Source organism: Sinohyriopsis cumingii, chromosome 3 (genome assembly GCF_028554795.1).
Source record: "Sinohyriopsis cumingii isolate HCF-2022 chromosome 3, ASM2855479v2, whole genome shotgun sequence".
Taxonomy (NCBI): domain Eukaryota; kingdom Metazoa; phylum Mollusca; class Bivalvia; order Unionida; family Unionidae; genus Sinohyriopsis; species Sinohyriopsis cumingii.
The window spans coordinates 26392523-26512912 of record NC_142963.1 but is presented as its reverse complement, the minus strand read 5'-3'; the positions used below and the strand labels follow the sequence as shown (position 1 = coordinate 26512912).

General features: G+C 37.7%; 2 protein-coding genes across 3 annotated transcripts; one reads left to right on the top strand and one right to left on the bottom strand.

The window, feature by feature from the left end:
* Positions 1–5811: 5811 nt before the first annotated feature.
* Positions 5812–32995, bottom strand: LOC149802583 (peroxisomal reductase activating PPAR-gamma-like). 2 transcript variants are annotated; one of them, XM_089951859.1, is made up of 7 exons: positions 32886–32995; positions 29106–29264; positions 26059–26159; positions 24171–24396; positions 22797–22889; positions 10685–10837; positions 5812–9327 (listed from the first exon to the last, which is right to left on the bottom strand). In XM_089951859.1, exons 2-7 carry the CDS (start codon positions 29254–29256, stop codon positions 9116–9118), a joined length of 936 nt encoding a protein of 311 aa, XP_089807985.1. In that variant the 5' UTR covers positions 29257–29264; positions 32886–32995; the 3' UTR covers positions 5812–9115. The 2 variants fall into 2 exon arrangements, with proteins under 2 accessions (XP_089807985.1, XP_089807986.1); XM_089951860.1 differs by having other exon boundaries at positions 32918–32983.
* Positions 32970–78050, top strand: LOC149802582 (ubiquitin carboxyl-terminal hydrolase 22-like). The gene is made up of 13 exons (XM_089951858.1): positions 32970–33236; positions 33775–33907; positions 40003–40116; positions 41584–41685; positions 45627–45808; positions 47564–47711; positions 49377–49482; positions 49964–50064; positions 51121–51178; positions 52120–52246; positions 63535–63698; positions 66521–66670; positions 71305–78050. Exons 1-13 carry the CDS (start codon positions 32970–32972, stop codon positions 71345–71347), a joined length of 1695 nt encoding a protein of 564 aa, XP_089807984.1. The 3' UTR covers positions 71348–78050.
* Positions 78051–120390: the final 42340 nt, after the last annotated feature.

Here is a 120390-nt window from a genome sequence, read left to right as displayed (position 1 = left end):
AAAAATTATACTTGAGAAATGTTACCATTCACTTGTTTAATCATGCATCAGATGTACCATTATTCAAGACAAGACAAGGAAATGTACAAATACAACCTACATAACTCACATGGTACCTTGCTTCATTAGAAATTTCTGTATAAATCAGCACATGAAATTGCCCTAATATATCCCTTGTTTGAATCATAGAAATAAATCATGTAAATGGAATTGACGCTTTAAAGGGTGAGGAGAATATCCAGGAATTCAACATAAGACCTTTTCTTCATTCTACCAGTCAAGTGTTGAAATAATCTCTGATATTCTTCAGCAGTTTCAAATCAGCTGCTATGATGCACATATTGGTTGTCAGCTTGGCACAGATTTCTTTTAGGACAAAGTGGACATCATTGTAAGTATTTTGATGAAAACCCAGTGTCATGATGATCGTCCATTCTGGGGAAGTTGAGACAATAAGATTTTTAAGACACTCATCATTAAGATGGTGGCCAGACAGACATGGCACTTATACTTTGTGTTTGACTGGCAGCAATTTCATCTTGAACCAACTACATGTAGGTATCATAAGAAATCTATTGCTGAAGCCCCATGTTGATATAGCCATTGATGTGGAGAGGATTAGAGATAACAATATTTTCAAGATCAAACTTTCCATTCAGTGGTAGCAATAACATTTTCAAGATGGCTGCTGTATCAGCTGTACTGGACATCAGATCAGCACCATTTTTATTTAAGGCTCACTGGGCTTCATAAGAAGTCTTCTGGTGAAAAACCCATGTCAGTATGACTTTATTGAGTTTTGTTTACAGGATTCTGAATATTGGGTATCAGATTACCATCATTTTTATTTAGGACCGGCTAGACATTTTAAGAGGTCCTTTAGTGAAAACCCCATGCTGGAACAAAGATCCATTCAGGGGGAATAGCTATAACATGATTTTCAAGATGGCTGTCATGGTGGCCATATTGGATGTCAAATTGGTACCATTTTCATTTAGAACCAACTAGACATAATGAGAAGCCTTTTAGTGAAAAGTCAATGTTGATAAGACCATCAGTTCAAGATATGTAGCGATAACAAGATTTTCAGTTTGGTCAGATTGGTACCATTTTCATTTAGGACACACAAGACATAGGAAATCTTTTAGTGAAAACCCCTTTTTGATACATCCTCTTTTTTATTCAGGAGTAGCAAAAACAATATTTTCAAGATGGCCTTTGTGGTGGCCATATTAGATGTCCAATAGTACCATTTTAATTTAGGATCATCTACACCCTGTGATGAATGCATGTGTAAAGCTTCAAGACAATCCTCCAAGTAGTCTAGAAAGAGCAGCAATAATGAATTTTTGCTAACAGACAAATGGACCATTCTGTAAGCTCTACTGCTCAATCATTACAAAATTTAATTTACCAAATTTTGAAAAAGACCTTAACCAAACTTTTACACTGAATTAAATCCCTTTCAGCACAAAAGAAGCAAAAGCAGCAAAACTATATGAAATATCTTTATAATATTAGCACGGTCCTTTTTTATTAAATAATTCTTCTTTAATGACCTTGAAGCACTTCCTAGTTTATTTCTTGGGTTGTTTATATGTCTGAGTTATCATAAAAACATTGCCCATCTCTGTATTGGAAATGTAATACTGATTGAAAAATGGTAGTTACTATGTCAAAAAATGACTCAAAATGACAAAACCCATTAGAGGGCATATACACATAATAGGCAATTAACTCGATAGCTTCCAAGCATGTACAAGGGTTGCAGAGCTATGCTGGTTGCAATGAACATCCCATGTGAAGATATGAAGTTAATTGTCATGGGCCATAACCCTTATCAAAAATGGAATTGATGAGACAAAACCCATAAAAGGCATATTAGATCTATGAGACAATGCACACACCAAATTGCTTCACAATATTGAATGGCTATGCTGGTTATAATGATCTGCTATAGTGAGAAGTAATATTGATGGAAATGGTTAGTAACTCGGTCAAATTGGAGCCTATAAGAAAAAACCTTCCAAAGACATAGCTACATGTAATCGACAATTAATCCACCAAATGACCGCCAGATATGTGCAAGGGTTGCAGAGATATGCTGGTAATGAGAAGTAGGAATAAATGGCAAATCAAAAAGGTGATTACAAAAAGACTCCCACATATTTAATGAGAGGCCATAATAAATGAGCTTCTATTAAACAGATCAGTTTGAACAAGCTTTGATTAACAGTTGAACCTCTTTAACCAGTCAGCTGAGGGATGTAACAATATTGTAGGTAACAAAAATATGGACTTGCTTCTGGTGACCCATCTGCATAATAACGTTTATTATGTGCTGATTAAAATTAAAGTTCTAAAAATGTATGTAAATGCATAAAGAATTGCACACAACAAAATTAAGAGTTGTTAACATCCAGCAGAATGTATATAAAAGCATAAGGATTAAAGTGAAAATATCAAAATCCATAAAATTAGTCGAAATTTGTTGATACACTTTTGAAAATTCCAAGATTCTTACTGGTGTTACAACCACATATAGGTAACCAGTAAAGGAATCAGGTTGTGAAAATTATGCAAGAAAAATATCGTATGCTACAAGAATTGGGTTATGAAAAAGACAAACACGGGGGGAAATTAACCACCTTTAAATGTTTTTAAGAAACAAGTTCTACCAAAAATTTCAAGATGACCCTCCATGGTGAGTCTGCTTTGATCCTTCGCTGTCTTTATTTATTAAGAAAAAATCTAGAAACAAGAGAAATCAGAGGAACCAGATTATGTTTTGAACTAAAGGATGAAGATCGCATTTCGATACAAGATGATAAAAATTATTTCTATTAACAAGAGACTCCATTTTTGTCAAACTTGCATCTTATTTAACGAGAAAAAAATGTACATAATAACATAATCTTTGAGGTTAATCTAGGACATGGATGGACTGACATGCACAAGGGCATCCGCGAGAACACTGTTGAGCTTTTATCAAGGCGAGCTTGAAAAACAGATGTGTTACTTTTAAAATAAATAATCCCTTCTAATGGACTCTCCCATTAGTGCACTGGACTTGAATGTCCATCTAAATTTATGCAGTTCACATTCAGATTCTTGTTTGCTCTGCACTCCACCAAATGTTTTAAATATTCTATCAAAATGTATGAACTCAAAACACTAAAATAGTGATTATTTGTTGATTTGCATGGTTAGGTTCCCAACATTTCAACATCAAGACAAACTGTGTCCTTCAAACTTTCAATTTATTTATTATTTTTCATCATGATCAATTATGCAAATAAGCAGTCAATTCTGACACAATTATTGTCTCTTTATATGTCTGGCTATGTAAAGTAAACAGATCATATCACTTTTCATACCCTGTTGTATACAGCATCTAGCCTTACAAATCATACCTGAATATGATGTTTTTCTTCAAGTCCTTCATGTTTTTGTACAAGAAAGTTCAAAAGAGAAGACTGAAGTCTTGCCATTAAATATACAAAAATAGCCAATTTGTTATTTTTAAAAAAAAGAATAAGCACTTAAAACTGCCGTTGTATTATCTTTATTATTTTTACAAACTTTTAACCCTGTATTTCGATCATAAAGACATGTTCACATTTCAAACAGCTTATAAAAATAATGATGTATGATACAGATATATAAAATGACCAATGGATTGTTGTCAAATATGTTTCATAAAATCTCATGAAAATCAAAAGTATTTGTTCATATTGGGTAAGTATACAATTGAAGCATCAAACAGAAGAGAAAGGAAAAATATATTTTTATTTCTTCTTGTATACAGCAGAGAAGCGTTTTTTCCTTGCATTAATGTTATACTTCTTGACTGTTATGGCCATTATTGTCCTTGTCATTCCTGATGGTAGCAAGTATGAAACAATTTGTGTTATTCATGTTGACATGTCTTCTCTGTTCACAAAGTAAATTTTTTAATTTGAGTTTAAAATAGTCTAATGAAATGAATCTTGTATTCAGTATCATTTAGTGGAGCTGGGTACCATAAAAAGTTTTGCACTGAGGTATACCAGGATATTTCTGTACATCCATAGCATAAACAAACAATTTAATTTTCTGACGCAGGGGTCCACTTCGTTAGGTTTTTTTAAAAATTTCCAGCTATCAAAGAGCTGGAGAAAATATATTGTTCTGATTTATAGCAACAAAAAAAACCACCATATTATATCCATTGTATTGTTTGGAAAAATTAATTATTTTGAGATCAAAGAAAACAACATATCAGCTCGAAAGGAAATGATGGTGATGAAATTTTCTACATTTGTTATTTGTTGCAAAAAGTTGTCATCTAACAACTCACTAGTGTGGGATGAATAATATTACACTACATCTGACACCATGCTTAAGTCATTATACTAATATTACATAGCTTGGTGATGAAAATAGAAAGTCTTGTCCATTAAGTCAACAATTTACTTTCTGCACTGTTGCTACAATCAAAATAGAGAGGGAAACTTTGGGATGCCAACACCCATCAAAAATTTTAGCAAAAGTAGGATTTTCCCCAAATCGCTTTCATCTCTCATCCATCCACCATGTTGGCATAAGAAATGTGTCAAATATGATTCACGGTTCATCAGTATACTTGTAATATTTGAAATTAATTTTGACATACTGTTCTGTAAAAAAATATCTTTCAGAATTATTTTTGTTATGAAAAATGACAATATGATTTTAATACCATTAAATTCATAACAAGATTTCTTGGAAATTTCCATACAACCCTTATAAAAGGAAACTACTAAAGTACCAGTACATTAAAAATATATGTACCATAAGAAAATAAAAACCAGTATATACCAGCAATACCATGCACCTCTATCATATAGTGATTATAATATGTATTATGCAGAAAGACCTTTAATCATCTCTTTTTGAAAAGGTATGGTCTAATTGCTGTCATAATTAATATTCTACACTTATTATAAAATCCACCCTTCTGTTGTTACATTTACCAGTGAGAATGAAGAATAAGAAAGATGTGTGATCATTTGTTGTCATTAAAACATCAACTGCTGTTCATTAACAGGACAACTGCCTTTACAGTTCCTAATCTTTAAAACAATAATGTTAAAAAATAAGTGCCAATTATTAAGATGGCCACTGTCATAATCACAAGACAGCAGTTTGTGAGATGTATCTTAGCTGAGTGAGAGTCCAATGTGTGTGTGTGTGCATGCATAGCTGTCTTGTTAACAGGCACTGACAAAAAAATTTACAATCCATATTTATTTTGAATGGAAAAAATCACATTTTGCAACCAAAAGGTGTTATTAATTTGTTTCTCTAGTGACAGCATCTCTAATTATTTTGATTTCATCTGTGGACCACTTACTTAATCTGGCCATTTCTGCACCACATTTACCTCCACAGTAAATTTGCCTTCTCTGCACATTTACCTCCACAGTAAATTTGCCTCCTCTGTTTCACATTTACCTCCACAGTAAATGTGCCTTCTCTGCACCACATTTACCTCCACAGTAAATTTGCCTTCTCTGCACCACAATTACTTCCACAGTAAATTTGCCTTCTCTGCACATTTACCGCCACAGTAAATTTGCCTTCTCTGCACCACATTTACCTCCACAGTAAATTTGCCTTCTCTGTATCACATTTACCTCTACAGTAAATTTGCCTTCTCTGCACTACATTTACCTCCACAGTAAATTTGCCTTCTCTGCACCACACTACCTGGCAAATTATCTATATAGTAACTCCGTTTCAGCCAGATCTCTGTTTTTAATTAGCTTATAATAATTCTGCATGGTCATGTTTTTTTTATATTTGGTTTGATATCGACTTTAATAAGTAAATCAGGAATGAACGTTTTTATTCACAAGTGTCAACTGGCAAAACAGTAGTGCCCTTGTTCATGAAGAAGATAACAATCACAGTGAACCATATAAAAAAGATTGCAACTGCCATGTAATCTCTCTCTCTCTCTCATTTCCAACATCAACATTATGATCTTACGTTGGTTTCATCCAAGTTCTCTCTTCCATTTTCATAAAAACATTCATTCATAACAACAAAAGTCTTTGAATCATTCTTTTATTTAATTTTTTTCTTTTAGATTCATAATGTTACAATTGTTGAGTGAATATGGGTTACACATAATTTGTTCACATTAAAGTGTCTGTCTGCAATGCATAGAGGCTTCTTAGTTATTATTAATAATGAACGATTTAGTACTTATTACTAAAAACATTTTTATTAGAAAAGTGACATGTATGTAACAATTATTTTCACATTATTGTTGATAGGTCCGCATGGATTGAAAACCATATCAATCCTTTCTTCATCCAATCTCTTTGTTTTTTAAACACAGCCACTACCCAAAAATCATTTCTGTACTGTAAAAATAACATTTTTATTTATGTATGGAAAATTACAAAAATTATGGCATGATGATTCGTAAATAGTTAGAAAATCATAACTGATGAAAATTACAATAAAGGAACATTCATATTTGAATTGAGTATCTGAGATGAGACCTCATTTGCTTTGCCACAGTAGCCCAGCTGGTAGAGCAACGAAGCCATAATTTTAGAGTTGTAAGATCAATATCCACTCGGGCTAGCTTGGGTCAGCTGCCTCATTGTGCCTTGGGAAATGCAATTTTTTCCCATTTCCTCAGCATGATATAGCAATTAACAGATTAAAAGTGCCATTAAAACCAACCAACCATTCATATGAAATAAGCACCAAATCAAAATAATTTTGATCAGATTTTAAAAAAAACAAAAAAAACTTATTCAAAATGCCACAAAACATTAGAGTAAAATGCCAGTAATGTGAATCTAGCTGCACTGAAAATTATACTTTGGAGGGGGCATTGCAATGCCCTATGTAATGTTATAAACTGATATATTGCACATCTAATAATGAGATAAACGACTAGAATTTATAAAATACCATGTTAATGATGTCATAGTATACATGATGGTAATTACACATAAGAACTTTTATCTCTGAATGGAGATCTGAGATCAGACCATGAAATAAGCACCAATTTAAACTATTATTAATCCAATAACAAAAATGACTTTTTTCAAAATCCCTCAAAATAGTGTTGTGAAATGCGCATGAATTAAATCTGGCTGCCTTCATGAATGTCACACATAAAATCTACCATATCTGAATAAAAAATCTTAAGTTATTATTTATAAAAATTTTAAAAATTAGAGCTATATGCAATGGATTCATTACAAAGACCTCAGTCTGCTCGGCAGGGTCTTAAACAGAGGAGGTTGTGTTTGGACACATAGTTAGGAGACTGGGCATTTTAGAGATCTAATTCCTCTAAATGATGATGTGAAATGCCCGCAGTCCTGCTAATTCAAAATGTCGTTCATATAAAACTACGTAACAAGTTTGGTTGAAATTTAAGTCTAGGTAAAATAAAGCTGAAGAAACCAAAGTCAGCAGACAGGCAATCAAAAGAGATCTTCTAAAGGTTAATGCAGAATGCTGGAGATCAAAATCATTCTAGGTCTCATCAGTATAAGACTGCAAGCCAAATTTGATTAAAATCCAACAAACTTTGGTTAAGTAAGGCTGTGGCTAAAAGTCAAACTAAATCAAGTCATTTCTTGTATAACAGTGCTTTCTACAACTGAAACCCCCCAAAATTATGACAATGTCAATAAAATCAGGAACCATAACTCCTCCACATAAAGTTACTGAATGTTGGAAACTGGGACCCAATTCAAGGTGTCATCAGCTGAAAGCTATATGCCAAACTCAGTCAAAACCTAACATTTCTTGGAAAAGAAAATGGACAATCAGGGGGCATAATTCCTGTAAATGTCATGAAATGTTGGAAACAACTCCTGCAAGGTCTTATAAAACTAAAACTGCATGCCAAAGTTTAAATCCAAAAATCCAAAGTCAGAAGAATAAGTAATTAGGGGCATAATTCCTGTAAATGGTGGCATGCCAAAGTTTGACTGAAATAAAAAAACCTGGTAAAGTTGTACTGTGGAAACAAAGGTTGGGAAATTGGGCAATCAGGGGGAATACCTCCTGTAAATAATGTCTTGGAATGCTAGAAATTATTCATATGTCTCCTGAACATAAAGCCCCATAACAAATTGGGATGAAGTCCAAGAATCTGTGGTAAATTTATGCTGCAGACACCAAAACTCAAGAGGACAGGCTACTGGGGTGGGGGATATAATCTGTGAATACTGTTGAAAAAATGCTGAAAATCCAACTAATTCAAAGTGTCATCAGTATAGAGCTGCAAAATCTGATAAAGTTCCAACAAGCCTTGGTAAAAATCAGCTGTGGAAACAAGTGTTAGGAGAACAGGCAATAAGGGACCATAACTCCTGTAAATGATGACAGGCCAGAAGCTGAACAATACTGAGGTCTTTTAAAATAAGGTTGCCTATCAAATTTGGTTAAAATCTAGTAATTCTCAGTAAAGCAATTTGTTGATGGAAAAACAGACATGATCCAACAATCAAAGCTCTAAAAATACCATACCTTATTTTTCAAAAAGGCCACAAAACAGTGTAGTTGTTGTTGTTGTGGGGTTTAACGCCATTTTTCAGCACACAATAGGCTATGCATGGCGGCCAGTATTAATGGTGGAGGAAAACCCCGGAAAAAAACACCGATCCATGAGAAGCTACTAGCAAGCTTTCTCACATACCCACATTGGCTGAATCCAAGACTCAAACCGGTGCAGACAGAGGTGAGATGGCAGTGATCTGTAACGGAGAGCGCTTTAGACCACTTGGTCACTCGGGGCCCCAAACTGTGTAGTATAATGTTCATGAAGCAAATCTGGATGCACTGAAAATTATACTTTGGTCTTTTGGGGGGCATTACAATGCCCTATGTAATGTTATAAACTGATATAATGCACATCTAGTAATGAGATAAACAACTGGAATTTATAAAATAGCATGTTAATGATGTCATATAGTAAACTGATTGTCGGATAAAGCTTATAAGTAATGGTACAGTAATTGCTGTTTACCACCCTTACTGAGATCTGGTTAAGCTGTTTGCTCTATAAAAGTGCTAATTATTAATTGGAGTGAAACAGAAACTTCCAAGATTCATACTAACTCCTTTTGGGGTAATCTTTCTTTTGTTTTCTTGCTCGTTTGTTCATAATCCAGAAATATAAATTAGGAAACAATGTCCGCAGATATATGAGCAGTCTATGAATCACTGGTGCACAAATTACTTCAGATTGGTTCCAAGTCACGGCTGACACAATATGCCCTGCAACTTCTTCTGGAGTCATGCCAGATGCTGTGGTACTGTCTGTGGCTGTAAAGATTTGGGTTAAAAGAAAGACTTTACAAGAAAATTGCTCATGACTATCCTCAGAAAATTCTGCCAGCATGTTTTTTTCAGCAAGAATATTGCATTCTTATTAAAGATGAAGCAATTACCTCTTATTTAACTTGTGTGGACTTATCTTTTGTATGTACATTTTTGTACTTCTCCTCTCTTTAAATGAAACATAAAGGTGTCCTTCTGACCCAGGGATCTGCAGTCAGATGGGTTTTGCCTAATGCCACAATCTAAAAAGTAGGTTGATACAAATTGAATGCAATGCTTTCATGTGATGACCAATTTTATTGGGCTATTTATTAGGCTTTACCTGAACCTTTGCTGCAAATCAAGTCAAAATCTTACACTAAAGCCAAGGAACTAATACTTTTCAATCTTGCATGCAACAAATGTTGTACATGTGACCTTAAACCTTGAACATCAACACAGCGATATGAGGGATTTTAACAATCCAAAGATGCAAAGAGAAGTCACAGTAATAGACCCCCAAATGGCATATTGCTATGAAAACTGAACAGAATGAATTCAAACATTATGCAGAATGAATGTAAATGAAATGATAAAGCAAGATGAAGTAAATGGATTATGCAATGTAAAATGCAGAATGATAAATGCAAGTGAAATTAAATTAAATGCACAGATTTGAAACTTTTCCTGTATTATAGGCTGCTTCTAAATTTATAACAGTCAAAAAGCCCTTCTGCATGATAATCTATGATAAAATTTTTACACCAACGGACAATATTTAACAACTGACAAGCTAAGAAAATTCTTCCCACAACTGTCATTAGTTGTATCTGTACCATTTTTTAAAAATTGAAATAAAGCAAAACTAAAATTTGCTACCAAATATTCTGCAAAAGTTTCTATTTTTACAAGTATTACAGTTGCAATTTTATTTTTATTTTTCATAAATTCAACGTTGTCTTGAACATTATGCATTTTCTATTTTATTAAGATCTCTTTTAACAAGACATGAATGCAGTAGTTCCTTTTTTTTTAATACTATCAAAAACTAGAAATCTTGACTTTGGTCAATGCATTCCAAATGAATAAAAATGAAAGACAATGATGAATGGAGCCAAACACACAATACATTTCTGAGGGTGTGCATGAAAAAAAATGATTAGATGGTAACCGCTAAACAAATATGAATAGAACATTGATGAAAGAAAAGGAAATGCTACTCTATTTGTCTTACCCTCTTCAACAAATTATTACTGTTGTTTTTTTTGTTTTTATTATTATTATTTTTAAGATGAAAGGATCTAAGCTTTAATAAGTCAATCCTGTAAGCTGTTTACTATTTACTTCTATTAACATGACATACTTCCATATTTTGATCCATCTCCACAAATGGCATTCTGGGATAAGTTAGTCTGTATATAACCTGGACTGACAACACAAACGTGTACATTTCTATCATGGACCTCAGCTCTCAAGCTGTCAAAGAATGCCTGGAAAGCATGTTTGGATGCAGCATCTGAAAAACAAGTCAAGTTTAACCTTTGCATTCCATGCAAAAGCGATATTTCAGAGACTAAATATCCCACAGTTGCTTCCACTATGTTGTATTGATCATGACAAATGAGAGTACTTTTCTTTCATTTTATGACTGAGAAGATTGAAAGTTTGGAATTAAAGATGGTAACATGTTCTGGATGACAAAGGATATAGAATATCTTCATTATCACCTCTTCCCAATATACACTTTATGTTACCTGCAAACAGCAAGATCCTCAGCAAAAAATTATCATGTTGCCTGCAAATAGCAAGGTCCCTGGCTTATAATTACCATGTTAAATGTAAATAGCAGGGTCCTCAGTGAATAATTACCATGTGACATGCAAATAGCAGGTCCTCTGTTAATAATTACTGATAATTAACATTATGACTCGTATCATTTAGTTTGCATAAATAAGACAAAAAATAAACAATGTTTTTAAAAAATGGTCATTGTGTCAGCATTAAAAATTATAGTTCAGAAATCATTACCTCAAGTCCTATCACAATGACTACAAGTGATAATTTCATCCATTATGATATCAGTAATGAATTGTTTGAATTTTTACTTCTAAGGTTCAGTTCATGTCATGTATTCATTTACTCAGCATGGAAATAATCTGCACAACTTTCACTTTCTCAGCTATAAAATATAATGCAATATAGTTCAGGACAAAGTCTGAAACTGCCAATTGACTGTACTATAATTAGGGCATTTTCTCATTTGAAAATGAACCAACCTAAAATGAATAAAATAAAGCATCAGGTATATTGATGTTAGTAATAAAGTAATAGTTAATAAGTTAATATAGTCATCGCTTGTTTGTTGTGACATATTTTATATTTATGTAATGGCCAGAACAGTGGTTTTCAGTGTCTCAGTCAATGATTAATATTAATCACCTTATTTCCCCACTATATTAAAACTGATGTAAAATAAAGAGGCTGCTTCAGCCAAATAAAGTATTAGTGGTGACTTTGTAACCACAAAATTCCCCCAACTTACACCAATGTATAGAAAACTAGCAAATTTGGTATGCAAATGGTCATAGCAATATGTGGTTTTCACTAAAATAGTGTAATCCCACCATAGCACACTCTGCTATAACATGAATTAAGATATATTATGATTGTGGCATGGCTCCCAAAATTTCATATGTACTTTTCTCATACAATTTTTTTTTCTTTCTTAAAAGTACAAAAAAGTAACATGCAAAAAGTTTATTACATGTATCACTTTTTGGGTAAGAGATCATGTATGAATTCTAACATAAGACCATTGTGGCATGGCTACTGCAATTTCATATATACGTACTTATCTCATACACAAAAAAAAGTTTTTCTTCCTAAAAGTACCAAAAAAACCATATAAAAAGTTTATTTAGGGATCATGCTGGGCTTCACCAATGATGCATATTGCAATTTATTTTCCTTACTGTCAACAAACTATAACATCTGTCAATGTTTTTTTCCCCAACATTGTTGGCTGTTTAAACTTGTATATATACCTTGGGTTTGGAATGAAGAAACTCATGAAAGAAAGCCGCAAACTTGGTATAAAATGCACTGGAATTTATTGTTCATATTGACTAAACATCTAAACAGTGCATTGTTATATCATAATCCGCTTATTCTGACAGCTGACCCGAGTACTCTATAATGAGATATCTCTGCATTTTTTCAATACCAATTCTGATAGCAGAGATAAACCAAAAAAGGCACTATTTTATAATAGATCTTTCAGATGAAATAGTTTTGGATTATTTGCCGCTCACTAGTAATTAATATATTTATTTTGACTGACCTCTGTATATGGATGGTGAGTAAAATTCCTCTTCTTTTCACTCATTGAATTAAATTCTTCTGTAGTAATCCCAGTCAGAACAGACAGAACACATGTGTATTCATTGTCTGTTGGCCTTTTTTTAAATTTCTGATGCATGTGTGGAATGCAACATCATTACACCACCAGAAATGTCACAACAACCAAAAAAGAAACAGAGATCTACTTGTTGGTCTGTCTATGATACTGGAACTAGCTACAATCAAACAACTTTTGAGGGCAGGAAAAGTAACTGCTACAACTGACCAAACAACAGCTAATTCCTTTTGTTTTTAAAATGTACCCAAAAGAAATAGTTTTGCTGAAACTTCAAAGAAATCTGATCCCCTATGAAACACCAATCGTTCTGTATAAATATTAAGCAAATGAAAAACAAATTCAGTATCAATCAATGTCCTACAATTATTTGATGTTGCTGCCACATAAGAAACAAACACCTGTTTGGTATTCCAAAGCTATCTTTTAGTGGTAACTTCAACAACATATGCACCCTTCATCAAAGACAGCTGACTGCAATCTTCAATAAAAACAAATAACCATCCTTCAAAGGAAGCTGGCACCAAACTTAAATAAAAGGAATGGAATCTGACAGATTGTTACATTTTCCAAAGTGACTGGAACATGTTTATTGTGCCATGAAGGCTTAATTTATGCAGGAAAATAGGTTATGTTTATGGTTGCTACCAACAACAGCATAAAACAAAAATTAAAATTCCAATCTTTTGAAACCATAGATATCTGGCCATCAAGTTAATTAAAGATAGAGTATCTTGCAAAGATGTTTGTTAAACTTTTTAATTTGTTCAAATTTGTATTTCCCTATCAATGGCCTCATCCCCTGGATAGTCTTGGCAAGATGTTAGCTGTCTCCAGCTGACCAGAATCTAGGCCAATTTAAGTACATGTACATGTAGCATGTAAACAGCTACAGCCATGTGCTACTTGCAGCAACTGTAGTGAATTGTTAAGTGACAATCGGATATAGATCAAAACGAGGACTACCATTTAAATAAACAAATATATATATATATATATATATATATATATATATATATATATATATATATATATATATATATATATATATATATATGATATTTGCATTTTCTAATGGGATGTGAGTCATACATAAAGTTTATAACATGATCTATACTTGAATGTATGGATTTATTATATACAAGTACAATACTTAATGAATTATGGATTGTACCACACAAATGTACGTTGTCAATATACAAGTGTTTTTCTGACAAGTATGTCTCCATTTAATCAAAAGTATATATTTTTACACCCATTTTTATAACACACACACACACACACCCAACCTGGCCTGCCATATGTTAGGTAAATGCACCATTTTCTTCATCTAACTTGCTTGGTTGGTTACAACATGGTTCAGTCTATAACATGATCTGGTTCATCTATGGACCTCAACTACCATCTTATAGCAGGGTCACACAGTACACAGTAGGAATATGTACAATCTGATTAAAATCAAATCTCCACTGACATATATACAGATCTGACAGTGACTGCTTAGGGGTTATGTTCTGGTGACTTTTGAATTAGCCAAATGAAGTGTGGCTTTCAGAAATTTGAAAGCTGCACTTCAATTGGCTAATTCATGCTGTTTTCACTAAAACGCTTTCTGTAATATTTAATTGGTTTGTAATAAATGTGAGTGTGATAGTTTTGACCTTTATATAAGACCCTGACCTGAATAAAAGATCTTGACCTGTATATAAGATCTTGACCTGTATACACGATCTTGGCCTGTATATAAGATCTTGACCTGTATACACAATCTTGACCTGAATAAAAGATCTTTACTTGTATATAAGATCTTGACCTGTATATAAGATCTTGACCTGTATACACGATCTTGACCTGTATATAAGATCTTGACGTGTATACACAATCTTGACCTGAATAAAAGATCTTTACTTGTATACAAGATCTTGACCTGTATATAAGATCTTGACCTGTATTCAAGATTCTGACCTGTATATAACTGCTAATGTTAAATTGTTTTCATCTTTCCATGTTATTTTGCTCACAGTGCAGCTAAAATTATACTTGGTCTACAATAGTCATGTGATCTATTTTGATATAATGTTTGGGTCAATTCAATTTATTATTTATGTGAGCTAATTCTAAAGTTAGTTCTCTGACAGTAAATCTGAGTATACTGAAATTTTGGTATCGCTGGAGACTAAAGTCTCCACATTTGTTTCCTAATGTAAAAAGGAATGTTTTGATTAACAGTCACTGCATAATCAAATAACCAAATATTCACTTTGCCATCAAGAGTAACTATACACACACACACACACACACACACACACACATATATATATATATATATATATATATATATATATATATATATATATATATATATATATACCTGCCTGTTGTGCAATAGCCTTTTATGTTGGCATAACTATCTCTGACTCTGGAGATTAATGACCACAATGTCTCAATGAAATGAACTGTTGATCAAGTTATATGGTGCTGAACTAAATGTACTGTGCAAAATGTCATTATTTTCTGATAATACTGCATTGTTTGACCTTAAAACTCCAACATCTGAAGGTTTCTTCATTATTCTAAGTGCAAGTCATCCACACAGTCTTGATCCAGGATCTTATTATACAAAAAAAGTTATTTTGCAAAACCAATTCTTCTTTGAGCCACAATGACCCTGACCTCTGACCTTTGGACCCCAAATTCAACAGACCTCTTTCATACTTACATGCCAGCTCTCCAAACTTTGGTCAAAGTTCCTGATCTAGAACTAAGTTATTAAGCAAAAACACTTTTTCTTCTTTCCATCCCAGTGACTTTATCCTTTGAATCCAAAATCAACAGTTTTCTTTCTTATCCAATGTGTAAAGTCATCCACAAACTTTTGCTGAAGATATATGGTTGAGAATTGAACTTTCTGTGTTGAAACCATTCTTCTTTCATTCACAGTGACCTTGAGATTTGACCTTTTGGACCCCGATTTTAAAGATTTCTACTTAACTCTGATGCAAGCCATCCACAAAGTTTAATGCAGGTATGTAAGGTAGAATTAAAGTCACTGTATGGAAACAATTTTGTTCTTTTAGTCACAGTGAACTTGAACTTGGACTTTTTGACCCTAAACTTGATTAGCTTCTTCCTTAACCCACATGCAAGCCAACAATGTTTGTTTCTGGTCTGTGATGTAAAAAGTTATGTTACCGTGCATTAAATATTTTCTTCTCTAATTCAGTGACCTTGACCTTTGACCTTCTGGCAACCTAAATCAATAGGCTTCTTCTTTACTCCAAGTGCAAGCCATCAGCATAATTTGGTAATGGTAGATGGTGGAGAACTCAACGTATTATGTTGAAATCATTAGGAAATTGACATATGGCTGTAAAAAGTGGATGGATGATGTAAAACGTCATAATATAATACACTCTACCTTATGGCATATAAAAATAATTTCAGAGAATGATAATAATTGCAGTTAATTATCACTAACATATCTTAATGTGCAAAATGTTAAACATCTAAAATCTGTCATAGACTACAGAAGTTGATGCGATTTTTAAGTGTGGGAACTTACAATGCCCACTTACCCACTTACTATCATTTCCTTCTTTTCTAAACCTCCCCCTAGACTGACCTTAATGAGGTCAAAATACAATTTTATCTTCTTTTCAGGTGGTGTGGAGTAAAGTAACTATGTTTGCATCCAGGGAAAGATTAGATTATAATAACATTTCAATATTGCCAGTAAATAATAATAATAATAATTATAATTATAATCAGAAGAAACAATAATAATTACTATGACAGAAATAAGTATTAATCATTATCATTCAAACTTTAAAATGTTATGTAGCTGACAGCATAAACAGTTAAATTGTTATAAATACTGTTAGTTTTGGGGATAATTCATTATTTTGGGGTTTTAGGCATAACTCATTATCTTGGGGTTATAGCGTATAATTCATTATTTCAGGTTATTGGCATAATTCATTATTTTACGGTTTGAAGAATGTCATTTTAATTTAAAAGAAAAAGAAAAAAAAAGTACAGTGTATTATTATTGGCTCTGAATCACTGCATTAACTGAAAAAGACAGCTCTGCAGAGGATGTAAACCAAGCACCGCAAGTGTCAAATCTACATGTACACAGAAATTTGCCATCAAACATACAGCGTTGTGAACCTCAGCCACTCCACTCCAACTCTATATTTACCACCAAATCACCCACAATGCATTGACCCATTCAAGGCAATTAAACATTTTGTCACAGCAAAAGAGGATTAGTAACATTACCATAAACACACAAGATAGGGCTACTGAAAACTGCTGAACTGATTTCTGCCACCATAGCAATACACCCTACCACCAGACTATAAGGTACAGATAAAATTAACAAACTTTACTCTGGAACTTTTTTTTTACTATTTTCTAATATCACTGGCAACCATCACCAATGTCAGAAAATAATAAAATGTGATGAAGAACTATTTGTTGCTCTAGTCTGAACCTTGTAATCTGGAAATAGAACTGAATATCTCACGATCGTTCAGCCATCTAAATCTAATGATATTTTAGGGGTTTAAAGAAAACAGATCCGAGTCAGACTGTCAACTGGAAAATACTTACTGTGAATGTACACATATACTTGGACCTCTGAAGTTTTATGAGACAAAATGGATAGACAATTAATTATATCGACAAAATAAAATAGTCCAACTTTTACAATGAATATTCAGAATAAAATCCAGTTTGTACATTTTTGAAAAAACTAAATTCAGATAAAGGAACGATGAGTAATTTGTTTACATATACAATAAATCTGTGGCAAATACCAAATTTTCCTAACCAATGTTAATAAAGTTAACAAATCTATCATGTTGCTTTTCTTTAACCTACTTTGTTATATACCCCTCACCAAACCAAACACAATGAAAATAATGTGAGTTCAGTCATCTGAACATAATGATATTGTAGGGGTCTAAAGAAAATGGAGAGAAGAATTCAGTCAAATAATCAATTGAATGTACACATTCTTTTCCTTATCTTCAAACTTGGTATAACTAAAAACTTTTGTTGAGTGCTGAAGACAGACTATATGTAAAGAAAGTCTGTAACTCAAAACTCTGTGATAGATGCATAACAATTATTACAGTGCGTCCACTAAAACTATGTGATAGTTGCATACCAAGTTCACAGTGATAACAAGCTTCATCTGCCACTTTTAGCCAAAGTAGGCTATGGTTATACCCACTCAGATGTAAGTAACTTTGCCACTGACCATGAAAGTAGGCTATGGTTATACCCACTCAGATATAAGTAATTTTGGTTATACCCACTCAGATGTAAGTAACTTTGCCAATGACCATGAAAGTAGGCTATGGTTATACCCACTCAGATGTAAGTAATTTTGGTTATACCCACTCAGATGTAAGTAACTTTGCCAATGACCATGAAAGTAGGCTATGGTTATACCCACTCAGATGTAAGTAACTTTGCCAATGACCATGAAAGTAGGCTATGGTTATACCCACTCAGATGTAAGTAATTTTGCCACTGACCATGAAAGTAGGCTACGGTTATACCAACTCAGATGTAAGTAATTTTGCCACTGACCATGAAAGTAGGCTACAGTTATACCCACTCAGATGTGAGTTTAAGTAATTTTGCCACTGACCATGAAAGTAGGCTACGGTTATATCCACTCAGATGTAAGTAATTTTGCCAATGACCATGAAAGTAGGCTATGGTTATACCTACTCAGATATAAGTAATTTTGGTTATACCCACTCAGATGTAAGTAACTTTGCCAATGACCATGAAAGTAGGCTATGGTTATACCCACTCAGATGTAAGTAATTTTGGTTATACCCACTCAGATGTAAGTAACTTTGCCAATGACCATGAAAGTAGGCTATGGTTATACCCACTCAGATATAAGTAATTTTGGTTATACCCACTCAGATGTAAGTAACTTTGCCAATGACCATGAAAGTAGGCTATGGTTATACCCACTCAGATATAAGTAATTTTGCCAATGACCATGAAAGTAGGCTATGGTTTTACCCACTCAGATGTAAGTAATTTTGGTTATACCCACTCAGATGTAAGTAACTTTGCCAATGACCATGAAAGTAGGCTATGGTTATACCCACTCAGATGTAAGTAACTTTGCCAATGACCATGAAAGTAGGCTATGGTTATACCCACTCAGATATAAGTAATTTTGGTTATACCCACTCAGATGTAAGTAACTTTGCCAATGACCATGAAAGTAAGCTATGGTTATACCCACTCAGATGTAAGTAATTTTGGTTATACCCACTCAGATGTAAGTAACTTTGCCAATGATCATGAAAGTAGGCTATGGTTATACCCACTCAGATGTAAGTAACTTTGCCAATGACCATGAAAGTAGGCTATGGTTATACCCACTCAGATGTAAGTAATTTTGTCACTGACCATGAAAGTAGGCTACGGTTATACCAACTCAGATGTAAGTAATTTTGCCACTGACCATGAAAGTAGGCTACAGTTATACCCACTCAGATGTGAGTTTAAGTAATTTTGCCACTGACCATGAAAGCAGGCTACGGTTATATCCACTCAGATGTAAGTAATTTTGCCAATGACCATGAAAGTAGGCTATGGTTATACCTACTCAGATATAAGTAATTTTGGTTATACCCACTCAGATGTTAAGTAACTTTGCCAATGACCATGAAAGTAGGCTATGGTTATACCCACTCAGATGTAAGTAATTTTGGTTATACCCACTCAGATGTAAGTAACTTTGCCAATGACCATGAAAGTAGGCTATGGTTATACCCACTCAGATGTAAGTAATTTTGCCAATGACCATGAAAGTAGGCTATGGTTATACCCACTCAGATGTAAGTAATTTTGGTTATACCCACTCAGATGTAAGTAACTTTGCCAATGACCATGAAAGTAGGCTATGGTTATACCCACTCAGATGTAAGTAACTTTGCCAATGACCATGAAAGTAGGCTATGGTTATACCCACTCACATGTAAGTAATTTTGCCACTGACCATGAAAGTAGGATACGGTTATACCCACTCAGATGTAATTTTGCCACTGACCATGAAAGTAGGCTATGGTTATACCCACTCAGATGTGAGTTTAAGTAATTTTGCCACTGACCATGAAAGTAGGCTACGGTTATACCCACTCAGATGTAAGTAATTTTGCCAATGACCATGAAAGAAGGCTATGGTTATACCCACTCTGATGCAAGTAATTTTGCCACTGACCATGCTGCTGACATTGGACTTTTTCAGAAGGATAACCAACTATTACTGTAGTGGCATCACATCTTCATATTGTAATGGCCTAATTCAACCGCTGAAAAACTGAGGTCTCACATACCAAATGCATCTCCAGAGAGAAAGTAACTGCATTTTTTAAGAATGAGGGAAAATCAAGATGCATGTAATGTGAAGGATCAACCATGTACATTTACAACATCAACGAGAAAGGCATTTCCAACAATCATAAACCGGCCTTTTAGTCACTGAGAAAAGCTCAAAATGGGTTGCAGCTACCAATGGGATGACATGTAACCTATTTTATCTGCTGAAAATCCTTTAGATACACCTGTTCTGGCTTATTTTATAATTCTGGGAAAGCATATGCAAATGAATTGCTTGAGAGTGCAGTAACTGGGGGTATATCTAGAGGCACATTTTATCAGCAATGTAAAAGGATGTGATCCATTCCAGCTATGTACAAGGGTGTGATCCATCCCAGCTGCTGCTTCTCTTGTATGACAGGCACAGATCACACATATCTCAGGCACTGTGATAAGTGTCCAAAACAGATGACATTATAAACAAGATAAGCAAATCATAGTATTCATAAATAAACTGTCACAGAAAAAATGTCTTTGACCGTGAATAGTCTGAAGTTTGGACATTCGGAGTAGGTATAATGATTATTCAAAGTGTGAATGAACTTTTTATAAAAATTACATTGTTTACAAATTTATCCATGATTTCTTCTTAAGAGATCCAAAACCGATACCATAAAGATACTTACTTAATCTGTGACTAAACTCAAATGTAGTGATCAGCCTAAAGAGATGCCATTTCTAGTGCCTTATCTCTCGTGAATTACCAGTTTGGCATTAAATGACCTGATCATTCAACATGCCCTGGTTAATTGGGCAACTAAATACATGTCTCATGTGTCTCGTACTTTCTACATGCTACACAATAAATTTTAAATGTGGTGCAAAACCAACTATTTGCCAGTTGTATATTTTACAGTGTAACATTTTGCTCCTACAATGATGACCTTGACCATGAATTATTCAGGAAACTATTTTGAAAAAAGTCATAAGGGTGAAGTTCATTTTGACCATATATTGCGCACATCTGGGTTACTTTTATACCAAAGACATAATTTTATTATTAATGTGGAGCCCTGATTGCTTACATCTAAATATCAAAGTCAGTAGCCACATTAAATCACATTAAATCAAAGAGGGGTAAGAAACTGCAGACTTTACCAAAGACCTTGTATGTTGTACAAGGGGTATTTCAAAATATATTAGTACCATTTTATATTCACTTTGTGTATGTTGCTCATACACTGGAAAACTGCACTTCCACCACATGGTGGTTTTAAAAATCAAATGTCTCTCAGCAAATCACTGAAAATGGAATTCAGCCAAAACCCACCTAGACTTAAATAAGAGCTTTATGGAGGATGTAGCAAAGTTTGGATTCTGTGCTCCTTCAGTAAGTCGGTCACAACAGCTGATTTATGTACCAGCATGTTTTCATGGAATAGATAGATAACTCAGGTACCGGAACATGGACAGTCTGGAGACAAACAAATGTCCAGTGACACTAGCAGAATCACTTACAGGTACCTAGATGACCAGGCTTTTTGCATAAAAAAATAATGCGTATAAAACTCTTTACACAGTCCTACTGTCAAACAATTTGCAATCTCTGTTCATCCTCTCCAACCCAAACTTTATTATTTTCTCTTCAGTCAGATTCAAAGGAATAAATTTATTTTTCATTACCTGTGATAATCTCATTCAAATGTTTATGGTCGCTCCTTTCATATTTGGTGAGGAGCTGTTTGACAATTTTAACCAATGTCTGTTTTAAATCAGCCATCAACAAATGCGGAACCCATCTTGAACAAATCTTTCTGAGCTTCAAATGATTCTTCAGTATGTTAAAGACAGCCGAATAATTAATAACAGTGATAACAGAAATATCTTCCACTATGTATTGAGCATCTTCATAAATTGTTCCCATCACAGTAATCACGACCCACTTGCCAAAAGCAGAAAATGGTTTTCCAGAACATATGGCATCTTCCATGGATTGGCAACCAAAACTAAGAAACCACCTCAGAATTGCAGAATATGATGGAGAATTACATCTTTAAAGTTTATCCAAGTCAGCCTTGACATAAGCTGAAGAGTACCCTAAATGTACCCAGATTTTAAAGTATGCTTACTGAACAGTATTAGAATCATTCTCTTGCTCCAAAGTTTTTAGGTCACTGTCATTTACCTATATTATATTACATACACATATCTACACCTGTACAATGTGATGCACATCCTGCTGTAGATCATTTTATAGAATTTTGTTTTGTCTATCGATCAGCATTAAATGTTTGGCAAATTTGAAGAAGAAAAAAGTTAAAACAAAATATTCAGAACATGTCAAATAATCCTTGCATTAGGTGAAACAGTGAATACATTAATAACTGAAAAACAATAAAACAGACTGGCTACAGAACTACCATGCTCAATGAGAATGTTTCTGGCTTAAGTAAAAAAAATATATTTCAATTTTAATTTCATAAATGTTATTTCCTATAAATATATCAGGATACCAACTACAGAAACTTCCATAAACTGGACCCCAGATTCTTCTGCAAGCTGGTTATATTTTTATCTTACAATCTAATATTGATCAAAACTTTTTTTTTATTACCTCTCAAAAACTACAAATATTTTGCTCCCAACAGTGTCCAGTTATGGGAAGTTTTACTGTATTTACTAACATGAATTTAAATCTTACATGAAGATCTGAATGGAATGGAAACTCTCCCCTGCACACTACTGATTCCCACAATGCAACCTCCTCTGCTTCCAATCATATGAGGTAGTAATGCTGAAAATAATGAGCACTTCCTAATAATTACTCTGAATAAACAATAAAAGACATATCCTGACACTTGTTTCATAATTTCATGAAATGTACACAAAGATACACATAAGTTAAATACTTTTTTAAATGAAATGTGTACACACCTAGATAACTTTAGATGTACTAATAGAGATTACTCTTTTGTTAATATTATTCTAAATATCTACAGTGAATTAACTATTTTTGTGGGGCATCAATTTTTATCAATTTCTTTTCTTTGACAATAAATATAAAACCCCAAAGAACAATGATCTTTTTATAGAAACATGGGACTCTTTCTCCAATCCATGAACTTAAGTACCCCACAAATGTAACTTTTTCCACAAAGCACAAAACTTGATACTCCAAAAATATATTATTTCATAGTGTTCAAATCTAGTGTCCTCAGTATAAAGGAAAATATACAAACACAAATCATACAGCACAGAAACAGGTGGTTTATGTCCTTTTTTATACCTCTCTGACATAGACAAGCAGGATTTAGTGATTGTGGCTAGTTAGTGCTGCATAATTAAAGAAGTTGATCACCATCATTTTCAAATCAGCCTTCATCAAAAATTCTTGTGTGCATTCCTTTAAGTTAACTTCACTTGTTTTATATAAATTATACAATTAAGTTGATGCAAGTTATAAAGTACTTTACTGGTCCAGATGTTGTCATAGAGTGGTCTTTGCTGCAATGGAAACTTCACAAACCTTTATTGTCAACCACTTAATTGTCGCTGTTCAAAGTGAATGTGCCAAAAAAAACCCATCTAATACATGTAAATATAAACATACAAACATAATTTTTAGCTAGTGTTCTTGTGTGTGAGTATATATATATATATATATATATATATATATATATATATATATATATATATATATATATATATATATATATATATCACAATCATTGCACAAACATCAACCTGAGTGTCCCAGACACTGCCCCAATGGCTACTGTTTATATTCAACAAACACACATAACAGACATCAATTTTTACATATAAAAAAATATTGTTATTTATTTCACATCAATTTGCAAAACCAAGATTGTACAACTTGCAGGATAGGTTCTTGATAGTTTAGATACTGGCCTAATATGGTCTTAAAGTAAGTGGAAACCAGGGTGCTCAAAGAGAATCATCACCACTGGATGAATGTTGTCAATGGGTTGCATGTTTTGTAAACTAGGATTGAAAAATATACTCCAGACATACAAAGCAAGCTTATCACCATAGCTCTATCCAGATCCCTCACCTTTAGTTAAAGCAACATGCCCAAAGTAGTTCACCAACATGACCTTCATGTCCACATCAAGCAGTGTATCTTCTACTTGACCCCTGTAACTGACCCCTGCATTATTGACAAGCACATCCACTTGACCAAACAGCTGGACAGCATCTTCAGCTTTAGCAGTTATTACGTTCACATCCTCAAGGTCCAGCTCCAAAATCTCTGCCCTCTGCCCTTTGACCTTGGAACTCTATAAGAATGGTTACATTTTTTATTTATTGTTTATACATTTTTTCTACTACAGGGGATTATAGGGTTAAAAAGTAATGTTTTGGTGCAAAGCTCCTAATCTAAATTGTCATTAATATGATATCCATGCCATACTGTATTGCCAACTATCAGGGCAGAAAATGCACTTAACTGTCTTTGAGTTGAACAGCAACAGTATTGGTTTCTCAGTTCAAAAAAGCCATTAACTGGAATAAAGCTACAGTACAATAACACTTATTGCAGTTGACCATCAATAATTATTTAATTTGGATCTTAGAAGCGCTAAAAATAGTGTCCAAGTTAATCCTAGATTGATAAGTCTACTATTAAGTATAGAATTTATCTGGGAATCTTCTTCCAAATAAAAAAAAAACAACATAAAACTGATGATTTTAGATTTACATATTCAAAATTTGCTTTAAATGAAAATGCATTCAGAAATTATAAATGTCAATACTTAACAGTGCTTACAGTTTCTTTCAAATCAACTTTCAACAAGTTATAGAATTTAAAGCCATCTATGACATAAAGGTTTCTATCAAATCGGGTAAAATTATGCTGAACAGTAGCTGAAAACACTTCATTTAAAGGTTATTCCATTTTTATAATGTAGGCCATATTTGAAGGTGGATTGGCACCATATAAACAAATTTGAAAGACCTTGCTCTCAGTCAAATTTGTTCTAATAGTGTAAATCAATATGTTAGAAGTCATTTATAGGTGTTTAAACAACTTGAAAGAACTTTATGCCTTCCACCAAATTTAGCCAAAATTCTCTTGATTAGTTTTTGAGAAGTCATTTAAATGTTTTTAAATATTTTTCTATTTTTAACCCGTTAAAATTTTGCTGTATTTAATAGTGTTTTCAACGAATTTTAAAGAACTTGATAACACAATGCTTTCTGTCAAATTTGGTCAAATTTTGTGAAGTGATTTGTCAAATATTAGTCTAAACATTTTTAGTTTGTTTTTAATTGACTGCCATATTTAACAGCGAATCAGTATCCTCTGAAAAAATCTGAAAGATGTTCAAGCCAGGATTCATACTATGATAAGTGTTAATAGATAATGGACGATGCAAAACACACAATGGATGATGAGATAAACCATTTTTCCCTATTAAACCCACTGGAAATTTTTTTGAAAAACCACTTTTTGTTGCCAGAACAAGCATGTTCTCAAGACGGGTGCAGTGTCATTTTTCAGCACAATAATCAGTGATGAATATACTTGTAATTTAGGTAAAGAAAATAGGTCTATCAAACAATGTCAAAAGTCAATATGTGTAGTTACTTCACACCTGTGGTCTACCTGAATGCTGATTATCTACCAATTACACTTAATTAGGATAACATTTGTAGACAGATGCAACAACTTGAGCTGGAAAAGCCTCAGTCAACCCCAGACAGTGATAAAACAAAATGCCAATTTTAATAGTGGGTCAAAAGAAAATAGCATTATGTTAAACTGGCAAAGTGAATTTATTTTGATGTCAATCAATCTAAACAGTTCCATTTATGGTGTAAACCCTTCATAGATGGAAACCAAGACAAGATTAAAATAATAATAACAAGATTAACACACTAAATCTACTTGACTTTGCCAAGAGACACTTTCAGCAGCCTAGAGACATGTTCCTTACCTGAGTACTTTGTAAATGAACCTGTAATTGCTCCAGGGAAGCTCTGTTTCTCCCAGCTAAGATAAGATGGCAGCCAGCCTCATAAAATGCAAAAGCACAAGCTGAAAATACAAGTACAGTTGTCCTTCATTAGAAAGGCCCTGGTAATTCAGAGCTCTCTATAGGTTTTTGACAGTCCAGGACCCTCAGTCACCATAAACTGGGGGTCCTGATTGGGAAACCTGAGTCCAAATTAGAAAATTGGAACTCAATAAAAGGACAAAATCATTCAAGTAAAATCAATAAAACTTTGCTATGATAAATCTAACTGCACATAATTATTTCTACCATTTTAATTTTTGTTGTGTCTTCTAATCTTTTCGTATGAGAATTCTTTATTTCAGTTTATGTATCCTTATAAACTGTTAGAAAAAGGCAATAATGTACATCAAAATGATTTCACTTTAAGAAAACTGAGCATTCTGGGCTACTTGTTGAAGATCCAAAGGATGAACAATCTTAGAAGACTCAGAGTCCAAGACTAACATTGGAATCTCAAGGGTGTGCTGGAAGTACTTTCAGAAAGCTCTCTGTAGACTGTGATAAGTACTTTCCAAGAACTCTGAGTAGACTGTGATAAGTAATTTCAGAGAGCTCTGAGTGGAATGTGATAAGTCCTTTCAGACAGCTCTAAGTGGACTGTGATAAGTACTTTCAGAAAGCTCGCAGTGGACTGTGATAAGTACTTTCAGAAAGCTTTGAGTGGACTGTGATAAGTACTTTCAGAGAACTCTGAGTAGACTGTGATAAGTAATTTCAGACAGCTCTAAGTGGACTGTGATAAGTACTTTCAGTAAATTCACAAAATCAGTACAAAACCTAGGTGTTACTCTGGACAGTACTCTCACATTGCACCAACATGTCATGAACATATATAAGGCTGCATATCTTGAGCTGAGACGCATCAGCTCAATTCACAAATGTCTTCAGTTGATGCCACTAAAACACTTGTTTGCTCATTAGTACTTTCAATACTGGACTACTGGACTATTGTAACTCAGTCTGTCTGGTTCATCTCAATATCTACTCCAGAAACTTCAAAAGTTCAAAACACAGCTGCTCGGATCATACTTAGAGTACCACGATCAGAGCACACCTCCCCACTGCTCTGTACCCTACACTGGCTATCCATTCAATCTGGAATTAAACACAAAATTTGTTCTCTGTGCTACGTTTCACTGTCGGACTCTAGTCCAACATACCTATCCGATCTCACCCACTTGTACACACCAGCAAGATACTTACACTCCTCTTTTGACAATCGTTTCCTCATTATTCCCACTATGAAAACAAAGTCATATGGACAGCATTCTTTTGTATACGAAGGCCCAGCAACGTGTAATGAATTGCCCACTGAACTTAGACACAAAGACACAGTGATCACATTCAAGAGGGCTCTCAAAACTCACTTATTTTGACTGCAAGAACAAACTTAAAGACCTAATAATGTCTCCTACCTGAAATATTCTCAGCATGTTTTTTATTTTTTAATGTTTTTCTAATTTCATGGTGTTTGTTTTTGTAATAATATTATTATATGTTTTTTATCTTATAGGTGTTGTCTAATGTTGTAAAGCGCTTTAAGCTTCTAAAGATTAGGCGCTATAAAAAGTCCTCATTATTATTATTATTATTATTATTATTATCTCACTCATTAGAGAACCTGTCTATGGTCTTGATGACAGAAGCATTAACTCCAAGTTTGATCAAAGTCATATCATAAATATGGCTTCCAGACTGATAACAAGCTCAGAAAATCAGATGCAAGATCACTTCAACAGTAAGCATGGAACTTCCTCATTATCAAACTCACCCATGATCATAGTGATATAAGTATATATTCCAAATTTGTTCAAAATGGGATTATAAATATTTCCACCAGAGTGTAACAAGGTCAGCCAATCAGATGCAAGTTCACCTCATCAGTACTCTCATTCATTATCAAACTTTTCTGAGATTTTGATGACGTAAGCCAATATTCCAAGTTTGATTTGAAATCAGATCAAACATTTGGACAAACAGTTGTTGATGGATAAACAATAAACTACTAACAACACTTAATGCATGACAGATGACCATAAGCTCAGGTCAGTTAAAGTAATAATCAAGGGATTTATTGTATTAAAATAACTGGGGGGGGTCTGACAATTACAGTTCATAACTCTGATAAACAATGACTCAGAAAACTGCTAATCAAAACTCAGACGTCATATCAATATCAAGCTGTATACCACACATAATAATTAAGGACATTATTGTGCAAAAATAAAAGTGGGTGGGTCTGACAAGCAGTGGCCAGAACTCAGCTACACAAGACATTAAGCTGTATACTTTTAACCCATAACAGTTTTTCGAGTTACTGTATAACAACAAATGTGTGATGGATAGACAGATGGACTGACTGACAGGTCCAATTTAATACTACCAATTTCTATGAGAGAAAAAAAGCAAAATTTTTCAAGCCAAATGTGCTCATCTCTAAGGGGAATTGAAAAATATTAATGAGGTACTCCTTGAATACATCCATTTGGTGCACTCTTGTCACTGATATGTATTTAGATTATATTATTTACACAAGCAGCAAAATAAATTGGAGATTCAGATCAATACAAAATATGATACATCAGTCACCATTACATGGTATGATACATCAGTCACCATTACATGGTATGATACATCAGTCACCATTACATGGTATGATACATCAGTCACCATTACATGGTACATTCCTGTCAAAAAGAGCAATCCCCTTATAAGAGTCAATATTTATCTGTATCAATTTATTAGAAGTCTAATTTAGCCTGTAACCCCACCCCACTACAATAACAGGCCACTCCCTCTTAAGAACCAGTAACCACCTTCTTTTCTGCATGATGAGAATAATTGTAAATACGTAATTGACTCTTGAAATATATAAGCTGCCAATTTTGCCATTACTCATGAATTGAATGTGTTTAAAATATTCTGTTACAATTCCGTGTGTATAAATGAAATGTCATTTAAATTACCTTTGCCCAGACCGGAAGTTGTCCCTGTAATGAAGACAACTTTTCCCTTCAGGTCAATTCTCTTTTTGCATGATGAAATGGCATAGATTAGATAGAGCAACCCTATTGATGCTCCAATTATGGTGCCTATGACTTCTAAATGCACATCCATTGCAAAATCTGAGAATAAAAGACATGAAAATTAAATCTGTAATAACTAAACCATGTAAATATAAACTAGCCAATTCAGCGAATGTAATGTCAACCTGCTCTACTGCTGGATGATCAAAACTAATTCAGTGAATTCTTGTATCCTGCCTACTATGGTGTGGTCACAAAAGTTCACAATTATGAAATCTGTAAACTCTAAGACAAAGCTGTAAAGTTACTGGGCAGACATGGAAAGTAACAAAACAGCATGGCCTTGTCTCAAAGGGAATTAGACAACCAGTGGAGAAAAGAGGTAGCGTACATTTTTTTAACAACACAACCATGAAGATAAAACCCTGACTGATACACAAGATGCAATGAAATTGAGAAGTACAAATGTACCATGGTTCATCTCTGGACATAAAGCTGAAAAAGAGACACTAAAATATACTAATTTCACCTTGAGGGACCTCAAATGACAATATGTAAGCACATGACGTTATCGATTTATCTTAAACAGTTCTTAATTTAGAAACTTGAAGGGAATATATGACTGAAGCCTACAATACTGACAAACTGCCTAGGTCTTGATGAAAGGCAGCAAATGACCCACCTTGAAGTGATGATATATAGTTGCATGAAGTTTATCCCTTCATCTCAAATGGCTCTAAAACTAAAGTGTTGCCTTGAAGGTGTTAACTTGCAAGAGGGGTCTGGGGGCATACCCATCCAAAGATTTTTTAAAAACAAGAGGAAAATCCTGCAAATTTCAGAGGCATTTTTGGCTAAAAACTTTTTTCTCCAGCCCTAATTATTTCCATTTATTGGTATGAAATATTCAAACACAGCACCAGAAAGAACAGTATTTGTGTAGGTATTTATTTATTTATTGTTGTTTCAGTTCAATGGCAGAGATGAGCGATTAGTTTATTATACATAAAATGTCAGTTTAGATAGGGGATTTTGAAACCAAATCAATGCATTTGACATAGTTCTCAGAGTCTCAGATTCAGCCAATGTAGATATGTGAGAAAGCATGCCAGTAGCTTCTCGTGGGTCGGTGGTTCTTTCCGGGGTTTTCCCGGGTTCTTCCTCCACCATTAATACTGGCCGCCATATACGGCCTATCGTGTGCTGAAAAATGGCGTTAAACCCCACAACAACAACAACAACAACAACATAGTTCTCAGTGAAAACTTTCTAATTACATATTTACATTGAGTGGATGGGTTCAACTTTTTTGCATGGATTGTGTGTGTGATTTTGATTTTTAATGTAACTTTAAAAATTTCATTTATATCACTTCAATGTCTGCAGTGTGGCAGCTTTATAGTGATGTCTAGCACATGTAGCATCATGTCCCACCCAGTACCATTATCCTGACACCATGCCAGCCAGTCCAAATGCTAACCTCTTAATGCTAAGCACCAAGCGAGGCAGCTACTAGTGCCATTTTTATAAGTCTTTAGTATGACCTGCAATCTCCCACATCTGATGCACACAATCTAATCACTTAGGCCACCAGAGCAGTGTGGATGGATTTTATGGATTAATGTTCAAAACTGAATTGCTTAAATTTAACTACTGCCTAATGTACATAACTTTGCAAACCTATCTTTGGAATAAGCAGTAGGAAAAATTCTTTAACCAACTGTTCTTTTTTTCTTGGGCTGCATACTTCATCAAATACATTGAGAGTTCACAATCAAATAACACAAAGACTGATAGAGCATTCAATTGTGATAAATATTAAGTATGAACACCAGGAATGGTTCACAACCAAAATCAATACAAAACAAACTTGCCTGAGTTTATAGTATGGATGATTTTAGCTTTGAAAATCTAACACATTAAAGAGAAAAAAATTACAACTTATGACTTTGTCAACATATTAGTATAAAATGACTAAGAAACTGCATGGAGTAAAGAGACAAATATACTGACTTCAGACTACACCAGAAAGTGCATTCATAAATGTATAGATATGTGCATCAATAAATATATGAATACTTTATCAATCAATGATTTCAATTGTGTATTGTTTTTCTATTCTCAGTGAAAACAGGGAATGATGATTTGTGCTGACTGCTTTTCGGGAATATGCAATCATTCTATTTTTAGTAAATAAGTAAAAAATATATGTTTATCAATCAATAATTTCTGTTTGTTTTCACCAAAACTGAGAAGATTGCTGTTGATGCCAATTAGATTTCCTGAATACAAGCATTTCATTTTTTAGAAACATAAAATGCAAGATCAATGAACTTTCAAGTTTAGTTTATGGCTTATAATTTTAAAAATCTTGCAATTAGAACTGGCCGGAAAACAGTTTGAAATGATCAATTTAACCACTGGCTGGTTCATAATGAAAACGCTGACTGGGATAAGTATCTTGAAAAAGTGGCTTGTCTTTCCCAAATCACCACTTGTAAATATGAGACAAGTGGAATTTTATCCCTGCCATCAATGTTGCAGCATGAGCCATGTTTAAAAAAATGTTGCTCTTTCCTGCCCAAGCTGATCGCTCGTAACTAATGAACATTGGAGGGTGTGAATATTAGACCTCACAGTGACCTTAAAATGTTGTCTCTCGTGCTCTGCTGCTGCATGTCCAAATTACTCAAAAACCTCTGTAAATATTCTTTTACTTTTATCTATTTTTGTGGTTGGTGTGTATTAGTCATCAAGATAAATGCATTTTAAAAGTTGGTCCCAGTGACCTGATTCTGTCTTGCTATTATGACTATTAAGTCAGCGGAGCAATTTTACTGGCATATTAAGTTGGCCACTTTGACAGGTAGAATAGACTTGTGTGGTAACAGGTTAAGTCATATGGTACTGGTGCATATAAAGGCTGAAGGTGAGCTGATTTTGGATTCTATGTATTGTCCTCATTGAAAGAAGTATAGAAGTGGTAGATGAAGAAGATAATCATGAGGTAATTATTTAATAAACAGGCCAGAGGTGAAGTGGCTGAAGAAGGCTTTCCATGACTCTAGCAGTATTAAAAATGATAAAGGAAATCATAATTTTTTTTCTACACATATACATGTGCCAGGGCTTGAGAAGAATTATCAGGTGCTGATACCAATCTCAGAACAAAAACAGAGTACAACCAGCAAGGGGAAGAATCTCTATCAAAGATGTAAATATATTCTTTTATACATGTCCCCTTATATGTCACATCACTTTGACCTGCCATTTGTCTAGCATAACACTTTACCCTACAAAGTATGTCACAGTGATCTGCCTTAGAGATTTGAAAACAGAAGTTTTAATGCTTATTTAGCTTGTGAGTCGCAAAAAAAATTGTTTACCCAGTATAGAAGCATTATTTTTTTTCTTAAACGTGTGAATATTTGTTTTTATAAACTTTATCCATACATAGTAAAACATTAATGGGAAATTTGAATTGATCGCTGTAAATTACAGTGTTAAATCCTGCATTGCAACTGAAAACATCTATAATCATGTGACAGTACGCGTAATTTTTTTTTTTTTTTTTTGTCTTTTGGGGTTTTTGTTTACAGACTTATTTTTAACTGGACAAAATATATCTCCACACCGTTTATTTCCACTTGTTTTAATTACAAAAATTAACTTAAAATATAGGTTTTCAAAAATACTACAAACTAATAAAGTTACATTTACCTAACAAATGAAATAAAAGATTATGTAACTACAGCTTTAAGCGTTAACTTCGTCAGTTAACAACCGGCTCGTCCTCACAGAGTTATGCACCGGTATCCCTTCTTTCCTGTAGGTGCGCAAACAGTGCATCATTCTTCCACCACTGCGCATAACCTTTGTTGGGGAGTCGCTAATGAGAAGTCCTCATTTCGAAATGAAATCAGAAACACAGCACCCTATAAGTCATTTAAAATGAGTTGCAATGGTTGCCAACACTTAGATGAACATAAAAAGCAACACGGCACCGAACCCTATAGAATTATTTACTCACATTTTATAGTTTGTAAATCAGCTGATGCCAGGCGTCGCAAGGTAGCCTGTCATTTCTTGTATAAAAAAACAAACATAACACCATGTAAAACATTTACTTACAACATTTATATACACTCGTATGATGAATTAGAGTAAAAGTTCTGATGGAAAATGACTTTTCTTTATTTTATTCGCCCATTCAAACATTTATTGACAAATGATTATATACTAAACGTTTCTTATCACAGTGCCACTGATGTTGCAAACAAATACAAAAGGCATGTTAAGGAAATAAAGGTGCTTCAGACTTGTACATTTCCGGGAAGTGCATTTTTCACCTCAAGGGCTATTAAAGTTTTTTTTCTGCCCACTGTTCCAGAATATGGAATTCACTTAAATGAATTTCGAATTTGCATTATAATTTTGAAGGTTGTATCCATGAGAAGAAAATAGGATGCATTTACATCTTGCCTAAGATTCCATAAACAGTTTTGAAAAATAGAGCCAGGTTGAACTGGCCTGATATCCTTTCCATTAGCTTTATCATACAGAACTCAGATAAGTAAAATGCTAACCAAATTTATTTTGTCTTTTTCAGGCAAACCAATGCATATGTTATGTCTGCAGGCTCTATGCTCCTCGACTTCATGCCTGCATGTCATGTGTATACATAGGCTGCTATGGTAGAGGACACATACATGAACATGCCTACAAAAAAGAACATTATTTAGGTAAATAAACTTTAGGGCAAAAAATTATGAAAATGGTTTTGGAAAAAGTGATAAACATATTATAAACATATAGTTGTTAAAGATCGGAAATCTGGTAGGTCCATATCCATTTGTAAATGAATAGACTATAAAATATTATAGAGACGTCTGCTTTTGGATTCAAGGGGAAGGCTATAACTAAGAAATGTGCTTGGAAACATACTGATTTGTGCCTTTTTTGTAATTGTCCCTATGTTCGTCTGACCCAGGACTTGTGTCATGTACCAATGTATGTGTTTGTCATCAGTGAGTGAGTGATCACGGTACATGATTCCTGTGCTTCACAAGTATTAAAATCAATTCCCCACCAAACTAACAAAAGCTTCTGGCATTCCTACTCTAGTTCTTGAGATGGACAACCCTTCATGCAGTACGAGTGGTGAAGATGTAGAACACTTGTCTTTCACACAAGTGGAAGACTAGGGATTGAATATCATTTGAAAAAATTATACCCTTCGAGTCTGGTTTATTTCATACAATTTCCACTCATAATAAATCCCAGAATCGACAAGCAAATGTTATCATTTCAACCTGAAGTAAAAGACAACTCACATCTCGGTTTGGTTTACCTGTCAAATACAATCTTCTCTCCATCCCAGGTCCTTCGTTGGGTGCCAGATGCGATCGATCACTCACTCACTCACACACTCATGACAAACACACATATTGGTACATGACACGAGTCCAGAGTCACATTCATAAGGAAGAAACTACAGTATGTGATGATAATTTTCCAGGCATGCAGACGTTCATGTGTAATTTTGCAAAACTATTACTGCTTCACTGAAGGTGGAGGCTTCAAAACTTGAAATATGTTTGAAGCTAGACTTTGAATTCTGCAAAACAAGAAATTTGATCTTGGGAACATTGTTTAAGGGTTTAGAAGTGTTTGGTCATGGAAGGTTTTCATTAAATGTGAAAAGTACTTATATTTTTGGCTTTATTGCAGAAGTCTAGTTATCTCTACAAACTTCATTAAATGTATAACAAGGATTAATAAAGTTAGCTTGCCATGTGCACTCTTTCTAGAAAATTGAACTTGCCCCTGGAAGATTTAAGCTTACTGCAAAATATGAAAGCATAAGATCACAACTTAAATTAAAACATTATGTCAAATAAAACATATAATGTTTTCATAAAATCACATATTTATATTACAAATAAAAAAGTTTTTTAAATCTTTTTTTGCACCTTATAACCTTGTTTCAATAATTGAAGTTATAAAAAAAAGATGTAAGTAGTACAGGTCTTGGCAGCCTATGGCCTGTGTACCAATGGTGGCAAACCAGACTGTTTTGAAAGGTATGCAGTACGAGTTGTAGTTTTGTATTGTATGTATTAAAAATGTTAATCAAGTTGAAGGGATGAATATTACTTGGCAGGCAGCACTCTACAACTGAGTGGACCTGGCAGAGCAATACGAAAGGTTGCCAATGTCTAAAGTAGTACATGTAGATATGTATGTAGATGAGAAGAATAGGATTGTATAGAATGCACATATAGTTATAAAAGCAGAGATAAATATATTCTTAGCTAAATTCTTAGATAGATAAATGAATTGAAGCTATATACGAGTTTTGGAAAAAGTTACATTTAAAGAGAGACATGGATAGAGCTGTTTAGAGAAAGAGATGTTTAGATAAAAGACTTAAAACTTAAAAATATATTATCTGTTTTTCTTCTTAATGGTTTTATTAGATTAGTTTGTGGAAACTTTGTCAAGTTTCCATTTCTTTGCCTCAAAAAGTAAGCAAACCCATCTTTGAACTTTATCGGCAATAAAGAAAGCTATACTTTTTGCAATTATTTATTTATATTCACAACTAAGTGATCTGGGAACAATGATTTTATCCATTTCTTAGTTAAATACATTACCCAATCATAATACCTTAGAAGAACTACTACCTCACAAATCCATCCCTCCCAGATACTACTTTTAGATAAGGGGAACTAAAAGTTGTCTGCCAACCTATGTAGTGTTCATGTAGAGTGATCTTCCCTAATGTATAAGACTTAGCAGCAAAGCCTAATAATATAACAGTTACTACTTCCACTCATGCCAAGAAGCATTGTCTCGTCACGAGAGACCTCGCAAAAGCCTTAATCTACGTGAAAGATATACCATTACAAGTTGAAGGTTTTTTTTTTCTCACTTCAAAGCAAAGTAGTCTCCATCTATATTTCCAACCTTTTCTCTTCCTATGCTGACAGAGTTCTGCCTTTACAATTTGCTAACACTTTGTCATCACACATTTAGGGGCTTGCATAGGGAGCCTAAGTGACTTCACATTTTGCCCGCCTGTAATTATTTTATGTATGTGCAAGTCTCTATCACTTATATAAACTCCTGATATATGTGTAATGCCATTACAAACAGGTACATATTGGTGAGTTTCTATTCCAAGGCATTCATAGCATCTGGATGCCAACTTTAGTGTTTGTACTTATACAGGCAGTCTGTGTGCTTTTTTCCCTACAAGTAATTGCCTCATTTTGGATATTGTTGCACCTACTTTGTAAGTATCTATTACAGTGCCTCATTTCCTTTTATGTAAAGTTTTTTTATTATATGTAATACAGACACATGTACATATCTGTATTGCTTCCGCTCTGGTCGGACAAGTATTGGTAAGATTTTTATACATGGTTTACTCAATCACATCTTGCTCATCCACTTTTCTATAGGCGACACTTGTGTCATGTTTGTCAACATAAGCACTCCATCATATTTAAAGAGCACTTAGTCATTTGCACTGGTAGCCTATGTGACTTTACAAGATAGGTTTGGGCTACAATATTCATGTATGCCTGTCTAATGCCCTTAAGAAACTCTTTTTATATGTATAATTCTGTCATTTCTTGTACTTACAAGTGAGTTTCCTTTACCATGGCATCCATTGCCTTGGAACACCATGTATCAGTGATTCAACAGTTATCTCATTCCAACTGAGAAGGTCCTATCATTTACTCCAGAGATTTCTTGTTTCCAAAGGCAAACAGAACAATGTGTCTGGTCGTCAGCCTAAGCACCTCAATCAATTCATCCATGCCCCTTGGTTCCCAATGGAAATACCACAGTACATTTTGAATGCCATCCATGGGGGAGACTTTTCCATCATTGTGGACTTGAATGGCACATACCTTCATGTCTCTATTTACAAGGCTTCCATCGCGTTCCTGTGATTTGCCAGCAATATTGTATACCAATTCAGGGCACTCCAATTGGGGTTCAGCAACGACCCCTGGGTCTTTACTTTTCTGCTGAATCAAGTATTGGCACATGTTTGAACCATTTCTATTGTGGCAACATCAAGTTACCTGGACAACATCCTGCAGAAACATCAGTGAGTTAGATCTAACAAGACATGATAACCAATCTGGACTTATCAACAAAGAAGAATCAGACCTGGTGCAATCTCCACAATTTGTTCACCTAGGTATGGAGTTCAATACATAGTCAGCATATTTCGTCTCCCTCGGGCATTGAAGTCTGAACCATGTTAGCACCTTACTTTTGAGGAAAATTATATCTGCATGGGAATTTCTTCGCCTGCTAGGAACCATTCCTGTGGCCTAGTGGTTAGAGTTTCCATCTCAGATGTTGGAGGTCGCAGGTTTGAATCCCGGCCAAGTCATTCCAAAGTCTTATAAAAATGGTACTTACTGTTGCTTTGCTATGCACTCAGCATTAATAGGTTGGTGTTAGGACTGGTCAGCCCATTGTCAAAATAATGTGACTGGGCGGGACATGATACTACATGTCTGCGGCATGATTCCCTAGTGCTAGACATCACTATATACTGCCACACTGCAGACACTGCAGACATCATAGCAGTATAACTGAAATTTATTTTAAACTACATTAAAAATCCAAATCACACACGCACACACACATGCCTACTAGGCTTGCTCAACTCAGTAGCAGACCTGCTGTCCTAGGTCACACCCATTGCATATGATTTTTCTGCCCAAATGGAGTCCTAAAATGGAGTGTTACATATGAATGCTAAATAAATCTGCTGATATCTGTACTATGGCATGATCACAGTTTAAAACTGAACGTGACCCCTTTCTTTCTCTGTCGGTTTTTGGGACTTGCCCACAGGCACATACCCTTGAACTTGAGCTTGCTTTAGCTGAATTGAGGCATTAGGCAAGTGGAGCTTTAAAGCCCTGCATGTTTTAAAATTTTTGATGTTAATTTAAAGTAACAAATCGACGTTATATTCATTAATATGTAAAGGTCAAGGTGGGTGATTCTATCTCGTGCATTTAGGTATCAACAAAATTTGTTTCAGAAATGCATGATGATATTGTGATACAGTTTTGTTTACATACATAGGGTCATACCTGCACTGTTAAATCTAGATACATGTAACTTTGTCAGTAATAGTCTGTGGATGTATGAATGTGCAATTGCTTTGGGAATTATTATCATTCACTGTGTGTGTGGCTATTATAAGGGTGATTTTACATAAATTTGTCTCACTTATCCGAAAACTGGCATGTGTCATCAGAGATAGTCCCTGGTTCATAACATAGAAAATAAAAGAAACTACTGAGATTAGCACACACTCACACACATGCATACATACATGAATATAATTACACCTAATGGGCATGAAGAGACAATTATACTTGCAAAAGATATTGGCAGGAGGGTCTAGCCTTACACCCACAAGGGATTAAGCCCTTAACTTATAACTTGGAAACATTTTAGATACCCACCATATAGCCATGCACATTTTTAGCGGGCATGATAAGACAAATACATAGAACCAGTTGACATTCCCATTGGGGCTGTTACGACCCTCCTGGACCTTCCCAGGCAACCTAAACTTGGGGTTTAATTGAACAGGAAAATGCAGGGATACCTGTTTTGCAAACACAGAATTCTGCTTATTATTGAAGTGATGCTTAAAATACATGGTCATGTATCAACTGCTTTGTCTCCATATTATTAGTACCAAAAATTAATCTGCAATCTTAAAGTAAAACCAGCAATACCAAAAGCAACCCAGTTGAATACATTTCTTAATCATGTTGGGAATTAACTTCTGCTACCTCTTACATCCATTCCTTCTGTTACTGATTGTTCTTCAGTTTCAGCTTTCATTGTGATACTGTTGATGCTAGCATTATTTCAAGTATTAGTGTTCTTATTTTGTAATTTTAGTGATGGAAAACTATGAGCTACCTAAAATTGAATGCTTTATTGGTGCGGTCAACTGTTTTCATCACAGAAAGGAGGACAATTGGAATTATAAGGATTAAATGATTATTGATGTGTTTTATTAAAGTAAATTGTTATCTAATCACTCAAAAACTAAACATAAAATCCCTTGTATTTTATCTACTATGTGTGTGATTGGGTACAAATTTACACTTCAATAAATCCCAACACTGATTATTTAATCCTATAAAATCTTCTGAAAGGATAACCATAGTAGAGGTTGGATGCTAATGCATTTCCTCATACTCCAATCTATTTTCCTAATGTTAAGTGATCTGGTAATGTATTAGATAGAACAAGGAAATTTGTATCACTAATTATATTTCTCCCTGAATACTTACCTAACAACATTATGAATAGGCCTGCATATACCTCCCAGTAAATGTAAGCATCCCTATTTGATATTATGCTGAAGCTTAAACTGAAGAATATACAGTATATAGGTAGCTACCTAACGGTAACTAGAGAGAGTACTTATTATGGTATTTTAGAAGAGTTGCCGCCTATAGATACTATACATAGCATTGTACAATACATTGACAGGTAGGACAATTTTTTTCTTCATCTAGGGGGTGCTGATTTGAGAGGCAGAAGAAGTGAATTCCTAAGATTAATGTGATCTGGTGAATAATTTCAAATAAATATCATTTCCAGTACAAATTTCCTTTCTTTTCAATTATCTTTAAACTCATTATTATATTCTGGTCAGATAATATGCATCTAGGTGTTACAGACTTAGACTTAGACTTAGACTAACACAGGTGAATCATTTCATTTCTGATTAGCACTTACCATTCGATATTCATGTTTTCTTTTTTTGTAGCTATTGATGTGTGTTATGGTGTCGTCCACTGTTTTGCCTGTCAGGATTATGTGTATGATAAAGAGTTGGAAGAGATAGCAAGGGCCAGCACTCCTAAGCTACCTTTTGGAGTGGGTAAGCACTGGCTTATTTCTATTGCCTGGTCTTGATGGGAAGAAATGCACCAGTTTATGGTTTCTTGCTTGGTATTTCTGACACCATATAAAGGTACAAGTAAACAAATTAATGAGCATTACATAGTGATGTTTGTTATATAGAGAGTCGACATTTGTCTATACTTACCACATTTTTAGGGATAATAGTCTGTTGATATATTTAGGAAACAAAATTCTTCATCATGGAGTGGTTTTTTACAGCTTTTAATTACTAATTTAAAGTATTGCAATCACACTTTCTTGACTTTCAAATTAACAGTGTCACATAGGCTTTTCAATAGATGCATACCCTTGGGTTTTGACACTTGGAATTTAAATATGACCCATTTTTTACTTTCGGAAATTTTGACTTGTGTGTCATTTTGATGCACATAGAATTTGGCTCAAGCATCAATTTTAATTATCCTTGATTCATCTCCAGCTTAGTTTCTTACTAAGAGTACACTGTCCATAACAAATTTACTGTAGGAGGCACTGATTGACATCTGCTTGACAACAGTTTAGACCTTGATGGCCAATAATATCTCACCAATGGAAGAAATATATATGCACTGGGAGGAGTTAATTGTTCACTGATGTCAGGTCTGGCTTAGGTCAACTGAATTAGTTGGATTGTTTTGACATTACATTTAAAGTTTATGATAGAGGATGAAACAGTGATGACATAAATGGGCTGCCTTTTGATCAAATATTAGCATTGATATGTTTGGACATCAAATGATAATCAACTGTTCAGAAATGGAGCATATTGTGGCAGCTCACGAAGCTGGTTGTCAAAGTAAGTGGACCTGGTTAACAACTTTGAATTGTTTTATTGGCAGTTTGCTTCATTTGGCAGGATGCTTAAAAATTCTGAATCATTTATGACTTCACTGAATTCATTTCTGATAAAATATTGGCATTTGTTTGATTGCACTTTAAATTAAAATCAGTTCGACAAAATGCGAATATATGGCTTCTCACAAAGCCAGTTTTCAGCATGGGATTTTATTTTATTGGCGATTAATTTGTTTCAATCAGAAAAACATTGAGTGATTTACTTTTTTTTGTCTCAAGCTGCCAAACAATGGATATTTGTCTTTATTTTGCTTAGATATGCATCATCTGTATACTTAAAATATTTACGGTTTTATATTTTTCCAGGATACAAATACAATTAGATTATCACATTAATACATACTTCCCATATATCTCTTATGATTATCCCATACTTAAAAATAAGTCCCTCCCAGACTTTCAGAAGAAGAAAAAATGAACAATTTAATGCTATATCTAAATCCTCCACAACTTTTCCAAGAATTTCATTAGGAAGGTCCCCACCATTTTTCACAGAAGAAATATAGCAATATATTGCATCTTTTATTAATTTCAAACTAACCTAAAAGCTTGAAATGGCTGATATGATGTAATTTTTATTCAATTTCAGGTATCAAAATGACATTCCTGGAATGGGAGCCCAGTGACCAAGAGATTGATTTGCTTAGAAGAAACTCAAAACGAAGACGGGTAGAGGAAAGGTCCACTATAGGTTTGCCAATCAGTTATAGTTTTGCAAAAATGTTTGTTAGATATGAAAGGTATGAAACAGTTTAAATGATATTATATGCCACAAGCTGCCTTGAGGAACTGGAATATTGTACTATGAGTTTCTTAGGTTTCAGTTCAAGTAAAAACATGTTTAAAATACTATTGATCATGAAACTTCAGAGACTTGTGTGATTTGTATGTGATGTTGCTAGGTGCTATTTCGTTGTGTTACATACAGTATTTATGACATGTCTTTATGAAATTAATGAATGGAAACTTTGTGATAAATATATAAGGTTGATGAGTGTCATAAATTTTTTAAAGTTACCCAAATCATTGAATGAGAATTACTGGAAGTCTGATCTAACACATTAAAACTGAGTCCCAGATTTTGATGAGAAACGGTATTGTTGTATATACTAAGATATACTGGGTGGGGGGGCATGACGTTTAATTGTTGGGGTTTCTGTGAAATGGCTCATATTCAAATTGGTGACATTCCAGGATTTTCACACAGACATGTTATTCTCCCTCTTAATCTTTTGTAGGGGGTGGGGATTGTTAGGGGGTTGGTTGATAGTTTTCATAAAAAAAGAACAAAGAGACAGCTATTTTTCTACAAATGCATGTAATGAATAACATGTAAATAAAGATTAAACTTCCAATTTGTATCCCAATTATTGACAGCACTTATCATGTATTATGACGATGACTGAATCCTATGAAGTAGATCTGCATGTAAAAGCTGAAAGAGGGGAAAATCTAACAACTGCTGTTAAATATTGTTTATCAGTGAAAGTTTCTGCTGATTTAAATGCAAAATTTCAGTTAAGTACTTGATTTTGGTGCATGATCTAGGAGTCAGGTGCTTAAATGACTACTATTACTAGCTAGTATTATTGAATACCCAGAGTTTTCTTAGGCCATGACAAATCTCCTGTGTATGATTTTTACGTATTTGCTCATATCAGAGTGGTGATTGATTAATTTTGTTAGTGATTCATGCAGTTTTGCATCATGGAGAAAACAATGACTTTATATGCATTGAAGAGGTACTTCTGATTTGAAAAAGGTAAAGTGATGAAAATTTTAAAGGGACAAAATATTTATTTCACATTTGCAAATACAGTGGAAAAAAATAGAGATAGAGCATTCATTATACAATCATATAATGCTTTTATTTTGAAACTTACAAGACTATTTTTTAATCGCTGTAGTAAATATAATTGGGTTAATGCTCATAATAATGGTTCTTCATACGTTTTTAAAAGTTGCAGTCCTGGGACTCCTCCCTCGAAAAATGTCAGAGCCCTAGGCCCAGACGAAAGAGGAGTCTCATAACGAGACTTTTTTAACACTTGCAGTATTTCAAAACAATATGTGTGTATTTTTATGTTACCAATATAAATTCCATCAGATTGCTACTGCTCATTCATTGTTAAATATTAATATATGTTTACAAGAGTGAAAGTCTAAGACAATAATTGGGATTTGTCATGTCATGACTTTAACAAATATCAATGCCTTTGCATTGCCATTCTTTAATTTTGTGTGTGGCTTTAAGGAATCACTGAAGAGATCCATGTTTTTTTCTATAATTTTCAATTAGCTTCTATTTCCAATAAATCATTTCGCCAAGACACTGCAGGAAGAAACAAATTCCATTCACTTTTTCTTTCGTTTAATCTTTAAACAACACAACACACTGAATTCATTTTTCTTAAACTTTAATAAACTTCACCACTGAATCAAAATCCTCAAGTTCAGGGCCTTCTTCCATCACCCTCAATAATTTCTTTTCAATTTCTTTTTTTAAATGTCCACTGCCCTTCGTCTCCGTATAGTTATGTGATGAGAAACCATGCTGACAAGCCACTAGCATAATAGGTGAAATCAGCAGCACTTGAGTTAAAACAAAAAAGTTTGGAAAGAAGTTGGAGGGACCTCCTGCATGATGCCAAGCATGTATCCTGTGACTCATCCCTGGAAGTACTTTTACTACCACCCCAAACCAGAGGAAGACATCCTACATGGTTTCACTTTTAACTGCACCTAACTCTTGACTCACCACCATAAATTTCATGCATACAGAATTAAAAATATTTATATTTTTATGTGGGTTTTGGCATTCCGAATAAACCTGAAGGTCATAGTTCAGGTTGTCTGACTTAGACTTTCAGTTTTAAATTTCAGCATGATACATTGTAATAGTATCATATTGAGGAGTGAAATTTTAAAGTAGTTAATAAACCAAACAATGCAGTGTTCCAGATAGAACTTAAAATAGGGAATGATGTTGAAGGGAAACAAGTGTATTTAAACAACACCTGAGGCAATATTGATTGTTTTACAACAGGGCAACCAATCCTTTAGCAGAAATGCAAAAACACCCAAACAAAATATTAACACGGTTTAAACAAGATTATTAATTTTTTAATTTGACCCAGCCCCCCAAGCATTTTGTTAATGAAATTATCATCTGGAGCATACTCTTGAAAATGGTCCCCCTTGGACAACCACTATGGCTGTCAGCTTGAACATCCACTATGGCTGTCAGCTTGAACATTTTTTATCTTTGTTCCTTCAGAACTATTAGTGATGTACAAGAGTTTTCACAGAGTTGATCATATGCCATTTAGATGAACCTAAATTAAAACAGTGACGGTCTGACAAACTTTAACTGTGAAAATCTTGTCACTGCTACTCCTTCTGCATGGATAATTATTGATAAGTAACTTTCACTCAAAGACTTCTTATAATATGTAGATAGTCTTCTCATAACTTCTTATGACTTAAGATGGTCCATAATGAAGTTTGGTTTGATTTTGTGGGGTTTAATGCCATTTTTTCAGCACATGGTAGGCAATACATGATGGTCATCATATTTGGTGGAGGAAGAAACCAGGAAGGACCACTGATGCATTGGAAGCTACCAACAAGCTTTCTCACATACCCATGTTTGTCAAGTCGAGACTCGAACCCATGCAGACTGAAGTGAGATCTGTTTGTGATCTGTAAAGGCTAGTGCTTTATACAACTGGACTCCTAGAGGTCCTTGTCCTAAGTCTAAATAGTGCCAGTCTCCATCTAAATTAGTACTCCTGATCAATGTTTGATATGCATGGGATATACTAATTTTAATCTTATAATCCTATAATCTTCCATATATTTTTTGTTTTCCAAAAATATAACTACAAATTAAACCAGACTTCACATGAAGCTATATCTTGACAGTATAAGAAGTGTGTTCAGAGGTGTTCTGTCCTAAGACAATTTTGAATGTTTTCATAAAGTTCTGTAATTTGTATGTTTTATTTGACGTAAAAGTTTTTAAGAACTGCTTTTGAATAGTCAAAATGTGTACCTCTTTGCATTCACTTTTCCCTATTTTGGCAGGAGATGAGTCACATCAACTGAAAATTTGAATCCTGCATGGACCCTGTGTGACATTTTTGCACTGCTTTTATCTTCTGAAAATGATCAAATTAAAACGTACCAAAAAAATATTTTATGTCCAGAGTATATAAGATTATTTCATTACTCAGCAATTGAAACTATAAAAGGAGGGAAGAAATGAACTTATGAATTGCTACACATTTTTGTCAGCCAGTAGAGCCTTGGGTCCTTGAGGACTTGTTAGCAGGAAGTCTGTCTTAATCTGACATGTCAAAATTGAAATCAAGTTTTAAATAAAAAAATAAAAAAATGACTACTATTTAATCCATCAATTAGCATGTTTGTATTTTATTATTTTATCTGTATATTATATTGCAGGATATATTGGCAGCACAGGTACCTAGTTTACAAGTCCAGTGCCCTGTACACTGAAATATGCACGACTTTTGAGTTTTGCACAAAAAAATAATTTGCAGTGCATTTGAAACTTAATGCATTTAATCATATTTGTAAAATGTATTCTTCATGAAAAAAATTTTATTTCAGGTTTACGAGGATTAATCAATCTGGGCAATACTTGTTTCATGAACTGTATAGTGCAGGCACTGATTCACACACCAGTTCTACGAGACTACTTCCTGGCAGACAAGCATAATTGTAATATTCATATGAATTTAAATAATAACAACCAATGCCTTGTGTGTGAACTGTCTCAGATATTTCAAGAGGTTAGTATTTCTGACAATTAGATACACAATTTAAATTAGACAAAATTGCCTGTTCAAAAGATTTTGCTACTCAGACAACACACAGTGCACTCTAAGTAACTATCAAGATGTTTTTCATACGTAGTTGCTGAATTTATCTGTTCTTAAAGTAGAAGGGTGGGTGGTAATCTTACAGAGTTTTCCGTTCATTATGATATATAGATGAAAGGTCATTTTTCATATTTCAGGGAGGGCTGGATTGAGAGGATGAATTTTTTAATGTTATTGTCATCTGATATGCATTATCAAAGAATACATTTAATGACAAATTTACTGTCATACAGACTGTCACAGTAAGAGGTAAGAGACCCACAGAAAAAAAGCTGTCATCATTTCAAAAGAAGGTATAGCATGCACTTGTCAGAGCTTACATTCAGACAGCTATCAGCTGATATGCAGGTCAAGGACAAGTTTCAAATCTGTTTGATTAAGTAGCACCACTTCGGTTATTGCATACCATGTACATGGTTAGACATTTTTATAAATATTAGAACTTCGCAGTGACCCTTTTTTTCTTTGCAGATTTCTATCTGTATACATGTTATGTTTATGAAACTTTGTCAGTTATTTGTACCACCAAAGTGAAATTTGTTCATAGTGACATGTTATTCATAAATTAATGGTTTTATTGATTAAAGTTTAACTCATGTGCAAACGTTTTGTTCTTATGGTCCATCTCCATCAGTAGGCATGGTATCTACATGTAACTTGGTCAGGGTGTTCTATGCATCATGGTGCAAGGGAAAGTAGTTAATAGTGACTTACTCTTCTTACATTAAATACTTTGTTATCACCAGTGCTGACAAATGATGGTGAGCTAGCTGTGACAACTCTCAATCTTTGAAATAATTATCAACCAAGTGCAATATAAACTACTGAGCTGGTCTGGATCCATCTTGTTGTAACAAGAATTAAAGTAAAATCTTGATAGCTCATGACTGGTTGTATTGAACACTCAGGATCACTTGAACTGTCTTTTTAAAGTTCTTGCAGAATCTCTGTATAATTTATTTAGAAATAAACTTAAGATAACTTGGACAGCTCTTATGCTAAATATCCTGTTCCTTCATTTGATAATCACTAAAATTGATTCATCCAGTTTCAAACCACCTGCTCATCTTAACAATGCAAAATCAGTGAAGTCATGGTTTACGTTGCACACATTCACATTGGAATCAGTTCAGAATTGGTGTTAACAAGACAATTTATACAGCAGAACGAATAACAAATGACTCTGATCCTTTCACTTAGTGAACTTAATCAGCCTTTCTACTGAAAGTCACAGTTTTAATTGAAGCGTTGATGAACCATTCTTGTTGAATCAGCTTGTAGGATTGTTAATAACTTTATTCTGTCTTTTTGAGAAATGAAACTGCTGCTTGCATTATCTAATACACCCACCCATTTATTTGTTTTCGTTCTATTTATCAGTTGGTCAGTACAAATAGCCCTTGCTTAGAAATCAGTCAGCAACAGTACATTTTTTGATAATATATTGTGCTTTTTCTTGTAAAATATCAATAATAACCATCTAGAAATGCCATCTTTCTTTGTTCAAACTATGGATTACTCAAACTAAGTCACTTGGTCACTTGATTTAGAGGTATTGAGGTTTCACATGGACAAATTTTACTGGTCTTTAATTCCTATTTATCAATCCTAAATATTCCATGTGTAGTATATGCAAGAATTTTGATGGATAATTTTTTTTCTCAGTTTTACTCAGGCATTCAGGCACCTCACATTCCATATAGATTATTACATCTTGTATGGACAAGTGCACGCCACCTGGCAGGTTACGAGCAGCAAGACGCTCATGAGTTTCTCATTGCTGCACTGGACCTGCTTCATCAGCACTGTCAAGGTAAATTATGTGTGTGTGATTTGGATTTTTAACGTAGCTTTAACAATTTTTCAGTTGTATCACTACAATGTCTGCAGTGTGGCAGTTTATATTGATGTCTAGCACTGGAGCATCATGCGACAGACATGTAGCATGATGTTCCACCCAGTCACATTATCCTGACACAGGGCTGACCGGTCCTAACACTAACCTCCGAATGCTGAGCGCCAAGCGAGGCAGCTCCTAGTACCATTTTTGTAAGTCTTTGGTATGACTCGGGGATCAAACCCACAACCTCCCACATCCAAGGCAGATGCTCTAACCACTATGCCACCGGAGCAGTTTCAAGATAAAGTAAGCAGAACCATGTACTACATTGTTTTATGTTTTAATCTTTTAATCAAACTTTATGCCACAACTGCTATCTGTGAGCAGAGTGAGAATAATCTAGTTGAGGTCAATAACATTGTACATTAATTTTTGCAGGGGGCCCTAGTACAAATAAAATTTCAGAATTATGCATAATTTCCTCAAAATTTCGTTCCCAATCCAATCTCTGCAATAATTAGTCCAGACCCTATTTTCAGTTGTAATACTAGATTGCTGTCTTATTATAGCATATGAAAATCTGGTTACTCTGATAGTTTTAAATCGGAACAAAATTTGCACCACATGAATACATTTTTAAATATACAAGAAATGCTATTGCATACCTATAATTCTTGAGGAATTTCATTTGATATAATTAATATTAAATTTGTTTTTTATAAAAACAGATCCTGTATTCTTTACTAATTATTATAAATGTCATGCCTGTTTAATATATTTTTCGTAATGTTGTTAAATAGGGGAGCATCCTTCCTCCTCCCTTTATTGGGAGATTTTTTGGGATTATCCCAGACTATACAAGTCTTGTAGACTGGAATTAGCCCACCTGATTAGTTTTGTTAGGATACATGTAATTTAAAATCAGAACACTTCCTTGGTGCTGGGACCAACCTGACACTGTTTGGCTTAAGCTGGGATCTACCCAGAACACACTATTAGGTGGGATCAGTCTTGCATAGATTTATTTAACCTGGGATCAGCCCAATGTGGGGATCAGCCTAGCATAGATTTACTTAAGCTGGGATCAGTTCAGATTATGTTCTTATGCATTCTGAGTCACTGTGAGCTTTATTCCACACCACACTAACCCATGTTAACCTTTGCATGTAGCTTTGTTTCTGAGGCACCATTGCAATGCAAGATCATATGCTTGGTTTGTAAATGCATCATGAAGAGAACTACAGTATTAAGACAAAGCTAGGTCACTGTCACCTATATTTCAAGCCAAGTTTCTGAGATAACTGTTGTCTGCAGAGTCATGTAACTTTGGTATGTAGACATTTCATGACACAATATTCAGTAAAAATTAAATCCTCATGATTAGCATTTGATGCTTCTTTCATCTGCATTACACTTTGTAATTTTCAGTTTGTTTGAAACTGTTACTGTAATTTTATTACATTGATTATAGGATGCATCTTAAAAAGTGCTACACCATTTGGACAAAACAAAGCTGTGCAGTCCAGCCATACAGCCATTGTCATTGTTTTTGGTCTAATATTTCTATTTCCTCAGTTTTTAGAGTTAAGAATTCTGCAGATAACTAAGTTATTCTTGATGACATATTTTTCCTTTCAGCAACAAATGGCAATGTTGAAAGTGGGCGGCCTCATCACTGTAACTGTATTATAGATCAAATCTTCACCGGTGGACTTCAGTCAGATGTCACATGTAAACAGTGCAAGTAAGGCTCAACCTACAAGAATAACACAATAATTATTTAGATAATCGTAAAAGTTTATTGGTTTTAAAATAGGAAAATACACTATTGGGAACCAACTTATTTATCTGTGAAAAATTCCTTTGATGTTATTTACAGCTCCTGTACTGTCAGAAAATTCAAACTCTGAATGTGCCAGTAGTTTCCCATGGATCAGTGGTTCAAACTGTGGTTTTCCCAGGTTCTTCCTCTACCAGTTATATTGGCCGCCATGTATAGCCTATCTTGCACTGAGAAATGATGTAAATACCCGAAAACACCAAACAACAAATTCTAAATGACATTTCAAAACTTGTAATATGATATCATCTTTATCATGATAGTGTTAGGATGAAGGGGCTGAATTTTAGTTTGAAACATGATTTTAGGTTCCATTCAAAGAAAATCAGATCCTAAAATGTGTGGATATTTAAGCAAACTAATACTTATGTTGTTTTATTTCCAGTAATGTTTCCACTACAATAGACCCTATATGGGATGTATCCCTTGATTTGGGACCAGCCTCACCTGCAACCAATGGGTCACACTCCTCATCACTCTGCTCAGGTAGGTCAATAGTTACAGCCTGTCCTATATCTGAACATGATTTTAAATTTACTCTCTTTTCATTTTTGCATTAGTTACTGAAGTTCTTGTCAGCTCTCTTGACAGCCTAAGTGTTGAAGTAATATGGAGTGGTCCTTTGGATTGAGGACAATGAAGAAAAGTACTCTTGATAGCCTAGGTGTTGTAATGGCATGGAGTGGTCTTTTGGATGGAGGACAATAAAGAAAAGCACTTTTGATGGCCTAGGTGTTGTAATGGCATGGGGTTTTCCTTTGAATAGAGGACAGTGGAGAAAATCACTGTTGATGACCAAGGTGTTGCAGTGGCAAGGAGTGGTCTTTTGAATTAAGAACTATTAAAAAAATCAGAAAACTATTAACGTCGGATTAACAGACACTATTTTTTACACATGTTTATGCTACAGATCAAACATTGGACTCCCAACATGCAAAGCGATTTAAGTTATCACACCAACGTCCAAGCCCCTTACATCATTCAGAATCTAGATTTTTAACACTTTGCTTGTTCATGTTGTTAAATATTTTTATGTTTGACAGTGATTGAGTTTGTAAATCAGACTGGTTTAAAGTTTTTGACATTAGCAATTATGCTTTCAGCTGGTGTTATTCATTGGATAAAATAAAGTGTAAAATTTTATCTGGTGCACCTCATCAGGCAACAGGCAACCTTATAACTAATTCTCCATGATATCGTTATAGGTCATTAATTATTAAGACCCATATACGATTACATTGTGTCCTGATGCAGTTAACCTTGCATAAGTGTGATACAGAATCATACGTCATACATTGGTTATATATTATAAATCCTAATGTAACTTTGTCCTCTCTGATCCATAGTAGCATTGCTGGTAAGTATAATTAGCCCCTTGATTCTGTACTTATTTTCCAAAGTAGCATTGCTGGTAATTATATTTAGCCCCCTGATTCTGTATTTAATTTCCAAAGCTATTATAAATTAGAGTCATTTCTTTCTTTTTTTATGATGAATGTAAAGAATTGGTTAAAATATACATATATATTTACTTTTTTTCAGGTTATTCAAATAGTCCTGGCAATTATGATCCTACCTCATTAATTGACTGCTTAAAAAGGTAATTCTCTCTCAAAGACACCTACATATCCACAAATTACACTGATGACTATCATTCTTTGTTAATAACGTCTTCTGTTTTCATTAGTTGATTATTGACATGCATTAATAATGTAGACAGCAGCACTAGGGGTGTGTGATATGATGTGTCTCAATTACATTTGAAAACATGAATCTGAATAAATATTGTAGTGCTCATTTTACCGATGTTTTCAAATTCTCGTGATGATATGTCATGTGCTGCTAGAACTTAAACTCTTGTCTGGTATTCAAAATTAATCTTATGACTAAATGAATAATTTGTTTTCACTATGGCTTTAAAGGACATCATGGATGATATGAGCAGTTGCAGGTCCACTTGCACCACTTGTTGGTAATTTGTGAGCAGTTGCAGGTTCACTTGCACCACTTGTTGGTAATTTGTGAGCAGTTGCAGATCCACTTGCACCACTTGTTGGTAATTTGTGAGCAGTTGCAGGTCCACTTGCACCACTTGTTGGTAATTTGTGAGCAGTTGCAGGTTCACTTGCACCACTTGTTGGTAATTTGTGAGCGGTTGCAGGTTCACTTACACCACTTGTTGGTAATTTGTGAGCAGTTGCAGGTCCACTTGCACCACTTGTTGGTAATTTGTGAGCAGTTGCAGGTTCACTTGCACCACTTGTTGGTAATTTGTGAGCAGTTGCAGGTCCACTTGCACCACTTGTTGGTAATTTGTGAGTAGTTGCAGGTTCACTTGCACCACTTGTTGGTAATTTGTGAGCAGTTGCAGGTTCACTTGCACCACTTGTTGGTAATTTGTGAGCAGTTGCAGGTCCACTTGCACCACTTGTTGGTAATTTGTGAGCAATTGCAGGTCCACGTGTTGATAATTTGTAAAGATATGCCTCGCATTTACCCTTGCTGATTATTATTTGACATAATGCTTACCTTGTGTTTCAGATTCACAAAACCCGAACATTTGGGAAGCTCAGCCAAAATCAAATGTAGTTGTTGCCATAGTTACCAAGAATCAACGAAACAGCTTACCATGAAAAAGCTACCAATTGTAGCTTGCTTTCATTTGAAGGTGGGTTGGATTATACTTAAAATCATGTTTGAAAGCATTTTAGATTATGAAAACAAATCTCATACAACTTTACCTACTTGTACAAATCCAATTTAAAAAAGCTCCTCAGATATAGAAATTCACAGTGCAAAATTGATGAATTTGAGACCAGTATTCGTAGGAAACTTACAATAGAAAATGTTTGTTTTTTTTCTTTAGTTTTCAGTGAATTTTTATTCTGGAGTGTTGTCATTTTTAGGAGTTTCATACACCAAATAACCTCCTGTCCTTTCCATTTGAATTTAATGTTCCAGTTGATTATAAACCATTTTGTCAACATGTTAGTCACAGTATAATTGCATCTAGAAACCTGTTCAGGGTTATTAACCGATTTCTTTAAGTTTGCCCTCTGTCACATTTTCAAATAGTAACTGTTCGCAGCCGTATGCAGTAGTGAAGGCATTGTGGCATTGTGGCTCTACTGCAGAAAAGAAGACATGTGGCTCTACTGCAGCAAAGAAGGCATCTGTGGCTGTACTGCAGTGGAGATGCCATTTGTGGGTCTACTACATTAAATAAGGCATCTGTGGCCCTGCTACATTAAAGAAGGCATATGTGACTCTACTGCAGTAAAGAAGGCATCTGTGGCTCTACTGCAGTGGAGAAGACATTTGTGGCTCTGCTACATTAAAGAAGGCATATATGGCTCTACTGCAGTATAGGAAGTGTAACCCAGTAATTGGCATATCATGCATGTTCAGAGACTTATGCTGCCTTTTAAATTTGTGTTTATTAGAAAGACTGATCTCTCCTGTATAGATGTGCATGAGATTTTAATCTTCACTTCAGTATTCTCTCAAAACTTAGCTGAGCTTTACTTAAAGCTTTTGAACATAACGAATATCTCATATGGAATAATGACTACTGTTGGTGCTTTATTTTCATGGATTAAAATGACTAGCTTAAGGATTTAAATATCTGTGATAATTAAATATTTAATTGGATATTTATTGAAGATTTTGGACTGCTGGTGAGTTACATGTATTGTGTGCAAGTAGGACCAAATACATATTTGACACAAGTTTGTAATATTTCTGATTACATCAGTCTTGGGAGCAAATGTAGTAATATACTGGGCAACCAGAAAATCTGCTGGGCAACCAGATCTGCAGGGCAACCAGATTTTCAAAGTTGTTTGTCAAAAGAAAACCATGATTTCCTAATATTTTTACCACTATAATAAAGAGTTGCTATTTTTATGTATTAAATGTTGAATTAGAAAGAGATTTGTGGAACAAATGCAAGAAAGCAAAATGGAAAGATAAAATATGAAATAATTATGGGAAAACTACATCTTGTCTTCCCTCCATGTTAATATAATAGACTTTACATTAATATCAAAGTATATGTTTCCTTTCTACTGTTCACGCAATTTCTTCAACACAGGACTAAATCTCAACAAAGTTTATTTCCAAGTTATTCTCATTATTTTTCTCTTCCTTGTCCTTTTTATAAAATCTTTTGATGTGTTAAAATACCACCATGTCAGCCAATTCTGCACATCGGGTAATTCTGTGCAATGATATGTTACTTCTGTAAACATTGGATCGCATGTTATATTGGTTCAAAAATCCATTTTCTATCAAGAAAGAACGAGCGTACTTTAATGAAGGAAAGGGATATTCATAAAGTGTACAAAAACAACCTACATTCAGACTCGAAATGCACATGAAAATGTGATTTCTAAATGTCAACATGTAGACCCACTCCATACCTTCTTGAACCTGTAACCCAGAAAATCTGATTTACTATGCATCTTTTCAAATCATACAAATAAATACATTATATAAAAGATGGAAATGTATACCTTAAAATAATACTGCATTTTAATCCAAGTTTCCAATTTTGGAATAAATTGTCCCACACATATAAAATCGTCTGCTACCCAATGTGTCAATTTGCCGCTAGAACATAAATTCCCAAGTAATTCCCCGGCATATAGTCTCTTTCTAAATTCTGTAGTAATTTTTCCCCATCAACAAGACGTGGTAAACACATTGCATCCTATTCATTGTTGTTTCTCCTTCAAATACGTTCCCCGATCTCATTAACGTTAGGATATAAGCCTGCTACCTCTCAAATCCAGCCCTACTAAAAGACGAAAATTCGTCTTTTCTGTCTTTCTCATATAGACCAAAGGGCAATAACTCATGCCCCTTACCTCCCCTTGCCACCGCCAGGTGTCACTAGTTTTTAAGCTTCGCTTGTACTGATAACACGTACATTATACCTCCAAACAATCCAAGCCATCTTAGCATTAAAATTGGACCATCCGAAGTTAAATTTGGATTTATTGCATTGGACAATCATTCTTCTACAGGTTGTATACATTATTTTTTAAAAAAAATTCAAAATTGAGTGACTTTGTCACCCTTACAGATTTCGTCTACTGAAGACCATGTTTCACACGCTATCGCTGAACTCGTGTTGTCAATTAAGAGTTAACACGACACTGACTAATTTCGCTTACTCCGTTAGTAACGGTTGTAGTATTAGCGAATTAATAACATGCTGAATTGCTAATTTGTGCTTTGTTTTCTTTTCTTGTGTTGTTTCAGTAGAAATGTCAACCAAATGTATGAAATGCAAAAAGTTCAAAGCAAAAGAAGACAACCATGACTCTTGTATTGTAAGGACCAAGTGTACAACATCTATACCATGCAGCGTGTGTAATACTTGGACAGAGCAAATGTGGGCTGATGTAGTCCAGAAGGCGGGGGGACGTTGGGGTCCCCCCTCCACCTAAAGTTCGTCGTTTGCAACCGTCAGCCACAGTAACATCAGCAGCAAGGGAGGAAAATAATGTTGACAGGGTACAACAGTCCACCTTCGAACAGATGCGTTGTTTGGTCCAGGAAACGACGACGCAGCTATTGACATCAGGCCAGATATTACCCTTATTTCCCTCGCTCGCTTCCACAGCTTTTTCTGACTCTTTGGGGGAATGTTACCCCAATTTTAGGCTGCCCAGTGGGCGTAAGTCCCCCCGCATGTCCGAGCATGGCCTTCAGGCCTGTAAGTCAGGACGCTTGGGGTTTTTACTGGATCCATCGGATCCATTTCATTATACAACCTCTACGTCACCGGCCATCCAGCTGTCCCAGCATGGGGACCCTATTGCTAAAACGGTCCAACCAAATATGATTTACGGGGATCTTAGCGATAAATCCGTCCATCAAGGTGTACCGCCAGCATCATACCAATACTATGGCGGAGATTTTAGTGAGAAATCTGTCCGTCCAGCCAGGCCATTGGAGCAGCCGGTACCGGTGATAGCAGGACCGTCGCCAACATTCAGGCTGACCACAAGCCAGACAAACCAGCCGGCAGGACCGGCCATCCATATGTTCATGGCTTATCCACAAGGGAGAGTTAGTGACAGTGTCAAGGAGGACGGAATCGCGTCATCTATGCCACCTGGTATGCTCTATCCAGAGATGCAAGCTATTCCAGAACACGACTCGGCACACAGTGAGGGTGACGAAACTCCTGCAAATCAGCCGTACACAGATCCAGCCATGGAACGGACTGAGTTTGGCTTCAAGGCGGCAGTGGAAGAAATTTATAGGGTGTTGGCAATTTCAGAATGCCCTCCACCTCCTACCGCCACTCAAGACTACAAAGTTAAGGCATCTGTAGATCTTGACAGGGGAGGAAGAGATGCCGTCCTTCCGGCTCCTTCCCCAGTCGGCAAAAATTAAGGAGATCAATGATCATCTATCAGGACGAATAGGTGATCCAGGGAATGCTAAGGCGTTCTTTTCAGAAAGCCAAGTACCAGTGACGTTCTTGTGTCGCTGGTACAAAACTCATTCAGACACCTTCAGTACAGATCTTCCGGCCCTGGACAAAAATATGGCAGCAGTTCACATGTCCACTCCACAGTTTTACAAAGTGGACAAAAATGTGTTCCATGCCACGTTAGACTTGGCTTCATTAGCCATTTTCCGACTCACAGAAAAATCCGACAAGGACCATGCTTGGGAAGCAACAGCCCGGATTGCTAGAGTTATTAACAGGGCAGCTCACCATTCCATGGCTAATGTGTTGACTGCTTCTGCCAACTTAGACCTGATACAACGTGACGCATGTCTGTGGTCCACGTCGCTCAATCCCCATCATACTCTGGCTTTACAGATGACTCCATTTGGGTCGCCTTTACTCTTTGGAGGAAATATTGAAGAAGTTCGGAAGCAGGCAGCTCAGGAACTGCCCCTCCAACTCGCCACCCAACCCTCGCAGGCGTTTAGAAAAAATTCCCTGCCACAGCAGAGGGATGATTGGCGGACCAGGGACAAGGGATCCTTACAATCAAATGTGCAGTATAGATCCCAACCCAATGCCAGGAGACAAGTCTAATCAAGCTAGAAGGCAACCATACAGAGGCGGTAAGAAACAAGGTTTCTCCGTCTTCAAGCCTCCTAACTCTAAAAGTTGACATACCCTCCCCACCACTCGCGGACAGCCTACCTGTGAGCGGCCGCCTCCTGCAATTTCAGGACCACTGGACCACTTTTTTTCCTCACAACGATTGGGTGATCCAGGTCATTTCGGAGGGGCTTCAGATTTCATTTATCCAACCCCCTCCCCTGTCCTCTTCTCCCCTCTTTACGGACGTACCGTCCGATCGGGAGAAGGATACCTTTCTACAACAGGAGATATGGTCGCTCATAGAAAAACGGGCGGTGGAGATTGTGAAAAAAAACGCAATCACCTGGGTTTTTATTCCAGGCTGTTTCTTATCCAGAAGGCAAACGGCAAGTTGAGGCCGATCATCGACCTGAGTCGCCTCAACCAATACATTTTACCACCAAAACAGTGAGATCAATCCGTCTTTCCATCCGGTGGGACGAGTATGCCGTCAGTCTAGATATGACCGACGCATATTTTCACATCCCTATCCACCCCGTGTCACGGAAATTTCTCCGATTCGCTTACCGCAACGCGGTTTATCAGTTCCAGGTCCTACCCTTTGGCCTTAACATCAGCCCTTGGGCTTTTACCAAGGTTGTGGATTGCGTCGTCACCCTGTTCTGCTCGACTTCATCTTCAGGGACAGCAGTGTGCTTGGACGACATCCTCCAGAAACATATGGTAAGTTCTATTCTGCTCAAAGGCAGAAACGATCTTTTAGCACTTTAGATCATCTAGGCTTTCTCGTGAACGGGAAAAAGTCAGATCTCCGTCCATCCCAGCGTTTTGTCCATCTGTGTATGGAGTTTCTCACCGATCTGAATCTGGTACGGCTTCCTCGCGCTAGTGTAATCCAGATTGTCGAACTCGTCAAATCCGTTTCCAACAGGACATGGATTTCAGAGAGAGAATTCTTGCAACTCCTCGGATTATTCAATGCGGCGGCGGACTTAATCCTGCTTGGCCGTCTTTTTATGCGTCCCTTACAAATGACGTTACTGGCACAATGGCGCCACTTTTCAAGTCCCCTCAATCAAACAATAATGATCACGCCCGAGATACAATCATTCCTGCATCAGTGGCACAAGCCCGGTTGGCTGTCCACGGGGATTCCTCTGGAGATGCCCCAAGCGGAGATAACGGTATGTACCGACGCCAGTACCTACGGTTGGGGTGCCCACCTGTTGCCAGACTTCGCTAGTCAACGGCACGTGGGAGCCAGGGGAGAGGCCTCTCCACATCAACCTTTTAGAAATGAGGGCTGTCATCAATGCCTTTCATTTCTGGAAGGATCAACTCTCAGGAAAAACTGTCCTCATTATGTCAGACAACTGTGTGGTGGTGACTTACCTCCTCAAACAAAGGGGCACCAAATCACCAGACCTGGGCATTCTGATCTGGCAGTTTCTACGTTGGTGAGACAACCTCCACATCAACGTCCAAATCAGACACATTCCCGGCAGACTCAATGTCTTGGCCGACACTCAATCCAGGAAAGGTCAAGTCATTCACATGGAATGGTCACTCCATCAATCAGTCTTTCTTCGGATTTGCACACTTTGAGGGCATCCGATGATCGATCTTTTTGCGACAAAGTGGAATCGCAAGTTGCCCACCTTCATCTCTCCAGTTCCAGACCCAGAGGCTTGGGCCGTGGACGCTCTGTCAGTCAGCTGGGAGGGGTTGTGGGCGTTTGCCTACCCTCCCACGGTTTTGGTACCGAAAATAATCCAGAGGTTAAGGGGTCAGAACTGTCGGATGATTCTGATTGCCCCTTTCAGATGGAACAAGTCCTGGGTCACCGATCTACTCGATCTAGCGATAGATCTACCCAGGAAGTTTCCAACCAGCCCAAATCTTCTCAAACAACCGCGGTCACGGGTGTTCCACCCCTCCCCGGACCGTCTTCTTCTTCACGCTTGGCTCTTGTCTGGACAGCCTTGCGAGACAAACAATTTAAACCTTCGATTGTGGAGAGAATCTCAAGAACAAGAAGGCCCTCCACTCTGAAGGCTTACGAGGGAAAGTGGCATGTTTTCAGGGACTGGTGCCATATCAATAACATCGTCCCTTTGAGTGTCTCAATCCCTCAACTGGCCGACTTTTTTCTCTGGCTTTTCGAGGAGAAACAGTTGGCCCCAATTACTATCAAAGGCTACCGCTCCATGATATCAGACATATTCCGCCATCATGGTAGATGTGATATTGGGCATAACAAAGATCTATCAGATCTTTTAGCCAATTTTGATTTCAATCGACCAAAATCCCTCACCCTGTTTCCAAAATGGAATCTGTCCCGGTTTTAACATGGCTCAATTCAGACAAATTTGAACCTTTAGCCCACACTTCGTTAAAGCTACTATCATACAAAACATGTTTCTTGATAGCCTTAGCTTCAGCATGCAGGGTGAGCGAGTTACATGCCCTTTCCAGTGACCCAAACTTTCTTCAGTTCAGATCAGATGGTTCGGTGGTCCTCCTGACGCAACCAGGCTTTATAGCCAAAAAATAGGTTACCATCCATTGGCAATCAAAGAATCGTCATTCGCTCACTCTCTTCCATAGATAAGTCAAGAGCAGCAGCCATGCAAGATCCTGTTCATGCACTCAAGCACTATTTAAAACGCACAGAGGCGTGTCAGGACACACGTAAGCGCCTCTTTCTTCCGGTCAAAGCTGGTAAATGGGATATCACCCCTCAAGCCCTTGCTTCATGGCTGAAGTGGGTTATATGCTCAGCGTACTCCGAGGTCTCACAAGATCAGAGTCACCTCATGAAGATTACAGCTCATGAGATTAGAGCAATCTCAGCGAGCCTGGCATTCGAACGCAATGTTTCGATCCAAGATATAATAGAAGCTGTTGGCTGGCATGCAGAGTCAACCTTCTCCAGTTTTTATCTCAGAGATTTGGCTTCACAGAGGCAAACCTTGAATCTGGTAGGTCCGATGTCGGCAGCCCAGATGACCACCAGACCCATTTGAAACAATCAGCACAGCCTATCAGCTTTGCTGGATTCGCCAGTGAAATTTCGTAGGTAAGAAGATTTCAATAACTATCTTCTTAACCGTAGGGGTCACATATCACGGGACCCTAGGCTGTGTTGCTGATGAAATTAGGAGAACGGGTTATCGTTCAAATGGGGAATCCAGCCATCATTCCCTAGAAGGTACCCGGGGTGGAGGTAGGATGCTCAGCGTTCCCTCCTCCTATTACCTATTCTCCTAATGTTAATGTGATCAGGGAACATATTTGAAGGAGAAAGCAAATTTTTAGTAAATTATGTTTCTCCGAGAATACTTACCTGATCACATTACTTAAAAACCCTCCCAACCACCCCGCTATGCGAGCATCCTCGTATAATATATATCGCTCAGCTTAAAAAAACTAGCGACACCTGGCGGTGGCAAGGGGAGGTAAGGGGCAAGAGTTATTGCCCTTTGGTCTATACGAGATAGACAGAAAAGACGAATTTTTGTCTTTTAGTAGGGTTTGATTCGAGAGGTAGCAGGCTTATATCCTAACGTTAATGTGATTGGGTAAGTATTCTCGGAGAAACATAATTTACTAAAAATTTGCTTTCTCTTCCATGTAATAGCTTTTTTTATTATAAAAGGTTGAACTTTACTAACTTTTTTACAAGATTGGTTTAGTTTTCTTAATATTTCTTGCCATTTATTGACATTTTTACGTTGAATTTTGTAAAACTTACTATAAAACTGACCTAATTACTCGACTGAACTGCTAACAGTAACAGTCTAAAGTAATATATTTCATTTCTATAGCCCAATGGATAAACATTACATCTTTTCAAAGCTGTGCACAGAATAGGCTGACATATTGTGAGTCATGAAAACATGGGGGGTTGTATCCCATGTGTCCAAAATTAATATTATTTTAAACAGAATATTTTGGTGACAATTGCCTCTTTTTCAAATGGTTAGCATTGCTTTATTTTATTTTCATCAATCGGTTGAATTCGGTAAGCATTGTGCTTCAGTATTGGAGATGGAAACCTTAGGTGCGTAGAAATGCCCAACAGCATTGTAACTTGGATTTCTATACAAAGTAGCTGATTTCTTTTATGGAGTTTTGTAAGTAAATGCCTTTTTTAATGTGCATTTGATAACAAACTTTGTTAAACTATTCCTTCAAAAGTAACTTTGCTACCAGACGACAGTTTGCATATGTTAAAAAAATTATATACTTGGTGTACATAAATGTATAAATTTATCCAACATGTATGCCACTCATTATACCCATGATCATTGAGGCTGTTTCTGTCTTTGCTGGTTCACTCTTGCTGAGTGTACAGTTTGTTAAATTTCATATGGGTGAAGCTACCTTGCATGTGATGCAGTGCTGTGTGTGTATCCTATATGTAGATAATTTTTGGTTTTGACTTGCAGTGGGTTTTTTTTCTAATCCTTAGAAGGAACCAATTGAAATTCCCCTGGTGACTGTACATTGTATATTATGTTAGGTTTCTTGGAACAGATGTTTAACCATGCATTGTGCATATAAATGACTAGGTATTAGACTAATGGACTGCATGCATTTCCTTTGAGGCCTCAGATGTAGCAGCAAATCAAGGTGCTGACTGATGCATGAAGTATGCTAGCAATAGTGGTCACATTGGCAGTCACATCAAGGTTACTCAGAGCTTGTGACTTCCACCCATTAAAAATATGGCTTTATGGGGTGAAAAGTAATTTTTGAAGTAAAATGTCATCTGTTTGCAGTGGTAGCATATTGATTGGTCCAGTCTAGTCCCAATTGTCTGCATGTCCATCTGTACTTAAGCTGGTCCAAGAAGCCTTGTTAGCAAGATTGCACAGAAATGAAACTTTCTAGGCATATTTGTATTTTTAGAAGACATGATTTGATTTACTAAGAGGATATATTTGATTTCCAGACTGTTGCAGCAATTTCTAGTTTAGACTTCTAGTATTGTAGTCATGATGGGCATCTTGAAAATGTTGTTACAGCTACCTCACTTGATCCTAAATGAAACAATATCAGTGTGACTTCCCAAGATATGAAAAATCTCTTTACAGCTGCTTCTTCTGAAACGATGCCAGTAGTAACATGTTTTTTTTTGTTTGTTGTTGTTGTTTTAAAAGCTCTTATTTCTTTCAATATCGTCTTGTTCTTAAATGTTTACATGGGTGCTTCTCCTGAATGGATGGTCATATGAACATTTCACTAAACTAATATAGAAATGTAAAGCTGGTTCTAAGCAAAAATGGTGCTTATCGACCTCCAACTTGGAATCGTAGTGACCATCTCAAAAATCTTCTCAGTAATATTTTTTCTTGAATGGTGGCATTGACATAAAATTTTCCACTAAAACATTCTTGAAATATGTAAATAGTTCTGAATGAAAATGCTGCAGATCTATCTGGTCACATTTGGCAAGTCATTTGGAAAACCAGGGCAAGTTGACCTGGGTCAAGTCAAAGGTCATTGCTTGCAATGCACATCATTGAGCTTACAAACAGAGAATTGTACAAATGAAGTTTAATCCAAATTTGTTGTCAGTTGCATTCCAATAAACAAGTTTTTTGTCAGCACTCCAAAATTGATTTTAAGGTCAGAGGTCTAGACTAAGGTTTTTAGCCAATGGCTAGTGAGCATGATAATACAAGAAAGCATGAAAGGATTTTATCAAATTCAGTTTTTGCATATATTAGCAGTATGCTTTGAATGATTCCAGTTCAATAATGCAAGTTTTTTTCATCCAGAAAATTTTAATCCTAGATTTAACCAAACATAGCATGTAAGTATTTCAAAATATTATCTGATACTTCTTCCTTAATCTTCTATCCATGTAGCCAGGTTCAAGGTCAAAGTTTATGACAAAGAATTGTCCACTGCACTTACATGTATCTTAACTCAGACATGTAAGAAAAGAATTTTTAACATTTGGTCTACTGGAGTTTCTGAAATATTAGAGATGGTTTCATTAGTCAGCAGTGGAAAAAATAAAATGAAAGAAAAAACTATCTTATCATGTATTCCTGGAAATTCATTTATGCCAGTAGCGTGTCAGTTCTGCTGAGCCTCACTTGTTTTGAATGAGTTAGGGCAATGTATAGACAGGGCAGAGTCCATTGTGACCACATATAAATGATGGTAAATGTAAATGATTCCAAAGAACCTAAGACTTGTTTTTATCAAAGTTCTTCAAGCATGCCACTGTATACTCTAGGAAAATGTGTTGTCCTTATCTAATCCTGCATACTGAGTACATCACTTTTACATAATCCACCTAGTTCAAGCTTGTTTGAGGCAAAAACCATTTTACCCTGAGCAACTTTTTTAAAACATTTACAATTTTACATGTTCAAACTTACATGCTAAAGTTTAGGACCATATGGTGCAAGCAGCAGATAAGACCATGTCAAGGTGGACATTAGATGAGGCTCACTTACTCTTGTACATTTTTTATGCATGACAGGATCCAATCTGCATATTTCTAAAACTTTTTAGATTACCACAGGTATCAATATTGAAGAAAACACTGTTTAGAAAGAGTTTTCCAACAAAAATGAACTGCACAGATGTGATTGGCAATGCAAACATAGCAATTATTTATGGTCTGACAATTTTAAATATTTGCTGGAATGTGAGCAGAGATCCTGAATCCTTGCTAGCCAGTTTAAAATTGTTCCTCATGTTTTATAAAATATTAAACTGTGCAAAACATGCATTTTTGCATTTTCATTTTCAACTACTGGTATTTAGTGTTTCCATTATCACAGTAATATCTTAGCTCTATTGTTTTGCCCTTTCGTTATCTTATATGTTGTTGTTGTTGTTTTCTTTTTATCCAGCGATTTGAGCATTCCACGGGTTATCACAAGAAAATCGCAACCTACGTGTCTTTCCCTGAGGAGTTGGATATGACTCCTTTTATGTCCTCGTCTCGAAACAACAACAATGGATACTCACTGCAAGTTGTGCAGGAAGCTGCCAGGAGTCTTTCATGTGAAAACAAGTATGGCATATATTTCTTGAGAAATGTATTTATTAATTTTTTTATAAAATGAACTTTATTACAGCTATAAAAATGAAAGTATGATGTCTTTCTTGCCATCCTTATTACTTTTATGTGACATAAAATCAGTAAAACTGCATGAATAATCTTTACTTCAGTTAAAATATATAGTATCTCATTAACTCTTTACCTTCTGCAAGTACTTGCTGCCCTGCCTACTAAGCCTGATAAGCAGCCTGCCTTCTATCAGCTGTTTGTAGGCAGAACCCCAAAGCATCATAATGGTTGCCTGAGTGAGAGCTTCTTGAGTTAGTGCACATGCTGTCTTATATTTTCTGTATCAATCTTGTCCCATGTAAACTATGTAATTTAATGAAAATATAATTTTTAAACACTTACCAATGTTTTGTGTCACTCATTTCCACAACAAGTACATATAATCCACAGGAATCAATGTTTATATTCACATATAATAAAAAAATATACCTCAAGATATGTGTTTATAATGTATATTAGTTTACTTTTCTCACCACTGTTTTGCACAACAATGTGTCGACTATTTTATTGCAGATTTGGTAACATTTTTATGATACTGCCTGAAGCACATAAAAAGAAATCTATCTCCCTTGTATTTTCTTCTAAAATAAATGTTGCCCCTGAAACTGCTGTAAAGTCGTCCATGTTTACCTGTCTTGCGTGTTCCGACCAGATTTGATCGTCGCACGTTTCATCCTAGGATTCAGATAAATCTGAAATGTCACGTGACGAAACAGGACTTATACTAATGTCTGATCCTTCATCTTAAATCTGATTAAAATTAATATCATTTGCAATGTTATCACTTTCAAATCCTTGAAAACTTTCATCAGAATCATCGTCGGAATACATGAATGCTGACATTTTGTTTTACTGTCACCATTGACCTCATTTTCAATAGAATTTCCTGCTTATATGCTGTAAAACTACTAATAGAATACGTTCATCATTTTATGTAAGGACTGTTTTCATTGGCTAAATATTTTAAAAAAGAATGGATGTCTGTTATTTCATCCAATACAAAGCTTTAATATGAAATGTGTATATGCGTATCGGGGGTTTCCCAACCCTTGGCTGGAAATGCATGTATGAGCCAGCCAGGACAGAGAGAGTATTATTAGCAGCTTTTATATGCATCTCTTGGGTTACAAGGCTATTTTTATGGTCGCATATTTGCTTCAGCATAAGGTAAAGAGTTAATAATAATTTTTTTTTTTTAAGCTCTGTTGGTCATTGACGAGAAGGGCTTCTGGGATTTTTCTGTTGTTCAGTATCTGTCATCCATCCATTCATTAGCACTGTAAAACTACAACAAGGAGTGCCTTGAATCTTTACACTCATGTTCATCGCATGGTCCTGTTTGAAAATCAAATATAACCACCACAGCAGTCTTGAAATTTTGTTATCGCTGCTTTACCTGATTGGACAGTTATCAGTATGGGGTTTTCACGAAAGAACTTTTTATGGTATCTATTTGGAACTAAATGAATATGGTGCCAGTCTGATGTCCAGTATGATCAACACAGCAGCCACATGGAAAGACTTGTTATTGCTTATTGCTACTCTTATGTGGATGGTCATATAAACATCGGATTTCACTCACAGATTTCTTAATGTGTCTGGTTGGTCATGACTGAAAATAGTGTTAATGTGCTGCCCAGTATGACTACCATAGCAGCCATCTTGAAATTCTTGTTATCACTGCTCATCCTGAATGGACAGTCATATCAAAATGGGGTTTTTGCTTTAAAAGAACTTCTTAAGGTGTCTAGTTGATGCCAAATGAAAATGATGCTAGTCTGATATCCAAAAGAGGCCACCACAACAGCCGTCTTAAACATTTTGTTATTGTTACTCCTCTGGATGGTCATATCAGTATGAAGTTTTCACTAGATGCCTAGCTGGTTTTGTATGAAAATGGTTCCTTTGAGATGCAATATGGATGCCATAGTAGCCATCTTAAAAATCTTATTGTCACAACTTTACTTGAACAGAAAGTAGTTTTCACCAAAAGATTTTTTATGGTCTATTTGATCTTAAATGAAAATAGTGCTGATCTGATGTCCAGTGTGGCCAACACTGCTGCCATGGTGAAAATATTGTTATTGCTACTCCTCTGGAAGGGAAAGTCATATCCTTGAAATATTTTTATCTCCACTCCTCTCCAAATGGATGGCTGTATCAACTTCAGGTATTCACCAATAGAATTTGTATGAAATCTACATGAAAATTGTACGCATCATATATCCAATATGGCTGCCACAATGACTGTAGTAAAATTCTTGTTATCACTACAAACCCAGAATGGATGATCATTATGAAGTGGTTTTCACCAAGTCCTAAATGACAATGGTATCAGTCCTATATCCAGTATTCTACTTAGATGAGTCTCTTAAGAATCTTTGTGTCACTACTTCTCCCTGAATGGATGCTATTATGACATGGGCTTTTCACCTAAAGGCTTGTATGACTATATGTCTGTCAATAATTATAATAACTTATAATTTATAATTGTCCTAAATGAAAACTGTGCCCATACTTACATCCAATATGTGTACCAAAGCAGCTAATTTGAATCTTTTTAAGGGAAGAAATAGTTTCATTTTGAATTCCTGGAAATTATTTTCACCCATTAACTGTTCTTTCTCTGCATGGAAACATTTGAAAGAACAGGGATTGGTGGGTATGAAAATTGTGTTTAATTACAGGAGTAACTTTGAAGTTTTGCTAATAAAACTACTACCAACTCCATCTGTCAATATAATCATCATGTTGTACTGTTACAGGTATTCCTTGTTTGCTGTGGTAAATCATAGTGGAACAATAGAGTGCGGCCACTACACTTGCTATGTTCGGCAACATAAGGACCAGTGGTTTAAATGTGATGACCACTTGATCACAAAGGCCATGCCACAAGAGGTGCTCAACAGTGAAGGGTAGGCTCTTACCTAATTTTGTATTCTCATTCTTAGTTTTTCCATCACAACTTAGAATGTATTGCAAAGCAATTCTGAGCATGAGTCATTACTTTGCTCCCATGTCAAAAGTAGTGATACTTTGGTAGACCAAATATTCTCATTTTATACCAAAAAATTGTATTTGATAAAAAGTTTAAACTTTTTGCTTCATTCAACATATGTATTATTTTAACCTTCAAATTGTATTTTGCCACTTAGTATTAAAATAAAATGGGTTAAAAATAAAGAAGATAAGGGTATAATAGTGTGTCACGTTGATGATTTAGGAGGTATACAGAATAGTTTTGTTATTTTCATGAGGAGCTTTTCATAGAAAATCATTTAATTCCAGTGCATTTATCATAGTTTTTTTTGGTGGTTTTCCTAGAAACTCAGAGTTGTGAGATTGGTTACATCATTGGACCATTGCACTTGTTTTTGCATGCTGGCACTAAAGTGCAGTGAAGCTTATACACTATGTTTGTTGTCATAGTCAGTGAAGGCATTAACAAACGTACATCTTTGGATTTTTCAATCAGCTTCTCAAGCTACTGCTTATACAGTCACAAGACTTTATATGTATATACTCCCATGCCAAATACAGGTCACTGTGACCTACTTTTAGCATTTTGGTTTTCATGTACATTTCTAACTTTCTGTTAGGCAAACTTATGTTATTGCCTTTCATCTGTTTTCTGTCATCTGTCAGCAATTGCTTCTTGCCAACCTGGAGGCCATTTTTCTAATCTGACTTTAATCATACATGGAATATAGGTTTAGATTATCCAAAACTTGGATGATTTCAGATATATGCAAGATCTATGCATATTAAGAAGGTGATCTTACATGTGACTGGCTAAGCCTGTTGCCCCCATGGAGACCATATCTCATGTTCATCAAGCTTGAAATATGGGAATATGTTCTCAGAGGAATTTGATAATAAGCAAGATTCATGCATATTAATGAGGTGATATTGCATCTTTTGTTAAATAGTCTTGTATTATATTGGATGAGTTTGCTTATGAGTAAAACTTATTTTTTATCTTATTGTTCAATGGTATTTTGTTTCAGGTTGGTAAATAACCTTATGTCATCCTTTTTTTAAGTTGAGTTCTGTAAAGAGTGAGACAAGTGCATATCAATGAAATTCTGCATCTGATTGGCTGAGCTTGTTACCTTTCTAGTTTTAGAGACCATATTTATTAATCAGTTACAGTAAAACTTGGTTTATATCATCAAGATCTTAAATAATGCTATTATGAGCAAGAGACCATGCATATTAATTATGCCATTATTTTTGGAAAATAGGTAAAAGTGAACATGGTATAATGTTTTGGAGATAGTTACATAGGGTTATGTTCTAGCAATACTTAAGAAGCCTGCTTGGTGAAATGGTCAACTATTAAGTTATGTGAGCAGTAACAGTCCCACATTGGCCTTTGTTTACATTCAGGTCAGTTTCTAGGAAACTGTTGCTTGTACAGTCATGAATATGACTGCTGATATATCCTTATTTATAATAGTTTCCATAACAAAAGTATGTCACTGTGTCATACTTTTCATGCATCAGTGATGTGTCCTTTTTGTGTTTAGAATAGTTTCTGGGACTATGTTGTTTATACAGTCATGAAACCAGACCTGTTTTCACACTGTAAGCTGTACTACACAACCATGCCAGAAATAAGTCATTGTGACCTACTTTTCTCACTCAACTTTTCTTTGAACACTGTTGCTTGTACAGTTATGAAAATAGATATTTGCATGCACCCTTTAGAAAAATACACTGTTTATACAAAACAAAATTCATGCTCCAGTAATCATGCTTACATTTCTTCACAGACAATTGTTTCCTCATTCTTAATGTTACATTTGTTCATCTAGAGGAGTGCTACAGCACACTATCACTGTTTCTGCCAGTTCATGCATTTGTGTGATTTGTGCAAAGTAGACACAAGGACCTATCAAGAAAGAGATTTAATAAACCAGAAGTGGCAAATGCAAAAATGTCAATTTATTTAACTTTTGATTTCATATCACAGAGCATTAAATGTTCAGATTGCTCAATTTGCGTTTTTGTGAAAATGAACAAAATCCATCAAGTGATTTTTTTAATTGCACATGTCACTATGCTCTATTTTTCTCCCCCTCTCCTAGACATGTATGAGATCACTACTCATTATATCCATTATTATTATATATTTCATAGTAAGGTATAGAAATATATCGGTGGAAGGAAAAATTATATAGCTGGTGGCAATACACATTTTATTGCCACTGTGCCCATATCACTTTTGGAACTACCTTTGTTTCCCGTTCAGGAAATATATCTGCATTTATGTATGTTATTCCCTTTCTCCCTCCGCATCAGGATGAATCGATCCTAAAATGTGTCACCTGTAGACCCAGCAGTGTACACCTGTAGACCCAGTAGTGTATATTTATGCAATCATTGAAGTGCCTTCAAGATATGCCTAAAAATGAACTCCAAAACAGCAAAAAGTAGACTTCAGGTGTTACCTTTTTATAATTAGTGCTCTGCATCAATCATGGAAACTGTCTATGACTGAACATGACAGGTGACCTATACAGTATTGTATACCTGTATAGTACACCTGTAATAATGTACAATAAATGGTGCACATTTTTAAGAAAACAGATTATAATTAAAAGTAGCAACAATTAATTTTTAATATCGATTTTAACTTGCATCAGAAATTCATTTTTGAAAAAATAGGTAAATCAGGCATTAATTAGTGTTTATTGCAGGCAGAAATTAAGTGACAATCAGAAATTGGATACAGTGTCAGCTACAGAACTAGTCTGCAAGCTTTCGAATGCCAAACAAAATATTCCCATTTGAATGTGGGAGTAACAAAATTAAAAATTTAATTCAGTCATTAAAATCATTGTTTAAAGATGTTATGATGTGAAGTCCTTGAGATTCAACCTGTTTGTGATGTTTCTACATTACCCCACCCCAGCATTACCAATCTGCACATGAAATGTGTTAAAAAATAAAAATGTCTTTTTTCCTGTGAATAGTCATTAATTTGACAAAATGCACACCTTGAAGAATGATATGTACAAGCATCAGTGCTCAGAGATAAAAAATTTTAGACCCAGGCCCAGGGCTGGTGACTTTAAAAAAAATCATAGTCTGGACTACAATTAAATGCCTCTGACCAGTATGGGTGGTAATTCTTATCAACACACATCAACTTTGGTTCAAGTCCCAGGTTTACCCAACATGGGTATGCGAGAATGCTTGCTAGTAGCTTCCCATGGGTCATTGGTTCTTCTTGGGGATTTTTTTCTGGGGTTTTCCTCCACCAGATGTGCTGGCTGGCTTGTATAACCTATCATGTGCTGAAAAATGTTGCTAAGCCCACAAGAATGACAAAAAAGGATACGATAACACTAGTGAGCAGGTTGATAAAACCCACAAAAGCTGAGATGAAAGTCACACAGAAGTGAAACCTGAGATGAAGAATTGGATTCCATAATGGTGAGAAAAAGAAGAAAACATTATCACGCTGTCAAGAAATTGTTTGAAAGCTGAAACTTCAAAAAGGCTGATTCTGATGTTTTAGGGGCATAAAATGGTAGACTTTAACTTCTCCCGTACTGTTAGAGTATGGCTGGAGTAATCAGAGAGGAGAATAGTCAGGTAATGATGGTTATTTATTTGGTTTTTTCATGTAAACAGCATGTACAATAGACCTTGCAAATGTTCCTTTTATTATGAGGCTGGCCTGTTAAGATCATACCATCAGCCCACTTATTAAAATGAAATGCACCAGTTGGTCCCATTTTTTGTCAGATCTGGCTGATACAATGTATCATCAAAAGTGCATCCACCAGACCTACTTTTTGTTGAGTGGAAAGTTAGACCTAGCTGTTACATCTACTTTTCAGCTGCTATCTTTTTCTTTATAAGCCAATTCACTGACATGCTGTTGTGCCATTTTGACTTGTGGTCTAGGTCACAGTTGTAAAAAATATGGCACTTTAGTTAAAGTTTTGCATTTGCAGAACGCCTTGATGGATTTTCTTCATGTTTTGAATGAATCATTACGAAGCAAGGATATTTTATTATGTGACCTGTGCACATTTGACCAGGGGGTTAAGGTCACAGCCAATTAAATTTTTTACATTTGTTTGTATTTCTTTAACCTGTTGAAGGATTTCTTTTCATACTTAGTTTGATTCATTATGAATCTTAAGACAGTTCATTCTGCTACACTCATCCTGTTGACCATGTGGTCAAGGTCACATTTTTCATCAATGCATTGAGGATAGTCTTGATATACAGGCCCTGGCTTTCTGCACTTCATTGAATATATATACCATTGATGTTTATGAAAGTTGATTGGGCTCTATTGTTTAAACTGGATATAATGATTCATCCTGAACAGTGCACCATCACCATATCAAAAGTAAATATGACCTACATCAACCCCTTTGTTGTCTTTTTCATCACTTGGTATTGATTTTGTTGAGTATTTACAGATACTCTTGTGATGGCCTTTATTTCTTGTTTTCCCTTAAAATTGCATTGCACTTTATATTTTTTGTAGCTTATTGACTGAAAACGTTTTCTTTATCTTTTGCAGGTACTTATTATTCTACCACAAACAGATTCTGGAGTACTCTTGACCCTGTTTTGCTGTCGTATAGTTCCCTAAGAGCCAAAATGAAGATCTTCATCCCTAAGAGCCAAAATGAAGACCTAGTTCCCAAAGAGCCAAAAAGAATGACAAAACTAAATCTGAATCTCTACATTCTTAGCATTGTTTTTTTTGGGGGGTACTTTTTGTTCATGGAACATAGTACAAACTGAAGATAATTATTATAGTACAAATCACAACCCTGCCCTTGTCAACCTCCTGTGATTTCTGTATGTTTATAATCAGTATTTACCTTTGTTATGCTCATAGGCCTTTTTGTCATCAAGATATTCACATATCAGGAAGGAATATCTGCATTCCTAAGATACAGGGAAAATATTTGAGTACCAAAAAAAAGGGGTGATGATGATGACAATAATAATAATGATAATACTTATCTTAGTCTGAGATTAGTCATTTTGTATCCTTAGAGCCATATTCAACATAACTCTTTACTTAAAAAATTGTTATTTTGTTGAATTTCACAAAGCATGACAATAAGTTCAGTGAGATTTACTGAAGCCATAAAGCTAACTGGTAACAAGACACCAGGCATGCATAGCCGTAAGTTCATGTGAAACTTACTGAAGCAGTAAAGCTAAATGGTAACAAGACACCAGGCATGCAAGGCGGTAAGTTCCAGTGAGATTTACTGAAGCCATAAAGCTAAATGGTAACAAGACACCAGGCATGCAAGGCAGTAAGTTCCAGTGAGATTTACTGAAGCCATAAAGCTAACTGGTACCAAGACACCAGGAATGCAAGGCAGTAAGTTCCAGTGAGATTTACTGAAGCCATAAAGCTAACTGGTACCAAGACACCAGGAATGCAAGGCGGTAAGTTCCAGTGAGATTTACTGAAGCCATAAAGCTAACTGGTACCAAGACACAGGAATGCAAGGCGGTAAGTTCCAGTGAGATTTACTGAAGCCATAAAGCTAACTGGTACCAAGACACCAGGAATGCAAGGCGGTAAGTTCCAGTGAGACTTACTGAAGCCATAAAACTAACTGGTACCAAGACACCAGGAATGCAAGGCGGTAAGTTCCAGGAAAATTGTAATGATCTAGGCAGATTTTAGCATTTGCTTTCCTTGCATGCATCATGCTTGAATCAAGACGTGGTTAGTGACAGATTTTTGTTTAAAAACATTTTGACTAAGAAAAAGAGAGTGTGTGTGCTTGTTAAGCCAGTGGAAATATCATGTCAAATACAGTACATGAAAAATCAGTGCCATATTTACTAAAAACAACAATATGACAATATTCTGAAAGTTTCTATAAAATGTTGAGTAGTTAATAGTTGTCAGTGTGATACAATTTGGTATTTTGGACTTGTGTCTTTCTAGGAATTTTCAAAGGATCAGAGGTTATCTGTAACTTTTGAAGATGATAATTCATTTTTCTGGAAATGCAATCACAAAATTTCTCAAGAGGCAGAAGACTTTTTAGTATCTTGATCTTTTGTAATTCGTAGACCAAATTCGATGTCTGTATACCATATATACTCTCTTATAAGTTTGGTCAAATTTGCAAACTGCATAGACAAATGTCTGCCATCATATAATGCAGTTGGATCATGGTCTTTGCAGTTTGTTAATAGAAATTGGTGGAAAAAAACAGTATAGACCCAGATCTGCAGGCACATTATGTGACTGCAGATCTGGATCTATGTTGTTTGCAGTTGGACTTATAATTGAGTCCGGTGCATAGACCATTTTCTCAGTGTTGAATATTACATTTCACTGCATTGTAAGAGTTTTGTATGCAATTAACGAGTTCAAGTTGATGTTTACAGTGAAATTTCTACATTCAGCATACAAGATGTTTGCCTTTCATTCTTTATACATGGTTTGTTATCCAGACAAAAATGATTTAATATAATCATGTCCAACGTAAGAAACATTTTATTTTGTGTTAACTTGTCCTTCATTCCTTTTGGAAGGACTGTCTTTGATCTAAACTTTTATCATTTTATCCAAAACTCACAAGAGTTTGTGTTGGAATTCCCATTCATTTTCAGTTACAGAGGTTTGAGTGACTTACTTGTACAAAAGGAATTAAACATAATGCCTAAATACGAAAAAATGTTTTTACAAAGAAAACATTTGCTTGAGATCTCTGATTTGTTAATTTGTGATATTCAAATGGATTTACATGTAAATCTTTTTCTTTGAAGCAGGGTGTAAAATTGAATGAATATCATTAATTCAAATACCTGTTATGTTGTCAAAAATAAAATCATTTTTATATGAAGATGCTGATGTAATGTCAAATCATCAAGCAGATATTACTGTACTTATTAGCATTATTGACTGTCACCATAGAAATTTTATGTACACCCATAAGAGCTGCAAATTGCATGCTGATGTCATTTCAGATCATACATCTATACAGGGTAGCCTTATTGACTCCCCCCATAGGTACTTCCATAATTATATATACAAGAGTGGACAAAAATAAAGTCTTTACTAGGGTTGGGGAGGTATCATTGATCCAGATATATGAGATAGAGAAAGAAGTAGCTAGCTGCTTGTGTAGTCAGAGCCTATAATAAAGATGTATGGAACATATTTGACCTTACTCATTTTAATCTTAACAGTAAAAGTAAAAACATAAATGTCAAAAATATCAGATATCAAGATTTGAGCAGCAGAAATTTACAGAGTTTTGAAGAGACTTTAAAGGATCACACAAGGGCCCCAGAGATCATACACATTTCATGGTCACCGAAAAATGATGGCATGGAATATTATTCAATAGGGTGCCAGTGGTCATACAAATTTCATGGTTGGAAAAAATGATGACTTGGCAGTTTAACTTTCATTGGACCATTCAGTAGGGCCTCAGTGTTCATACAAATTTGATTGACCAGAATGAGTTTCAGTTGATGTTTACAGTGAAATTTGTACACTTGAGTGATATTTGTATTTTCCACCATGTTTGATACTGTCTCTTGACTAATCAGACTTTGACCTTTCATTGATGGAATTTAGTTGATGCTTCACTGTATTACTCTTTGTAAGGCTTCTAATTCTCGTCACAGTCAGTCATACCAGTCTGCTTACTGTTATCTATGGCAAACGTGCTCCTATTGCCAAGGTGAATCATATTTATAAATAAATATATCTTGCATTGCTGCACTTAATCAACCTTCATTTTTCAGATTTAACAACTTTACCATGTGCACGCCTTAATTTTATGCTTTTTTGAAGTTAGTCATTTGGGCATTGATCAGTAATATAATAAATGTATATGACATTGTGGTTATCTGATTCATTGGGATGATTCTTCCTTTTTTGTCCTTCTGTCACCTCTTCTGGGTTTTATAAGCGCTGAGGCTGCATTTTATTTTAACATTGAATCTTGGGGGTCAGGTTTTCCAAACAAATTTTGAAAACACACTTGGGACATGTAACTAGTTTAAGAACACATTCTCCTTTTTCTCTTGAATGGCCAAGATAGTGACACAAGCTGGTAGGTCAGATATTAGAAAATATTAAAGCAATTTGTGATTTATATGGAAGTTTTGTATTTATTATTATAGTATTCCAAGGCTTACGTTTTTATGTCAGAAAGCATCAGGTTAAAATGATGGCAATTATGGACAGTGTTGATCATTGGCAGAATTTTATGACCCTTGTGTTATTTTCTTGGAGCTTAATATGATTGTGCAGTTTGTATGCACTGCTCTTGCATGAATTGAATATTTCTCAAGTTCTGATCTCAGAATGCTGAAAGGGAAAATGTTAATCTGATGCGTCATTTCTTGTGGAATGGGGGATTTGTTTTTCATCTTTATCTAGGGAATAAAATTAACACTCTAGCATGCATATTAGTTATTGAATTTGGATTTTTCTGCAACCAGAATGTAAATGATCATTAATCAATTACTGGTCGACTTCATTACTAGTTGATTCTTTTTATGCTGTATCTTTGTATTAAGTTGATTACCATATATATGGATTTATAGGTTAAGTCCAACTGCAGACTGCAAAGACCCAAATCTGCTGTCGTATAATATGTCAGCAAATATGGATCTTTGTAGTTTGTTAAGAGTAATCAGTGGAGCAAACAACATAGAGCCTGACCTGCCAGCTCATTATTTTATGGCAGATTAGGGTCTATATTGTTGGCAGTTGAACCTGACTTATAATTGAGTATATATGGTATTTGTATGTACCCAACATTTGATGATATATTTCTTTAGCATCCATTTTTGCTTGTATTTTTCCACTGCACAAAGAGCTGACAAATTTTGTCATCCTTGGTATTGTATTGTTTCCATTTTAAAAAATATTCTCAAAAGAAAGAAAAGCGTTCCAAATTTCACATATTCTCAAGGCTTTGAAAAGATAGATTGAGTGGGTCAGTTGTTCCCAGGATTGTGATAAACTAGAATATCTGTGTTGCAGGCAAGCATGTGTTATTTTGTACGGGTTTTTCATATTATTTCTGCTCATGTAACAGTAAAGACATATCTTTATTTCGGGAATTAGTTAAATTGCCCATCAGAAAACTGTGATATATTTACATACACAAAATGTCCTGGAATTAAAACGCTTGAAGTGTTTATCCATGACTCGACCAAGTGTACATATTTTAGTTCAGCATTTAATGTGCCACAATTCTATTGAACAAATCATTAGAAACTAACTTGCTTTTATGTATTTTGAGAATTCTGTAAATATTTTATGCTTGTGTGTGTTAATGTACCCAAATGCAATGTGAAGAAGTACTAAAACTGTCCAGATTATTTCAAAAGTTTTGCATGTACAGCAGTGTGACTTTCCCCATAATAATGGATTATTTATTGTGGTTCAGTATATATATATATATATATATATATATATATATATATATATATATATATATATATAATATATATATATACACACATACATATATACACATGCATATATATAAATATATAAAACGAGATGTAGCTATCTACGCTGTGGCTAGTCTTCTCCAGATCATGTGTTCTAACATTTTTGTATCTGTAATAAAATGGAATATCAGCATTTTCCAAAGCAAGCATGTGGAAGTGTGCTCAGTGCTGTATCAAGAAAACTAGGGGAAGGTATGAATTCAAAGAACATAGCTGTTAAGTGTCTAACTCTTCTAGGCTATTTACAGATTTTATTTTGAGGTTTTCTCCTTTTTTTTTCCTTTTTTTTTTTTAACAAGCATACTCCATTAAAATTAAAATGATCGTTGCAAAAACCAAGAAAAAAAGAAAGGTGCTAGTGCATGAAGCATGCATTATTGGTGTTATGTCACAGTTGTCGTAAACATATTTAGATTATTTTATTTGGTCATTTGATAGGATAGGGTAATACATTCTTAGAAGAAGTAGGGTTTTTTCATGGCTAGACTAAGACAGTAAATAAGTTGATTACAAATTGGAAGCTGAATTTAGAAATTATAGATTAACCTTTGATAAATAAGGGAATGGGTCAGATCCATTAAAAATCATAGACTTGTAGTGTAATTAAGTTGACTTTCAAACTGGAGTTTTAGAGCAAGGGCTATAGTTAAGGTAGATTTTATGTTCTAATCAGACATGGTCTGAACTTCACCAACAGATCTCAAGTATAGATATGTATTTAAGTCCAACACCCAGTGAACTGATTGGTTGTTGTTTTTGTTGTAGGGTTTAACGCAATTTTTCAGCACAAGATAGGCTATACATGGCAGCCAGTATAAATGGTGGAGGAAGAACCCTGGAAAATCCCGGAAAGAACCACCAACCTACAAGAAGCTACTGGCAAGCTTTCTCACATACCCACTTTGGCCGAACCCGAGACTTGAACCCACACGGAAGGAGGTGAGATGACAGTGATCCATAATGGTTAACACTTTAAACCACTTGACCACCCGGGGCCCCTGAACTGATTGGTTGAAATTTATTCCAAATGAAAATTGACCATCCAAATGCCTTGAGGTTAGACCCACACTTGTGTTGGTGAAATTAGGTCCTGGATTTAACAAAAAAATTACATAAGTTGTGCTTTAAACATCAGTCTTAAATCAAGACAACTGTTGGTGAACATGGGACCAGATGTATAGGGTTGCTTTAACTGAGAATATAGATAAATATTATGAGTAATTTTTTTTTCTTCTTCAGAAGCAAGTTTTTGGGAATTAGTGGTTCTACCTGGTGAATTAAGTTCGCATTTGAGAGATTGGAATCACACATTGGTTTACCTACTTGATCAAATATATTGAATAATATTTTTACAAAATTTTATTGAAGAAAATGTTTATAGAAGCACTTTTCCATCAAAATACAGTGTTCCTTATAATCCTTCATTACCTCACAAGGTTTGATTTTCTCTTGTGATGGATTCTTCTGTGTATGTTGACAGCTTATTAGGTCCTGATTACATAAGAAAAGAAAGCATGTTTTTTTTATCTTGATGAAATTACTTGCTTATGCTATTAAACAGTGTCAGGTGTCCACTTAGAATCAGGGCATGTTTTACTCAGTAGACTAAGTGACAAGGGTTAAAGGTTGTAAATTAACAATGAATTATGTTTTTTTCCATGTATGTGTGTATTGTGTATTTGTTAATTCGGCTATATGCCAGTAGTGTGTTTGTGTGCTCAAAATGTTCAATATGGGTGATTGTGTGCTGATTATTGGCTACAGATTTGTAGTTTTGATAATGCCAATAAAGGATAACAAAAACACCTTTGTTTGTTTTTTTTTTAATCTGAATTTTATAAGTGTTTCAGAGAGAATGCATTTTAGCTCACTACAAAAATCTACAACCAAGTTAGTGACAATGATCAGTATTTTGAAGCAGTATTTAATAAACTGAAGAAAGTAGGTCACAGCAAACAAGTTTTTGTGTGCATTACACCCCAACAAATATGCCCAAGTTTCAGTATCAGTGGCAATAGTTGAAAATTGATTATCCTAGGTATAAATTTCAGATGATTAAAAAAACCCTGAAAAATAGATCACAGTGACCGAGTATAGGTGCTTGTCATATTCATAACAAGCACACGCTTGGCAAGTTTCAACTTGATTCTTGCAGCTCTGATATAGACGGGGAGAATGGACAGACAGATGCAGAGAAGGTTGGATTTTAATACTACAAAATCAAAGTTAACACAACTTTAGTTTAATAATGATACATTAACATTTTATAAACAAATTCTGTCTGAAAATCACCCTTGTGATAACTATTAAAGTTCACATTTTTGCATGCATACAGTTACACACACACATATCTCTTATATTAAATAATTATCCATAATGAGAGTATGTCCTGTACTATGTTTTATGTACATTATTTTTCATAATTTTATTACAGCCTAAATTGACAGGATCTAAATGTGCAACGCTAATTTTAACTATGCAATGTGTGCACTCAAAGACCGGGGTTCTCGGTATACCATACCCTCAAGTTGTGATGCTTGGAATTTAAATGTGACCCATTTTGTATGCATGGAAATTCCAGCCTGTGTTTTTTTATGATGCACTTAGATTTACTCTAGAGCATCACTGTTAGTTACCCTTGATTTACCTCAAGCAGTGATTGACATTTTCTCAGCTACGATTTACACCTTGTCAGCCAATAATATCACACCTATGTAAAATCAACATGAACTTGGCAGAGCTAACAAGTTACTGATGTAATACTTAGGTATGCATAACTGAATGAAGGTTAGATTGTTTCAAGATTTTCTTAATCAGTTATGATATAGGAAGAGGAAACAATTATAGCTTGAATGTATTAACTTTTGATCCAATAACAGCGTTTGTTTTATTCCCCATCAAATTATAATCAATTAGACAAAACTGGAACATAAAGTGGCTCATGAAGCCAATTCTTCAAGTTACTGTTCATATCAGAATAAGTATGTAGGTGAAACCAAAAGGAAATGTTAGGTGAAAAAACACCTCAGGGACATCTGCAAAAAGAAGGATACCCCATTTTCTCAGCAGTGTTCTGTATAACAGAAATTATTTTTGACCCAGATTTTTTAAAATAAACACTGAGCACAAAAATTGAATATATTTGGATACACCAATACACTAGGCAATTCGAATAATGATTGTAGATAACCAAATGAGAGACATTGGCTAAATTGGCTTGCCATTGACAATCAATGCCCTTCACTCAGGTGCAACTTCTTGAAAATTTTCATCCAATGTGTTTGTGTAAGGTGTATGTTCTTGTAACCATCATTGCACTTGAGGTAAACGGACACTTTTCAGTAGGGTTTTGGCAGCACGATACATTTTCTGAACTCCATAGTAACCTGCAGGATGGGATGGATCGTAGTAAATGCTGGCTAACACCTTCTCCATTTTTTAATAAGTCACCCACTCTTCGCTGATGCTACTTTGGATGGGCCGAAATAGTGGTTTGGAAATGACTTTACATGTCCGACGTGCCACGGGAGTTGAAGTCAAGGGTAGTGGTGGAAGTGATGGGATGGTTTTGGTCTTCTTTTCTTTTTTCACTTCTGGTTTCCCTTTCTTTTTCACTTTTGTCAAAGTAGGAGTGGACATCATCTTTCAACTCCAGAGGTCCCTTTTATCTTCCTGGAAACATGGATAAAATTCCTAGAAATAGTCCCAATGAGGGCCCTACTATTGCTTTGGCAAGAGGTGCTTGCAGGAGTAAAAATCATCTGCATTGGACCAACATCTTTTTCTTTTGACAGATGGGGATTTTCCTTTAAACCATTAGGCGAAAAACATATAATGTTTTGGCTTCGCATTTTTTTTCTGATGTGGAGGCAAAGGTATCGTGCCTTTCAAGACATTCAGACATTTGCTCACGGTATTGATGACGCCTTTGGAGGCTGTTTGAATGTGGGTTTTTTTCCACATGGGTGGAGAAACTTTGGACAGAACAGACAACATGTCCCCATGTTAGACTAAACAAGGATGAAGTCCTTTCCTTTTCTTTCCTTTGGGGAGTGAAGAAGAATGTTTTCTGGGGGGGGGGGACATCTTTTTTTGTTGGTTCTGGGGCACACACCAAAAATACACTGACGTCGATGACTTGGCACACACCCTTTAATAATTGTTTGGACTATCGCTTTGTCAAAAAAGTGACAATGTGTTTTCCAGATCTCCAAAGAATCTTCCCCTTTGGTTGCTCCTCTTTTTCTCTGGACGACTGTGTCCTTCTTTTCTGGGAGTAACGTAGATGCTTGGCTAAGCGTTTTTTCGGATGACGAGACTGTCTTTTTCTTTTTCCATTTCCTTTCTGGACAGAAGAACAACGATGGTGAGTGACCACTTCTTTGAGGGGGCATCTTTCAGCATTCAGGAGCACAAAAACACTGATTCCCATCGATTACTGATTGTCTTTACATCGTATCAACTTAATGACAGGCATCCCGCATCGCGAAGGGGTTCGCAAAGGACTAAATCGTGACCGTTCTTGCTTAGATAAATCCAGTAAACTCTGTAACATGCCTGATCTCTCTTGGACTTTGATTTTGGGGGCAGGTACTTTGTGAGCAGCTGCCACTGCAGCTAAAGAGGAGGAGTGTGTCACCCTTGGATGAGAAATTCTTGGAGACGCGGGTTTCCATTGTTTCATCAAATGAGAAAGAACGGGTGTCAAATTGGGTTTTGCAGGTATCACCAGCAATGGAGAAGTGGAAGAACCTCGGGCTACCGGAGATGCGGTCACCGTCGCTGCAGGTCGTGGTTTGCGAATGCAAGGTTCCGTCCTGGCCAAAGTGACTTTTTTTTGGCGGGTAGAAGCTGTTTTCTGGGGTCTTTTCCTGGTGACTTTTCTTTTTCTGAGGCTGTGACCTGGTCTTAACACCATTGCTCTTTATCTTCTTCTTCTTCTGGGTACGTCGGGAAGTGGTTTTTTTATTTATTGGGGGCATTGGGATCCCATTTCAAGAGGGAGCGAATGATGACACCTACTAGAGAACCGCTACCTCCAGCTTTAAAAATGATTTGCATTTTGTTTTGAGTGTCGATGCGAGGATCGGCCAATTATGTCACCGTTACTTTGTTTCTGTCAAAAAAGTGTTTGGATTGACGAGGAATGTGATTGATGACTTTCAGTAATTGACGTGGTGTCACCGTTAACCGTCATAAGACTTCTTTGAGACTGGCTTCTAAGACAAGACCACGTTATTGTGGATTTTTGTTGCGACTGATGCCGTACAAGGCACGAATCAATTTGACGGGAAAATGAGAATGAAGGGACATCATGTTGACGCTGTATGAGACAGACCCAAAGTGTCCGAGGTTTTATATATATATTTTTTTTTAAGTCGACGGGGACGTTTACACGACAGGCCCTCCGTCATGGCACCAGTGGTGAAACAGATGGGTAAGAAATCTCAAATAATTGCGGGTGGTAGGTTTTAAATCCATGAGTAAATAGGCATGTGGGGTTTGAGTGGCATCTTCATACGCATGAGTCAGCCAAGGCGTTCCTAACTGTTTGGCTAAGACTTGCACTTGCAATTTATCTCTAGGGCTTTTAAACAAGACCACATAATGAGCATTGAGACTGATTGTGCGATGGACTTGACTTTGTTGAAACAAATTTTGAGTGATGTAAATGACTGCCATTACGATGATACCCTTTGCACGTAAACCAGTTTAATTTCTTTGTCTTCTAACACGTCTAAGATGACAGGATGCCTTTGACTGGGGTCAGACACGATCCTGTCGTCTTCGCCAGGAATGCTGTCTACAAACACGATGGAATAGCCTTGACATTCTTGCAAGAGAATGTATGCCGATTGTCACTCTTTGTAACACCGCACAATCAGCAGCAGGGGGGCGAATCGGACATTTTGTCCAATCGTTATTTTGCCTAATTAATACTTCTGCACTCAGCGGATCCGGTGTAGTCAGCGCCTGGTAAAAAAAAAACGACGACAGTCTATCCTACACGACGGTGACGTCATTTGGTTTAATACACTTTTCTGCGCGCCGATCCCAGTTTTGTCAGCGTCCGGTAAACACAGCGACGACCGCGTCGATGTCATTTCCCCCCCTGCTGCTAAGAAGTTATTTACAATGAAAATTATTTACAACTAACCGAATATTTGGTCAAGTCCGATACGATATCGTGTCCGAGGATCATGTAAATTTATCGTTACAAATCCATGTGGGGTTGACTGAGCATGACTAAAAAAGTTTCGAAAACCATTAAAGTCCATGTCACCGCCGCACCATGTCTGCCAAATATTTCGTAGCGTGTGTGTATCAACGCCGTTGAATACAGCAAGAATATTACAGTTGTCTCTGATTACTTTTGGAATCTGAGTGTATCGTTGAGTGACATATATCACGTCGGTGTTTTTATGCCTGCCTCTGGAAAATATCCTAGCTGGGTTTTTTTGATTGTCTAACATAACATCATCGTACACGACTAGATTGTTAACGTCGCCATCAATATCATCAATGCCTGGTGCATCATTGATATCTGTAATAAACTCAATAACATTTTTTTCAGCGATCGCTGATGCATTCTCGTTAAAATCTTTCAACACCTCGTAGCATCGTTGATCATCCACGCTAGGGGCGATTAAATACAACTTATCCCACTTCATCCATCTCATTATTAAATTGAGTAACAATTGCGTCTTGCCGGATCCAGATGGTCCGATGATAATCATCCGGATCGAGTTTGGTAGCGCTGCAACATGCTTAACTGGTTCTCTTGTTTTAGTCGCCGAAAAATCAATTATATTCATATCTCTATACATAAATTATGGATCTATATTGTGTGAAGTGTAGAGTGCGTACCGGCACAAATGATATGACAACCGTTACAACAAGAAATAACAGATCGGCGCTTACTGGTAAGTGTGCACGATGCGGTACAAAGAAATTTAGATTTATTTCTATTAGACCCGGGGATGCTTTAAAAAAAAGCGAGGAGGTGATATTGCAGCCAAGTTATCAAAACTCCCCGGAACACCGTGGGCAAAGTATCCAGGAGAAAAGCACCTCCCAGGATATAGCTACTGTGGCCCCGGAACACGATTAGATATCAGACTCGATGATCAAAATCAGCCGCGACCCGGTGAGTATCCAATAAACGCTATCGACGAAGCATGTCGGATACATGATATAGCTTATCGTAGCGGTGATCTGCAACAGCGTCATATCGCGGATGTAAAATTAATTCACGCGTTAAATGCTATTCCTGATAAATCATTCAAAGAAAAATTGGCTTCATGGTTAGTAAAATCGGCTATGAAAGGTAAATTAATGATTGGAAGCGGAGCTTCTCGCGCTGGTAATTGAAAACGCTAGCGTTTATAATAACAACATGGAATCCATCTATTATTCTCCGAGAGGATACTGGAAAGGAAAGGCCGCAATTGGTAAGCTTGCAAGCGCTGCAAAGGTAACAAAGGCCACTGCGGCTAATTGGTTATCCAAACAGGCTATATGGCAAATTTATCTACCACCGCCTAAACAAATCAACTTTTCACGCTTTGATGTCAGCGTACCTAATGAAGTTCATCAGGCTGATATACTATTTCTGCCGCATGACAACGGTTACAAATACGCGCTAACCGTAGTTGATGTTGCGAGTCGATACAAACAAGCGGAGCCGTTAAAAACAAAGTCAGCAACTGAAGTGGCCGATGCGTTTGGGCGGATTTATCGAAGAGGCCCTCTGCGCTGGCCAAATCTATTACAAGTTGATCCTGGCAATGAATTTCGCGGCGCTGTTTTATCAACGCTGAAACATCATAGCGTCGCGATACGACGAGGTCATACTGCGCTACATCGTGATCAGGCAATTGTTGAACGATTCAATCGGACTCTTGCTGAACGGTTATTTGGGTATCAATACGCGAAGGAATTCATCCAAGAAAAACGATCTCGTGAATGGGTCAAAAGGTTGCCAGGTGTAATTGCAGCGTTAAATAACGAGATTACCCGAGCAATCAACATGAAGCCCAGCGACGCGATTAAAAAAAAGTATATACCCGGAAGATCAAAAATAGATAGCGTTTCCAAGCCGATTCTCGGCGATGTCACTGTTAGATATCTGTATGAACCAGGAGAGCTTGAAGGCGGTAAAAAAAGAGCTCCTGATCCTATTTGGAGTGTTACCACACATAACATATCAACGATAACACGATCAACTGGTAGACCACCGATCTATAGACTGGATTCAACTGCTCCTCAGCGCGGATTTACTCACGAGCAACTGCAAGTGATACCTGATGATACTCAATTACCCCCACGTGGCCTTAACTAGCGCCGTTGCGTCTATTGCACTCAAGACAGGTCAACCTTACATTGTTTTTGACATGACCGAGACTGTTATCGATCCTGTCCACGGTAAATTGGCGAGCGTCTTTATCCGAATAACGCCAGCGCATTACACAATTGCACCTCGCGCAGTGATTATTCTGTTGTTGTCGTAACGCAATTATTAATTCGGCATCAATATCAAAACGCCGCTGTTTTTTTTTATCCTGTTGGCGGTAACCCGAGAGTTTTCTATCAATGACGCTAGCATCAATAATGTCATCGTTGTCGCCGGCTTCGTCGGTGGCTTCGTCAATAACAATTCTTCGAAGCTGATTCATTCTCCGTACTCTGGACACTGCAAGATAGACTAGATTTGACCATTCGATGCGATTATCAACCATCCAAACAATTGTGTCCGTGATAGTCAGTCCCTGCGAGGAATGTATTGTCGTTGCGTATCCTAGCGTCCACGGGGATTTATCAGCACGTAGCGCGTCCTCGACGACGCTGATATCAACGAGCACAATATCATTCAGCACAAGAATTTGTTTTTTTGTCCCTGACGCTGTCGGGCCCGGGATTTCAACTTCAATGTTCTGCCGCCGTGTGTCCGCGGGTCTATAACATAACGGCACTGGACGCGTTGGAAACTTTTCCTTATGCAACGCAAACAACTTCCGCTGAAGTGTGTCTCTGACTATCTTTCTACTCGCTACAATCAAATCGTTTGGTCTCCATGTTTCCCAGAATTCATTTAACGGCGTTTCCGGAATCACCTCGCGGATTATTTCACATTGAACTCTATCCGGCTGTAATCTGATTAATTTTTTAACCTCGCGCAGTTGTTCATCAAGTGCTCGGTAATCAGTATCGGTTTCTTCATAATAGTCCACAAAATTCTTTAACCAATCATGTGGACCCTCGCCGACAAATGGTGGTGGTTGGCCATGGTCGCCACACATGATTACCGCTGTATTCGCTCGCAGCAACCACTCAAGAAACATTTGTAAAGTATCTAACGAAACAGTACATATCTCATCCCAGATGATAACCTCAGGAATAAATTTTTCCCCCATTCGATCAGGAGTCCACTCACCGCCGCTGTATCGAAAAAAGCTGTGATAAGTAACGGCGTCAACATTTCGTTGTTTTATCTCTCGCGCTAGTCTATGGGTCGGTGTAAGCACGATTATACTTGCCCGCGTTCGAAATAATTCAATTGCCCGAGTCGTCTTTCCTGACCCGCCACAGCCGCTTAAATAAACTGTTTTGTATCTACAAATTGGATCAGAACACGGTGGTGCATTAGACCATTCTGATAATTTATCACCGCGTAAGTAATTGTTTTCAACGGTGACATTTGCTGACGGGGAATAATCGCGTCGTATTTCATTTTTAATTCTCCATATACCCCAACTCTCGTCCGGACTAGTAAACTCGGCTAAGTTTCCCTTGTACTTTACGTCTATATAAAATGAATCAATCGCAACTCTAACCGCGGTGTCGGGAAATCTATTTATCATCGAGAATAAATTGATAGCGGCGTAACCCAGCATAGACGCCCTCAAATGTGGATACGCGGGGCTGTCTCCATCGGCGTAAGTAACAACTGTACCCAACTTTGTTCCATTGGACAAGAAAGCTGTTTTGCAGTTCACGTATCTATTTTTTGCCACTGCGTCCTTGATTACGAAATCATATTCTGCGTCATCTATAATCAGCCGTGAGCAATATCGTTTGTAGTCGCAGTTTTTTCCACCTTGTGTGAACTTACCAATTATTCTTCTACCGAGATCTTTTGCCTCGCAGTTTCGTTGGTTGAATATCTTTTTGGACCATTCGATGATATATTCCTCGTCGGCATCAATGTGTTTTCTGGACTCGTCAATTATGCTATCTAGACGCTCTGGTTCTGGTAACCAAACTTCAGTCTGCGCCCGATATGATATAATCGCGTCACTGACAATCAACGATACAAGCATGCTACAATCAATCATATACCGTAGCAGGGCTATTGGCAGCCACTTCTTTTCAGCCATGTGTCTACCGATCCAAATATAACAACAGCGATGAAGTCCTGCCGCGAATTCAAATGATACTATGCGAGCGAATCCGGTTAAATCAAAATCAGGCAGTGGTCCATTAATAGCAACACGAGTCATTTCATGTCTGGGGTGTCCAAATCGTTTGAAATACTCAGCGGCGGATCCATACCCGAGAAAACTCGCTGGATAACAGGCAACCATATCAACGGAAATCATAGCGTCGCGGTTGTATTCAGTGTTCCATAGTCCACCGTGATAGTATTCCAAACAACTGGATTGTACATCCGGTAGAAATTCCTTGCGCGTTGGTCTCCACGCATTTTTCCTTGCTGCAACATGAGCCGCAACCGATGGAATCGTAAAACAATTTGTTAGCAGTTGTTCATCATGCTCTTCAAATTCCATGGCAGTTTTTTTCATCTTGTTGTGAAACGCTTCAGTGCGATATAATTCACCGTTTGGTCTTACAAACTGATCAAAGGTATCCATGTCGTTTTCAGCGCTGCGAAGTAACCACACTGATACAGGGTCATTTTTACACAAGCAAGCAATAGCATCAAATAGTTTCCTCTCCGCGAGAAAACTATCCTCTCCCAGGAATTCCCCCGGGATATACTTTACTGTTCTATCCCGTGGAAATATTGTGACCGCGGGCGTCCACGCGTGTTCGTTATGATCAATAATTTTGATTGGGGCTCCCTTTGATTTATACTTTGATTCATATAATACTTCACCGGTTATCGTTGTAACGGTTATTGGAAATCTCAGCGACGTTTCTAATTTCGCTATGTCGCTGATGGTTGCTCCTCGCTCGCGCACTGTCTCCTCCCATCGTAAATCAGTTAATTTGTTTCCTCGACACGCATTTGTAAAATGCTCTATTACTCGTTCTGCTACACAATTTATCCCCGTTGACTGTTTCATCGGCGCTAGTTTTCCGATATCAGGTTTCTTATTTAACGGGTATATTCCAACTGCTGTTTCAGGATACGCTCGTTCATAGTATGGTCTGTCAATTCCGGTTAACAGCCCTGGCTTGGAGTCGCGGCTAACAATGACTGTTTTCTTGTCGCTGAGAACCGGTTCAAATTTATCACGTATGATCCAATTACCTGATTCCACCCGGACAATGAATTTTACTCTGAAGAAATACCTTTTACCGTCAAGTTGTGATATTATCGTTGCTGCGCGGTTGTCGTTCATGGTAGCATCAACAACACCATCAATTTGAAATGTTGACCAACTATGAGATGCACCATCACGCTTGAATTCATTGATACAGTCGCGTATTTTATTCAACAGGGTTCTATCGTTTATTAACGCTTTTGGTGCGTCCTTGAGGACTCTATCGAGATTGAACTTAATATTTTTCCAGGGCTTAATTGCTGCTAATCTCTCAAACTCGTCCATATAATTAAAACAAGTATTTAAATGAAAGAATATAGTATAATGAATCACTGCAAATGGTTGATGATTGGGTCGACAACCCCGTGCAATAAATCATGTAGAGGTGAATTCTGCGTGTATCATTTACAAAGCGTTCGTAATGGTTCTCTTGGCCCCCTACCGTGCTTGGTTTGTCACGTTGGTGTAAGAGGAAAATCGCAGTTGTGTATCAATTGTGGCGGAAAGCGATACAGGGAGTTAAAACGCTATTATGACAAGCGAATAAAAAATGCCGTCATTGACCCCACCGCAGACTTCGTCATCAAAACTCCTCAGGACTACATTGCAAGGTTTATAATTAAACCAAATAATGAATTAGACAAGTAGTATTATTATACAAATGAACCAAGAATTTCAGCCGCATCCTGTGCTCGTTAATTACGAGGCATCTCGCGACGGCGTTGTTAGAAATTGTAGACTGAAGAAGCCGATTGGTACCGTAAATAATCAGGGATACTTGCAATTTACTGCAGGAGGAAAAAGCTATTATGTTCACAGGATTGTATTTGAAGCATTCAACGGATTAATCGAAAATGGGCTTGTGATTGATCATATTAATAATAATAAGACTGATAATTCTCTTATAAACTTGCAAGCTATCTCGCAAAGTCAGAATACCAAAAAAGGCCAAACTGGTAAGTTTTCAAAGAAAGCAAAACCCGTAAAGTCATTTGATACAACAACTCACGAGGAAAAAATATTTCAGTCGATGAATGAGGCAGGAAAATATTTTGACATTTATATCGCCTCAATACGATTTGTTGCAGAAGGAATACAGAATTCAGCGATCTCAAAAAAGACGGGTCACAGAATTCGATTTTCATATATAACAGAAATCAGCGAGTGACAAGGTCACCGTGACAAAGTCACCGGCGCCTATGGCGCTGACGAAGTCGCCATGACAGTGCGAACGCTACAATAAATTGTCTCTTCCGGAAGAAAACGAATTATCCTACGGTTTCATCGAATGTTAACACACCTCGGGATTGATACGCAGGGTTCATTTTGTAAAATAATTTTTTTTTTATTTAGAAATACGATGTTTATAAGAATATGAATATCGAAGACATCAATAATATATTAACCGAGATTTTAAAATTAAAAAATCAAGGAATTGAATTATCTGATAAGCTTGATAACCAAAAAATATTGTCCGATTATGAAATTATTAACGAGCAATCAAAGAAAGGTCGATATACCTTGCCACGCGAGTATTCTTTTATAAAGCGATTACAATATACGATCAATGAAAACTTGTATGGCAATGACGTAAATGCATTTATTGGACTATTTACTGCCGTTGAGACAGTACGAAAAAAACTCGGACAGGCTTTTGAACGACGTCGAGAAATCTCTAATAAAATTAAAAACATTAGAAGGATTATAGACGAAAACTCCCTGGAGCCCCTGGGACATATCCCCCCCCCCCGCCACACTCGGCGGGAAATTAGAAATTACGGAGCAATTGCAATAATGGTAGGCGAATCACTTACTACTCGGCTAGCCAGAGAGCGGCTAGTAGCGCTTAAAAAGTTCATACCGTTACGAGACAGGGTCCGAAAACAACTTCAAACGCGGCAACAACTACAAACTGATTTTGCTGTTGGAAGCGAACAGCTCTTTGCTCCGGTAACTAAAGCGACCAAAGATGTTACGGCGGCAACTGTGCCCGTCCTCGGTGCGCTTGAAAAGATAGCGGCTCAGACCGAGCAAACAAAAAAGTCTCTGGAAACACTCCCTGCGAAAATAGCGGTTGCTACAACACGGAGGCCGCCACCACTCGCTATAACGGACCCACAAGAACCATATGTTACAATGGCCGACGAGGAAGAACTAGGCGCCACCGCAAGAGAACCAGAAGAAGAAATACAGGAGGAAATACCGGAAGAAATACCGGAAGAAATACGGAAAGAGGGGAATATACCCCGTAATGTTCTTAAAAAGAGCACAATAGATCAAATCAGAGCCTTCAGCGATGAAGAATTGATTGATTTTACTGCCGTAAATTTTGATAAGGACACACGAGATGAGCATATCAATAGCGGCTACGAGAAAAATATAAGGTCGTTAAAGGATTGGACAAGAATAGTGTATTTGGCAAATAAACATAAAAATGAATTAGCACCGCGTGATAATAATTATATAATATTCCACAATAAAGTAAAAAGTGAAAGACCAAAACACGGAAAAGGATACTCTGTTGGTAAAGACGTTACTTGTCCTGGTAGTGTTCTCAGTGATATATCACGGCTAGAAATACTAATCGGAGGAAAACGAGCCGGAAATAACTCTCCGGAAATAATCAATGAGGCCGCTGATATTTGCAGGCGGTTATTTGCCGGTGGTATCATGGACATTAATGCATATCGAACGCTCATTGACGAGTTAGTGGATGATTAAAAAAATTATAAAATTGTCGTTTTTTGTCGGTTTTTGGTCGTTTTTTGTCAGTTTTTGGTCGGTTTTTGGTCGTTTTTGGTCGTTTTTTGTCAGTTTTTGGTCGTTTTTGGTCGTTTTTTTGTCGTTTTTGGTCGGTTTTTACGGGTGAAAACCCCAGGAAATCATTTAGAGAAAATCGATGTTTTTTACCAAAAACCGACCAAAAACGACAAAAAATCGACAAAAAACGACAAAAATTGACAAAAATTGACAAAAAACGCGGATTTTTACCGCCGATGAAAACCCCAGGAAATCATTTAGTTAAAATCGATGTTTTTGACAAAATTTATGATTCGGTGGTGGGAAGGGGGGTGATCAACCACTAATTGGAAAACACTGGTGTTTTTTATAATAAAGATGATTATACACTACAATCATGATAAACCAGTCAGCGTCTACGTGGTAAACTCACGATTGCCCGTATACCGCGCGTGGTACGGAGACGGTCTCGGTAGCACCATTGCGGGGTTATGTACAAGAATGGCTCCAAAAGTAGCGCCGTTAGCCAAACAATTAGGAATGAAGGCTATTGATGTTATTCGTGATAAGGGTATTAGTGCTATTGGAGATGTCGCCGGAAAGGCGTTTTCTGCAGCAAAGGACAAACTAATGTCGTTGGTGAGAAGAAAAAAACAGAAACCACCGGTGATGCCATCAACGACAGTGATGCCTGCAAATGTCAGTAAAGTAATAAATAACGCCGTGGAAGAAAAACTAGCGTCGTTGGTAAACAATAATCAAGATGACATCGCAAACATAATAGCGGGAAGTGGTTTAAAACGACGACGATGATTTAGATGCATCAGCGTATTATTAAATAAAATGTTTAAACGAACAGCTGACCCGGCGTTTGATATGGACGCACCAGTGCACAAGGATGATTCTGTCCGTAATTATTAATTTTATTCCTATCATGCAGTACAACCCAACATACGATCGCGAATTGAACTTCAAGTCCATGATACCAGTAAATATTTTTTACCGTGTGAAGCGTTTATTGAAATCGAAGGAGAACTTGTAACAGAGGCCGATACTCCTGCTGTACCAGCACCGTATCCAGATGGTACCAAAGTTGGCTTAGTCAATAACGGCGTAATGGCGCTATTTGAGAGCGCAAAATATCTCATTGACGGGCGAGAAATTGAATCAATAGAACGTGATGTTGATGTTGCTACAACAATAATCGGGCTAGCAAGATATTCCGACGATTATACAAGATCAGCGGGTCCATCTATGATGTTTGCAAAGGATACTAGAAACACTGCTGGAAACTCGCAATTTGTGGTAAGACGACCAAGAAATAATGCTAATAACGCTGATGCTGATGTTGAGAATATGATTATAAACAACGATCCTAATTTTAACATCGGAGCTGCAACACGCATATCAATGTTAACAGGGGCGCGTAGATCTTTCTCATGCGCGATTCCACTGCATCATATATTTGGATTTTGTAGTAACGTGCGAAAAGTTATCTACGGAGCAAAGCATACCGTGGTGCTTGTGCGAAAAGGTGATGATAGAAATGCAATTTGGAGAATTCCAGCGGATCTTACGAATCCAAATAATGACTCTGGTAAAGTCGTTTTAACTAAAATATTATTGTGGATGCCAGTAATGACTCCATCCATTACCACAGAGGCACGATTGCTATCCTTTATGGAGCAGGGAGGAAAATCATTACTAAGTTGGCTAACAACAACAACAGATACTAAGCAATCAAATATCAATGGTATATTCACATGGAACCTGGCATCACAACAAGGCATTTCGGCTCCGCGTCATATATTTGTTGCGTTGCAGGATATGACGAGAGTTGATAATCAACTATCCAGCCATATGATATTTGATCGATTAGGCGTTACTGACGTCTCGCTGAGAATAAACGGCCAGCAGGAACCATCTGAGGATATACAACTTAATTACGGTCAAAACCATATTGCACGCGTGTACCATCGGTTGCTGTCGTATATGAGTCGTGATCAAAACGTCGACACTGGTTTGCAAATATCACAACATGATTTCAAAGAACTATATCCGATCTATTACTTTTCGCTGGAACATCTTGATTTAACAAGACAATCCGTCGTTGATATACACTTCCGAGCTAATGTAACTCGCGGCGTTATTGCCGATTATAGAGCGGTTGCTGTCATTCTCAGCGATAAATCAATGCTGTTGGAAGGCGTTGGTGGACGAATGAGAATCGTTGATGCACCAGTGGAAAACATGTAATTGAAAACATAAACGCGTTTACAATAAAAATGTCGTATAATGTTGTCGGCGTAGAGTTGACCGATGGTCAAGTCAAGAAATTACGATCAAAGTCGGCTAAACAATGTGGAACCACAATAACGTTAAAGCCGTCACAGATGGCAGGTGGTAATCATAAGATATCGTTGACGGCGCGTCAAATAAAACATTTCAATGATGCGATGAAGAATAAAAAGGGTGTTCAAATAGATTTTTCGGCCGCAGCGATTAAAAACATGGAAAAGACCGGTGGGATATTTCCGCTGTTAGCTGCGATTCCAGCGTTGATTGCCGCGGCGGCCCCAGCAGTGGCGAAGGCGGCGGCGTTAGGAGCCGTTGGTACCGCGGCGGGAATGGCATTGAAGAAGGCAACCGGGAAAGGCTATAAAAAAAAACGACCCGTAGCCGGAAAGGGTCTAAGACTACCGGGAACCCCGTATTCATGGTACTCGGGGAAGGGTCTAAGACTACCGGGAACCGTTTATTAACTCCTATGTCTAATTTTGATTTAATAGATGCCGCAAACGCGTTAGCGATAAAAAACTTCAGAGGTGTTTTTATGAGGGATCAATTACCGACGCAACCAAGGAATATTGAAACCGGTATAATTAACCTCGATAAATCCTCCGGAGCGGGGACTCATTGGGTTGCATACGCAATTGATCCGCGTGCGATCGTCTATTTTGATTCATACGGGTTAGCCCCGCCAAACGAGTTCATGCGGTATATCCGGGCGTGTTCAGCCCGGGTTTTTTATTCCACGCTGCCAACACAACAATTAAGTGACCCACCGATATGCGGCCGTGAGGTATTGAACGTACTCGCGGCGATTTCATCATCGCGGAAACCACCTCATGTGGTTGTAAACGAATACACTAGTGGGGTCGTAGAGGCCCGGCGGGTTAATTAAAAACACTGTTTTTTTTACAATAATAATGATTGATATCTGGGGACGACCGGTTTCGGCGCTGAAAAAACCCACGGAAACGCTCGCCACCGATGACATAAAAAAAACTAATCGAGGATGAAATCGCTGATACGTTAAATTTAACCAGTGTTGACCCGGGCGAAATAGCTGTATTTCAAGATCGTCAGGGTAAACTGAAATCCAGTAATGTGTCGCTGAATGACGTTTTAATACGACAGCGTGATGCCGCCGAGAACACCATCGCGTTGTATACCGATGACGGACGACTTAAATCAGGTGAATCCATCTTGACGATAAATGGAAAAATAAGTACACTGGGAAACAATTATATATCCGTGTCGGATTCGTTAAAAAATTTGTATGATAAATTTAACGCGCAAGCAAATCAGTTCGAGGGGATACAAAAGTCTGTCACCGATATACAACTCACTACTGCTAGTTTTTTTGGAACCCCGACGGTAACCGAACCGAATCTTGTGGGGATAAAAAATACTATTTCGGAGTTTACAACGCTGTCGGGCCAATTTTACACGTTACGAAAAAATTTTAACAGGGCTGATAACACCATTGATAAATTCTTTGGTAAAAAAAATACCAGACCGGATGAAATTACAATAACTATAAATGATATCACTGCGTATGGACAGGAAATAGGAACAATCAAAACTGATGTTGCAACGATCATAAATAATGTAGACGCGCATAAACTGATAATAGAAAAAATCAGCTCTAATGTTGCAACGAACATAAATAATGTAGACGCGCATAAACGGATAATAGAAACAATCAAAACTGATGTTGCAGCGAACAAAAAGGGTATAGACGCGCATACACAGGAAATAGGAACAATCAAAATTAACGTTGAATCGATTAAAGACAGACTACCGGAGGTGACAAAAATAAAAATCCCTCATGAAAACACCATCAACACAGTATACAAGATTCGGCATGGATCATTCGCTTGGACTCCTACACAGAATACAGTAAAAATCACCGCAAATGTTAAGGGTATTTATCGATTGACACTGGTTTCAATGATGCAGTTTAATATATTATCGTCGAGTTCATCCGGGTTTAACAATACAATATCAACAATTATAGACAAGGACGCAGCTGAACTGTTTACAATTTATGCCGTCGATAGACATTTAACCGGGGCAAACATTACATGGTATGTGGAATTTGTAGCGGATCTAAGTAATTAAAAACACTAGCTCTTTTAAAATAAAAATGACCACCAAGGTAATTGAATCAGAGGTATCACCGACGTCACATCAATATCGATTCAATACCGTAAAAGAATTCTCCGCGAATTTGAAAACGCTTTCCGAACAATACCGTATAAAAATAAAAAAATACCGCCGAAAAATAACCACCATCGACGCGGTCGTGTACTCGGTGTCGGGTATAGTAGCCGGTACCGGTGTTATTTTATCCACGGTAACCATGATAGCCCCGATCGCTGTTCCAATCGCTATCTCCGCGGCGACAACAATTGCTGGAGTCGCCAACGCAATCACTAGAAAGATATCATCGTGTTCTCAGAAAAAACTCAACGAGTATACAGTAAAACATCAAATAGTATCCGACGCGTACTCGAAATTATCCGGGTTGATCTCGTTGGCGATAGATAATTCGTTTATATCCGATGCTGAATTCTCCACGATGGTCCAGATGTATGACTCCGCGATGTCAAAAATCGAGGATTTTCAACTGGAAGCTGGAAACCACGTCGCTGAAACAACTTCAATGGGCTTAAAACATTCTCCTGAAACAACTTCAATGGGCTTAAAACATTCTCCTGAAACAACTTCAATGGGCTTAAAACATTCTGCTGAAAACAAGCAGGTTGTTAATATTCGGTGTTGAAATTAAACACTAGAAACAGCGAATAATAATAATGTCGCTGAACCCCGAATGGTTGCAATTATTTCAACGGATCGCGGAGAACACCACTCCGGTACAAACAAATATGATATCGATAACATCAACGAAGCCAGAATTCAGTGTAAACTTCCCTTCTCCGATTCCAGTGAAGGAAATAGCGCTGGCAAAATTGCGAGTATATCACAGTTGGCCTAATATCCGAGCGGAAGTATTTAACGGACAACAACCTAATAACTCGCTGGTTTTTGCATGGACAAATAAACCCGATGGGACCCCAGACTGGAATGAGGTTACAATACCAACTGGGTCATACCAAGTAGAACAAATCAATAAAGAATTCCAACGCAGGATAAAATCGATCACAGGAAAAGAATCAAAAATCGATATTACGGTTCATGAACCGACGTTATCATCGACGATTGAAATAAGCACACCGGGGTATATGGTTGATATTTATAACAGTTCAATAAGAACCATACTAGGTTGGCCCGAGAATCCACCTAATGAAATTCCCGCGGATTTGCACACGAATGCGCAATCGTATCATGAAATTATTCCCAGTTATCGAGATAATTTGTCTATTATAAAAAACACGTTATTACCCAGTTGGTTTTTATTTCAAAACAGGAATATCATGCAGTGGTTTTTTCAGTATGAAAAAACCCCTGAATCGATCGTCATATTAACAGTTATTTTAAATGATATCACTAATGCTTTTATCGAGATTAATCATAATTACCAATTGCAACTAGAACAACTACGGAAAACAAAAGCACGAAAACACGTTGAGGTGTTAAATCAACTTATATCAGACATGGAATATATCAATGAACGAATCGTTAAAATGATATCCGATAACAGCGATGGTAATAAACAAAAATTCCTAACCGAGTATAATATCACAGAAGCTGATTTACCCGATTTCAAGTTTCCAGAATACAACGCGCCAGAACTAAGAAAGTCTCTTAATGATTTCCTCGGTCCATCAATTATCCTCAGACACGATAACGGAGATGGTGGTAGGCATATTGCTCCATACAACGTAAATATCGCAACGGTGATAGCAATCAATCTAGTGTGTGATGTTATCGAAGGGAGTTACCAGGTAGATACCAAGCAATCAAATCAAGCTCAACAGGGGTATATCCTTTATTCATTTTCGCCAACAGCCCCTCCAGGATTCTTAATCGTTGAGAGCCCAATTAATCCGGTCTATATGCGATGCCATAATCGGTTTTTAACGAGAATTAATTTTAGACTTACCGATCAGTCAAATAACCTAATTGATCTACAAGAGGAGGAGTTAGTGATCACTCTGTTTGTAAAATCATTGTAAATAACTTCTTAGCAGAAGGGGGGGCAATGACATCGACGCGGTCGTCGCTGTGTTTACCGGACGCTGACAAAACTGGGATCGGCGCGCAGAAAAGTGTATTAAACCAAATGACGTCACCGTCGTGTAGGATGGACCGTCGTCGTTTTTTTTTTACCAGGCGCTGACTACACCGGATCCGCTGAGTGCAGAAGTATTAATTAAGCAAAATAACGATTGGACAAAATGTCCGATTCGCCCCCCCTGCTGCTCAATCCATCAAATGATGTTTATGTTCGTTTGATACATTCAATTTTGCCTGAATCGCTGGGTCCGGTAATTAACATGTTAAAGGGATAGTGAGGATACAAGGCCTCACAACTAGCACGATCTATAAGTGTTCGTCGATGACTTTTAAAGTGGAAGAAGAGGGATCAGAGACAACAGAGGTAGCCATAGTAGTGCAAGGAATGTCACTTTGGACACGAAGACAGACAAGACAAGAGATTTTATATTTTTCAGGACACGTTTATTGCTAGTTAAAATTAAACAACACGAAAGACAGAAAAAAAAGCCAAATGGTTAAGTACAGCTATAAAATACATATCAAAACGATCAAAGTGGAATATAAACAAGTCTCTGTACAATATGTTTTGGTAACAAAATGTGTCCTAGGGACAGTGTGCAATGCTATTACAGTATCTACATTGAGTACAGTCACACAGGTGTCTTTCCAGAATGGCTTTTCTGGACTGTGCATGACAGTCCTTTCCTGAAGGGATGGTTTTCCTCGGTGACAGGTTCTTCTTCTGACATTGTCACTAACACAGGTTTGAAAGTTACTTTTTTCCTCGGAAAGTTTGGAATCGACTTTCAAAGTTGCAGTATTAAGGCAAACGCACAGGGAATGAATAATCGTCTTTCACTGGTCCATTTCGACAAGGGTACAGTGACAGGAGTTTACTTGGGGTTGGATAACATCTGTAGGGTGGTAGCTGCATGGTTTCATGTGGAGGTTGACATCCACCATAAACCAGTAAAGATTCTACGATAACGAGTGGTATCGCTTTCGCATCCGTCAGGTTTGACAGCATCACTTTCCATGGTATGAGTAGTAGTCATAGCAAAGTTCCCATGATGTCCTGCTCAAGTAAGCATAGCAAAGTTCCCAGGATGTCGTAGTGAATCGCTGAGATCACAGCGTACGGCATTCCTGCAATTGCAAGGCACAGCATCGCACTCGAGTCTTCTCTCGCTTGATACTTGCCGTTTAAAAGGAATCATCTTTCTCGCTTGGAGTTAGTATCCACAATGAAGTATCGGTCTTGGAAGTTTTCCTCTTTATATGGGAAGCGGGAGGTCGTGGGTTCGATCCCCGACCGAGTCATACCAAAGACTTACAAAAATGGTACTAACAACTGCCTCGCTTGGCGCTCAGCATTAAGAGGTTAGTGTTAGGACTGGTCGGCCTGGTGTCAGGATAATGTGACTGGGTGGGGACATCATGCTATATGTCTGCAGCATGATGCCCCAGTGCTAGACATCACTATAAAGTGTCACACTGCAGACATCGTAGCGATATGACTGAAAAATTGTTAAAGCTACGTTAAAAATCCTAAGCACACACACACACAATCCTCTTTATATGCTGGCCAATAACGGCGTGTCCGTACGGTAAAGTGAAGTGGTTGGGAAGCCGTACTCGCTTGTACTACCCGATTTAGTACAGTTTATCTAAGGGTCGACTTACGACTTGGTGTGTGGCAAAATGTACAATCTTGTGAGGTTGGTAGGTGGTCACTTTAAAATCTTGATCCTCTCCACACTGCAAGGCTTCTTTCAAGACCCTAAAGTTCACCACTTGACTGGTGTGATGATCATGAGTCAATCCTTTCACTTTACACTCGGTGTGCACTTCTCCTTGTTTGTCCCGGTATTCGTGATCGTAATTTTTGGGATCGCCACCAGCAAAACTTAGAATCTTGTCCTTGTGGTGCTCATCTATCCAGGCTCCTAAACGGTCTCCTTTCATGTTAGGGTAACAGTGACCAAGGCGATCTATATAGATGCAACTGTCCATGTAAAAATTCAGCACACGATCTCATAACAGTACTAAAACTTCATACAATTTTAAACGAGCGCGGGCTGTTAGGTAAGTCGCACTGATCACATTTCCAAATCCGCCAGCCTCTACAAAGTCCATTTCTTTTTCGGAATGGACTAAGATCAAGTCTTCACGAAGGATGTCCACGTGTTTCATGTATTTGGGTAAACATGGTCGTTGTGCCATTTTCCCCCATAAGCAATTTAACATCACTTTGGTAAACGATCGCCTTCCTTCGTTTTTCTCCACGTGGTTTAAAGGGATGCCTTCTTGCTCCAATTATTTCTCTTTGAATTTCTTTTGATCTTCGGGAGTGTGGCACAAGGAAGGATAGCCGCCGGCATTTTGTTTCAGTTAAGGCATTCACGTAGTCTGCAAAAATGCCTTTCTGAGTATCTTCACCCTTGTGGTGCTATTCTGTCTTGGGAAAAATGGTAAATTTCGTACACTTCTAACAGTTTGCATCCCAGATCCAGAACTTTAAAAACTTTCACGCTGACCCACATTACCATCAAAGCACGTTCTTCCTGGGTGTGCTGACAAGGTCGGTCTTGGTTACAGGTTTCGACGCAAGTACGGCACAAGGGAAACATCTGTTTTCCTTGGCAATGATGAGGTAAAACGGGATGGTACAAGTCTGTGGGAGGCAAGACTTTACATTTAATCAATCCTTCTTATTGTTGAATGTTGTCCAAGTCGATGAGTTTCGTCAGCAAATGCGGGTGCCCTACAGGAATTTGACAATATCTGCATACGTAAGGATTCAGCGAACACACGTCCAATTATTTGATTTCTTCTCCTTTCTTCTCGTCGGCGTGGTACAGCAAACAGGTGGCATTCTTCCGTCCTCCGTACAAATTGTCCCTTGGGTTCAGTGGGTCCATCAGCTTGTAACTTTCCACGATGCGTTTAAAATCGGGATCGGTTTTCAAACGGTGACCGTACTCGTGTTACCGCATTTCCACCACTTGGTATCCTTGCTGTTCTAACTTCAAGCGCCGCTGACAAGTGGCCTGGTACAAGTCTTCCATGTTCCGTTGAAGAAACTGATTTTTAGTGCCACGTTGAGGGTAGCAGATGGGACATCCGTGAAATAAAAAACCGTTGAAACCGTACACAATCTTGAGGTTTTCTAAGTCCCAACCATCCACCAAATACGTTCCGATGGTCTCTTCGCCTCCTCCGTTGCGGACATGTTGGGTCAATTTGTCTTTCTTGTCGAACAAGTAATATAACCAGCGTAAGGCTTTGACCGAGTATTGACGTTTGACAAAGTTTGTCATTTGAGTGCTCATGACAGCCAGGGCGTTTTTCGGGCATGAATCAATGGCGGTACACTAAGGAACACGCTTTGGAAGTGGTACAGGCTTCTTTCAAAGAATCGATCCCTCAGTGTTCCATGAACAGTTCTCGAAATTTTCCACAGCAGCGACGTAAAATGTCCACGTGAGAACGACAGCATTTAACATTTCTTCCTGAAAGTTGAAAGGATCCGAGGCGTGAGTCTGGTACCAAGCGTAGAAATCTTCTCATTGTTCGGTGCGCATGTTGTCGGGGTCGTAGTAGTGAACCTCAGGCAAGTGGGGTAGAGCTGCATGTTGATTGGTTTCGGTATTTAAAAAGTGCGGAAAATATCCTTTGGCCATTTCTGTCATTCCAAATGTTTTAGGCATGGCCAAGTAACTCATCGAATCTTTAACCAGTACTTGTCCCACTTGCATGTAGATGAGTTTGGCTTCATTCAAAGTCACTTCAGGACGTTCGGTGCCTTGTTCCATATGGTATTTGAGAAGAAACTGTCCATCGTATCCAGAAAAATTGTGAGCGATGACAATCTCCTTATCGTTCGATGTTTTCTTGACTCCACATTTCGTCGATGGGATGTAAGATCCATCGAGTGAAATCGGTCAGCGTGTTTGGTCCCCGACATATTTTTTCACGTCCTCTAGGAATCTTGCAACAGTGAGAGCAATGACTAAAGATAGGTTCTTGGATGTACTTCTCGCACGCTCAGTGAGTCACGCAGAAATTAGAAATGTGGATGCCGGTCTCTTGCACGCATTCGAAATAAAAAAAAAGAGATGAAATTGTCTTTCTTCTGTTCCTCTTCCTCTTCATGTTTGGAATGGTATTTTTGAATGTAGCATTCGTGTTCCAAGTCCACGATTTGGTGACAAATGTGACATCGCTTCTTTCCTGAACATACGTGTAACTTGGCACTATTGGTACGTCTGCCTTGTCTACAAGTAGGGCACAATTTCAGCAATTGACAAGCACGTTTCTGCTGTGAACCTTGCATCTTCAGATGTTGGTAACAGGTAGGACTGACGAAAGTGCGCTGGCAAGCGGGGCAATGCACTCTTTCTTGTCCTTCGTCAACAAAGGGTTTAGAGGCCAAACTTCCCTCACATTTTGATCCACAATGCTTGTGTTGCTCTTGTGTTGTTATAGCCATAGTCACATTTCTCACAGTAATAACTGTATCCCAGAAATGCAGTGATACTGGTAATGGCATCGACATGTTGATCGTAATGATAGACGTGAGTGTATTTTCCGTCTTTGAAAGTTTTGCCTCGAAACAACCGAGGTCCGCGCAATTCTTGAAGGTATAGCGTGGAGCCAAGACGCCTTGCAGTTTTTGCATTTCAGGAATGCCACAGGGTGTATCTTTAGATATCCATGCTTGCTCTAACAGGAGTTCGGCTTCTCTTCGTTGTTTGGCTCGGTCCGATCTTTGAATATTTTTCCAGGCACTTTTCCATTCTACCGTATCATTCTTTTCGGCATACATTCGTCCCACCACGATGGCACGGGCTAAACACAGCTGGTCTTGATGATTGTTAATTTGAACGAGGCTACGCTTGATGCTACGAAGGTCGTCTACCAATAACACTTTTCTGCGTCGTCTGGTCCCTTGGGAAAGAGACACGTGGGTCATGAAATGTATCGCTTTTCCGTCGGTGATGTGAACTTGTCTTTGGATTGTTGCACGTGTTGATTCTTGCCGATGACTTTGGAAGGTGCTAATTCTGATAGGCTAAACTCGATCCCAACGGGAGACTTCAGACTGTCACGATGAATGGAAAGTCTCAAGCTATCGTCTTATTTGGCTTGACATTGTCGTTTCAGTGTGGTTAACAAAGAATCCCACACATCGGTGACGAACCTCTCTGCTTTCTCCAACGGTACGACGCACCTGAAATCTATAAACTTCACCGTGTACGTGTAGCCTGTGCTTCCAAATTTTCTAGATGAGCGCTTTTTCGTCACTTGAATGTGGTAGTACTTTTCAGGGTTTAGTAGTGGCGGTGGTGAACTTTGGTTGGGTATATATTGTCTGGGTCTGGTTTCTCGCTCACTCATGTCATCTTCAAAATCGCTGGTATGAATTTGAACCAAGACTTCAGCTACTGTGCGAAGTGAGAAGATACATTTCTGCCTCTTACTTTCTTCTCCTTTCTCCACGAAATGATGCGATCGTTTCATCTTGACTGGCAAAAAGTCAAATGACTACATTTTAAACGCTATGGGTCCCTATATCAATGTCACGGCAGTTTCGTCCATATTTGAATGGTCAGTGTCTTCCTGCCAGTATTCATTTCACTCTCAAGCCGACCAGTACACTGGTAGGGCCAATACAGATCAAACTTCTGATAAGAGCTTTGCGAGGTGTCATACGGAAGTTTTTTTCAGACAAGCCGACGGACTACTCCCCCTCCTTTCGAAATAAAAGTCAAGATAATTGCTATATCTGTAAGAAGATAAGGCATTAGGCTACAAAATGTCCAGACCGTCAAAAAAGCAAGACAGGTAACACAAGTGACAAAAGTCAAGATACCTGTATTCATTGTCTAGAGAAATGACATTGGTCTTCAGACTTCCATGAAGCAAGAAGCAAGAGGAATATAGGGGTTCAGAACAGGAAGAAGAAGATGTACCCTCCCCAAAGGAAGAACCCTGATACGTCCAGAAAGAGAAAAAAAGAGAAGAAAAGAAGACGGGAAGAAAATCAGCAAGAAGAGGAAAAACCTGTGAAAGTGAAGAAATTCAAAACCCAGAGAGAGAGAGTGAATAAAGACACAGAAGAAGTCTATGAACTTTTTGAAGTGTTGTGCATTGGATTGTAAAATTTGTACCAGAATATAACATACAGAAAACGTGTCTCTTGGTTTTGAATTTTTAGAATAAGGACCTACACTCACGCACTCACACACGTACATCAAGGGGCAAACAATGGATTTTGAGTTTTAATTGCATCTATATAGGGAATGTGATGTTACAGGTAGCTCTCTTCAGATTGCAAGAGAGACTCAGCACTGTGACTGAGTTTTGTAATTTGTGTTAGGATTGGTGAAAAAACTCAATCCGTTTCTATCCACTCTTCCACTATAAATAACCCCGGTTCACTTCATTACCTTCACCTGTGGGCTAACGTTGAATCATCTACCCTCGTATCGTTGATGCTGTTCCGCACGGACTTACCCATGTATGTCAAATCATCATGGACAATCATCCGGATTACTGATACAAGCGTTTGGAAAAAATGGATATATGTGGAGAGACAAGGTTGCCTGAAATGAGTCCTCATCTACGGTCCAGAAGTCAGAAGAAGTTTGAAGAAGAGAAGAAGACCTATGCGATGCACCCTATGTTAACGAAATGATGTTAACAAAAAAAAAATTTTAAAAAAAACGGCCATTTTCAGGGCCACTCCACTGTCTTGAAAAGATTTGTTCTCTTGTCTAATTTATTTTATGTCTATGTCTATCCAGTTATATGTCCGTCCAGCCAAGCGTTCTAGCTTTTTGTTTCACGCTGGTTGTGTTTGCTATTTGGCCCAATTTAGGTCAGCCCCTTGCAACATTGTTGCCATTGTCCAGTACAGTAACGTCACCCATCTGTTCCATTCCTATTATCCGTATACAGTCCCAACCTTTTGTCACTATAAATCTTGTCGCTATACAGGCCGAGGGTATTTCCTGCAGAAAGTTTTACTATGACCCCACAATTATTCAGGGGTGCTGAAAAGACCAAACATTCGAGACCTTATTTCGCGAAAATAAGGCCTATAACCAAATTATACATTCGAAACCTTATTTCGTAACAATAAGGCTTATAACAAAATTGGCCACATAAAGATAGGGATGCTGAAGTTGCAACCGCGTTTGAACGAATTTATCAACATGGACCTTTACGATGGCCACGATTGATACAGGCTGATCAAGGTATAGAATTTCTTGGTGCAGTATCATCAGTGATGCAACAACATGACGTCGAAATCAGACGTGTACACGCCGCCATATATCGTGATCAGGCAATCGTTGAACAATTTAATCGAACACTTGCTGAGCGATTGTTTGGACATCAGTACGCCAAGGAATTACTGAGCAAAGGACAGATCTCGTGACTGGGTTGTTAGACTACCGCACGTGATAGCCGCGTTAAACAACGAAGTCACCCGTGGGATTGCTAAAAATCCGTCGATGCAATCGGTAAGAAACACATACCGGCTAAGCGGTGCCACTCGACGGTGAGACCTGTGCTAGGCATCAACGTGACGGTCAGGTATTTATATGAGACTGGTGAACTTGAAATTTCTCTTACAAAGTGAGAATAATTTATTTTGAAGTGAAGTCGGGTCACTTACTGGAACGTATCCGTTCTGCAATCTAAATGTTCCAACAACAAAAAATATATATTTTAAACTCTGTTATTTTCTTCTCACGCACGCTATTACTACATAACTGAACCGTTCGTAACGCTAGCGTCCAGCGTTTAAGCTGGGGGGTCTATCACGCACAAATAAACTCAGCGTTAATTGTTCACTACGAATCTGAAGCAAAAGGCCATTTTGATCTGTAAGATGAATCCGTGACAACGATGAATAATTACATCGTAAATAAACAGGATTAAAAGGCACTGATACAATTAAATGACCGGGGGGAGGGGGGTCCTCAGGAGTAAAACTATAAAGAATATATATCGGGATCGCTAGCGATCCCAATGCAATCTTTGATTTTTCAAGTGAGGTGCTAGTACTCGCTTTATAATTACCATCAACAGTATCACAAACGAAATTCACATATACCGTCGATGTGACATTAACTATATCAGGTGACATATAATGAACATCACCATTTGGATTATTGCTATGTTTGAGAAACGTTGATATTGATATATCTTTTATTATTTCATGCCTCTGTGTTCTACGGGAAATATTCATTGATGACCTTGTTGAGATCATGTCGCATCACATCTACGTCTAATCAAGGAAATTTGAATGTCGGCAAGTTCGCGTCTGTGATCTTATAATAGTTGAGAAAATATTGTAATCGGTATGTCTATTAGTTTCCCCTTTTATTAAAAACTTTGGGATAATAATCTGCGTTAGACTTTATTTCATTAAAATCTTTTACTGAAGCGATGATTTTATCAGGTGATGTGATCAGATTTACGCTGATTAGATAATGCTCGTAAATAATTTCATGAGCTTTTATGCTTGGTCGAGATTTCATTAATAAATTTATCATTATCAGGACATTTTAATCATACTTCATAAATTGTATTGAACCAACGTACACATTTCTTTCTTTCCTTAATTTTTGATTGTACTCTTCCCTAAAATATAGACCTGTTTCAGTGTACCATTCAAGGGTATATCCTCCCCAGATTCAGCTCGTTGTGCAGTCACCGCCGTCCAAAATTTCCACAGATGTTTTTGATATTTTATAACTTGTTTAAATATTTACTTGTCCGACTGATAGTCAGTTTTGTGTGGTTGTGGTGGTACTGGTGGTTGGTATAGTGGCCATCCCAGCAGTTCTGATCGACGATTATTTTATATATCAACGGTGTAATCTGGTGTTGATATTTCAATGGTGGCACCGAGTGTTGGTTCATGTACCGTGATTGCGATCTTTGATTCTTTTCCCGTTATTGATTTGAAACCACGCCGAAGTATATCATTGATCTGTTCGATTTGATAACTTCCTGTTGGAATGCCAATAACATTCCAGTCAGATTTTCCATCATCTTTGTTCTTATATCCACATACCAATGAATTGTTTGCGGGTAATCAATTAAATGATTTTGCTCTGATATTTGGCCAAGTATTATAATGTCGCAATTGTGTCAGCGCGATTCCTGAGCTTCGATAAGATCCGCTAGTGGATCCACCAGAGGGTCCTGCGGGTGCTTTTATCATTGTAGGAAAACTAATATTTAATTCCGGCTGTGTTGCTGTCGCAGATATCACCGTGGTTGTTGGTTGTGTTGTATTAGCAATAATTTGTTTAAGATCGCTAGCAAAATGTCGTGCTTTTATTTCAGTGGTCATTATTATTCATACAGTTTCTAAATGTGGTATTTCACGAAACAACGGCGGCAACTGTACTTACGTCAACATCGGAGTCACGAATGACTCACGCGCGTTATGATACATATTGCTTATTGCAATAAATTCATCATCTGATATCACACCGTGGTTCAACCCCAACGATATCATCGATGATAGCTGTACATTTGGGTGCGTTGCTTTTGATAAGTTCTGTGTATTCGCGTAATTTATTAGCCGCACACCTTAATAGTTTCTTCGCGATGATGTTAAAAATAACAGGAACCCCAGCAATAACGGCAACACTAATTCGTATTACAGGTGCTATCACATACATCGCTGATAATGTACCAATTAATGTCATTGTTCCATAAACTACCGCGGACACCTCATATACAACATTGTCGATAACCATGATACGTCTGTTGCAATACTTTTTTTGTTTTGCAATGTGCATATCGATGATATTTTTCAGCTTTGCCTGCCGCGAACATGCTTGTTCATACCTGTAAGATTGTGCAAGACTGTGAGCCAAGTAATTAATTGAGGCATTTTGTGACAGACACCACCAATACGTCGTTGAGGTTAACTGCTTGTCTTCAGAATCCAATATGACTATTTCCTCGATATTTTTCATTTTACACGACCGACACGGTTCCAGAAAATCTATCGGTTCAATGACGCCATGGATACATCGTATATATCCTAAATCGTACTGAGCTAAACACGCTGAGGCGGTACTCGCCGGTGACCTCAGCGATATGTTGGATTGTATTATTTTCTTTTGACCATGTTGCTGATCCAGAACATACTGTGTATACAATGTAGATGAACAGGGTTGTATGAATTACACCCGCCTCAATCCTTCTGATGCGCTCAGAGACGTTAGGGATTACACTGAATTCATATGCAAGAGCTTTGATACCGCTCTGGTGACCTAATGGTTAGAACGTCCGCCTCGAATGTGGGAGGTCGGGGTTCGAACCCTGGCTGAGTCATACCAAAGACTTATAAAAATGGCACTAACAGCTGCCTTGTTAGGCATCCAACATTAAGAGGTTAGTATTAGGACTGGTTGGCCTGATGTCAGAATAATGTGATTGAGTGGGACATAATGTCCCAGTGCTAGACATCACTATAAACTGTCACATTGCAGACGTAGTGATATGACTGAAAAATTGTTAAAGCTGATTTAAAAATCCAAATCACACACACTGAAAGAGTTTTGTTGATTGCAGCTATTGACGTTTTAATGTTGACTAGATCGTCGAATTTTGTGTTAATTTCAGGAGCTTCACATTGACGACCATTTGAATTCCAAAGAAATCATCGGTGACTTTATCAAGCCGTTGAAAGTTTCTGCAAAGACCCGTAAATGCGCCTACATGAACATCATATTCAGCTCGCAACGTGCCTAACTTACTAGTAGTAAGGGGGGTCACTTTAGGGACAATGGGACTTAGCATTAAAAAGACCCCTGGGTCACTTTAGGGACAATGGAAATTTAACATGGAGAAAAATCGTGGGTCACTTTAGGGACAATGGAAATTTAACATAGAGTTTGGGTCTGTCTAGGGACAAAGGAAATTAACATGGGAATAGAGTTTGGGCTTGTCTAGGGAAAAGGGGAATTGAATATGGGATTTTTTTTATTTTTTTTAAAAAAGTTTTTTTAAAAAAGTTTTTTTTTAAATTTAAATTTAAATTTAAAAAAAGGGTAGGCAATGGAAAGGCTATCTCTTTTCGAGAAATATGGCTGGCCCTGAAAAGGGCCTTTGGGTTTATGTTAATGTATTCATTAACATAAATGGCACCGCATTGGTCTTCTTCTTGTCCTTAGGCTACGTCTCACTGTTGGTCCGTAAATCAGCACTCTTTTCAGGCATCCTTGTCTTTCAACGTAGATCCTACGTATCCACAAACTGGTGTTTGTCCTGTGGACAACGGTCCACTTGGATCGAACATACATGAGCATGTCCGTCCGGAACATCATGGAAGACACAAGCGTAGAAGATTGCACATTGGTCCACATCTTGAAGCGACGAGAACAGGTGAATCAATGCATTGAACTGAGCTTATTTATAGGTAGAGGTAGGATTGAAACGGATTGAGTTCATTCACCAATCCAAACACGCGTTACAAAATTCAGTTAGCCCGCATCCAATCCGAAGAGAGCAGTCTGTGACGTCAGTTGGTCTATATAGATTCGTTAGCGCTTGTGTGCAGTCAATCTATGCGACAGTGATTCAACATGACGGAAATTCAGAAAACGATCCATTGGGGTGCACCAACAGGGGAGACTGCCCAAGGGAACCCGGACTTACTTTCAGAAGAGGTGAATTGGGATTTTGTGGATTTTCTCTCCTCGCAAGAATTTGTTCCGGAACCTTCGTTACCTTCTTCATTACCGCAAGTGGAGAATTTTAGACAGAGACAGAAAGAAGAATTGGAGAAATTTATACAACGACAAAAGGAAGCGGAACAAGCTTTTCTCCTACAGCAACAGCAGCAAGAAGAAGAGGTAAGAAAAAAACAACAGCAACAACAGCAAGAAGAAGTAGCAGCAAAGAAACAAGAGGGTGAAAATCAAACGGTCACGGTACTGTTAGACATTTTAGCGGAGTTAAGAAGTCTGAAACAAATGTATCAGACTTCTTTATTACGACCGAAGAGAATACGACCGTACCCTTAGTGATTTCAACCCAATCATCATCATCAACATTACGCAGTCCAGAAGTAGGCCTTGGCCGTGGCAAAGGCTTAAGACAGTTAAAGTTGATTGCTTAAACTCACCCCTACACCATAAAGAAAAAAGGTCCTTTTCAGGGCCACCCACATTTCTCGAAAAGAAATACAATTTCAATTTGCCAATAACTCAAAAAAAAAAAAAAAAAAAAAAAAACCACCCATTTTACCCTTATACTACGTGTCTGTGTATGAGTGCGTGAGTGTAGCTTCTTATTTCAAAATCAAAACTCAAAGACACTTACCTTGTATCATTAATTTATTCTTTTCTCCATTTTTTACAATCCAATTCACAATTCACAACACAACACTTTAATAAAAAGTTCATTTACTTCTTCTTTCTCCTTGTTTAGTCTCTCTGTTTTTTGAATTTCTTTACCGTCTTTTCCTCTTCTTTCTCCTCATTTTCTTCCCTTCTTCTTTTCTTCTCCTGTTTCTTTGCCTCTTTTAAATAGAATTGTCTTCTTTCTTCCTCTTCTTCCTCTGAAGAATCCCTCTCTTCTTCCGAAGAATCCCTCTCTTCTTCTGAAGAATTCCTCTTTTCTTCTGATTCCTCTTGTTTCTTTTTTGGGCAATCTGGAGACCAATGTCCTTTTTCTTTACAATAATAACAGGTATCTTTACTTTTGTCTTTTTTAGCCCCTGTTTTTTTTTCTTTTTTGACGGTCTGGACATTCTGAAGACCAATGCCCTTTCTTCTGACAGATATAGCAAGTATCTTGACTTTTATCTCGAAAGGAAGGAGAGTAGTCCGTCGGCTGGTCTGAAGAGAATTTTCTAATGACCCCTCGCAAAGCTCTGACGAAACGTTCGATTTGGTTAGTCTCTTCCATCGTTGTGCTCGGCTTGAGAGTGAAATGAATAGTGAAAGGACAAGACACGCACCCTTTTATATATGCTGGTCTGACATGACTATAAATTAGTTTATGGTGTTTACACTTGAGTCATTTGACGTTTTGCACTCAAGATGAAACGATCCCATTCATTCGAGAAGAAAGAAGAAGAAGAAAGTAAGAGGCAGAAACGTGATCTATCGCCTCGTACCAGAGCTGAAATCTTGGCACAAATTCATGCCAGTGATTTTGAAGAGGACATGAGTGAACCAGAATTTGAAACCTCTAAACCAAGTTCGTCACCCTTAGTCAACCCTGAAAAATACTATTCCATTCGAGAGACGGAAAAGCGCTCCTCTAGAAAATTTAGAACCACGGCTTACACCTACACGGTGAAGTTTAAAGATTTCAAGGCCGACGTACCATTGGAGAAAGCAGAAGGGTTTATCACTGGGGTGTGGGATTCTCTGCTCACTGCACTCAAGCGACAATGTCAACCCAAAGAAGACGATCGCTTGACACTATCCATAGATCACGACGGTTTGAAATCCCCTGTTTGGATCGAGTTTAGCAGACCCGCAGAACTAACCCCTTCCAAAGTCATGGACAAGATTCAACACGTACAACAATCTAATGATCAGTTTGACATCACCGATGGTAAAGCCACACTGAAAATGGCTCACGTCTCTCTTCCTCAAGGGACTGGACGCAAAAAGGTCTTATTGGTGGACGACCTTCGCAACACCAAAAAGAGTCTCGTCCGAATTAACAACCCTCAAGACCAGATGTGCTTAGCCCGTGCCATCGTGGTGGGACGAACCTATGCCAACAAGAACGACACGGTAGAATGGAAAAGAACCTGGGAGAACATTCGAAAATCGAACCGAACCAAACAACGAAACGAAGCAGAACTCCTGTTGCAACAAGCTGGCCTGTCCAAAGACGCACCCTGTGGCATTCCTGAGATGCAAACATTGCAAGATGCCCTAGCTCCACGCTACACCTTGAAAGTGCACCCTCAAGAAATGCGCGGGCCTCTGTTGTTTCGAGGTCAACATTTTAAGGACGGAAAATACATTCACCTTTATCATCACGATGAACATTTCGATACCATTACCAGTATCACCGGATTCCTGGGATGGATATGTTTATTACTGTGAGAAATGTGACTATGGTTATAATAATCGAGAGCAACACAAACATTGTGGATGGAAATGCTCAGGATGTTTGGCCTCTCCACCCTGTCTGAGCGAAGAACCAGTGCCTTGTTCAACTTGTCTGCGCACGTTTGTCAGCCCTACCTGTTACCAACAACATTTGAAAACACAAGGTTCACAGAAGAAATGTGCTTGTCAACTCCTGAGATTGTGCCCTACGTGTGGACAAGGCATACTTACCAATAAGGCCAAGGCACACGTATGTCGAGGAAAGAAAAAATGTCACATTTGTCACCACATCGTGGACTTGGAACACGAATGCTACGTGCAAAAATACCAACCCCCACCAGAGAAAGAGGACGGTCACAAGAAGAAAGGCAATTTCATCTTTTTCGATTTCGAATGCATGCAAGAGACCGGCATTCACATTCCTAATTTCTGCGTGGCTCATCGAGCGTGCGAGAAGTGCATTCAAGAACCTATTTTCAGTCATTGCCCTCACTGCAGCAAGATTCCCGGAGGGCGTGAAAAATTCTTTCGGGGACCGAACACGTTAGCCGATTTTGCCCAATGGGTCTTAGACCCCATCGACAAGACGTGGAGCCAAGAGGACATCGAACGTTACGGAGATTGTCATCGTCATGCCACGGTGATGGCTCACAATTTTTCCGGATACGATGGACAGTTTCTTTTGAGATACTATACGGAACAAGGCACCGAACGTCCTAAAGTGACTTTGAACGGAGCCAAAATCATTTTCATGCAAGTTGGACAAGTACAGTTTAAAGATTCGATGAGTTATTTGGTCAATGCCTTTGAGTCGAATGCCTAAAACGTTTGGAATGACAGAAATGGCTAAAGGGTACTTTCCACACTTTTTCAATACGGAAGCAAATCAACGCGCCGTTCTACCACATTTACCTGAGGCTCACTATTACGACCCCGACAACATGCGTACCGAACAACGAGAAGCTTTCTACGCTTGGTACCAGGCTCACGCCTCGGACCCTTTCGACTTTCAGGAAGAAATGCTAAAGTATTGTCGTTCCGACGTGGACATTTTACGACGTTGCTGTGGAAAATTTCGAGAACTGTTCATGGAACACGGAGGGGTCGATCCTTTGAAAGAAGCTTGCACCATTGCCAAAGCGTGTTCCTTAGTGTACCGACAACGATTCATGTCTGAAAACACCGTGGCTGTCATCAGCCCTCAAACGACCCACTTTGTCAAACGTCAATACTTGGTCAAAGCCCTACGTTGGTTACATTACTTGTGCGACAAGGAAGACAAGTGGATTCAGCATGCCCGCAACGGAGGGGGCGAAAAGACCATCGGAACGTATTCGGTCGATGGTTGGGACTTAGAAAACCCCAAGATCGTATACGAGTTTAACGGTTGCTTATTTCACGGATGTCCCGTCTGTTACCCTGACCGTGACACTAAAAATCAGTTTTTACAACGAACCATGGAAGACTTGTACCAGGACACTTGTCAGCGACGCCTAAAGTTGGAACAGGAAGGATATCAAGTGGTGGAAATGTGGGAACACGAGTACGATCACCGTATGAAAACCGATCCCGAGTTTAAACGCCTCGTGGAAAGTTACCAGGTCATGGACCCGCTGAACCCGAGGGATAGTTTGTACGGAGGAAGGACCAATGCCACCTGTTTGCTGTACCAAGCCGACGAAGAGAAAGGAGAAGAAATCAAATACTTGGACGTGTGTTCGCTGTATCCCTACGTGTGCAAATATTGTCGCTTTCCTGTAGGGCACCCGCAATTGCTGACGGAACACATCGACCTGAAAAACATTCGACAATACGAAGGCTTGATCAAGTGTAAAGTTTTGCCTCCCACGAACCTATACCATCCCGTCTTACCTCACCATTGTCAAGGCAAACTGATGTTTCCCTTGTGCCGTACTTGTGTCGAAACGTGCAACCAAGACAAACCTTGTCAGCACACCCAGGAAGAACGGGCCTTGACGGGAACCTGGGTCAGCGTAGAATTGTTCAAAGCTCTGGACATGGGATACGAACTGTTAGAAGTGTACGAAATTTGCCACTTTCCCAAGACACAACAATACCACAAGGGTGACCCTACTCAGAAAGGCATTTTCGCCGACTACGTGGATGCCTTTTTGAAATTGAAGCAAGAAGCCAGCGGCTATCCGTCCTGGTGTCACACTCCTGAAGACCAAATAAAATTCAAAGAGAAATACTACAAACAAGAAGGCATCTCTTTAGACCACATCGAGAAAAACGAAGGCAGGCGATCGTTTGCCAAAGTGATGTTAAATTGCTTGTGGGGTAAAATGGCACAACGACCGTGTTTACCCAAGACGGAATATTTGACAGAACCTTCCCGCTACTTCCAGATGATTCACGACAAAACCAAATACATGAAACACGTGGACGTCGTTCGAGAGAATTTGATCTTGGTCAATTACGAAGAAGATCTGGACTTTGTACAAGACGACCCTTTTGGAAATGTCATCATTGCGGCTTACGTGACAGCCCATGCTCGCTTAAAATTGTACGAAGCTTTAGAACTGTTAGAAGAACGCGTCCTGTACTTTGACACGGACAGTTGCATTTACATCCATCACCCGATTCAACATCACCCTGACATCGAAGGAGACCGTTTAGGAGCCTGGACAGACGAGCATCCCGACGACAAGATTCTAAGTTTCGTCAGTGGTGGCCCCAAAAATTACGGCTACGAATACCGGGACAAACAAGGAGAAGTGCACACGACGTGCAAAGTGAAAAGACTGACTCTGAATCATCGTACCAGTCGAGTGGTGAACTTTGGGGTATTGAAAGAAGCCTTGCAATCGGGAGAGGATGGAAACTTTAAAGTGACCACCTATCAACCGAACAAAATTGTACGTTTACCCACTCACCACATCGTCAGTCGACCCTTGGAAAAAGTCTATCAAATTGTATACCAGAAGCGAGTGCGACTTCCCAATCACTTTACGTTGCCGTACGGTCACGTCGGTATTGGTCTGTATATAAAAAGGAACCCTAGGCAAGATCGATAGTTCATTGTGACTACCAAGACTGAGCGAACAAGATGAATACTTTCAGAGAAACACAGAACAAGTTGTTTAGAAAGGCACAATTCAAGTGTGAGGCTTCTGAAGTGGAATGCGATTGTGAGCCTTGCGATGGGTACGATGCTGTACCTTGTGACCTGAGCGATGCCGTAAAGCATCATGGGAACTTTAGTGTCCCTACCCCTATCATGGAAAGTGATGCTGTGCGTGTCAAACCTGTGGGATGCGAAAGTGATGCCGCTCGTCCTCTTGGACATTTTACTGAGTTTCGTTTTAAAGGGGAATGTCGACCTTCACGTTTACCTCCCTACGGATGTCATCCAGCCCTGAGCAAACTCCTGTTCATGTCACCCAACCCTCATCGAAACGAACCTGTGAAAGACGAATATTCGTTTCCTGTGCGTTTGTCGGAATACTGCGACTTTGAAAATCGTCTTCAATCGTTCAAAGGAAAATGGCCTAAGTATCTGGGAGGACCGACCCCCGAAGAATTAGCCAGAGCCGGATTTTTCTATTTGGGCGAAGGAGATAAAGTCAAGTGCTTCAGTTGCGGTGTGTCACTTCACCACTGGGAACCGCAATATTCGGCCTACGTAGAACATCCTCGATGGTCACCGAATTGTCATTACTTACCCTTAGTAGGACCGAGACATTGAAGTAACTTCTTACCATCATCTGTTCATGGATACTTTACAAGAGAACATTCGTGCTTTGCCTGTGGAGTTGAGAGAACGCATTTACCGAGAGCTGGTCAAAATACAAGTGAAACGTAAAGAACAATTGCATCCGTTACGTCACCGGTGTTTGAACCACTGGTACCTGAAGGCTATACAAGGATTGATTCAATTGAAAGTGTTCCATCGGACAGACATTGATCAACGATCCTCTAGTTTTAAAAAGGATTGGTTTGGTATGGGCGATTCTACCTACATCATTGTAAACGTACTGCATCGAATTCCAGAGGAAGAGTTAACGAATTACCAACATCTTGAACACAATGTCAACTTGGTGAAAGAGGAAACTTCTGAACGAATTGTAATGTGCAAAGTAGTGACTGAACGATTTAAATTCGACACTGAAGTAAAACCATGTTTGTGCAAACAGTACATTTCTTGTGTCAGACCAAAGAGTATTTAGTATGACCTATTCATGGATACTTTGCTAGAGAACATTCGTGCTTTGCCTGTGGAGTTGAGAGAACGCATTTACCGAGAACTGATCAAAATACAAGTGAAACGCAAACTCAAAGTGATTCGTCCGTTTTTAAATTATGCTATGTTCCAAAGTACAAGAAGACTGATTATGAGTGGATATTACATTAGGCACAAAGTTAAACGAGGCTATTGGCCACCACCCAACGATTCCAAAAACAGTGTATATACTTATGGATACTTTACAAGAGAACATTTTGGGCTTGCCTGAGGAGTTGAGAGAAAGGATTTACCGAGAGCTGGTGAAAATACAAGTGAAACGTAAAGAACAATTGCATCCGTTACGTCACCAGATCTTTAACCACTGGTACCTGAATGGTATAAGAGGACTGATTCGTCAGAAATTTTTTCAGTGGTCAGACCTTGTTGAACACTTTCAGTGTATGAATGATGATGATGGACTAGACGTTCGTAATTTTGGTTACTTCGAGATTCACTTACTGCAACGTATTGAGGAAGACGAGTTAAAGGATTACCAATATTTGTTACATGGAATCTGCTTAGAAAAAGACGAAACATCTAGACAAACTCTGACGTTTCAGTTACAGTATGTAACATTTAAATTCCCTACTGGAGAACGAACATGTTTGGTTAGAAATTACCTTTATTGCTTCCGAAACAAAGACACTATAAAATCAAGTTGCCATGCCACGGATTATGTCACATATCATTCAACAGATTCCGTGGAAGGTACTCAATGACCATATTCAAACCGTGGATCATTACCATCAATTATTACAAGAATTTTATCCATTCAATTTGGGACGACAAGTGGTGTGTGTCTTAGTGACTTGTTTTCTGGGATTTCGTTTACCAGCCGATTCTTTGTGGATTCTTTACGATCAGTACTTACCACCTCAATGGCCTTAAATGGTCACGAAAAACTCCTTTTGCTCAAAGCCTTGCGTTTTCATCTGGATACTTCTCGACCTCAACAGGAAAAAAAGATTCGTCAACTTTTAGCTACCCAAGACGTGTATGACGATGTGTGTGTAGCTTGTGACTTACATCCCCACTGGACAGATGTCCGTGCCTGGAAAGAATGGGGTTTTGAGGCTTGGACCCAAGAAGTGGCCCAGTATGCACGAGAGTTGTTCAAGGAAAAAAGTTACTTTTCAACCCGTGTTAGTGACGGTGCCAGAAGAACCCGTCACCCAGGACGGGACTGTCGTGGACAGGCCTGAAAGACCCTTTCGGGAGGACACTTGTGTGACCTTACCCCTACTATAGAACTGGTTAGAACATTACCCAAAACATGTTGTACAGACACTTGTTTTTATTCCACGTTCATAGTTATCATGTGCCTCTTATTCTTGTACTTAAGCCTTTGGCTTTTATGTATTTTTGTCTTTCGTATTCATGTTTGAAAAAAACATTCAATAAACGTGTTCTGAAAAAGTATATAAACTCTTGTCTTGTTTGTTTTCGTGTCACAAGTGACATTTCTCACACAATGGCTACCTCTACTGTCTCTGCTCCCTCTTCCTCTACTGTCAAAGTCATCGACGAACACTTAGATCGTGCCAGTTGGGAGGCTTTGTATCTTCGCCATCCCTTTAACATGCTCATTGCTGGACCTAGCGGTTCAGGCAAAACCGAATTCGTCAAACGTTTGATCGAACATAAACATCATTTGATCGATCGACCACCTCAACGGATCGTGTGGTGTTACAAAGAGTGGCAATCGGCGTACAGCCTCTTGCGAGAAAGTCAAGGCGATTCCATCGTGTTTGTGGAAGGCATTCCTAAAGAAGACGACGGTATCGTCTCTGACTCCCGTCAAACCCATTTGGTCATTTTCGACGACATGTTAGGAGAAGACGAAGAAGAAATTAAATTGTGGTTCACGCGCAAAGGGCATCACCGTAATGCCAGTGTCGTTTACATCACCCAAAATTTGTTTCAACAAAGTAAAGCCCATCGCACCATCAGTCTCAATGCGCATTAAGTGGTCTTGTTTAAAAGCCCTCGAGATAAATCGCAAGTGCAAGTCTTAGCCAAACAGTTAGGAACGCCTTGGCTGACTCAGGCGTACGACGATGCCACTCAAACACCACACGCCTATTTACTCGTCGATTTGAAACCTACGACCCCCGAGGATTTGCGATTTCGTACCCACTTGTTTCACCACTGGTGCCAAGACGGAGGGCCTGTCCTGTACACGTCTCCGTCCTCGACTTCATTTCACTCCACATAAAAAAATCTATAAAAACCTCAGACCCTTTTTCGTCTGTCTCACACAGTGTGAACATGACGTCCCTTCAGTCGCATCTTCCCGTCAAATTGATTCGTGCCTTGTATGGCATCAGTCGAGAAAAAAATCCACAAACACGAGCAAGTGTCTTAGAAGCTAGTCTCAAAGAAGTCTTACGATGGTTCACGGTGACGGCACGTCAAATACTCCAAGGAATCATTCAGATTCCTCATCAAACCAAACGCTTTTTCGATCGAAACAAAGTCGCTTTGGTCCAACTGGCCGATCCCCGCATCGACACTCAAACCAAAAACAAATCATTTGAAACCTGGAGGGAGCGGTACTCTAGGAGGGGTCATCATTCGCTCACTCTTAAGATAGGATCCTAATGCCCCCAAAGTTATCCCCAAGACAAAAGTCCAACGAAGCCCCAAGAAGAAAAAGAAAAAGACCAGGTCCCCAAAGCGAAGAACTTCTCCAGTGGCGGGACCCTCCTCTTACCAGACACCACCCCGGAAAAAGAAAAGAAGCCCCCAGAAAAAGAAACAGAGAAAAAGTCCCCAGAAAAAGAAAAGTCTACAGAAGAAAACTAGTCGCAAGAGAGGCACTTCGGCCAGGACACAACCTTACACTCGCAAACCACGATCTGCCACGGCAGTGACTGCGTCTCCGGCATCCTCACGTTTGTCCACTTCTCCGTTGATGACACCAGGAACTGAAGAGTACTTGGAGACGTTGATCACACCAAGAACTTCTCCGTTGATGACCCCCAAAAGAATTTCCCCAGTGGCAGGACCCTCCAATTTAGCGGCAGTGGCTGCTGCTCACAAAGTACCTTCTCCCAAAATCAAAGTCCATGAAAGATCGGGCATGTTACAAAGTTTACTGGATTTGTCCAAGCAAGAACTGGCTCGATTTAGTCCGTTGCGTACCCCTGCACGACGTGTCATGCCTGTCCTCAAACTGATACGCCGTAAAGACAATCAGTGGCGACGCGTTCCAGTATAAAAAAGGCCTGTGACCAAGTAGGGGTATCAGTGAACTTGTAAAAGATGTCACCTCCAAGAAGCCAAGAAAGAAAGAGACAAAGGCAGATGCGTCATCCGACAAAGCGCTTAGCCAAGCATCGACGTTACCCTAAGAAAAGACACAGTCGTTCCAAGAAAAAGAGGCGTCAACAAAGGGGAGGATTCCTTGGCGATTTTGGGAAAAACATTGTCACCTTTATGACAAAGCGATAGTCCCAAAAAAAGATAAAAGGGTGTGTGTTAAGTCATCGACGTTAGTGTCTGTTTGGTGAATGTCCCGGAACCCACAAGCAAAGATGTCACCCTCCAGAAAACCCCAAGGAAAGAAAAGGAAAGGACTACCACCACGTTTAGCCAAACATGGGGACATGTTATCTGTCCTGTCCAAAGCTTCTCCACCCCTACGAAAAAAACTCATTCAAACGGCCTCCAAAGAGGTCATCGATACCGTGTGCGAATGTTGTTTGAACGTTTTGAAAGACAGATCCCTTTGTCCAAACACCAGAAACAATGCTTAGGCAAACATCGTCACGTTCTTCGGAAAATGGTTCAAAAGAAAATTCCCATTCGTCAAAAGAAGAAGATGTTAGTGCAACGTGGAGGCATTTTGCCTCTCTTGTTAGGCCCCATACTGAAAGGAGTCTTGGGAACCATGTTGGGAGGACTGGTGGGAGCAAGATAAAAAGGCCCTCGGAAGTCCCAAGATCTCAGAATCGACCGCTGACAACCCCATGGAAGGACGAAAACTAGCTTTAGTGCCTTACAAACGATGGATGGAATACCATCGGTGGCAAGAACAACGCACCCCGCATTTACCTCCCAATCCCAATTTGAGCGAGATGTCCCAGTTACAACACGAATTGCAGTCCTTGATAGATCGCCTAGATTTGTCCGAAACAGAAAAATCGCAAAAGTACGGTCAACTCTTGCAACGACTGCAACTCTTTCACCAGAAAGCTTTAGACGAAACAGCTTTACCCACTCTGAAAGATTTTAAGACCTTGATGAAAAGTCCAGCACCATCATCATTACCACCACCACCACCACCACTACTACCATCCCCAGGGGTCACCAGAGATGCTACCCCACGAAGACCTGAGGAAGAAGAGATGCGAGAAGTGTTTCAAACACCGTCAGCAGCTCCCATTTCGAGTAAGATTGCAGCATCCTTGTTGACCCCGTCCCCCACACCCCAACGAGAAGAAATGAAAGCTTGGGTTAAAAAGATGATGTCCACTCCTCCTTCGACAGAAGTGAAAAAGAAAGAAGGGAATCCAGAAGTGAAAAAAGAATAGAAAACCAAAGCCATTCCATTGCCACCTCCACCACCACCACCACTACCTTCGACTTCTACTCCCGTAGCCCATCGGACACGTAAATCCGTTTCCAAACCACCCTTTCGACCCACCCAAAGTAGCATCACCGAAGAGTGGGTGACTTATTAACACACCAACCAACACAAAAAAATAAAAAATGGAAAAAGTCTTAGCCAGCATTTACTACGATCCTTCGCATCCTGCAGGTTACGCAGGAGTTCAAAAATTGTATCGTGCTGCCAAAACGCGACTGAAAAGTCTCCGTTTACCTCAAGTGCAACGATGGTTACAAGAACAAGCTACCTACACTTTACACAAACCCATTCGACGCAAGTTTGCCAGAAGTCGCACCCGAGTGGAAGGCATCGATCATCAATGGCAAGCCGATTTAGCCGATGTCTCTCATTTGGCCAGCTACAATTGTGGCTACAAATATTTGTTTTGTGTCATCGACGTCTTTTCCAAATTTGCCTGGGTCGTGCCCTTGACTTCCAAATCCAGCAGCGAGTTAGT

Coding starts and splice junctions, on each gene's coding strand:
- LOC149802582 (XM_089951858.1), top strand. CDS start 32,970: ATGCACCGGTATCCCTTCTTTCCTGTAGGTGCGCAAACAGTGCATCAT. Junction 41,686..45,626: donor AGAGGAAAGGTCCACTATAG/GTTTGCCAATCA, acceptor ATTTTATTTCAG/GTTTACGAGGATTAATCAAT. Junction 52,247..63,534: donor TAGCTTGCTTTCATTTGAAG/GTGGGTTGGATT, acceptor CTTTTTATCCAG/CGATTTGAGCATTCCACGGG.
- LOC149802583 (XM_089951859.1), bottom strand. CDS start 29,256: ATGGATGTGCATTTAGAAGTCATAGGCACCATAATTGGAGCATCAATA. Junction 10,838..22,796: donor CATTCCATTCAGATCTTCAT/GTAAGATTTAAA, acceptor CTTGTTTTTCAG/ATGCTGCATCCAAACATGCT. Junction 9,328..10,684: donor AGATGGATCAAAATATGGAA/GTATGTCATGTT, acceptor AAATCTTTACAG/CCACAGACAGTACCACAGCA.